This window comes from Accipiter gentilis, chromosome Z (genome assembly GCF_929443795.1).
Source record: "Accipiter gentilis chromosome Z, bAccGen1.1, whole genome shotgun sequence".
Classification (NCBI taxonomy): Eukaryota; Metazoa; Chordata; class Aves; order Accipitriformes; family Accipitridae; genus Astur; species Astur gentilis.
In genome coordinates this window covers 71,650,385-71,794,563 of record NC_064919.1, presented here as the reverse complement: position 1 = coordinate 71,794,563, position 144,179 = coordinate 71,650,385, and the positions used below count along the sequence as shown (strand labels likewise).

The 144,179-nt window shown below is 38.5% G+C and overlaps 1 protein-coding gene across 4 annotated transcripts; it reads right to left on the bottom strand.

The window, feature by feature from the left end:
* Window positions 1–58,131: 58,131 nt before the first annotated feature.
* FGF10 (fibroblast growth factor 10) lies at window positions 58,132–138,600 on the bottom strand. Of its 4 annotated transcripts, none has more exons than XM_049794391.1 (5): window positions 138,491–138,600; window positions 124,753–124,888; window positions 123,061–123,791; window positions 65,128–65,231; window positions 58,132–61,209 (listed from the first exon to the last, which is right to left on the bottom strand). In XM_049794391.1, exons 3-5 carry the CDS (start codon window positions 123,395–123,397, stop codon window positions 61,012–61,014), a joined length of 639 nt encoding a protein of 212 aa, XP_049650348.1. In that variant the 5' UTR covers window positions 123,398–123,791; window positions 124,753–124,888; window positions 138,491–138,600; the 3' UTR covers window positions 58,132–61,011. The 4 variants fall into 4 exon arrangements, with proteins under 4 accessions (XP_049650348.1, XP_049650350.1, XP_049650349.1 ...); XM_049794393.1 differs by lacking the exons at window positions 124,753–124,888; window positions 138,491–138,600 and adding an exon at window positions 123,907–124,050 and having other exon boundaries at window positions 123,061–123,624; window positions 123,717–123,791; XM_049794392.1 differs by lacking the exons at window positions 124,753–124,888; window positions 138,491–138,600 and adding an exon at window positions 124,236–124,372.
* Between the last annotated feature and the right edge of the window lie 5,579 nt (window positions 138,601–144,179).

Genomic DNA, 144,179 nt, shown 5'->3' with positions numbered 1-144,179 from the left:
TTGTTACAGTGGGGTTTTTCCACCTTGAAAAGAAATATACCTTTTTCCATAGTTTCCAGTCATAAGTTCATTTTTTTCCATCTCTTATGGTTGATTTCCTCATTCCTGTGCACCAAAATGAGGATCTCATTTTGAAGGAGGCTTCAAAACTTACTTTAAAACCTATTTTGCAATACTTTATTGGACTGATCATCAGCCACAGAAAAAGTGCATCAGCAGCTAAACCTTATTGCTTATTCGATGGTGCAGGAAGGGCTGTGATTAAAGCTGCTTATGTTATAAAATGGTGCACTTACTTACAATTGAAGGAAATAATTTTGCTCAGATTCGGTAGAGATGCTAACTTAGTTCTTCTCTGTAATGTACATTAATGTCTCCAAGCTGCTGGAGCCGTTCTGAATAGCAGTCCTAAGGTACATCTCTGTAGATAGTAACTGAGCTAGGGAGAAATATGTAGCAGAAAAATTCCTCTGAGACATATACATGTTGTCAAACTGGATTTGTTACTTAGAGGGTAAGCTACCAGTTATTCTGTTTTCTGTTAACGCACAGGGCTGTTGTTTTCTGAGCAAAAAAGTCTTTATTTGCATTTGCCATTAGTCTCTGAAATAAAACAATTCCAGTTACTTACTACTGTTGCTGCTGCTGGCAAGAAAACTACTTTTACAAGCCATACAAGTAAGTATAATAGTAATATCTTCCTGAGGCTTGCTGTTCAACACACCTTTACCTTATTTAACACTGGGGCAATGCCAGTTGGGACCACCCATTCTTGGAAATATAAAGAACCAGCACAAATTGGAAAAATGTTGACTGTTGAATCATCGTGTGGAATATCCAGTTCCAGCTCCTCAGGGCAACACTTACAGCAACCCACATGGGATGCTGGGTTGCAGAGAGAAGCTCTGAGCCTGTCTGTGGCCCTGATTCAGGAAAACATTTTTATTCAGAAATGGTGCTTAAGTGTGTTCTAATAGTTAGCATGTGTTCTAAAGCCTTTTGACTTCAGTGGCTTTTAGACACACTCATAAGATCTTGTGGGCTAAGGTCTAAGCCAAGTAGACCTAAGTAGACACCACCTTTCCCTGAAAAATTTTATGAAGTTTATGTGACCCTTTGCCAGCCTTTCCCAGCTGCTTATTTTACGTTATTTTGTCTTACTGACACTTCTGCAGTGACATAAAAGTTACTACAGTGTGTTCAATTATGCAAATACAGAAGTGTTACAATTGATTTATATGCTGTAGGAAGACAAATAAGGTTACTGAAGTAAAAGGAACCCTATTAGCAGGATATCAATACAGCCTTTGCTTAAAATAATCCCATTCGTCTGGAAAGCTATCTCATGACAAAATGTGTGTGTAGACCAACAAGGCCTTGGTTTCAAGCAGAAATTATGAGGTCACTTAATTGGATTCATAGACTTTTCACTCCTGCTGGGAATTTAATAGAAAGCACCCTTCTCTGGTTTAGCTTTCTGGTATTTTTAATAGGTTCCAGCTCTAGAATAATTAACAGCTCTCATATTACTTAATATGTTATCAGAATATGAAGCTACTGACAATTCTGACAATGTATATTAGCGAATCTAGCATTCAGGTATTTAAGTTTGGTCTGTTAGATGTAGTATATGGATAAAACATATGTATATTTATAACATATAAAACAAAGTATATGGGCAGCAAGAAATCGGTGGATTAATGTGCCAGTGCCACATTTAATAACCAAAGCTATTTGGAGGCAATTTATTGTTTACATAAAGTAATCCAAAGAAGATAAGAGTGATGCTCATTCCTGTGCAGAAAAGCAACCACTGTCTCACTAGGTGACATAGAATCTTAGTCAGAAAAGTTGCATTAACTTTTGGAAAAGGTTTCATAGTATGTCAAGCTCTTTTCATAGCAGAGTTTAAAAACAGACTTTAGTGGGGTTCTGATTTTCCTTGTGGATATAAATTTCTTCTATGAGATGACTATGTCTGTGCTGGCTGTAAGATCTGTGAAATTAAAAGTCTGGGATTTCTCTAAATACTTCTTGATCTAGCTAAAGGAGTATTATACACAAAACAGCAGCACAGTGATATATTCTAGTAAGCCCTCCCAGACTTGGCAATAATTGGGAAGCCTACCAAAACACCCATGCAGCACTTTTCCAGTGAAAGTCAATGAGACAAAGCACTCAGCAAGGTCTGGAAAAGTCCTGGACATTTACATGAAGTTTACGAACTTCAGACTTACACCTGCTAAAACTAACACATTTTGAAAGGACTTAGTGTCATGTTTTGATGCATAAACCATTGTCAAAGATTAGGATTCAAGATGAAAGCCAACATGACAGGTGATTATCCAACACCTGCCTATGCTAAAATTCTTACACCTTTCTTTGATATTTACATCTGGTATTTACAACTATTACAGATAAGGTATTGACCTCTAAGTCTGAATGGCAGAACAACTGAATAGCAGATGTTTGGATTGCTTTGAGATAGTTTATAATGATTTTCAAAAGTATTTCCCATGCTAAGAGGTATGAATATATGTGAGTGTATAGGCAGAGAAAAGAATGTGTTTCTTGGCTAATCTGTTGATTTTTGAGATTGTTCTAACACCCCTTATTTGGGGTATTTATTATGGATATTGGGTCTTTGTATTTGAGTAACTGACATAATGCCATAAAGAATAACATTTGGCATGGAAACATGCCACAAAGATTGGTTTTGATTATGATGGAAAAATATAGATTCTGCAAGTTAGTAGGGTTTCCTCTTGCATTTTCTTCTTGGCATAACTGTACAGTTTTTTTCTGTCTATGTGACTGAAATATATGTATCCTTGACTTCTTTATGAAAATCAATTAGAAGGAGTGAAAGGACAGTTAAAAAAATATAGAAAAACATCTAGCCACCCAAGCCACTAAATCACATTGAATTCCAAACTGTGACGTTTAAAAATGGAGTCACCTAAACATACAATCTTCTTCCTGAAGGGGACATGATCTTCACATATGTGATAAACACTACTGGGATCACTCCAAGAGGAAGGGAACCCTATGTTCTTGCTGATATTTTTCATGTTTCTCTGACTAAAGAGACCACAGCGTGGGGTAGAAATACCATCTAGCTAGAAAGCTCCAGGTGGAAGAGGTACTAATGCTGTGGATGGATGGAAACCCTGGGGAATGGATTGCAGTTTGTATAATTTTGTAAGTCAGTTTATGTCAGTGGCAAAGTCTCAAGAACATATATGCTTTGCGTATCACATCTAAAGGACACATTGCAGATTTTGCTTATCTCTCCTTCTATCAGTTCTGCAACTCTTATTTTGTCCACGAATGAAAGGGTCCTTTGTCAAAGAATAAAAGACAGCAGGAGACAATGAGGTATTTTATTATTCTCTCAGCACCTTAGCTCTCTCCCTGTATTTCCAAGGGAACAATTCATGTGGAACAAACATGTGCAAAGAACACAAGATCCACATAAAAGGGCACCAAGCATCCTGTTTGTGAATAGTTGTCATGTAGTTGCAGCCAGCTGCCATCATGTAACGATGATTTATGCTTTGGCTACCATTTGCTTGGCTTACGTGTGATTGGCTCTTAATCCTGCCTAGATGGAATGATCGGACTGCTTTCAAAAAACATGGCACTTTCAATGGAGCAGTTGTTAATACTCCTCCTAATCTGTCTATCAGCTGAAGAGGTCTCATCAGTTGAGTTCTAACACTGATGAACAAAACTCACAGGTAGCATAGGCAGCAGGAGGCAGCTCCACGGTGCATATTTGGGCTGAGGGAGCAGCAGCCATGCCAGGTAGTCAGACTGATTTCTCTGTTGTGCTTACAGCAGCTTTGATTAAGAAAGAATTTGAGAAAGATGCTTTATCTTGCCAAAGAGTATAATATAAATTACAGAGAAAAAGGAAAATTCTGGTGAAGAGGATGTGTCATTGGTAATCATCCAGGCTGAGGACCAATGAAATTCTGACTGCTTGCGTGAGGCCTCTGCTTAAATTGCCAAAAATAGTTACATGTAATTACCAGGTTTTCAGCTGAATAATTTGGCAGGGTTATGAAACATGTGCAAGAGGCTTTCCATCGCCTCATGTGGTCTTTGTGCTTGTGAAGGGTGAGAAACACTTAAACTGAAACAGTCCTGATGTATGCGTTCTTTGCTGGACCAGCATTTTTAACTTAGTTTCCAAAGATCAATTACTTTTGAGTTGGGAAGTTTTGCTAATTAATTCCTAGCCAACATGGCTTCTCGGCTTACAAAAGCAAGCAAACAAAACAGGGACAACAAAAACCTTCCTAAGGGGAGTGTTACAAATTAAAAAAACCCAACAAACCAACAACCCTTTAAAATGTCTTATAAAGTTCAAGTGCTGTTTCTGTGAGTAAAAGGCCTTGGGAAAGACACATTCTATCCATGCAGCAAAGCAACAGTGTGTCTATTACTGAACTCTCTGTGACCCATGCATAAACTACCTAGAATACAGTACCAGCAATCTGACCTAAAAATAACATCTACAGTATGTATAATACATTTTAACTGTGATCTGAAAATGCATGGAGAAAAAGGACCTATGCTCCATTCTATTTTATTTTTTTTTAGCATGGATAATATAAGTATTCCTTAGAGTTGAAAATTATGATTTTAAAGGCTTCAAGATGTCTCACTAGATTTTTCTTCCTGGACGTAAGCCAAACAACATGAGTGATTCTGGTTTTTAAGTGTATATAACCTCCACTTCCTTAGGCTTTTTAATTCCCCCCTTTCCCATCACTTTTAAATAAAACCTGCAAAATCTTCCTCTTTCTTCTGTCCCCAAAATAATTATAAAAAACACAGTTCCAAATATCCCAGCTCAGCTTCCTATTAAATTTAAATGGAAAGTTATAAAAAAAATAATCAATATAGCATCATTATTTTCAGACAAGATTCTAGGCTGAATGTAGCAAATTTGTAGAATTTCTTGTGCACGTGTGTGTCTTTGGTAAACAATTTCAGTGGGTAAAAGTGTCTGCTGTATAGGTAATTAAGAGGTTCTTTCAATTTTCTTTCCATAAACAATTGACTGAGCACATAATGGGGAACCTCTAAGTCACCACTACTTGGGCTAGGACTTTGAGCCTCATTCTGTGTTAAGCAAAACCTGGAAAGGGCCAGTTCAGTTTGCTGTTTAGGAGGACATTCCATGAAAAAAATCATTCACGTAAATTTTTATGAATAAGAATCACTGAGAGACTGAGGAATTACTGAAAGGCTGCTTTTAAGTTTCCTTTTTTCCATATGGCAAATCCCCAAGTATGAGGTCTAGTTAAGCCCCTGCAGAAAAAAACATTTATGATTTTCTCAGTTGAGAATATGCAAGAATTTTTAATGATTTAGGGAAGAATTTTTTTTTTCCAGTTGCAAATGAAATTATTTCTTTGAGGAAATAAGAAAACTGATGTCATTTGCAGTGATTTTGAAGTCAGCTACCTTCATCAGCATCTACTTAACTACAGGGAATTTTTTAAAAAAGTAGAACAAAATATGCAAGCACTGTAGTACTTTGGAAATGGCTTATACAAAACAGCTTAGATTTGTCACTCAAGATTCTCTCCTGAGTTCTACCTTGCAATGTGCAAGAAATAGTGAAGCATCACGAGAAGTCAAGGTAGATACCACATATAATATTTACTTACTAGACTAATTCAGTGTAGTCATAATTCTTTTATATTGCAACAATAAACTGGAGAAAGAATAAGATATCTGTGTTAATAAGCTTGCAGTTAGATACATTAAAAAACTGCTCACAGGAAGGATGAAATAAAAACTGCAAACAACAGAGTGAAACCTCAGTATTAAAAGCTAAGCAAAATTACTGTATGCACAGGAGTGGCATGATAGAATCAGACACAGATATGTCTTATTTACTCTTCTTTTTTTTTTTTTTTTTAATTTATAAAAAATTTGTTAAAAAATGTTTTTGGTACTGTGCTCAATTGTTACAATTCCAAAGACCACTATGAAAAGCTAAAAATGCTGAGTTAAAACTCTCATTCCCTTTTCCGGATGAAACCCAGAACAATTATTTTTCTACTTTTTCTTTTCTTTTTAAAAAGTTCTTTCTATTGCCCCCATCTCAGTTTTGTATAAGTTTAAGTAGAAAGTTACAGAATGATTTTAATATAGTATCATTGTTTTCTGGTCAATTTCTAGACTAGCTGTATCAAATAACACATGATTTGAAAATATTTTATTTATACTTTAAAAACATTTAAAATTTTGAGCAACACTCTATATAACCTCTTTATAGTCTTCAACTGTGTTAAGATTTTGAAGTAAAGACAGGAGGAATAGAAGGTAATTGATAGAGAATAAAACATTTTATTGAAGTAAGTGGCAGAACTCATGATGACTTCAGTTGTACTGGAGGTAATGTATAAATCATTGCTTGTTTTTTAGACAGCTGAAGAAAAAAAATAATTTCAGATCATGTGAAATAAATTACACTTGTCAGCAAGCCAAAGATATAGAGATGTATTTTCTTTCTTTTTTTTTTAAAAATCAAATATCAATGCATCATTAATTCAGATAATACAATAAATGCATAAATTGAAATATGTCACCTATTTTAAGGGTTTTTTTTGATGGAGGATGGAGATTAACCAAAGTACCCAAGAAAATCAGCATACAGTTAACAGAATTTTGATTTCTTCTTCCTTTTTGTTCCATAACAGATATTTCAAGACTCTTTTTTCCTAGAACTCCATGTTCAAAAGCTTCCTCGCCCCCCTGTGTTTTTAGTTGTTTCTTTGATTTCTGAACAAAGAGCTGTTTGAATTTCCTGATGGCTTGGTGGTAGGATGTTCCAGGGTTTTATAAGGCTGGTTTGTTTCTTGGGACATAACAAGCCCTTTCAGGCTTGCAATCATGAACAGCTTGAATGGCCAAAAGGCAATTAATTACCTCAAGATGAGAAGGTCTTTTTCACTAGCATTTGAAAATTTAGCAAATAGAGCTAATTAACTTTCATCTTGCTGTCAATCCACTTGAGCCTAGGCACTAATTTAGGCTTTTAAACTCAATAATTGTTCTTGTTCATCGCTTCTGACTAGACATAGAAGAGGAGTAAATTTGTCCTGAGAGTAATTACTCTTATGATTCACTAGATTCAGAGTCATTCACTTGCATTCAGTAGGTACTTACTCTTGGAGTAGTCCTGGGGAAATCAGGGCCTGCTAAAGGCTGGCACTGCTCAAAGTGAGCAAGTGTGATAGAATATGTGGCTGGATGATCTGGAGGTGTGGAGGTCATGTGACTTTATGTAAAAGTTCCCCAAGTGCATCTCCCTTGCTTTGGGTAAAAGACTTATGACATTCTGGCACAGAGGATTAGTAGCAAATACCTGTATGGGAGATACTTAAGAGTGGATCTAAAAATAAGAGAAAAAAATATAAACAACTGGCTTTTACAAAAAGGCATTTTTCGTTTTAAGGATGGTTGTGTCGTACCAATCCTGAATTAGAGGGTGGAATTTTTAATGTGAAAAAATTGGTGCCAAAATTACCTAAGTTGAGAAATGAGACTGCTCAAAGCTGATAATTTTTTAGACTAAAATATACATTCATCATTAAATTGCTGAGATCAGTAAGGTTCTTCTTCACCTCATTTCCATGTGTTACACTTGCTGTAACATGCCTGAAATAAAGGCCTGACTCTGCAAGCTGGAGAAAATCCTACTGTGAAGTAAGGATTGCCATCTAGTATGTGATGTTGCGTGGGGAACAAAGAGCCCTAGTTTTCCTACTGAGCTTTGCCTTTGATTGGTTAAACATCCTTGGGTGAAGTCCTTTACCCCTTCAAACCATTATTTCTCTTCCTGCACTTTGCTAATATGTTCAGTTCCTTCTTAGGTGTTTAAACTGCTAATAGAACAATGAGGTGTATGAGGCATGGGGATTCACCATGTCTTACGTAGTTTAAGCACAAATGTATGGAACCTTGCAACAGCAGCAACATTAGTGAATATAATGACCACTATTCACTACATTTGTTAGTATATATAACAAACTGGACAATCCAGTCCTTCGAATAGTTATGTTCAGTCCAGCAGGAATACTTACACATGGGAGTTTGCAGGATTATTTTTCAAGTCTGTAGAGCCAGTAAGTCTGATTGCAAGATATAAAACAAACATGCAGCCAGAATCCCCTATCCACATTGCCTATGCACTAAGTTACATAAAAGGTTTTCAACAATTATTTGTGTTAGAGATGGCTTTTAATATGCATTGTTCTCCTTCTAGTGTTTAAGTGCTTCAGATATCCCTTGGACAAGTGCAGATAATTAAAGCAAAGAATTCCCAGAGTCTCACAAAAGCACACTTGTCAGGCAATCTTTACTATTATTTTAATCTCCATTGTTTCACAGATTGTTTATGTTAATCTTCTCCTGCCCTTTTTACTGTTCCAGGCAATTTTGTGGCAGAATTGAAAGTGGAGGAGGCTGAGACAGACAGCATGAGGCATGACAGCCGCTCGAGCTCTCCTAGCCTATGTATGGTTTTATGTGCTTCTAATTATCAATGTGTGGGAGTTTTGTCAAAAAAGCTGGGCGTGTGGTTCCTTTTGTTCTTCTGTGTCTGTTGTGGTTTATATTTTAAATGGGATACAAATGTGATTTATAGTGCGTGGCATGATGCAGTTAGGGAAAATTGGTCTTTTCCAGGCAATACAAACATGAGCAGGAGAAAGAGTACACGTGAACAGCATGTTCCTCCCAGTGAAGAAGAAATACTGCACTAAAGCTCACGGAGATAGAGGAGAGTAAACAACATATGAGAACTCCTCTTCAAAAAAAAGAGAAAAATGGCAATGGCTTTCTTCCACTGTGTCTAAAAATACATACCATTGAAAGGCAGAGCTGTGAGAGATCAAAGATAACAGTCTTTCAGCAGAATCACACTGAAGTGTGAAAAGCACCGTGACAGCATGGAAAGTGCTGTATACTCACCAGCAAAGCATCCACCGTAACACCATGGATTACATTCTGGCGAGCCCAACATTGGGTAGCACAGCTCAAAGCAATCCTGCAAGAAGATTCACCTGCAGTCCTGTCCTGCCCTATCAATAATGAGGGAAAATTGTTTCTAGGCATGCAGTCACTTATCAGCCCATAAGACAGGAAGACACAGTACTGTGACAGGGTTAAAAATGTCATGGATAAATTGTGTGATCTGGGAAAGGCAAAATGTAAAACATGGCTTGTTCCTTTTAAACAAGCATGTTCCTTTTAAAAAAATCACCACATAAACAGGCTGAGACTCTTATGATTTATTCGTCCACAGGATGGGCTACTAATGAAGTACACTTTACATGTAATGAAATTAAATATCTAGAAATATATTTGAGGGCTTGTTCTTTATGTAGCTGGTGTTTCCTGATACATACTCTCAGAAGAACTGAAAAAAAACTACAAGGAAAACTAATGGAACACACTGGGTTTTGCTTCTCTGATTAAATGGGAGATTATTTTGCACTAAGGCACAGCATCTGAAGTGCAAGCTTTTAGTGCAGAGGTAATCATCCCAAGCAAGGTTTTGGAAAGGTCCAGCCTTCTCCTACTTCTAAGGATGTTATAATGCATAGGGACTTTAACCTCCCTCAAAAAGACATAACTCAAGCTGATTATTTTACTACTGGTAATTAGAGTAATAGACAACGTATGAACCTGAAATGAAACACAGAGATGATTTGTTAAAAGAATGAATACATGGATATGTAATCCAAAAAACAAAGATAGGAAGTAAAGACTTAATTAAAAGCAGTTCTTCTGAAGATAGCACTTTGTAGCAAATGCTTGAATTCTGTAAAGCTCAGTCAGTGGGTGGCAGGTTGTTTACAGAGGCATTTTTTTTCTCTGTTGAATGAAGTCTGATCTTGCAACGGGTTAAAAAAGTCTTCAGGGTGTTTGGATTCTCACTGGACTACCTGTTTGGGAAGGACAAGAGTGGTGTTATGGGTAACTCACAGCCCTGGGAACACTACGGCCCCCAGTTTCTAAATTCTTTAGCCCAGAGCTAGGGAAAAAGAGAATAAAGGAAAATGTGGTTACAAATGAAAATGGATTTTTGAGTATGGCAGTAAAAACTAAACAAGCAATGCTAGAAGTATATATTATCTGCAATCTGCATTATATTTGCATACAGGAAAAGGCAGGGGAATAGTTTGGTGGTTAGAACAGAGAGGAAAGTGAAAACCTATGTGAGGGAAAGTAGAACTTTGTCAAAGCCCCTTGGTGTATGGTTTGTGACCCTAAACAGATACCTGCTTTTTAGCACCAGAAATTTCTGCAAAGACCTTCTAGAATTTTGCTCAGCTCCCTGTTTCAAGTGTCCCCTACCTCATTTCACAAACACACTACAAAATGCTCTGCTATGACAAGAAAACTAAAACCATTTCTGCCTCAGGGTATGCATGCTTTACTGGATTATATTGCTTCATTCCTGATGTTTCATCCACTTACTTAAATCGCTCACAAAACATTTGATTTGTGTACATTAATGCAAAACACACTCTACTGGAAGTTTCATGCATTCTTATTCTCCCCATTTCAGGTATTTACTGTTTACAGCTGTGGAAATTCCATATTTTGCACCTTTCAATTCTGAGGTCTAATGATATTTAGATTTTAAACTGACTGATATAAATGAACAGGTCTGTTATACATATGAATTTTTAAAGTAGCTTTGTCTTGAAAACTTACAGTCTCCTTTGTTTAAGGTGGTAGCCAATATACATGGAATGTACAGCTTCTAAGCCAAAAAATGTAAAAACCTATAATGGCAGAAAGAGTACTGTACTGATTTGCCTTTCCTGTTAAAAAAATCCACTAACTCTACTAAAATTCTTTAACCTGAATGGAAGTAGGAAGATCCTCTGTGAAATACACAATGGCTTGTGCCATCTGTGGCTTTGTCTTGATCATCTGTTCCCTTGCAGAATTTGATTTTCAGATCAACACAGGCATCTGCAGTTGTATATTTACTTCAGAGTATTTAAGTACGGTCAAGTCGGTTTATTTTGTGGGATAATAAATTCCCCCAACTCTGCAGATGCTCTGTTTACTTTCTTGAATATTTAAAGTGGGAATGGACATAATTTGCCTTTGCGGAGGTGCCAGCATCCAGTAAATTTACCTGTAGTTACACTGGGAGTGAGCTTAGGCCATGTTTTTTATGTTTTTTTTGAACGATATAGGCAGACTATTTTAGGGTGAATCTAGGGATAATATTCCCAGCAATGTGGTTTATTGCAATAGCGGTATTGCCTTGTCCCCAGATAATTCCTCCTCTCTTCCCTGGTGAAATCCCAGTTAAGCAGAGCTGTGAGGTAGCTCAGGTCTCATTTCCCTGAAAGCAAGCAAACACCAATGGAGCCTTTTAAACTCCAAAGCTGCGTTTTAAACTAAAACCATGCAATTTTAAAAAAATGCAGAACAGCAAACTTTTTAAAAGCACAGTTGTGCTGGGGGAGACGGGACAATGCTTTCCCACAGGAGCTGCAGCTCCATGGTGGGCAGAAGAGGGAAGAACGGCTTGCTGCCATCTTGTTCCCTGTTCAGACATCTGCAGCGGCTTCCCAGGCAGCAGCAACTGCCACCCAGGCTCCCCCGCGCCCCTGGGAAAGGCCCTTCTCTGCTAAGGGTTGGCTTTGCACCAGCTCCTGGCTCCTCCTCGGCCTCCCCACGGTGTGGCCCTGCCTGTTCTCCCAGGGCACCCGCGGTTGTTGCCCGGCCAGGCTGCCTGCCAGCTCTGACATGTCTCCTCCTTCTGGAAGGTTCCAGGAGGCCTGGAGCCTCTGACGTCAGGGCATGGCCACCAGGGCATTTCCTGCTTCTCTTCTCAGCTGTGCCCCGGGCTACGCACGGCCACTGAAACCTGACCCTGTCCCCACAGCCTAGCTCCAGAGCTCCTGCCTTCTGTTGTCCTTTGCCTCCATTTCCAGCTTGTTCCATCTGCGGGACACCACCCTCACCTTGCACTTCGCTGCATTTCTGTGGAAACCACGACTGTCCGGCCCCTCTCTTTGGTTAAGACTCTATCCATCCTTGTACTATTTGGAGAGTCCAGACTAGGGAGATCCTCACAGAGATGGTGGCTGAGGCCGAGGCCGCCCGTACGGACAGTGCTGTGTTTTGCTGCCCTGAGGACACTGCAACCAGATTTGCAGTGGCATTCCCACTGCTCCTCAGGAAGGATAGTTTCAGCAAGATCTGAGAAAGGGCCCTCAATAGGATTTTGGCTTCTCCCTTCACCCTCACTGCTCCTCTGACCTCCCAAATGCTCCGATTCCCCTGGGGTTCGTGGTCTGTTCTGGAAGGGAAGCCAGCAGCCAGGCGCAGCATGGAAGACAGAGCAGGAGCTGTGTCCTGCTGCTGTGAGGAGTGCCCACCCTATCATAATCTGGTGTAGGACTCCCATCCCCAGAGTAGCTGTTAAAGGAGGGTTAATGCTGCATGTCCCTGGAAGAAAAACTGCCTTTATGCAAGCCCATGTAGCCTGGAAACAGAGCCTTGATGCCTCCATCGTTCTTGAAGCTGGTCATTTTGATGTTCAAGGTACCTTGCCAACAAGGAAGATCCTTGGAGTCTGCAAAGGCAATGAAAGTTTATCTTATTGAGTCATGATGACATTGTATGGAAATTCAGCCATTAACTCCATATTATGGAGCTGAAATATCTTTCTCAAGCAGATGAAATGAATGGCCAATCCAGATGAGGGACTGCAGGGAAATGCTTATTAGAGCCCAATCTGAGGGGTAGGTTGGGTCTTGCAGGCTCCAGGGCTTCAGGCTGGGAAGGAACGGCCTGTCTGACTGACCTCTTGCTCTTCATAAGCCTTTCAAATTCACCTACTTATGCCTGTATGGTGCCCAACAATTTGTGGCTGAGCTAAAGCATAACTTGTGCTTCATTTGCTTAACTGATGTGTATTAATAAGCATGGCACAAAAGTTTTAACTGAATTCAGTGTGTGAACCTGTTACCTGTTGTGATAATTCAGATTGCAGACACACTAGCTACTGCTGGTTTTACTATTTTCCTTTGATGCTGTATTGGTTTTGTTTGGCAAGGTTTTGGTAGCGCTGGGGGGGTTACAGGGGTGGCTTCTGTAAGAAACTGCTGGAAGCTTCCCCTGTGTTCAAGAGAGAGCGAGCCCATATTAGCCGGCTCTGAGACGGACCCGCCGCCGGCCAAGGCCGAGCCAATCAGTGATAGTGGTAACGCCTCTGTGATAACATTTTTAAGAAGGAAAAAGTTGGGACGGAGAGAAACTGCCGCCGGAGTGAGGAGTGAGAACATGTAAGAGAAACAAGCCTGCGGACACCAAGGTCAGTGAAGAAGGAGGGGGAGGAGATGCTCCAGGCGCCGGAGCGAAGATTCCCCTGCAGCCCGTGGTGAAGACCCTGGTGAGGCAGGCTGTCCCCCTGCAGTCCAGGGAGGTCCACGGTGGAGCAGATCTCCACCTGTAGCCCGTGGAGGACCCCACGCCGGAGCAGGTGGGTTCCCGAAGGAGGCTGTGACCCCGTGGGAACCCCGCGCTGGAGCAGGTTCCTGGCAGGACCTGCGGATCTGTGGAGAGAGGAGCCCACGGAGCAGGCTTTCTGGCAGGACTTGTGACCCCGTGGGGGACCCGCGCTGGAGCAGTGTGCTCCTGAAGGACTGCACACCGTGGAATGGACCCATGCTGGAGCAGTTCGTGAAGAACTGCAGCCCGTGGGAATGGCCCACGTTGGAGGAGTTCGTGGAGGACTGTCTCCCGTGGGTGGGACCCCACGCTGGAGCAGGGGAAGAGTGTGATCAGCCCTCGTCCTGAGGAGGTGAAGCGGCAGAAAATAACGTGTGATGACCATAAACCCCATCCCTGTCCCCCTGTGCCGCTGGGGGGGCTTGGTGGTGAAATCCGGGAGGGTAGTTGTGCCCGGGAAGAACGGAGGGGTGGTGGGAAGGTGTTCTGAGATTTCGTTTTACTTCTCATTACCTTGCTCTGGTTGATTTGTAATAAATTGAGTATGTTTTGCAAATTGAGTCTGTTTTGCCCGTGACGGTAATAGTGAATGATCTCTCCTGTCCTTATCTTGACCCACGAGCCTTTCGTTATATTTTTCTCTCCCCCGTCCAGCTGAGAAGGGGGAGTGATAGAGCGGCTTTGGTGGGCACCTGGTATCCAGCCAGGGTCAACCCACCACCCTTTTGTTTTGCCTTTTTTTTTTTCTTCCTCCTTTTTCTTTTTTTTTTTTGGCACGTACCGGGAGCATTTGTTTTGTCCTCAGTCAGCCATCTGCTGCCTATCCATTATCACCTTTTGGGAAAGTGCCTGATCTCCATCAGACCAGAGTCTGTTTAGTTTGAGCTCTCAGTAGGCTGAATTCCTGGAGCTTGAACTAGCTCAGGAGTTTTGATTGCAAGGAACTGAGGACTTATTTTGAGACCAGTACCACAACATGAAGGCAATGTAGTTACATAGAAATAGGAGAGATCATGCACTTAAATCCATCTTTGAGACATTTAAGCTCTGCTGGAGTAAATATACAGAGTTTTTTAATGGATATATAAAATACAGCTGAAAACTAATTTGCAAGGGAAAGAAAATCAGCAATGCAACAAGCTCAGGAAGATTGTGTAACAAACACGAAGCTAACATGCCCCTTTTTGGAAACACTCATCATGCTTTGATCCACCATTATGTTTATCTTGAAAGCATACTGTTTATGTAGCAGATTATGCCGTTGGCTTCTGAGGTCACCGTCATATGGTGAAAAGTCCAGTTTGCTGTGAGTAGAAACATTAGGAAAAACGTTGTAGGTCAGCCAGTGTAAAGTGGAGAGTCAAACTATTGCACACTTTCCCTGGAATAAATGACTACAGGTCAACACGGGCTTGAGGATTCCTGGCAGTTAGAGAAGGTCACCATCTGTTAAAGGAAAAAAAAAGTCCAAAATTAAATAAATGAGGTTAATCACCTTTTCTCAGGGGAGCCCAGTTTTCCCTCAGAGCATTAGTGATTAGATGATTGCAGAACACTGCACAGTAGGGAGAATCTTGCACTTGCATGAAGTAAGCAAGTAGCACCAAACCCAGGTTTTAAGGTCACTAGTTTAAATAAAATTGAGCATAACAAATATAAATGTCCAACAGGCTTTTAAGTATTAGTGAGATTTTGGCAATTTAGGGGTGGATTATTTTGTCCAGTTTAGATATCTGACACATGGGCATCCCAAGGCTTCCTTCAGAGTCACTGAACTACCATGGCTTTTTCCAGGGAAGGTGATTTTTGGACACATTCTCTCAGGAGGATATGAATTGCACTTAAGTATTTGGGTGCAACTCAAGCTCACATCTCTGTTAATGCACATAATTATGGCTACTTTACTACTCTTCATTGACGAGAGAAAGAGCCTAAATGTTGACCCTCTCTGACTTCAGAATTTAATAGTTAGACATCTAAATAGAGATGAGATGAATCTGACCCCTGGTAAAAGCCTGGAGATGTACTTCTCTACATATTATGTATCTAAAGACACTAGAAAAAAAGATGAGTAATTTTCAGTGAGTGTTCTTTGTAAGACTACAAAATTTCTTACAGAGCTGAATTTTCCTTTTCTAAACCTTTGTTGGTTTCACCTCGCTTTCAGTTGCAGCTGCTGATTTCAGATAAAGTGACCCCCTTTGGTTCTTTTCACCAAAAATTAGAATCAATGTATGCTTTACAGAGACTCTTTTTATTTGTGATATATATAATGAGTAACCATAAACATAACACAACTGCACATTACACTCTTGGCTGCATCTGAGAAGGCAAAAATTGTGAGCATGTTACTTCACTGCTACTTTGTCTGTGTAGTTCATCTGCACTTTTGAATAGTGGTTTCTGCTTTGTTAAGAGATATATCTGCATGTAGGTAAATTTCTCATGGAAATCTATTGAATAGAAGTTCCTCAAAGCCTTTGAGGATATAGACTGTATTGACTGTTCAAACACAATTATGTGATTTGAAGGTTGTTCTTCTTATAAATATAGACCAGTTAAGTAATCTTTCCGGAAAAATTAAGCAAAATTTAAATAAGGAGGACTCCACAGTGCATCTGTCTTACACTGGCAAAACAAAAGCTCCAAATTAGGACTTTATTGTTGCCGCTTGGAAAAATAAACACCTATTTAGGATAGAAACCACAGTATACAATTAATTAGTCTCCTTAGAATTCCCATTTTGATTTGTGAATTCTGTTCAAAATTCTGGATTCTTAGTTCACTACCTTCCTGGCAAAGCCATTTGTTTTCGGTTGCTACAGTTGATTTTTTTTTCATAAGTGAGGGAGGATTGCTTGGTGTGTGACCAGTCTTCAGCACACCCCTCTGGCTCTGTCTGAAAGATACTCTGTCCATTAGTATATTGCCTGAGGAAGGGCAGAAAAAGGTGAGCACAGTAAGTATCACCACCAAGCTAGCACATGGCAGAGAAGAATATGTTACCACTAACAAAGCTGTCTATGAAAGTCAGTGATAGTTGACCAGTGACCCGGCTGTCTATGGATAATATCCATATACTCTGCAAATGAATGAAGTTTTGAGTGGAAACTGCCAGTGTTCCTGTTCAGTTCATTGCTCAGTATTAGTAGTGAGATGTTATCACTTAACATTAGCAAAAGGATATTTTATAGTCCTCCTAGATTTTGGTTTGAATTTCTCCTTGAATACATGATATTCTTTCACTCTCCTTTTTATTTTAGATTGCTGGATAGAGCTGTTGTGTCATCTGGTGAATGGTACTGACTCTATTGTTTGAACTGTATTAGGCTTCTTTTTTCAGTAGGAGGACTGAAAGACTTTTTTTGAGGGATAATTAATTAGTGTCTGCTTTTGGTGATTCATAATCACAAACTGTGTTTTCATTTTCAGTTGTAGATCCATTAATGTGGTCTTCCTTAGGCGAATCCTTATCCACGCAATATCTGACTGTGGATTCTTTGGGCCAGCTCTTATCGGTACTAGAGTGACATACCCCATTTGACTACTTGGGTATCATGGTGTTGTCCAGTAGCTTCTTGTGAATGGCTGCATTTTTCTCCTAGCAGTATTTTTGCCTTCTTCCTTCTACCACTGCCTCTCAGTGTTCATATCTTTTATTTTTTTGTGACTTACAATTCCAGAACAACAAAAAAACTTCTATGGGAATTGGCATTTATTCAGGTTCAGCCTTTCATTCCACAGTTCTCTTGTAGTGCAACAAATGACGTAAAGGCCATGTCCACTTTAATTTGCCTTGCTTACTGTATTGTTTTTCTCAGCTAGCCTGCTGGACTACAAGCAATAAGGACTTTAGTTACGGGTAGGAAACAGCAATAATTTACAAACCTACAAAATCCCTCAGAGGCCAGTTGTAATCTATTATCTCAGATTAGTTCTTTCCAACTAATTGGCTATGTGAAAACAAACCCTGAAGCTGTAGAAGTTCCAACAGCTATTTTTGTGCCCTGGTTTTAATGATGAGTATTATACATAACCTTGTGACTCATTGTCCAGCCCTCCACAAACTGGTCCATGCAGTCCTAATTTCTGTGTCCTGACATCTGTATCCAGGTGCCCATAACCCCCTGCTCCCATGAAATGAACTTACATCACTTCCAGTGCTGTCAGGGAGATTTCACAGTGTCAGACGCAAGATTTGTTCCAGTAAAAGTATTATGAGTTTGTTGAAACTATTTTTTCTCATGCTTATGAATATAAACTAAGACCTATTTTGATGCATTGTAACTGCTGCTACCACTAGGAGCGTAATCAATATTCAAAGTAATAGAAACAACTTGGGAATGCAGCTCCTTTGTCTTGTCTTTGGCATTTGAGTCACAACATCTGAATTCCTGCAGGGGAATAGACACGTGTTTTCAGCTGTGTGTAGAGAGAAGCCTAATTAATACATCTTCATATATCGTATCAATCACAAATTCTTAGTTGTGACTCATGTTGCTGGAACATTTTGTTTAGGACTCAGTTGCTATAATGCCAAGTGGCTGAACTGTGGAAATACCAACCCCCACCCCTGAATACCTTGTTCATATTAATGAAGTCCATTTTTTGGTGACTACAAGAACCACGTAATGGTTTTGAGGCACACCCTGTTCTTTAGGAACCGACAGATCCTCTGCAAGCTTTGGCAGGATTTCAGGTAATTTTGTGTCTCCCCATCACTTCCTGTACCACAAGATTGAAATGTGGTCAAATGTTTGTTTTTTTAATCTCTCCAGACTCCAGTTCTTTCTCATAGTATTGGAGTCACTTTTATTAGAGTGAAGTTAGGCTCCACTCCAGGAAATGATAGCTATTTTGCCCACAAGAAACTTTCAGATGACATGCTTATTTAAAACAGTTTTGTCTATATTCCAGAATGTTTGATTGTCTTCAACAACTGAACTTAGTAAATGGGAACATAGGCTTTTTCCCTCTTTTTATGTCTGTTTATTCAAATTCTTGTAGTTTATAGGTGATAACTTCTTGACACAGGTACTCGGTGAGTCAACTAGGAAAGATTCCCTCCTAGACTTGTTGCTTGTGAATAGAGAACGACTCATGGAGGATCAGATGGTAGGTGGTTGTCTGGGCTGCAGTGATCATGAAATGGTTGAGTCTTTAAAATCTTCAGGGTAATGAGAAAAAAGCACAGCAGCATTGCTAGCCTGGACTTCAGAAGAACAAACTTTAAGATATTCAGGGAGCTATTTAGCACAGTACCTTGGGAATCTGCATTTGAGGGCTTAGGAGTCCAAGAGTGCTGGTCAGTCTTTAAGAACCACCTTTTAAAAGCACAGGAGCAGGCAATTCCACTGTGTTGTAAGTCAAGCAAGTGGGGCAGAAGACCAGCTTGGCTCAACAGGGAACTCCTCAAGGAGCTCAAGAGGAAAAGGAAACTGTATGATCTCTGGAAGCAAGGTCAGACTTTGCAGGAAGATTACAGAGCTGTGGTTCATATATGCAGGGAGAAGATACAAAAGGCCGAAGCTCAGCTAAAGTTGAAACTGGACAGTGTTGTCTCAGACAACAAGGGCTTTTTAAAGTATGTTAATAACAAGAGGAGGTCCAAAGAAAACATTGGACCGATACTTGTTGAGGTTGGTCACCTGACTGATAGGGATGAAGAAAAAGTGGAGGCATTCAATGCACTTTTTTCCTCAGTCTTTAATAAAACTGACAGACCTTGGGCTGCCTGGTCCCCTAAGTCAGAGGACCACAAGTGTGGGAACAGTGACTTTCCATTTGTGGACACTGAAATTGTAAGGGACCTGCTGTATCAGCTGAATGTTCACAAATTCATGGGCACTGGTGGGATTCATTCAGGAGTACTGATGGAGATAACTTGATCATCTACCAATGGTCTTGGGAGTCTGGGGACATCCCTGCTGACTGGAAACTAGCCAATGTTATTCCAATCTACAGAAAAGGCATGAGGGAAGACACAGGGAACTACAGACCTGTTAATCTAACCTCAGTTCCTGGAAAAATTATGGAGAAGATTATACTGTGTACTATTGAAAGGTGTTTAAAGAACAATGCAATCATCAGGCACAGTCAACATAGGTTCACAAAAGGAAAGCCCTGTCTAACTAATTTGATATTTTTCTATGATAAGGTCACCCATGTAGTGGATGAAGGGAAGGCGGTAGATGTAGTTTTTCTGGATTTTAGTAAGGCTTTTGATACTGTCCCTCACAGCATCCCTCTGGACAAGTTGTTCAACTGTGGGATGAGTGGGTTTACAGTGGGCTGGGTGAAGAACTGGCTGAAGGGCACAGCTCAAAGTGTTGTAGTGAATGGGACTACATCTGATTGGTGACTGGTCCCCAGTGGTGTTCCTCAGGGCTCAATTCTAGGGCCAGTGCTGTTCAATGTATTTCTCAATGAGCTGGGTGCAGGAGTTGAATGCAACATTAGAAAGTTTGCTGATGATAACAAACTGGGAGATGCTGTTGACTCTCTTGAGGGGCAAGAGGCCTTGCAGAAGGATCTAGATGGATGGAGCACTGGGCAATCATTAATGGCATGAAATTTAACAAGTCCAAATGACGGATTCTGCACCTAGGATGGAGTAATGCTGGGCACCAGTATAAATTGGGAGAGGAGTGGCTGGAGAACAGCCCTGCAGAAAGGGATCTACTGTATTCAGCATTCGTGGGGGCCTCACCTTGAGTGCTCTGTGCAGTTCTGGGCCCCACAATTTAAGAAGGATGTGAAGGTCCTTGAATGCACCCAGAGGAGAGCAACAAAGCTGGTGAGAGGGCTGGAAGGAATGTCCTGTGAGGAGCAGCTAAGGATTTGGGGCTTGTCTAGTTTGGAGAAGAGGAGGCTGAGGGGCGACCTCATTGCTCTCTGCAGCTTCCTGAGGGGAAAAGTAGAGAGGGAGGTGCTGGTCTCTTCTCCCTGGTATCCACTGATAGGACATGTGTGAATTGTTCAAAGCTGCATCAGAGGAGATTTAGACTGGACATTGGGAAGCGTTTCTATACCGAGAGGGTGGTCAAACACTGGAACAGGCTTCCTAGAGGGGTGGTCAATGCCCCAAGCCTGTCAGTGTTGAAGAGGCATTTGGACAATGCACTTAATAACATGCTTTAGCTTTTGGGCAGCCCTGAAGTGGTCAGGTGATTGGACTAGATGATTTTTGTAGGTGCCTTCCATTTAAAATAGTCTATTCTGTTCTAGACTATTTGAAATTACTTTGAGAATTTGATTATAACAATATGGAAGTTGCAGTATTTCAGGCCCTTTTCCAGCAGTCATTAGGCTGGTTTTCATGAGGAAGCTGTGCTGAAGAGGACTTCAGCTTTGTGAATCAGGAGTAATTCCACTGGAGCCAATAATTTTACCTTTGTTCTATTTATTTTCAGAGAAGGAGAAATAGATCAGTCTTAAATATTGACTTGAGAAGGCATTTTAACAAACATGTAAGACATTCTCACAAGCAGATTTAAGTTAGACACAGAACCTGCTGTAAACAAGAAAAATGGCAATGCAGAATCCAGGTGCAGTTTCTGTCTTACAACTACTGGTTCTGCAATACCAATGTTCCAAACATTTTCCTAAGGCTCTTTGCAGGCCATGAACCTGGGTACAGTGTATATGCTATGGAAATGAAGGAACATATATAGAGGTTTTGATTTATTAATGATTAGGAGTTCTCTTTCAGGCTTGCTTTCTCATTTCTTGCTCTTTCAAACAATTTTTTTGACAGAGTGCTAGTTTAAATCATGTAAATTTTTTTAAAAAATAGATAAATAGCTAAATCCACAACCATTTTGGAGTACATCTTATTTTTCATGTATATTGTCCATAATATTTTATCAGAGGTTGAATTTGCTCTTATGTAATGGTCAAGCCTTGCAGTACCATTGAGAATGACTAGGAGCAGCAAGTTGGTAAGCTGCTACAGCTTTCACAGAAACTGCTATAGTATCCCTTCTTACTTGATTAAATTTAAAGTGAAATCTGCTTGACTGGAGCATATATGCTTTGACTATAGTGCTTGAACCACATTGCAAAGCCAGAATTGAAACCATACGTTAATGGAATGCGGATATTGATGACAGGAAGGATGTTCTCATAAACAAAGCATTGGAAGCTATATCTCCCTCCTCCTTCTGCTTGTTTCCATCTGCTGGCCAAGTACATCCCATGACTCAGTTTGTATTAGTTACTGGAAATAAGTCTAAGAGTACAGTGGACCGCAAGAAAGGTAACTGCTTAAGCACAGCAGCAGCAACAGCAGTTGTGAAATCATTAGCACAAAGTTGAATTTGAACAAAATGGGTCTCCTATGTGTGAGCGTGTGTGTGACATTTAGTTACTAGCAACAAGAACACAAGAAAACATTCAGTGTAAAGTAGTTAATCTGTCTTCATATAGGTGGAGGAATAGCTGTATAATGTATATTTGATTGGTTCAAGACAAGTCTCATCTGAAACTAAGAAAATGGTTGCTGTGAGCTGAAGTCTGAGAAAAAAGTTATAGTCCTGACAGTGCAAACAGGTGCTTTTGCAAAATGTACTTGCCTCCTCTTAATATACACAAATGAAAATGACATCTACTTTGCTGTAACTCTGACATTACAAGCAATGGAATTATTTTGCATCAAACCTCTTATTCATTAGAAATGACTAGAGAGGCCTGGTAGTAAATACATTAAACATCATATAAGACTCTTTGCCAATTTAGAAAACTTCCATAAAAAAATTTTCTTCACTGCAGACCATCACTGTCAGTTGGCTCTTCTGTAAAATTGACAGTGCTTTAGACTGTGGAAGAAGCCTTCTGAGGAACTTTAGCATAAAGTAATAATATGAAATATCACTTTTCATGTTAAAGCAGAGGCAATCAATGAAATTTCCCCATGATAGTTAGAGAAGCCTTATCTTCAGTTAGTTGGTGGGGGGGTCCTGACCTTGGAAATACATAATGGTTAGGCAGTGATGTGAGTTAGTGTGCATCTCTTAGCTTACTTATAGAACCTGTTAATAGTAAGTCAGTCAGTCAATTATCAGTCAGTGATGGAACTGGGGGGGACTGTAGGGAAAAAGATTGTTGTACAGATTAAGCACTCAGATCTTGCCTTTGAGAACTGTCCCTGCTTCTACCAAAGGGTTTGTTTTTGTATAAGCAAGTGCTGTAAAACTGAGCCTTAGTCAGACTTCCCACTTATGGATGATATGCTTGGATTCCTCAGTATCTGGGTTCCTAGCTTAGCACCAGTCAGTCTTGGCATTTCTATCTGCAGCTAAAGTCAAAGAGTAATATATGGCTAACTATTCTAACAAATGGGTATGAGTCTTAGATTCAGTTGTTCCAACTCAGTAGACATGTCTGACCTTCACAGCTGCTGCATTCTATTTATTAATCTCTTGGGAAAAGGATGTCATAAAAAGTAGAAGTAGAATACAAACCCTTCTCCAAAAACATGATGGTTAGGTAGTATATATTTCTAAAGTATTTTTATATATATTTAAAGGACATATTCATAAATGTGTTCTGACTAATGCATAAGTAGTGTGCCTTTCAGAGTAGATTAACAAAATTTACCTATTAGACATTTTTATTTGATTCTGCTTTTGTTTTAAGGCAGGTGTATTCTGCTTTTCTACAAGCAATTCTACATTATGTCCAGGAAATTCTTAACAGAATTAAATTATTTTTGGATGTCAAAAACCAGTAGGACCAGGGAGAATACTTGAGGAAAAAAAAAAAATTATAGAAGAAGTCTTCTGTGTTTAATGAACAAAGATCTTTGTGGAAAAGACTGACATACTAGTCAGATATTTCAAGTAACTCTTAAAGAGTAATTTTGCTAAGAAATGCAGTATTTCAAGAGAAATAACTTTAATAATGAGCTGCATTTGGCTATAAATTTTCCAGATTCCTCCTTCATATCATGTCCATTTTACCTGCTTTCATATGCTGCCTGTTCTGCTTTCAGTAAGGTGAAGAAATTCCTAAAAGTAGAATTTTTATTCTGTTCTGTGAAAGTAAGCACAAGTAAGCAGTTACGTTGACTCACAGTCTCAACAGTTGCCCAGATAGCTGGAAATATTGTGCAGCAAGGGCTGCTGCATTAAGACAAAAAAGTCATTGTATGCACATCTTTCTTTCTGTGAACAAACATAATGGCTCAGTGCTACCATGTCAAGCAAAAATTACATGAAATAACTCAAACATTTCTTTCACTGAAAATAGCTCAGATTCCTGCCTGGGTACTTTACATAGAAGGGATCAGAGGATGTGTAATTCGTGAGTGTGCCCGCTCCCCCTACCCGGAAAAAAAAAATAAAAAATCAGAATAATCAGATAGTGAAAAATCCATGCAACTCCGCAGTAGCAAGACAGGTGGCAAACAGCGAATTGGTGGTGTTTGCCTGCATGGGGGAACCTAAATCTACTTAGTTTGTGAGTTGAACAGTAGATACTCCTCTAATGTCTTCAGTTCATCCTCAAAGCACAAACAAGATTTCAGCTGATTTGTAAACATGAATGCAGACGATCCAGCTGTGGGAGGAAATGACTAATAAGGAATGCATGACAACTTGACTTACTGTTGACTTCTCGAGTGACCAGTTCAAATAGCCAGAGGATGTGTTAACTAAACCAACAACCAGATTCCAGTGGGTGGAGGTTATGACAACATTTGTCTTTCCAATCCCATGCCTGCCGACACAGACAGAGGGCAGATTTTTGCTGTTTCTGAAGACTCTCTGACAGATGGAGCAGCCTCAAAGTTTGCACAGCTCATTTTATCTTTGGATTGTAAGAAGATATACATGAAAAGCAAGGGAGAGGAAGTGACCTAAACAAGTGAATAGTAAATAACTCTAGAACCATGCTGCTTTTATCTATTTCATTTTGATTTAGAATAGGTTGTACATTTTGGCACTTGCGTAGCAGGTTAGAAAGACAAAGCTTTGTTTGTATTAAGTCAAGATACACCAGAGAAGTTGATGCAAAGCATTATGATCCTTCTATGAGCTTTCCAACAAGACCAGCTCTTTCTAACTGCAGTACTGTAAAAGAGCCTAATTTGCAGGCTCAGAGAGGATTCTGGCTCTAAGAGACTTGTGCTGTGCTCTAACAAGATCATATGGGTCACAGGGTTTTTTTTATGGTAGAAGGCATAAGAATCACTTTAGAGATTCCTATTTTAGTCACTTCTTTCTTGTTTTAGAAGACTAATAAAAAAAAATGGCCCGTCATCATGGCATGCCAGTGTGCTATTGATATATAGCCCCTGTTTCAGCCCCTTGCAAAAAAATGACCTTTGTATCCTTTCACTGTAATGGCAAACAAGGTACACAGCCCCAGTTTTGTAGTGTCAGAACATTTCATGTGAATGAATTTTATCCTCAGAAAGCTTCCGTGAAAGTTGGAGGTATTGCCTCATATTTTTTGTGAAAATTGAGGCAGAGAGTGCTGTGAGATAATTGTGTTCAGGACACCCAAGTGCCAGAATGCAAGGAAATCATCCTTCCCATTGTCTTATTCCCTGTCAGTTTTGCCAGTTACTGAATGCGCAGACTGTGTGTGATCATGAAAATTAAGGACAAGGGCTTTTAAATTCCTTCTGAAGCAGGTTAATTTATTTCTGTCTTCAATCACACAACTTTGAAACCTAGCATCTCACTTTTAAAATTATAAGGAAATTGCTTTTGGCTGGGACATAGATCTCCATTTTCTTGCTTATTCTGGTTATTGCTTTTTGTTTAAAAAAAGCATTTGGAATACAGAACAGTTATATGGATGCCTGGAATTCTAGCAGATCCCTGACTCTGAAGATTCATTTCAATAAGGCCCCTTTAGCTGCGTTAGCAAGGTTTTGAGTCACTTCAGAGGAGCAAAAATATAGCTGCTGTTCCACTTGGATTTCTGTTTCATTACCCCAGACATAATTCATGCAGCAATTAGATAGACGATATTCTTTCAGACACTCAAAACTCAATAATTCTGCCTCACTAAAATATATGACTGTCTTGAAAATTGTAAAATGTAATAAAATGTGTTCTGGGATTTTATGTCTTTTGCTGCTTAAGTCTTCTGACTTTAGGTTCAAGGTTTTTCTGTGAAGGTACAAATGCTAAAATAAACCTGATTCTTAAAGGAAAAACAAAGTTTTCACCTATTTCTTTGATTCCCCTATATGGCTCCATGCCTAAGGAAGTGACAACTAGTACTGCAAAACTAACAATAAATCTGTGATTTGGATATAATCTGGCAATTCCCTAGTAAAAATTTTTAATACAACTTTGAAACTGTATTTGCATATGTAAATAAAAACTACACAGAACAGGTAGTGATGATCAAATCCTTGTTTGTTCTTTATTCCATAGTTAATAATATGGACTAAAAAGTGCCAGTGAATTTAATGCCATGATTTCGGTACTTTTAAAAATGAATATTATCTTAATGTTTTCCAGCACAAATCATCACAGCAGCATTTGCTGTTCCTGTTATCCATTGATGAAATTTACAGTTTTTTCTTTTGCTAGGTTTCATGTAAACTTACACATTGCTCATAAAAATGTGTATGTCTTTTCCCCAAAAACTGTATGTGTATCAGACTGCCCTGTCTGCAAAGTTAGTTGACTGCTGAGCTGATGACAGTCCATATTTTTTAGAACTAGAATCTAGACCATGTACTCTTAAGTTTAATTCCTCCCTTTTTAAGGCTTTTTCTCTTCAGTGTCTTACCTTGCTTCTGAAGTAAATGGACAAACCCTGGAAACATGTTTGACAATTATTTCTTTTTTTCTAACTCACTGTGTAGTTTAAAATTGTCATTTCTTTAAAGCTTTACATATAAAGTTATGTGTGTTTCTCTTAGCTTGCTTGGCAGTAGATATCCAGGCTGAAGTGTTTTTAACTGTCTCAGCAAAAAGGACCTTTCCATGCAAACTTGAATGTAGTATAAATTCCTTAATAAAATGTCAACATTTTACGTAGTTATAGTCCATAATTACTTCAGTGGTTTTCCACAGCTGGAAGTCCAGATAATGGATGTACACTGGATCTGTTCTGGGGCAGTCCAAATGGAATCAGCTTCATCTTTCACTGTCTGTGCACAGCCACAGGAAGCAAGTTATAAGTAATATTCTGAGGTGGCTATTAATTGCCTTACTTCCAAAGGGGAAAAAGACAAAGGCTTGGGCCTATTCCATAAATTGCCACTGTCCGTTTAAATTTCAATCATCTTTTCTTTCTGTTATGTTGGCTTTTCTTAAGTGGATTAATACTGGTTCCTACTTGGGCCTCACAGGCAAACTCCCTTTTCAACTTTCCAGCTAAGTAAGAAAACTATCTGTCGATACAGAGAACACAGGAAAGAAGAAATTACACCTAGAATCTGACCTTCTACATAAATTATATGAGGCATGAATCTCTTAGATAATATAAGGAGCAGTTTGCAAATAGAGCAAAGCATCTAAATATAGGGCTATGCTATATTTATTAAGAATCCACATAAGTCATTATGGTTTTATTAATTGTGCTTAGGAGAATTAAAATTACTGTAAAGGTCATTGATGGAATATAGCACTGATATAAAACAGGCTGGTTTGCATATGGAGTGCCTTTTACAAACATTTAGAGTAGACTTTGGCCAGTGTAAATTAGTGAAATTTAGACTTAGAGGTATGCTGATTTATCATAGTTGAGGACTATGGTGATCAAAATGTAAATCCCATAACTTTTTTTCTGAACCATTACTTTTTCAGTATCTGATAAGTGAACTGATAAGTGGCATATCAATGGCTTTTGAGATGGGTGTGTACGTTATATACAGAGAGACATCACATATATACATATACGTACATACTCTCTGTGAGTAAGTTGTTACAAGCCTGATTATAGCACTGGGCTGGGAGTCAGGACATCTCAGAGTACTGGCCACACTTATGACAGAATGAGAGCAAAAGCTAGAATATTGCAGGTAGTTATTGCAAGAGTCTATTGACAGAGAACAAAACCACTATGCTCACTTGCATTTTGCCTTAACATGTACCCACTTCCGTGTGCTTTTTTCCTTTTAAAGGGCGTAACACAATCTCATGTTTAGAATACCTGAGGGACATATTTAGTGTTAAAAGAATACCCAAAGGATATATTTAGTGTTAAAAGCACCTGGGATACCCTTGTGATTAGCAGAGAATGAATACCTAAAATAACAAAAGGGTGTGTGCATTCTGAAATATTTGTATTTTATGATTTAAGCTAAAACCAAACTGGAAAAATATTAAAATTAGACGTGTTAATAGATCACAAGGAAAGAAGTTATTTTTGTCTGTCTGTCCAGAATTAAATACATGCAAAACCTTTGGACAATGCCTGTCTTCATGTGATTTTTAGAATGAGACCTAAGAAGGAAGATAATTTTAGAAATATACAACAATAACATTATCAATCCTGTTAAGGTTTGAAAAAGTTAACATATTAGGTGGCAGTTTGGATTTACTGCTGCTTTATCTGATCTGAGCTGCTATTTCCAGGGGAGCAAGTGCATGTCTCTCCATATATTTATACTTTTTCTGTTTCTGTAATATTTTTCAGAGCTATGCAACAAGAATTGGAAAGGAACAAAGTTTTTTATATGTACAAACAGGGCAAAAAATACCCTCTGTTTGTTTTTTTGGATGGAAGTCCAAAGTAACATATCACCCACAGCAATGACTTTGTATTCCTTTTTCTATTTTATCTCTGCTCTCTATTTTTTTGTATTCAGTGACTTTTGCTTTAGTTTGCCTTATGGCCATCAAATAAAAGTGAACAGTCATCATTAGTTCATATCTATTCCTGATGATGTGCTTATACCCAACTGTATGTATAAGAAGTGAGAAAGTCTGTAAAAATCAGTAAGGATTTTCTAATGTGTGGAACTGGGCATAGTGAAAAATGACTGTAGAAACTGATTTGGTTTTGGCAGAGGTATGGCGAAAAAGTGGAGCTCAAAATGTGGCATTCAAACCTTCTCTATTGCCAAAATCAGCTGCTGCACAAGTGAACACAGACGGAGGGATTGAGTGCACCCTCAGCAAGCTTGCCGACAACACCAAGCTGTGTGGTGTGGTTGATGCACTGGAGGAAAGGGATGCCATCCAGAGGGACCTTAAAAGGCTTGAAAGAGGGGTCTGTGTATACCTCATGAAGTTCAACAAGGCCAAGTGCAAGGTCCTGCACATGGGCCAGGGTGATCCCAAGCACAAATACAGGCTGGGCAATGAATGTATTGACAGCAGCCCTGCGGAGAAGGACTTGGGGGTATTGGTGGATGAAAAACTGAATATGAGCTGGCAATGTGCTCTCACAGCCCAGAAAGCCAACCATATCCTGGGCTACATCAAAAGAAGCATGACCAGCAGGTTGAGGGACGTGATTGTCCCCCTCTGCTCTGCTCTCGTGACACCCCACCTGGAGTACTACATTCAGCTCTGGGGCCACTAATATAAGAAAGACATGGAGCTGTTGGAGCGAGTCCAGAGGAGGGTCATGAAGATGATCAGAGGGCTGGAGCACCTCTCTTATGAAGACAGGCTGAGAGAGTTGGGGTTGTTCAGCCTGGAGAAGAGAAGGCTCCAGGCAGACCTTACAGCAGCCTTCTGGTGCCTTAAGGGGGCCTACAAGAAAGCTGGAAAGGGACTTTTTACAAGGGCATGTAGTCATAGAACAAGGGGTACAGTTTTAAACCTTAAGAGGGTAGATTTAGATTAGATGTAAGGAAGAAGTTCTTCACTGTGAGGGTGGTAAGGCACTGGAAGAGGTTGCTCAGAGAAGGTGTGGATGTCCCATCCCTGGAAATATTCCAGGCCAGGCTGGATGGGGCTTTGAGCAACCTGGTCAAGTGGAAGGTGTCCCTGCCCATGGCAGGGGGATTGGACTCGATGATCTTTAAAGCTCCCTTCCAACACAAACCATTCTATGATTCTATGATTCTACATGGCAAGTTAATCACATCTTTATTTTTCAATAGTGGAGCTTCCTTTGCTTCATTTACAGTTGAAAAAAAATGCTTTTTAAGAGAAAAAATTGGTATTTTACACACCGATGAGTGCTGCATTTCTTGAGCTTGATATACTAAGTCCTCTCAATTATCTTTTTTTCAGTGACTGGTGAACTTATAGCAAAGGTATTTTGCAAACTGCCATGACAGTCAAATGTGTGTGGTACCACTTTATGATTGCCAGGTCCCTGTACCTCTCCCCTCCCCTCCATCCTCTGCCATTTAGTGGAATATCTCCAGGCATTGAGACTGTTCCCAACCAGCATGATATGACCCCTCCCTATACTAGTAAACTGTCTTAACCCTAAAAACTGGGCAGTGACCTACAACATACCTTTGGAGAGTTGTCTCTGTGCTTCTCTAGCTGTCAGATTATGCTTGTCTGGGCTAGGCTAGTTGATGACCTCCAAAAACTTGAGCACAAAGATCCTGATTGTCATATTTGAATGTAATTATAAGAAATTCCTTTGTGCCAGTTCTCTTTTGTGCAGGAAACATGTCTGTAACAGACCAAAACTATGGTGTGGTCTAGTAACAATCACAAAACTCACTGACTTTTAATTTTAATTCAAGCCATCTTTCTCTGACCTTGACTTTTCTAGTGCTGACTGAGATGTATACACGTGTGTAATACAGGATAACACACAAACAATTCCAAACCCAAACAATCCACTGTGTCTACAGCTCAGCTAGGAAAAGACAGGAGAACAGACATGAGACTGTCAATCACATTTCTTAATGCGTGTCCAAAAGATGCTCACATACAGCACTGAAAGGTTTGAGCAGACCATCTTTTGGTATTTATCAGGTATATTATAAATTAGGTTATGCCTGTTTTCTACTTGTGTGATATGCACTGTATGTTTTCAGTAACTCTTATTCCTTTGTGTCTTTGTGTATTATCATATCATTCATACTAGCACAAGCAGTATTGAATCATAATTTATGATGTATTTTGGAAATTGGTGTAGTTCTGCACTGTGACTCTGAAATCACACTTTCCCTTTTGCTTTGTGTCTTTTTGTATTTGTTTTCATTTTTAATTCACTTTTATAGCAGGATTGTCTCCCTCTTTCATTATTCTAGAAAGAAAACAAACGTGACAACCACAGTGTTTGAGTGGGCTCACAATTAAATAGTCCTTCCATCCTTTCACAAAACACAAAGTACTGGACTCCACTGATCTTGGTTATGCTGTCTGCAACATCAAGACTTGTCAGTGAGTACTGAACACTGCCTGTCTGCAGATGCAATGATGGTTACAAACTTAATTTGTTTGCATCTTAACCTTGTCCATTCCCATTCAGACTCCATTATTTTGAAGTTTAAATCTTCCTCAAGTTGGTTTTTTTCCATTCTCAGTCTGTGCTTTCCTCCTTCTACAGTGGGAGGTAGGATATAGAGTGGTAGAAGCAAGTACTTAATTAGAGATTAAAGCTAATGTTTTCAGTACAAGAAAAAGACTCATGGAAATAATGGGCTTTTTTTCATATACTATTAAGCTAGTAGTTTCTTATTAGCTAAAACCTTAAATATTGTGTGTTGATTCTTAGGAAACTGAAAAAAATGTATTGCTTTAATGTTAAATTTCTATGCAAGTGGAAGACCAATTAAAGCCACTTCATGATATGTAGCTTTTAATTTAGCCAAACCTGACTGATTAAATTAGTGCACATGATGTAAACCCATCAGTGAGTCATCCAACAATTTTACTTAGGCAAAAAACTGTCTTGCATTCCAAGAGCAGTAACATCATTCTTTGCTTCAATGGCTTCAGTCTCAGGTAGACATTTTGCAGACCATCTGCTGTACAGTTTTGGTGGACCTGCATCATAGCAGCTTGCAAGTTATTCTAGCTGGAAAGTCTAAGTTTGGCCAACCTACTTTACTGTTTAACAATGATAGAGGCAACTGAATTTCCCAAAGCAATTTTAAGAGGCAAAGGAATAGGTCAAGATGGAAATAAGTAATAGATTTGAATGTAATGGGTTACAGTCTATATCTATATAGACTCTGTTAAACATGTTTTTGCAGTCTCTTGTATTTTGAAAAATAAAAGGTATACTGATTTTATACTTTTATTCAAATTAATATACTTCATTTTTTAACTATCCTGTACAGAGAACCTCTGGAGTTTTGTAAACTTCCATAGGACTCCATGGAAGCTGTGCTAAGAACTGCAGAGTTCAGTATGAAATGGAATTCTATTTAACATAATTCAGTTTTTCCCGTGGTATGGCTGGTTAGCATTAGGAATGGATCAAAGTATTTCTGCTCATCCAAGCCTGGGGATGCTTCATAAGTAAAGACTAAGTAGCTGTGATTAGACTTACCTAGAAGAGAAGGTAGAAATACATTATTATGTTTTTAAAAATGTGAAAGGTTATTAAAAATAAGGAAATACACTCTTAAGTTGATAGGTTTGTGTAACAGTATGGGAAATTTAAGGTGAACAGGAAGAAAAAATCCTGCAGTTTCTAAAGACAGATAAATCCTAAAGCAGATTTTTTGAGATAATTCTGGGATCTACATTACTGAACAATTTAAAAATTGGGTCTAAAAGGCATCATTCAGGAATGATAAAGGGAAGAACTGGTTCTGATTTAGAAAGGGACATAAACTAGAAGTCCCCACCAGGCCTTTCAGGCTGTACCTGTAGGTTTATGTAATAAGGGTGACAATTCTGCGTCAAGGTGTGTATCTGGAATCATAAATACTATATATAAATGTATTGGCATGTGCAGATGTAAACACTGTTCACACCTTTCCATTCTCTGAGTATTTCTCTTTTTGAAGCTGCTCATTTTCAGGAAACTAATTGGGATGTTCTGCAGTGTACGTGGAAATCTGATTTTGGGTTGCATTGTTGCTTCCTTGAACAGTGTTCAAAGAATGATGCCTGCCTTTTAGTATTGACCCATTCTTTAAGAAAACAGGTGGGTTTTGTAGTTCTAATAGATCAGAATAAAATGAAAATATTATAGTGTTTTGTTTACATTTTCAGGCAAATTAAGTGCAACTTTAAATAATTTCTTTAGAAATTTATTGTTGCGCATCTTGTTTATTGCATAAAAATCAACTACATTGGGTGGAATTTCTTTTTCCATTCCTGTGTGGACTGGCCAAATCCTGCAGAAGTGTGAATCATCCAACATACACTGAACAAAGTGTTGCTCTTTTTAGTTTTTGTGGACTCAGGAATGACCACAGGTATATGGATTCCAATCTTCTTTCATCTGTACCTCTTGTTGTTCAGCTGTCACTTCTATAGGGAAATGGTATGAAGACCATACCTAAGTAAGTAGAAAGAAAAAGTATATACCATTTTTAAAGAAAAGAATAGCCTGGTTATGGGTTGTCTTTTGGTCCATGCATTTTTTTAGTGGTAAACAGTTGCTGTGATCTGGCATGGTCTTGAATTGCAACAGTTCAGCAATGTTCTCCTCAACTGATAATACTGCAGCTTCACTGTGATGTCTGTGAGGCATTTGCATCTGACAGCATAACTACTGCTTTGCAAGCAACTCAATAAAGCAGAGTGGGTGGGGAAGTAAGCAGTCCGAATTTAATTTGGTTGCAGTAAGGACTAAAAGTAAGATCAAAGGGAAGGAAATGGGGGTCTTTGCATGTAAGTAAAAAAATGCTGAAAAATGAGAATAAGAATTGGATGTAATTAAACTGGCTGAAGTGAAGTGGCAGTACAGAAGAAGGATAAGGATAAAAGTGAGAAATAGGTGCAGAGACATTTTATAGGGATTATTATTGACTGTCAATCAGTTCTGCTTTATTTGTAATAGAAAGAAAACCTTTGAATAGCAATGGCCTAAATGGGTGGGGAAAAAAATAATGGAAAAGGTAAGAAAAGAAGTAGAAAAATATGAAGACAAACAAACAAATTGAATATTCCAAAGTGCTGGAAAAACCTGCCTTAAAACATGATAGGAGCATAAAAGAAAATGGCCCCAAAAGTCAAAGACTCTTCCATTCAGATCACAAGAGTTCCACAAGCTATGATGGGATCCTAACATATTTGCCCTTTTGCGCACTGAAATGCTGCTGAAGCTCTAGGCATGGATGCAACAATGCAAACCAGAATAGAACTGCTTTAAAACCTGAGTTATTCCCCACTCAGTAATAAGACATTTGATATCTTTCAGAGATTTATAATGTGGTTGTAAAAATGTTTTCCCAGTCTGACACTTAGGTATTCAATCCAGCAGCACATTTGTTTTCATAATATTTGAGAAGCTCATTTGGTTCTTTTTCAAATTACAGTAGTGCAAATGAAAAAATACAAATAAAACTAAAAAAAAAAAAAAAAAAAAAAGAGGAAGCTACTGCTTTCAGATTTTGTTCCACACTTCTCTAACTCAAATATTGCATTGTTTTTTGATATGTAATTTTGCAAGTCCTCCCAATCCACCGTGTAGTTGTTGTGGACTGGTACCTTTGGCTACTCAGGGGAACAAACATTTTAAAATAACTAAATGCATCATTTTGGAAAAACTGCTCCTGCACATGTTTAGCCACAACATACTCAAGCAAAAATGTCAGACAGTTTTAAAACTGAAACATGTGGAAGCCACACTGAGACATACAATAATAAGCCACAACAAGGGTGTGCATTAGCAGATTGCTGGTATACTTCTTGGATATGATGTGAGCCTGGAGAAGAAAGGCTGAGAGGCTTCAGTATCTTCAGAAGTGGGTTAATAGCACACTGCTGTACATCTTGACATGATTAATTGGTGTTAAATGCAGCTTGCTCCTAACATATTTCATTGAACTCTTTAGAGTTTCATATACTGTATCTTTTCACTACGAACAATAAAGAGCAGTAGAAGAATAAGAGAAAAAATAGCTGTGATTTTCAATATACTCACTCGTTTTTACAATTTTTCTTCTCAGCCTTCTTGGTTTATTCAGTGCCTTTTTGATTACTTCTTTTTACCCCATCAAGCCAGCCTGTCCTCTCAGTAGTAGTTTAAGATCCAACAGCTATTATAAAAAAAAATAAAATCAACAGCCAATTTGGAATTTTGAAGACATCTGCTTCAGCTTTTGCTTGTGTAAATTTAGCTGTCTACTAATGCTCTTATTATGGGCTCAATGTTATATTTCAGTGTAATTTCCACATGATGGAGATCTAAACTGCCTTACACTTAAGGGTCTGAAAATGCTTCAGGTAGATTTAACTTGCTGAAAACGCATAGTTTATTCAAATGCCGTGTGCCTCTTCATGGGCAGAACAGAACTCCTCTTGGCTCTCTGCTTCTTGAGACTGTATGTAAGAAGTAGTAGGAGCAAGATTTTAGTTTTCAGAATAGATACATGCTTATAAGTGACTTCCGCAGGGATATCCAAAGTGTAGACATCTCAGAGGTATTTTGTAATCTCCCTTACTCATTCTGTTTATGCTCAGTTAAAGAACTGTAAGTTTTGTGGAGTTGTGTATATTGGTTTTGCAAAATGCTTCCCACAGAAACTGTAGAGTGGTGAAATTATGTATCACTTGATTTTAATGTTGGGGTTTTTTGCATGGCTACAGAAGTGTCCTGTGTCCAAAGAATGCCCATCAGTATACCTGAAAGTACACATTTCATTTTATTGCAAAACTAAAGGTGACATTTTTCTCACCTATTGCCTTAGTCTGAGTGACTCCCTCTGATGGTCAATGGAAGGAGGATGTCACCTCTGTAGTGATGGAAATACCCTCCTTAAATGTTACTTTGCACACTGAATAAAGAGGGGTTCCAGTTGCCATGTAGATGGCTAAAGATAAATCAGATGAACCCATATCTGTAACTCTGTATCATTGGAACTAGAAGGTTTAAAAATGTACTTCAGGAAAGAGTTTCTTATCTAGCACACTTTTTATTTAATTGAAATGTAGGAAAAACAAAGATATATTGTCTCTGAAAAGGAAGTGGAAACTGCAAATATATCTGCTTAATGAGATAGAACCATGTTAAAGGATCAAAGTAAAGTTTAACTATTTACATCTTTGTGGTTTGACAGACTGTGCATTGAAATTAAAGATAAAAACACAGCATTACAGTACCATTCCTACAAAGGAGGATACCATTCTTCCAGATGTCATAAGCAAATGCTAGATTGGCTAATATCAGTTTATATGGTGAGGATCAATATTTGCATCCTGCTTTTCCAGTAGTGTGAAATTACTCTAACTGGTTATATTGTAATGGTTCTCCTAAATGGCTAAAAAAAAGTATGTACGAGTTCTCAAATTGTAATTCATTTTTAGCAAAGTATAAACAAATTAAAGAATCAATTTTAATGTGCCATAATCTACTAAACTAATGTCTGGAAAACAAGGATTCATCTTTTGGGCTGCCAGCCTAACTGCAAATTCTTCATAAAATACCTAGCTCAACATGCACTATTTACTTTATGACAGCAGGGAACACCCAGTGGCATAATTTTTTTTCTCTTAATACGAAGGAGACTAAGAACATGAGATGGTGAGTTTTCCTTGAGCCATACACTTCTGTGAGTGCAGGTACATACCGGGACGTTCCTAGCAGGCTGATACAGGGCAGAATTCCTTTCTTTCCCTCCAAGTTTTTAGTGCAAGCTTGGCACAAAGAACTTTTCATTACTTTTTCTGGGTGAAGAATCTAAATCTTAATATTTTTTTTGGCTTATGTAACTTTAAATCTGTGCTGTCTTCATTTTCTGTGAATTGCATTTTGACCTTTGAAAGCACCTACTTGTGTGCAAAGACAACACCCATTTTTCTTTGAGTGAGGCTAGAAGACAAACACATACCAGCTTCTCACATGGCGATGTCTTTTTTGTTATGCTCAGCTTGCAGCTTTCATTGTGCAGGAGAGCTAAACAGAGATTCAGATTCTGCCTTGGAGTTAACACAGACAGGCTGAAACAGATCCTAATCAGGTATAAATCAGCATAAATGCCACTAAACTGGAACAGTATCTCATGTCAGAGAAGGGTCTGGTCAAAGGTTTCTCTGTTGCTTCTTTCAGAACTGAAACCAAGTGTAAATTTACTAAAAAACTTCCAAACACAAAACAAATCCCAACACTTTTTACTCTTCTAGTCAGGATGGATTCAGCAGCAGGGTCTAACAGAACTGTAGACCCATGAACATGGCCTTGTGTCATGCACACTCAACATCTCCAGATGGCAGGAGAAGATGTGCTTCTGAATTGCCAACAGCAATTTTGTGGCTACGTGCAGTCCTGGTAGTAATAAGAAAATTAAAAAGAGAATGGCAGGAATGGCTGTTTTTTCTGAAGTTTTTTCAATGAGACAAATGTCAGTATTTTTAAATCAAGCTGGCAAAACTAAAATGTTGTCAATAAATTCAAACTGTGGGACTGGTAAGAAAAAATGTTGGCCTCTTCCTCCATGTGTGACTCAAAAATTAGCAGTATTGCCTCTAATAATAACTCAATAGCACATTTCTCCCAGAGTAGCAACAAAAATGTTGTTTATTAAACACAGTGTTTGAGCTGTAATGCTGTCTGTAGCTCTCAGTGAAAGTAAAGGCGATATTTTTAAAGATACATTCATACTATTGAAAGTACAGCATTATCAAGTTTTGTGGAATCCATGTGGGATTTTCATATTATGGGTTCACTTTCCTAATAATATTCAATCACAAAACTAAGAAAATTATCAGCCTACAATCTACAAAAAAGTCAGTCATTTCCTCTGGATGCTTTTTTGTAGGTGGTGAACATTTTTAATAAATGAGAAGAAGGTATTTTACAGCTATCCTTTTACACCATTTCAACCCTTAGCTGAAAATTTTGATCAAATATTTTCCAGAATGTCCTTTAGTACCTCCAGGGACCTTTGAATCAGACTGTGAGCTAGCCTTTTTCAGACAGCGAGGGAGTACACTGTACACTGGCATGCTACAGTGTAGGTTGCAGTTACAATTTTTAGAAGCTGTTTACTGTCCCAAGTATTTTTCTTTATGTAGAGATATAAAATTATTCTTGCACAAGCTACTAAAACAGCACATTAATGTAGCTGATAAGTTTTTTATTTCATTGCATTTAGTTAGAGATATGACTCTGCTAAGCTAGTTTCATTTCTTGATAGAACATTTTATCAGGATGTGGAATAAATTACATACGGTTTCTGCATACAGGTTTGGTCAATATTAGCTAGATGGGAATAAATCACTTGAATCTGAGTGCACCACTAAGTAGAAAAAAGGAAAGTTTGACCATCAGATAATTTCTTAATTTCTTTTTCTGAATAACTTGCAGCCCAGCATTTCCAGCAGTTCCATGTTAGGATGTAGTCTCAATGGGCCACAAACTTACATGTCCTACTGTTGGTTTCTCTGTACCCTGCCTTTCATTTCATAGGGTTCTTTCCAACGCTGCTCCTGTTTCCAGATCTAGGTATTGTATAGTGGAATAGAAAATCCTCTACCTTTGGTATTGTTTGAAACTGACAGACCCAGAGCCAACATGGTAAAAGAATTGGAATTAGATCTGTCTGGAATTATTTCTCAGATGTCTCAAATGAAACCACTTTTGATACTATTATTAATCAGAAATTGTTTAAAAGTAAACAAAGAACTCAAACAAGAAAGAATAATTGTATTAGCAAAATTAGAACATTTTGAAATTGCATTCTAAGATGACTGTACCTCTGAAAAGTGGTTCCTAAAAGTAACTAGAGTAAATCAGTGCTTTGTGCCTTTGTGTTCTTTGTGATAGGTTGTAAGAATCCAGGGGTACCATAATTAAGTGCCACTTGCCAATATTTTCCAGCACTGTGTAAAGTTAACTGCACATATAAAACATATTGTCTCCTGCTGCTGACTTTTTATTGTCCTGTGTCTGTATTAAATGCTGGACTGGTATGCTTAAGGATATAATTTTGTGCAGGAAACCACAATAAGGTCTGGGAATAATTGCAACACAAGATCAAGATTAAAAGATAGAATTATGCAAAAATCATTTGACATTTTTATCAAAAGAGTTTCTCTAAATACAATAATTCTAATGATCAGTTAACGTATAAAGATAAATGTTAGTGAGAGTAACTGACATTTGATGTTATCATACGCCAAAACAGTTATATATGGCTTGATCGAGAGCCATGACATTACCTTGTCATCCAGTTCAACACTCAGCTTGAAAATCATTTTGTGATAATATTTTACAATCCTTCTAGCCAAGAACAGTTTGCGTTTAAATAGTGTGTGTTAGATACAGAGTTTGGCTTAGTCTTCCACTGAGGCTGGTAAAGCTGTTCTTGAGGACAATTGCCAGCCCTGTAGATCTATACAAGACATGGTTGAATGTAGTCTGCCTTCCATTATAGTTTGTTCCAATGGAGATTTTCTTTCTGATGTATGAGGTCAGGAGAAAAAAGTTGTTTTATTCAGGTGGCTTCCTCTTCTTTGTTTTATTCAGAAGGCCTCCTCTCCTTGATACAAAATGGAAGGTTACCCTAGCCTCCCTGACCCTTGCCATTTTGCACAAAATTCCCTTTGAAATATTTTTTCTTTTCTTTGAAAGGGAGAAGAATTGATTTATGGTTCCAATGTTTCGCAGACAATTCAAACCAAGTCCACAGCAACAGAACAAGCAACACTGTAATCCATACAGCATGTGCCATCTGTAGAGGATGTAATTGCAATAGTGTTATAAACTTTTCTCTGTGGGCCAAACATGTGGAACATTCTCTAGACGTTATGTTCGGCTGAAAATGTTTAATGTCGTGGTATTTTGAATTGGGACAAACATCCAGTAACAATGTAGTGTTCTTAAGCATTGAACAACTGTATCAAACACAGCATTTGAAGAAGGGCTTGTAAAACACAAGAGCTTATAAACCCCATACAGACCTCCTTGGGGTCAGAATGGAGGAACTGCACTTTAGAGCTTTGGTATGAGATTCATGAACTATGCTTAACTGTGTTTACTTAAGCTAATCTCATCTTGATCTGAGAATTTAATTCATACCAGTGGGTCCAGTTGGAAAAATAAAACAAAAAATTAGCAGCTACCTTTTTTCTGTGGTGGTCAACGAGTAGAAAATTCTCATTAGTGCTTTTTGCTATTAAAATGTATTGCTTAAAATAGTGCATAAACTTAGAGAAGTCATAATTTTTAATAACAACACCTTAATTGCTATTTGTTGCCACAGAAGCTCCTATCAAGATTATGGACATTTTGTGGAAGGAAGTGGCACATAATAAAGACAGTACTTTCCCTGAAGAGATTAAAGTCTTAAGACAGTCCAGTCTGACTTCAGCCTTATGACGTTAGTCCAAACTGGATACCTAAGCTTCTCTTGTAGCTAATGGGGAGACAGCTGACTTCTCAGGACACACATTTCAGGCTGACAGAATTTTCTGCAGAGCTTAGTGTTAACCTGTACAGAGGTAACCTCCTCGGAGTTTATTCTTGGGAACGCTGAAAACATGCCTGCTGCACATGATTCTGTCTGTGGTGGAAGGAAAAGGCTGCAATATGGGAAGAACAAGTTAAGAAGAAAGACTTAAACTTATTAGACAGAGCTGTGCCCAAGTCTGCATTTTCAAGAGAAATCTTCACAATTCAGCATTTGATTCTATAATGTCAAATTCCCTTGGCAGGTGATCTAACCTGTAGCTTAGTCTAAGCAGTAAGTTAATCACCAAATGGGCCATAGGTGGGTCAGAGGCATTGTAGAATTTTTACACTGGCCAGGGGCAGCTAACTACTGTGAAGTATCAGAAGTAAAAATTTACAACCAGTTGTTACTCTCTTAATATAAACAATTAAATTAAAAGTATTTGTGTCCTTAGTAATTGCAACTGCAATGTGATGGACAGAGAGAGGGGGGTTCATCCTACAAGAGTGGATGAATCCACAAAAAGCTCATACTTAACCAAAGTTCTGAGAACACTGTTCTGAGGGATATATAAGGAAAACAGCTCTGCCAGTCACACTGCTGTGAAAGACAGCAGCCATATTTTTTCATTGATTTGGTTTTGCTGATGTAAGATCAGCTGTCCAAATCCTCAGATCCCATGAGTACCTCACACAGAAGAAAAACATTCTTAGGAAGGAGCTTGAAAGTGAGATGGTAGATCACAATGAGAGGTACCACACATACAGTGTAGGGAATCTTGACCAAAAAGAGAAAAGTGCCTATGGAATTTAAGCATCAACAAAATGAAGGTTGTCATATTACAAATTTTGATGCAGGCACCTATCATCTGCCACAGGAGTACTTCTGAATCTCTATTTTAGGCATTTTTATTTATATCTGGCTCTGCATGTCTTGCCATGGTCATATATAGTCACTCTGGCAGCTGAGATTTGAGGTCAGAATTCCAGTCCCGTGCCTTAGCCACAAGATTATCTTTATGCTTCAACACTAAAGACATCTTTTGAAAAGTTTGGTCTGTGGTTAAGATTGCAAACAGATTTCCTGTCTTCTACAGTAAACATTTCAAAGAGGGATAGCTTTTGGTTTGAGGTGACAGGATGATCCAGCACTCAACAGTTGCCCTTCAGAAGTGGAGCATAAGGCTGCAATAATACATTTAATATGTGTTTTCTCCTGTTCTCACCAGCTTAGGCTGGAAAGAGAATTTTATTCTATCATAGCCAAATAAAATAGAAGTTTCAAATTATTTAACCTGTTTTCCTCATCTGAGGTCCTTTAATGCTTCATTGCTCATATGACTCTAAGAACATGCTGAAAAACAATTGAAAAGCAAGCTTGTTTGAAGCCCTATGTTCAGCATTAGATAACTGCAAAACTAACTAGTCATTTTGTAATTAAAGACACACATTTAAATCACATTAGGGCACCAGTCTTTGCATCTTGGTTTCAGCATCAAACAGTTTCAGTAAGGCACTGTTTATGTTCAGCAACCTGCTTTTAGCATGCACTGTAATATCAGAGCCTCTGTAGATTTCTAGTCTCAAAGATAAGCTAATCTTCATACTGCTCATTTATCACTCAATCACAATCCAATGTGTTTTAAAGATCTGTCTCACTTGAATCCCTCCTGACCCCACGTACCATGAATATCTTAACCTTTTGTTTTACTGGAACAGTGGCATAGAAAATATCCCAGACAGTATGTAGTTGAAATGTGTCCGGTTTCAGCTGGGATAGAGTTAATTTTCTTCCTAGTACCTGGTATAGTGCTATGTTTTGGATTTAGTATGAGAAGAATGTTGATAACACACTGATGTTTTCAGTTGTTGTTAAGTGGTGTTTGTACCAAGTCAAGGATTTTTCAGCTTCTCATGCCCAGCCAGCTAGAAGTCTGGAGGGGCACAAGAAGCTGGGACGGGACACAACCAGGACAGCTGACCTGAACTGGCCAAAGGAATATTCCATACCATGTGACATCATGTCCAGTATACAAATTGGGGGGAGTTGGCTGGGGAGGGCGGGGAATCACTGCTTGGGGACTGGCTGACCATCAGTCAGTGGGTGGTGAGCTATTGCATTGTGCATCACTTGTCTTTCTTGAGTTACATTTCACTCTCTTTTTGTTATCTTCTTTTTCATTACAATAATAATAATAATAGTTGTTATTATTATTTAATTTCAATTATTAAACTGTTCTTATCTCAGCCCATGAGTTTTATTTGTTTTCAATTCTCCTCCCCATCCCATTGGGTGGGGGGAGAGGAGTGGGTGAGCAGCCTTGTGGTACTTAGTTGCTGGCTGGGGTTAAACCACAACAAAATGTTAGCAGATATATTTACAATGTTTTCCAAAACATGTTTTGCAGAATTGGAGGCTGCCTTCTTTTTATCTATAAATTTTACAAAAAATTAAAGAACTTGCTGCTGATGACTTGCTGCTTTTATTCAATAGGTTGACTGAATCTCCCAAAGTATCTTTCCAGAGTAAAAAAGAACGATCACTAAACAACAGAAAACAAATAAAACAAACATTTTTGTCAGAAATAGTATTTCTTTTGTTTGTTTCCATGAATAATGTGAACAGATAATGATGCTCTAACTCTGCATATGGGGGATTGACACTGCGGGGTGCAGGTATAGAAGTGTATGGGGTCTGAACTTAAAGAAAAGAAAGCTGAGTAATACATTACTTATAAAACTTACCTAATAACTACATAGTGACCAGTTCTGGAGAACAGGTAAACAAGGTAGTTTCTAGGTACTTGGCTTTGCAAGTAGAGTTCAAAACCTGAATGAAGGATATGAGTTCCCTAAAAATGAAGGGGAAGAATTGGGGGTGTACTGGGATTTTTGATGGCCTGCACATCAGTGTGGTGGACCCCAAGCTGACTGAAGGAAGAGGTGTCCCAGATCCCATTGGTCTCCTGGCCATACATACATCTCCTCTGCTTTCAATGTGTGTGTGAGAGTGAGATTCACAGTGCAGAACCAGTCCCTTACAGATAGAGTAAGAGTTTGGTTAAAGGCTTTATAACTCAAATGCCATTGCCTTTGCATTTACTTTTTCTTTTTTCTTTTAAAACACAACTAGAGAAGAAAATAGCCCCAGCAGTCACCTGTCATACAGTAATCTGAGGGCATTTACCATCCTTTGGCTTCTAAGAAAGTGAGACACAACCATCAGTTTAGAAGGTGTGAAGGAGGTAGTTGTTGCCCCACCTGTCACCATGAGGATTGTTACTGTAGAGCCAAGGGACCAAGTTAGTGTGGCTAGAAAGGAAGGAAGAAAGGGGAAACTTGTATCGATTTCAAGGATGAGGATGTGTTCAGGGACAGAAAGAGTCCTAAGTTCTGCTCCTTGGTTCCAGGACGTTCTTTACATTAAAAGGCAGCTTGAAGTAGGTGTAATAGATGCTATAAATTGGCTCAAATTAGACATATCATCACAGGAAGAATGACAGAATGAAATTCAAACTTCTTGCCAACCTTCAAATCCCTTCTTCAAAGCTTAGAGGTGCTAGAGTGGCTCAGAGCAAGGTGCTGTAATGTCTTTTAAAGATAGCATGTTTTTAATGAAGAATGTTGTTTGAACAATGTTCTTTTTCACTTCTGACATTTGGATTCTTGTTTACTAAGTCTAATGAAAAGTAATTTGCATTTTGACAAAAAAATAAGCAAAAAAAGATGTTATCAAAGAAAACTTTTGGGTGGCATGCAATGATGAAAACTCTTTGCATTTGTCTCCTCCACTGAGTTTAATGTAAGTATCCTGAAATATGACACTAATTTTCTATAAAAAGTTTTCAGAATCATTTAGGTTGGAAAAGACCTTTAAGATCATCAAGTCCAGCCATAAACCTAACACCGCCAACTCCACCATTAAACCATGTCCCTAAGTGCCACATCTACATATCTTTTAAATACCTCCAGGGATGGTGACTCAGTCACTTCCCTGGGCAGCCTGGTCCAATGCTTGACAACCCTTTTGGTGAAGAAATTTTTCTTAATATCCAACCTAAACCTCCCCTGGTGCAGCTTGAGGCCATTTCCTCCTGTCCTATCACTTGTTACTTGGGAGAAGAGATGACACCCACCTTGCTACAACCTCCTTTCAGGTAGTGGTAGAGAGCAGTACGGTCTCCCCTGAGCCTCCTTTTCTCCAGGCTAAACAATACCAGGTCCCTCAACCAATTCTCGTAAGACTGGTTCTCTAGACCCTTCACTAGCTTCATTGCTCTTCTCTGGACACGCTTCAGCACCTCAATGTCTTTCTTGTAGTGAGGGGCCCAAAACCGAACACAGTACTTGAGGTGTGGCCTCACCAGTGCCAAGTACAGAGGGACAATCACTTCCCTGGTCCTGCTGGCCACACTATTTCTGATACAAGCAGGATGTTATTGGCCTTCTTGGCTACCTGGGCACACGGCTGGCTTGTCTTCAGCCAGCTGCCAACCAGCACCCCCAGGTCCTTTTCCACAAGGGAGCTTTCCAGCCACTCTTCCCCAAGCCTGGAGCATTGCATGGGGTTGTTGTGACCCAAGTGCAGGACCCAGGGCTGAGCCTCGTTGAACCTCGGCCCATCAATGCAACCTGTCCAGGTTCCTCTGTAGAGCCTTCCAACCCTGAAGCAGATGAACACTCCCTCCCAACTTGGTGTCATATGCAAAACTACTAAGGGTGCACTCGATCCCCTCATCCAGGTTATTGATAAAGATATTAAACAGAACTGGCACCAATATTGAGCCTTGGGGAACACCACCTTGTCATGACCTGTGCTGGACAGACCAGGGAGGGGTCGTGGTGGGTTCAGAATTCCCTTGGGCTAAATTGAGGTGAAATGACACCAAAAGAAGAGTTAAACATTTTATTCATGGCAGAAGCAAACTGAACTTGGAAGGCATTAAAGGCAGGTGGTAGGGTTTCGCACAACAGGAATTGGCAAGGAACGACCCCAGTGAACCATGTAACCCACGGTAACCATATACATCGATTCAGGGAGTAGGGAGATCCCTCCCGTTGAGCCCCGCGGTTCAGAGCAGACCCCCTCGCTTTCCAGACTCCTCCTCAGAGAAGGGCCCAGGGGCGGCTGGATCCGCTCCTCGTCTCAGACGTGGTCAGCGGTTTATGTCTTGAAACGGATGAGGTGTAGGGATTGTGGAAAAGGAGGGGGAAAGAGAGAGTGAGACAGAGGGAGGAAGAGGGAAAGAAAAAAAGATTTCACCAGTCCTGGGTCCAGCGCTGGCCCAGTCAACCTGGAGGTCCAGTTCCAGCGGGCGCGCACAGGGCTCCTCATGTTGGCGTCTCTCGTAGCCCAGTTCCCGCCTTTTCTCACGTCAGTCACGCACCTCTTGGTCTTCTGCACACCAATATTTATGTAACTCTCCATCTCGTGCACAGGCGCCATTGCTGGGGGTGGGGGGGCCGGTCACGAAGGGTCCCTCGGGCGGCTGTGAACCCCTTCCTCAAATAAACTTCGCGTGGCCTCTGGCCATATGTGGCGAGCTGCCCCGCTCAGCCTCTTTGAACAGGGAACTGCGCACCCCCGGCCTGCCCTCCCCGCCCTGCCCTGCTGCTGACCAGCTTCTCACCCACGGTTTGCTGTTAGGCGGAACTTGCTGCTTTGTTATGCAGGGTTTGTTGTTAGGCAGAACTTGCCCCGCCACAATGTTTGAGACACTAACTCTTTCGGTCTCTCACACACCTATGACCGGCCACCAACTGGATTTAACTCCATTCACCACCACTCTTTGGGCCCGCTTTGGCCACCCAAGTCAGTTTTTTACCCAGCAAAGAGTACACCCCTCCAAGCCACAAACAGACAGTTTCTCCATGGTGTCAAAGGCTTTACTAAAATCTAGGTAAACGTCCACAGCCTTTCCCTCATCTGCTAAGCAGGTCATCATGTCATAGAAGGAGATCAGGTCAGTCAGGCAGGACCTGCCTTTCATGAACCCATGCTGACTGGGCCTGATTGCCTGGCTGTTCTGTAGGTGAGGTGTGAAAGAAGAACCATGCAAGGCAAATTGATACAACTATAGTGGCAGGTAGGAAGAAGGACTATTGGATACAAAGAAAATACAGTAAGAGTGGAGGAGAACAACATGGATACTGTAGAGGGAAAGCTATGCCTTTATGAAAAACCTATGGATAATGTGATTTAATTGATGCACAGTGCCTGTGTGGTATGATATACCCGTATTTCCAGAAAGAAGGACTTTTTTCAGTCTGACCATTTACAGCTATTTCTTTGCTCTTGTGTTATTTTATTTCAACTTGAAATTTCTGTTTCTTTCATGAGATCAATACCAAATTATTGCTGGAGTTCTGAGTCCTGTGATTTGTGTTTTCTTATTAAACAAAAGAATAACCATGGGCATGCTTACAAGTTGTACTGGGTGCATTTCACTGATGTGCTGCATCCTGATCAGTCCTGTCCTAAGGCAGAGAAGGACAAACCTGAAAGGCTTTCTAGTGATGACCTCAATTAATTAGCTGCTCATAACCATGACAGATGTTTCTGGTTTTTTTCTGTATTATATAATATTGGCTGTAATGTTCAGAAAATGGCCTGTTACAACAGACAGGCTAAATACTTATTTCCAGATATTTAAAACAGGATACCTGGGATGTGTAGGATTGCCTTAGATTGTTATAGATGCAGTTAGCTGTCTGTTAGACACTGAGGCTTGCCGAATGTTAAAGTAAACATGTTACATATTAAAGTAAACTAACTAAAGCAAACACTTGCCTATATGAGGTTTATTTGAAAACCTAGCCAATTTAGCTTGACTCTTACTTTCTGGATCTCAGGCAAATCTGTTAACTAAATTAGAGCCGGAATAGATAGGAGATTGACAGGAGTCTGTAGAGAGTAACGTTGGAGGGCAGAGGGAGAATATTCTTAGTTTATATGAATTTTGGCTCTAGATGGGAATTATCAGAGTCTGAGTTAATTATCTGCACTGATTGGATGCTTTCCATGCAGTCCTCTGTTCCATGATCAAGCAAGCTATGAACATCTGGTCTCAGTGAAACTAATACAAAGTGAGGTCACAGATAGTTGAAAACTATCTTACCTATTGTTCACTGACTACATGAATAGGAAATGGGCAAGGACTGCCTTGGCAAATGCAGGAAACAAGTTGGGGACACAGATGCAAGTGAATGTTCATTTATAAAAGACGCAGATGTAATTCCAGAAAGTTATTAAAAGCATATCTCTTGTTAGATTTAGGATGTGTTTATTTCATGCTACCTGGTATCGGTGAGCACTCTTGTGGGAGGGGACAATTTTTCTGAAAGACACGGAAACTGAAGATAACTTATCATAAATAATCCAGGTGATAAGCAGTTTAGAAAACATGACCTCCAAAGCAAGTATGAAAGAATTCATTTGTTTAGTCTGGAAAAGAGAAGAATGAGGAAGGAATAATGATAACAGGCTTCAAATGCATAAAAGGTTTTTGCAAAGAAGATGGTGATCAAGTGTTTTCATCCTTGCAAAAGATAGAACGTGAATTAGGTAGATTAATTTGTAGCAAGGACTATTTATATTAGATATTAAGAAAAACCTTCACATCAAAAGGCCAGTTTAATACCCAAGCAGGCTACTTGGAGAAGCAGCAGAATTTCCATCAATAGATATGTTGAAGCTGTTGGATGAACTTCTGTCAGGGATGGTCTAGGTAATGGATTATACCTTAGACAAAAGGTCTGGAATAGCAAATTATCAGTTTTATATCTCCAGCTCACTGATAAAAGTAGTAAGTACTAGGCAAATAGAAAATGAACTGTAAATTTTCTGAGAGATTTAGTAATTCATTGTTTGTTTTTTTTTTACTGGATAAGCTGCCAAATTTCTTATGTGACTTATTAGTAATGATTCATAAGCAAGAAAACCAGCATGGATTTTATTTGTTATGTTCCTACAGCAAGCCACTGTCTTAATGATTAGATGAATAATTTTCGGCCCATTTGCAGATTCAATAGAAATGGAGAGGTGAACTTGTATTCAGCAAATTAGGCATATTGATGATAGGTTTGTTTTTCTTAATGCCTTGGATTCTTTGGGAACTATGTACACAGAGTACATTCAGAATTATTGAATTAAATCAGAATCCTTATATGTAGCACACAAAATTGTAATTATCATCAGAAAGGCATGTGGGATAACTCAGGGGTATATGAGCCAGCCAGCATTATATAATTCCTGCTACAGGATTTGTGAAGCAGAGAATGAAAGCATAGTACTAGCTAATAGGCCTCAAAGGAAATTTAGACCGTATGAAGTAAATTAGATTTTCTTTAATAAGATAAAAAGTTTGATAAAACTAACAGTGTAGATATACTACATTTAATATACTTTCTATTTAGCATCATGTCATACTGCAGTTACAAAAATCAATATTATGAAATAGCAGTAAAACACGTTAAATGACATACCAATTGGCAAAAAGTAGCAATCAGAGAAAAACAACTGAATAGAGGGGTTTAGACAGGAGTTCCAGAAGTGAGAATATTAGGCCTAGTGCTATTCAGGATTTTAATCAATGACCTGGACATAAATATAAACTTCTTACACAACTGTTAAAGCAAAGTTCATAAAAAACCTTTCTGTGACAAAAGGTGAACTAGTCTCATCCTCAGACTTAAAAGTAGGGGTGATAAAACAAGAAAGTTTTGTTTTGTTTCTGCATGATAGAATACTTTAGACACTACAGACACTGCCACACAAAAAAAGGGTCTTAAACATTATCAGAGGAGGAGCAATGTGCCTTATGCTGAGCAACTGAAAGAATTCTGTTTGAGAGTGACTTGACTGTGGTCCTTAACAGAGAGTAAAACACTGTCTCTCACTGCCTTTTAGCTCTAGTGGAAAAAGATGCAATTGAAACTAAGATTTGCATTTAAGTCAGACAAACACAGATTTTAAATAACATACGTAACTGGGACAAAACTGGGCTCACTCTTTCTTCAGACAGTCCCATCAAGATAAGATCATTTTCAAGAGAATACGCTTTAGCCAAACACAAATTAGGCTGTAGTCAGTTACAAACTGATTGAGCTAAATATAGATACAATAGAGAAATTTGTGAAGATCAAGTGATATTCCCTTGTAGTTTCATGCTTTTGGGGTACATGAGAGAAAGATGAACAAGATAATTGTCTTGTTTGCAAGAGCAATTACTGAAAAATTCTATATCTGAGTATGTGTATAAAACTATTGGTCAAATAATTACTCATGATCAAAGGCACAACAGTCATGGGAGTGTGGAAGCAGTGGTTCATTTAACAGTGTCAAGTGTTTGCAGTGAATGATTAGATCATTTCTTGTACTGATGGAGTTCTGGTCACTGCAGGCAGTATGTTAAAGTACAGATAATTACACTAAGCCCAGGCTGCCAACCCACTGTGCAGCCAGCTTCCTGCATTTTCTGCTTCAATCTTTTTCCTCTTCTGTCTTGAATTCATTAATTTTTTCTGATCTTTTCTCTCCTCTTGCTTATATTGGTCTTTGTAGGAAGAAATGTTTAGAGCAGAGTGGAGTACTCACCTGAACATGTCATATGAAACACTGACTACATCACCTTTATTTGCCCTTTTTCCACTGTGTAAACTACTTCCATTCTTGCTTTACATTGCTATTCTTCCAAAGAGTGGTCTGATGTTGTGTGGCAACTAAGAACAGCCGACAATGTGAAGAACTTGTTCCCTAATGAATTTTCTAAAGCTTGGTCAATGATAGAGATCTGGTTTACCATGCATGTTAACTGTCTCAGTCTTCCCTGTAGAAGTGCCTGGGTTGGCACTGGCTCTGTATCATGTGCCTGGGTAAGCACAGACTGCTGCATAGTCCCCCAGTCAATGCTGTGGCTCCTTACAGTGCTGGCTGTATGCATTTACTGGGAAGAATAAGAGCGAGAGTGTGTCTTGTTCAGTTCTACCTAGGTGGCAAGAAATCTGTTGCGGATTTCACGCTCAATAAAAAAAGACAGGAAACTGCACAAGATTTCTATGTATTGCAATAGTACTGCCAGTTGGCCTCTGTTTAATTAGGGCTGTCCTTGTTACATCGTGCTTGTTTTAAATGTGATCTGGCTCAAGTTAAGAAAATTCTCCATATTTACATAAAACACAATAATGTTACCAGTAAAATGTTTACAACACGGACAATCTGGGAGGGACTGAAACAAAAAAAAAATTACATTTCATTTAATAATTAGAACCAAATAACAACTTGCTTCTAGGACTGGATTTGAAGAAAATTTGAACTTCTCCCTAAAGCCTAGGCACTGCCCAAAACTTAAAGTGAAGCTTTTCTGTGAGGTTGTCCAAAGTTATTTTAACTCATTCTTTCCAATACTGCTTATTAGAACTGCTGTGCTTCCTGGTCTAGCCAGGTTTCTTTTGTGATACAACGCTTGTCCTTGCCCAGCAGTTTCTTGCAGTGATCCCCTATGCATAAAACTTGTATCACCTTGCTGCACTTAGGGCATACCTTCTAAGTAAAGATTAAGGCTCTAATTTTGCTCTGCAATGCTGATATGATCCCTTTTATTCTCATAATATAGCACTGAGCTTACTATTTGTTTAAAGAAAAAGTAACTAGAGGTAAACCATTTTCAATAAATGTTTCATGTGTGGGTCCAGATCTATCCACTCTCCCCTTCCAGCAGCTCTTGGTTGACACAGTTGATCCTGCCACTTCTGAACAACACTGAGCATTTATGTTGGTTGTTACAGTGGATTAGCAAGCTTCATGTTATGATCCTCTAAATTACATGTAGTATTTTCTTCCAAAGCATAGCAGTATTTGCATGATTGCTGTTTTTCTCAGTAACTTTGTTTTCTAAATTAGAATAATGAAGTCTTGTTTAGAGACGGTATTTCAAACAGGTAAATATAAATTTATTTTTAATTCCTTCCTGAATCTATTAGGTGAGAAACATGTGCCTTGCTCTGAGACCATCATGATCACATGCTTTAAGGATTATGTCCTGTTGCTGTTTGGCTTAGATGCCAGCTGTGCTGAGTCCCCTCATTATGAGTATTAAGGACACAGCTGCTAAAATCATTCTTCTATCACAGGGCTTGGATCCCTTTCATTGTTTTTCTATCTTTGACCACACTTGAGGGCTCCACTGAGATTTTCCCTGACATGCCTTATATGATTTACTGGTCCATGACACTAGCTGCGATTGTTGCCTCTACCTTCAGAATGTCTGCAGCGGTTTTGTTTGTGTTCCTTCCTTTGGACTGAGGGAAAAAAACCCATCCACTCCAAATGAAAATCTGCATAGCTTTTGCTTTATTTTCTTTTAAATCACTCCTTGAATTCCACCTCTTCAGTAAGGACCATAACCCCATCCTCTCTGATATGGAGAGGCACGCATAATGATACTTTAATGATAACACTGACATCTATTTAGTGTTCTCTGTTGTATTCCACCATATCAGGCAAGATAGTTGTAATCGTACTGGAGTGGTAACCTGTCTTCTCTTATCTTTTATTGTTTGGCACCTAAAACAATGGAGTTTTGATAACAGCAGTAGCTGTAGCTGTACTTTTGCTATGAATAGTAGACTGATAGCTGCTAAATATACAGAGAAATGACAACATCTACCTCAATGACTTTGAGGTAAAAGGCTTTCTCATGTGGATTTGTAAGAGCTGTGAAATTTAGAGATGAGTGTTATTTTTGAAAGGTGCTGATTAAGTTAACTTCCTACCTAAGTTATAGAAGCAACAGCAGGGGATAACATTGGTGCTCTTATGGGGTGAAAAAAATGAAAACAACATAATGAGTTTGGCAGGAAACTGCAAGTGGTATAAGTTTGTGTGCATGTGTGTGGTATTTATGACTACTGGGTATAAATTTTATTACATGTTGTATACATTAACATGGAATTAATTTAAGAAAATGGAGTTTATGTTGTGTAGCATACTATACATTTTATGATATATCCATATATCTTATTAGTGCTACAATTAACTGTAAGAATAATGTTAGCCTCTTCTCCCTGCATTTCAGTTATGCTGAACCCTTGCCATGCTTGCAGTAAGTCCTTACTAAGCAGTAACAGAAGAGTCATGAACACTGTATATTTTCCCTCTTCCCTAGAACAGTCCTTCTTTTCAGGGCTTATATAAAATGGTGATACAGAATGTGAGAAGAAAAACTGTGAGTGGCTGAGCAGTCCCCAGTATAAATACAGGGCTCTATATAATGCAGGGTTAGCCTGTCATTTGATCAACTACCACGCTTACTTTAAAAATGAACAAAAGAAATTAAACATAAAATGAGAAATACAAATTATTAAGCTGCCATCAGATCAAAAACTTGCATTAAGTAGAACAAACTGATTTACTGGTTGATTTATACTGCTGTTAGTGATAGATGAAATAAGTAAAGGTTCTTGGACAGTATCCATAAGTCAACCTATACTAGGACATAGCACATTTTGAGGAGTGGGTTAATGGAAAGGCTTATTCACTATGGCATTATTCTTGCAAGAACCACTGAAAAATATAGCAATTATCTATGAAAATTATCTGCAGTTTTTTGTGAAGTTACTAAATGTCAAAAGGAGGTAAGTACTGACCTTTGTATCTTGTAACTGCCTGGGTCAGTCTTGTTTCCTGTAATCAATGCACAATGAAGATTGAGTTAAACCCAGATTGCATCTCTCTGTAATGGTTAGTAAAAAGGGACCAAATGCCATCTTGCTGACATTTCCTGGAAGAGTTTGCGCTCTGCTGAAAAAACTCATGCTTGGGCTGCTTTTAGTCACTCTGATTTCTTTTAGTTAGAAAGATGTTAACTACTTATGTCTCTTTGCTGTTCAGCTCTGCAATACGCTTGTGTAAAGTAATTGGGGTGGGGGAGAGCAACAGGATGGCTCCAAGTATTTTTTAATAGGATGCCTACATGTTACTGGCTTGAGTTTGAGCTTGTTGGTAGTAATTGAAAGTTATGACTGCAGCTGCCTGCCTAGTGTTTTATATAGATTCAGCTGATGGTTCATAGAATCATAGAAAATATTGCTATAAGGGACCTTGGAAGAGAGCTAGTCCATCCTCCCGTCTGGCAGAATCAACAAAGTAAACCATTCCTGATAGCTCTTCCATGCTTAAAACTCAGAAAGAAAGTTGTACAATTATCCTAATCAATTTACCTCAGAGCTTTTAGGGTTAAGAAAGTTTTTGCAAATATTTAAACTTGAATTTCCCTTACTTTAGTTTGATAATTTTGTTCTCAAACTATTTGTGGTGAAAATAGTGGGATTTTATTTATCAATGTAACAGAATAGCCCGACTGAATATGTCTAAAAATTCAACACAACCAGTTTTGACTGGTGTTAACATATTTGAAGAACTAATCTAATCTAATGGTTCTGGAAATAGAGCAGCTTTCTCAGTAGTAGCAGTTCTACCTCAAAGTCAGATGAGGCTAGATGTACAGGGTGATATGGAAATGCTGTCATATGATGGTCACAAGCATTGTGACTTTTGAGAAGAGCTCAGTCTGTAGGATTATCAAGCCATGATTATTTTGCAAAATTTGTTACTGGATACCTCTTTCATTGCATTTTGATTTAGTAATCTGATATAAACTTTTGGGGCAGAAAAGTTTAAGTATTTCTTACATGGTGCCATTGTATCTTGATTTTCTTGGGCACAGATATTACATGTAGAGTAGAAGGTAAGGGTCTGGCTTTCTGGGATATGTTGTATGTACCGTGTCTATGTTTCAAAAATGACTGAGGTACATGTGGTCAGTCTGAATGGAGCTGGGCATACCCTGCTACTGCAGTACTGCTTATGTGTTGATCTGCGTAAGAGCAGTGGCTAGGTGGGCATTTTTGGAAGTCTAGAAGCCAAAATGGAATTATTGACATGCCAAATAAAGTATGAGAACAGCCATATCATGCTAGACTAAAAACTATTCCTCTAAAATGTTTTTCCTCCAACAGTGAACATAAAAGTGTGGCAAGAGGGATGAACAGAAAATGGAGCACTTTTATGGTAGTTCCTTAAAGTATACTTCCAAAGTCCAGCACTAAGAAGCTCAAGTACTTCCTGGGACAAAACCTGGTGTCTTGTATTTATAGTCCTCAGTGGACAACTGTCTAAAGTTCACTGAAGACCTTTATGGAAAAATAAATGAATATTTGAGGAAAATCTAATATATGTAAGGCTTAACTCCAAGCAGAATACCTGTCACATACATAAGTGCTGAGGAGTAGTCTGCTCTTACATCTCGTCCTGTATGCCACAGGCAGTTTTCAGCAGTGGTTGTGTTTGCAAGGTGTCACCTGACAGTTTTCGCTTAGCTTTTTCAGAAGTGAATTTTCATCCTTAGTACCTGGGATACATAGGGCATGGTGTTAGAAATCTCATGCCGTATCACATTTCAAGTGCAATGAGGAAAAACTGCATTTTTGTCAGGACTCAGACAAGAAGTCCAGGGAAAATGTTACAAGAGTGAAGGGGAAGAAACACGTGATTGCCACAGGTGACTTAAGCTCAGTCATTGACACTTTCTGACTGTGAATAGAATTTGCCTCCCAATCTACATCTGTACACATAATTAGAGTCAAGTTTGTTGTGACTTTAATGTGGAGAATGGTTAAGACACTAGAGCAGTCAGGGGAGCAAAGGGCCTACCATTGCTTCTGTATAACTGACTTCCTCAATCTGGAGGCCAGGGAATTAATTTACAACTCATTGGTGGCTTTCAGTACGGATACAGGCTGAACCTTGCTGCAGGATTTTGTATTTAAGTACTTTAACTGTCCCGACACTGTACCTTCCCACTGCAACTCCCAACTACCATAGAAATGTAATAATTACAGCTATGAGCAAGACTTTTCTCTCACACTACATCGTTCATCGCAGAGCATTTAAGAAGCAATCAATTAAATAAATGAATGAATTAAATCTTATCCATCTCTGTCAGGCAAAGGATACAGTACTCATTTAATAGGATAAGCAGAGCCATATCTCTTCTTCCAAAGCTGGAATCTTTTAGCTTAATCTATATTTAAGTGAGCATAAACTGTACGCTATATCAGTAGCACTCAGTAAGTCAAACTGGCTGACCATAAGGGAAAAAAAAAAGAGGCTGGCCCTTCTTTTACAAGATTACTGATATCTCTATTCTATTTCATCACTGAAATAAGATCCAGTCAAAGACCAGCACAGGTCATGTATTGGCTACCAATTAAGAAAACCGATGAAGACTGTAACTAACAATAATAATATCATATCCTTTCCTTCTGTTTCCCTTTCCTCAAGCGAACCATGGAAAGGGAAAGAAGGAGAAAAATACGTATTTATTTTCAATGTATCTTGTGCATGGTGGTGGTTGTAAGAGCCAAGCTATCGCAATGCATATTTAACTTTTGAACTCAATTTGCATGTTTAATAGTAAGTATATAGGTAGTTTCAGGGGAGCCAAGGGTTATCAAAACACTATGGTATAACTGGATCTCTGTGTCATATTCTATGTGGAACCAGAAATGAGAATCATGTATGTGGCATGAATGAGACTGTACTGCAGACATCCGTTGTGCAAGCTGCCTCAGTGAACCATTTATGACTCTTATTGTTTGGGGGCATCACTACATGTAAAAGAAGGAAGAAATAGGAAATTACCATAACTGGACAAGAAATATACTACACATAGTTAGCAGTATAAGAGTAAAAAAACTATGTTTTTCAAAAAGGTGAAATGAAGAATGTGGGTTTTGAGCTCACATTTTTGGTGCAAATTCTAAAATTTAAAATACCTCATGTGAATACTTATGTTGTGACTTTTATTTACACCCAATTTTTTATTGTGCTTTGTTAGAAATATTGCCTGAAAGGTCCCAGCCTATAGACCCTGACATCCAGAAGGTGTTTATTGAGGTTTTTTCCAAGATTCTGCTGTTACTGGACTAGTCTTTCTACATTTGAGTATAAATAAAATAGTTTTTTCAAGTAGTTAATTGTATCTGACGCCTACTGATATGGATACTAGATGACTAAGCTGAAAACATTTTGATTGTCCTGAATGGATTATTTCAGTACAATTTGGAAAGAATGCTATATTGTACGTACAGGGTCCTGATAAGGCAGTTTCTTTTCTGAGTGCTGTCTCAACTTGTTAAAAAAAAAAAGAGGAAAAAGAGAAAGCTAAAGTGCTCATATAATTTTGTGATGTACATTTTGGAAACAAGGGGAAGTGAGACTTCAAGACTATTTCTAATGCAAGAAAGTATATAAATTAGCTGGGCATCATGAAGATAATGGAGGGGAGAGATTAATTTTTCATCCCACTCAGACACACGTCACTGAATAAGACAAGTATCCTGCATGTACAACATTGAATGTGATCCATTTTTTCAGCTACTTAGAGCTAGGAAAAAAGTGCAGATTCAGGTGTAGACCAGTGTTTGGCATTTTCCCAGACTTCTGTGAAAACTGTTAGCAAATTAAAGGGTTAAAAGTTCATTAGCCAATTAGTAAAACAGTTTCATAATCAAAAAATCATATAACATAACTTAAAGCAGCCACAGAATAGTTTGGATGGTGAAATAGTACATCTGGAGCTTGGATGAATGGCTACACCAAAGGTATGCACACTTTACATTTCAGTAGTAATAAAGAACCTGTAATATCTTGATTCTTCATTTACTACATTATTACAAGATAAATATAGAGTCTGATCTTTGATGTAAATATAGACTCTCTTTTTTCCACTGTCATACATTATCTATATACTATCAGTGCCCTAAATATTTTTCACAGAACTATATAGTGGGGTACTTTCTGTGTTTTTTTTCAGATATGGCAATTCTCATAGCCTCATCTTTAGACAATGGTCTTAAAGGACATATTTCTGATGTCAACACCAGCATGACCATTTATTCAGTTGCATGAGTTAGTATTTTGCATTAATGAAATAGTATACAGTGACATCATTAAAGGTCCTGGTGAGGAATTACAGGAGTGCAAGTTCTCCTCATTTATACTGCAGTAACTTAGAGACCAGTGCTCCCGTATCAGTTACTTGAGGCTTAGTCACGGTTCCTTTATTTTGCCTTTCACAGGACCATATTTTCTTTATATTGTTGGAGTGGGCAAAAGACGTACTACTTTTTTTTTTTTTTTTTTTTCTGTGATTAGTGAGTGAAAAGACATTAATCAGGTATCTGAGCTTCACCGTGCTTCATCTGAGAATTCCAAAACTTACTAGGAGAAAGCTTCCATATAGTTAAACATGAGGTTCAAGTATCTGAGCAGGTAAGCATAACTATAAATCATAATCTGATAGGTTCAAAGCTAATTAATTTTTCATATTCTATTTCTTGCTTATAATGTGATGGGAAAAAAACGTTATTTTTGCATGTGTTTGTTACTTGCAGTTGCACTGAAATTGTTTCAGTCAATGAGCTTTATCTGAAAAATACTATCAGTAATCACACATTGACCAGCTGCAGCAGAAAATGTGTTTGTGTTGTGTGTTGTACTTTCCTTTCTCCAATTTAATAGGAAATTAGGAAGATGAATTCAGCCCTGCAGTCTAATTTAATAGAGTAAATAATGATACTTGATACTTCAAAAGAGGAGCTGTCTTCATGCATTAGTTTCAAGATCACTTCTTGAAGCAGTACGACTCATTGTGTGAATGGAGACAATCAGTTTCAAGAGGGGCATGAATTACGAAGTTGTGTTCATACACCGATATTCTTATATTACTAAAGCTTACTAACCTTTAGTGAACTTTATAACCTGAAACGTCTTGAATGAAGTCTTATACAAAATGTAAATATTTTTCCATATCTAAAGTTTACTTTAAAAATGTGAGTCCATGTTCTTCTTCCAAAACCCCTCCATTCTTTCATCAAATGTGCTTTCTTCAAATTCATTGCTTTTAGCACTGTATAAACTAGGTGGATTTGAATACATACAGGAAGAATCTAAAGCATTTGGTTGTTATTAGTGTGGAGATAACTCACTCACACATGCAAAAAATTAAAGAAACTTACAGATGTTCAAGCGATTTTTGTTTTGTTTTGGGGCTATACAACACCAAATGACATCCAGTAGTACAATGGATCTTTTCACTTTTAATTTTTATTGTGCAGTATCATTTCAGGTTAATAAAACAAACAAGGACAATACTCTCTATTCCCCACATTTTATTATTTTTATTTAAATATAACATACTATACATTGTTGCTTAGTGATTTTTGCTTCCCTTTTCTTTTTTAAATCTATCCCCATTTTCCTTTTGCTCAGGAGTCTGTTATGCTGAGAGTGATAGAAAACAGAGCTTATCATTGCGGATCTGTGATACTCTAGATAGAGTGTCTGCAGTTTGCTCCCACTACAGTGGGTATTACAGTATACCAAACACACAGGAATCATTGATTACTTTAAGGGTTTTTTAATTTTGTTAATTTTCAGAAACCACTATTCATGTCACAAATGGCTCCTGACTCACTTTGGAAAAGTGGTATTTCCCAATTTTTGTCTCTGAGCAGCATGGTGTTTTGAGTACTATGATAATATTTATGCATAATCTCCTCTGAGCAAGTAATCTAGGTAATTCTGTCAAAAGAGAATTTCATTTGTACCCTAGATGTTCTTTAAGTGGTCATCCAATACTGCGTTCGTCCGAGCTCACATTGAATGTTCACTGCAGGTGGTCCATTATGTCTTGTCAGTTTTAATTATTGATTACAAATTTAAACAACAGAAACTCACTTTTATCATGGTAGTTAAGTTTTGCTGTGACCTGCAATTACATTTAAAACCTGAAATTCTTATTTCCTTTTCTAGAAAAATGTCATTTGTGAAGAAGAAAGCTGGAGATAAAGTACCATGAAATACAATGTCAGCTATCAGCTAAAATGTTGTCTCTCAATGAATTCCTGGTTTTAAAACAGTTGACTTATTTAAGGACAGGAAATACAATCTGACCATTTTGTATTTTACGGGAAAGCTATTATTTTTTTGTTTCTTTTAAAAAAACAGCTAATATTTAAATAACAGATTAAGATTGAAGTGCTGGTTAAACATTGACTTAAATAAGTTATAGAAGATTCCAACACCACCAGCCTTTACAGAGGTTAAACATTCTCAAAAAGACACATTAAGCAAGGCTCTCCTTTGTACCAAAATACAGTTTCCAAACAATAAAAATAAAACCAACTTTTTCACAACAAGAAATATTGAAGATAAAACTGCAGCATCAATATAATCTCATAGTTATCACTTAAAGTATTTAGAACAAAATAATATTATACTACTTTTGTTTCTTACTAAAGACACTGCAAAGGCTTATTTATTTATTTAGTGGAATACAATGTGAAGACAGTGGTACAAATTGTTTGATGTACTGTTTTCTATTTATCTGCTCTAACAAAATGAATCTCAATATGGTTACATTGGTGAGCTATCCAGAACTCTCTAAAATAACAGAGTAAAGCAAAACATAAAACAAACCTTATGTACCTTTAATTGAACAGACTTCATATTATGCTTAACTTTATTATACTGCAGTTGCACAAGTTAAGCCATGGGACTAGTAACACTTCATAAAAATGTGCTGGATATTATGTATTTTGAGCCTTCAGTTACTATGATGGATATGAAAGGCATGCTAAAGCTGGATACCAGCACAGCTTTTTAGTTGGCTCTCGTATATAATATACATGTGAGTAATAATCTCTGATAAATGCATGAGCATGATTTTGGATCTCCTGTCCCTCAGTCCTTACTTAGGTATTGCTCCCACTATATGCTCGTGATTCTACAAGCTGGTAACAAGGACGAATGTGCTGAATGGGCATATTAATTTAATAAGGAGTGCAGGACTGTTTTGCCTTCTTACTTATATTTCAGAGGCCAAATTTTACACTTGGGAATTACAGACTGTTTAATTTTAACCTTTGCAATCTCAGTGACTTTAACAGGGCTGTCCACATCTAAGTTCCAGCCCAAAGCTTGCTGTAGACTATCGCACTGATTGCTGTGCATTAGACCTTAGTTCCAAAATGAAATAAAAGTCAGATGAATATACACACAGATGCATTGACACCCAAGCACAGATATGGCCCCTTCTCTCAATTTCAAAATAGCAGAAAGACCATTTGAACAAAATATTTCTTGAAGTTTTTTCTTGAGTGCTGGTAAGTAAAAAAATTTCTCCAACATAAAGACACCCAATACCATAAATCCAAGCACTGCTTGTTTGGTCTTTTTGCTTAAGTGCAAGACAGTTTAGGAAAAAAAATGGATTATACACATTAAATTCTGTCTTTAAAGCCTTGTCTCATACCTGTTTTCAGAGTACTTCTGAGGTTTTGACATTTTAACCTATCAACCTCTGTGTGAAGTACTAAGAAAAAGGGAAAATAACAAAGAAGCAAATGAGGAAAACATCTCAAATGAAAAAGATATTTAACATCCTATTAAATAAATAACTTAGAAATAAAAAGAAATGAATTTAGAACATACAAGCAAACCATACTATTCGTTTTGTTAGAACAGTTTTACACTACTTTGCTTATATTCCTTAATCCTATCCATTCTTCCACAAGGCTTCTCCAGAAATGTCATTTTTTTGTGCATATGACCCAAGTGCTTCCAGTAAATGCTTGCGTGTCTAACAGTTCATTGGATCACTAGGCTTGAATGAGCAATTAAGGTCTTTGATATGAGTTAGTATTCCATAAATAACTTTCCCCATGAAGATAATTCAAGAGATTGTCTCACATCTCTTAAGTTCTGTTGCAGAGATAAAAAAAAATTGTTCACACTGGCAATAACTTCCATCCCATTTGATCCAGCTTGTATCTTCATTATAAGATATGACACCAAACTAAATAAAAGTATTTCATGTGCCAGCAATAAGTATAAAACCTTTAAAGGCCTCCCCTGCTCTCTTTTCAAACAAGCAGATGTCTGCATTATTTCTTTGCATTTACGCTTCAAGAGGATTACCAAATATTCTTGACATAAGAGCCTTTGGTTCAACTGCATCAATAAAATAGTTCCTTCACCTATGACATTACTACCATTGGAAGAAAGTGAGCTGAAGTGTTTTTCCTTCTTGTTTTCTGTCCTCTCTTTGTGGCTCCTCTTCCATTCAGGGCCACAAACATTTGCCTTCCATTGTGCTTCCAATTTAATGATGCATATGTGTTATATCCATTTTCTTCTATTCTTTCCTTCAATTTGCAATCACTGTTAAACTCCTTCTGTTAAAAGAAGAAAAAATACACTAATTCAGAATAAACATAATCTTTCAGAGTTGCAGCATACTGAAGGTAAATAGTTTCCAGAACTATCTTGGAAGATTTCAGTGTTCTGTATATGACACCCTTTTAGCATTCTACAGTACATTTAAAGAATATTTTCACTGTGCCTCCAGAATTTAAAACAACATCAGTTAGACTGCAAAAAGTGAAACCACCTAAATACATAATCAGTTATGCAGTGCATAATTATAGCAGTGAAATGATATAAGTCACCCACAGCTGAAATTAAACTTCTCCGTGATGGAATATGACAACAATATTAAATTCTCAGTCATAAACTCGAGGTATGAGGTAGCAATCTTGGAATCATTCATCATATTTCAGTTCTAACAAATATAACCCTTAAATATCTTGAACTGGATTATTGATACCATATGTTAAACAAATATGCATGGCATAGGCCTACTTCTTATTTAAAGTAAGATCCTTTACACCACACTGGCCCTGAAAAAGGGCTTTTTTGGATGGGTGCAAGTCACTGTTAAGCTGCTGTTACAATGGATGTGAGGCCTGTTTATTCTGCTGACCTGAAGAGGGGCTTAGCCTAAAAGAGAATTGTGTATGATCCTGTAACTTATTGACTGAATAAACTTGAAAGCAAATTTGTGTATGGTACAAGGGATTAAGGTTTTCTGTTTTTAAAGGACAACCTGTTGTCAGTTTGCTAGAAAGAATAAAAAATACAAGCATGTGGAAGCATGTAGGGGGAGACTATTTTTTTCTATAATGTTAAATGCACTTTTACACAGATCTTCTTCCATATAATGAAGCCAAGAATGCTTTGTTTTCACAAACAAGTAATTCCTACATATAAACCCCCACAGTTTTATCAAGTTACTTATATTCCATTTAGAAGGCTTTTGAAAGTGGGACATTTACAACACACTTAAATTACAACCAAAAATTAGTATTTTGTTGCTTCTGCATTTCAGAAAATAAGGTGTTCACAGCTCAGGCAGAAGCATGTCAGAATCTCAGAGTATGATACGCTAACTACATGTGGTATTTTTAACGTGTCTATGAACATGACAAGAAATATGTCTGAATAATAAAACAATTTTCATGGTACCTATAAGAATTTCAGGGATGTTTTATCTTTTATTATGATCAAAATTCTTAGATATTCAGCTAATAAAGACATAGAAAGTATCCACATTAATAAAAAAGGACATAAGAATATTAAAAAAATAAATTTTCAATTTCTATTAATTTAAATCAGAATTTTTAAACTAGTTAATGTTCAGTACTTTCATACAGTAAGAATTTTTGGGTCTATAATTAATGTTTTACTTATTTGCTGCTAAGACCACAGCTTATGTTTTCCTAACAGAATTGCGCATATTCAAAGTCAGTTTGGCTCCCAAAATGCTCTTTGATTTTGGGACTAGTAGTTAGTTGAACAATGACTGGTGGGGAAGACAATATCAAGAGACAACTCTTTACAAAACGACCCTTGATACTGCCTGTATTCACAAAGCTAAATATAGAAAATTTAATATTTATTTACTGTAATATGCCACCTCTGGAATCAAGGTATTAAGAAGGCAGGTAGCCATCAATCACAGTTCTAAACCACAGTAACTTCTCCTATCTGCCAGCAGCTTGCTTTGTTAAAAAAACAGAATAGTGAGTATTCTTTTGCTCCCTTATTCTAACCAAAGTCAGTCAAATGGAAAAGTATTTGATAAACATAGAAACAGTCTTATTTAACTTGTTTTCCCAGATGCAGAATTGTACTCAAATCCAAACTTTTATCTCTATTCTTAGATAATAAAAAGAGAACAGATGATGTTGTGATGTGGTTAAGAAGTCTTATTGGCAGGGGTCTGAGTGTTAGCCCAGGATTGCTTTGCTCATTTCAAACAAATTTCAGCATAACCCTGCACCAATGTCTATTGTGCACATGCTTAAGAGTGTTTTTAAAATTTTTATTGGTTCTGTTTTTCATATCCATCTGCAAGCTGCCACATTGTAGTAATATGAGTCTAACTGCAAGTCTTGGGAGGATGGGAAAAATAATAACAGAAGCATTCTTGAAATCTCTGAAGTATTATGGAATAGGTTTCGATAAGTCATTGTGTTGTGATTTTATGATGTGAATATTGAAAAATTATCTCAGCTGGAATTAAAAAAAAGGCTTTCCACATTCGTATCCTCCTGTCAACACTATTTCTAATACACTATGAATTACCGAATCTTATGGCAGCAGTTTCCACCTATGGTACATGAAAGCTACTTTGACTTCTTTTGTGTGTATATAGGGTTGGGACGGACTCTTAACCACAGCAGACGCGGCTAGCAACTTGGATAGGAAAACTTATCTCAGTCTTTGGGAGAGACCATCACAAATGACTAAATTAAACACTGTAAACTGAGATGTGTGAACTGAAGATGGTGATTTATGCTAACACCTTCACATATGTACAGAAGTATACCTATGATCAATCAGTGTAGCTTAACTGACAAATGGTAACCTTGTCAGCAACTCAGTACACCCTTATACCTCTCAATGATGCAGAACTGAGCGCTGATCATCCTCTATTTCTGACCAGTGTAAATCTAGAAATTAAAACCCACATTTACAGGAGCTTAAGAAACATTTCTGTGTTCTGGTCTTTTCTTAATGTGATTCTTTGACACTGTCCAGAAGTCCAGAAAGTCAGAAGTAATCATTTGAACCAGGAGTGACTAGCCACAGTGCAGATGAGGCAGGACAGTTTATATAGTTTGTATGAACTAAACCCATCCTGTAGGAATGCTTCCTTAAAAAAGAGGGCCAAATGACTTCAAGCCCCTTGAGTCTCAGTTGAGGCTGGCATTATTGCATTATTTTCAGCAGATGTAGGAGGCTTAGCTACATCGCCTGAGGATAAACCCAGCCTCAGCACCTATCTGTCACATGCTCTCTTTAAAGCCTATATATGTTCTGAATACCGGACAATTGGAAGATTGGCTCATAACTTTTGCAGATGACTTGAATAAGTTTACATTTATGTGGGCTCGAACTCACTGGAACTGGCAAAAAATGGCAAAATTACAAACCAAACCAGATGTAATACCAGAACAATCTGGTGTTTGTGTAATCATGTGGATGAGTGAGGGTACACTTGAGCTGAACAGTCAGATTTATAGATCATATTGCTTCCTATTAAAAATATTTTGACAGTTACTGGGTTTTGCTGGGTTGGGTTTTATTTTTTTGTTTGTTTCAGGTTTTTTTTCCCCCCTCCCCTCCTGAAAGTAACAGTAACCTGAAACTTACACAAATTCAAATAGAGTATATATGGATAATTTTTGAATGATACCCAAATTCTGCCCAAAGCTTATCTATCTGCTGATATGCAAGTCTATGTCTCTCTGTAGTGCCCATAATCTCAAGTATTAATACAGTCAATTTAAAGCTGGCTACTCTACAAATCTTCTTCAAACTTGTAGTTTGATAATTTGGTGTGTCTGCTCCATCACCTTAAGTTTCCAAGATTTCAGGTACACTTTATCCACTCCCATCTCCCCAGATTACTGCTAAATGTGACTGTAGTGCAGAAGAACATGGAAAAATAGCCTTAAGAATTACATTTTGTAGGACCCTCTCCATTGGCCACTACTTAATTAGAAACCTGACTGAATCAGTTAAGCATGATAAATCCTGGCAGCTGCTTTGGTATGATATGAGCTTAATAAACAACAGGGAGCTTGTGGAGAGTGGGGCAGCTGTTTTACCAGAGGATGAAATTTTGATGAACAGCTCATTTCAGCTCTAATTAGTAGTAACACACAGGCAAGCAGGGTTTTCAGTAGGTAAGAGAGGGAACTATGCCGAATACTGCAATCTGTTTGGAAGGTAAAAAAAATACTTACAGAGCCGTAGACTTTTCCTTTCTTGTTCATGGCTAAATAATAGTTGCTCTTAATGGACTTAACTGCCACAACTCCGATTTCTACAGATGTTATCTCCAATATGCCTAAAAAATAAAAATTGAGCTATTTTAACACTTCAGTAGAGGATTTTCTCACTATAGAAAAGGTAATAAACCTGAAAAATCCTAAACTTCTAATATTCAGAACCAATTGACCAGCAAACTTTAGCTAAATTCTTCTCTAAACCATTGCAAGAATATACACAAACATTGTTTCAATTAACATTTCTTTGCTAACCCTGCATTTTAAATGACATAAATACTGAAACAGCTCCATTCTTCATAGCAGAGTTTACTGAAATTTATCAGAAGAGACATCTGAACCACAGCATTAAATTAAATCTATAGCATATGTCAATAGAATGTTAGAATTACCCCAATCTTCAAAACCAGTGGTAAACTATTTATTCGTCGTAGGACATTCAGATAAACTAGATCTCTTGGCTGCACTGACCTGATAAATTCACTTTTGGCAAGTATGTTGACATTTTGGGATATAGTAAGACTAACCCTAATGGCCACATTATCTTTGTCTTTCAGATATCAGAAACATTTTGCTCTGTTTGTAATAGATATGATTAATTTTTTTTCTTTAAAACAAACTCTGGGATTCTCGATGGCTCAAGGGGCCAGTAATGGGAGACAGAGATTTTCATCTCTATGTTTTCTGCCCTAGAGCATACTGATCTGGGAGTAGTAGAAGTTACTCCAACTTACATTATGACTTCAGAGATCCCTTTTCAGCTATTACTAGAGTAACTGGATGGCTATGTTGTTTCAGGATTGAGTCTTAATACAGGATAATAATGGCTCCAACCAAATATTAAAGTAGTAGCAGTCGGAACAATAGCCGATCTAACTCTGTGGTGTCTAAGGGTCTACCAGTGGGGAAATTAAAGGAGGGCCAAAAGTGCTGAGAAATTGTAAAGAACATCCTAGACCAAGCCAACAAATAATGTGACAAATAGATGAGCTGGAAAAACACTGATGAGTTGCTACCTGCATTAAAAAAAAACCCAAACCTGCAGTAATTTCCTCCAAAATATGTGCTATGCTTGCTTTTTGTCTGAGTAGGGTAGTACTGGAAAATCCATATGTTTTTTCATTTACTTAAAAATTCCTTACGGTAACCACACATCAACTGAAGCCAAGAGTGTAACTTGGTATTCAGTGCTTTTTCTGGAAATGCTGATTTTCTGTCCCTGAAAACTGAATGCTGTCTGTTCAGACTTTGGAACCATGTGGACTTCAGTGTGCAGCGGAGGTGAGGAGGAAGTTCTTTCACTGTAAAGTTTTTTGAAAATGAATGCTTTATAACAATGCAAAAGCCATTCTGTATGGCTATTGAACTGGTCTATGCAACTCAGGAGTGAGGGTGTTACTTGTTCTGTGACTAGAAGCAGACTTTGATGTTATCTGGGCAGTGTCTGTGAATTAAGCATGAAAAACTAATAGCTGATTTTTATTGGGAAGTAAACTGATGACATAGTTTATGCGTGTGAAGAAGAGAGAGAATATCAAACTAGGCAATTTAACATGAAAGACCTCCTTTTATTGTCAAAAACCCAATCCTAGATGCATTTTTAAATAGAAATAAAATTCTATACTTATATAAACCACACAAATTTCGATATGAAGATATATAAATTCCAGTGCAATTACCAGACACTTGTGTTTACTTAGCAAGAAGCATTAAGTTGGCCACAGCTAAAAGGTCTATAGTCCCTGCATATGAGAAAGACTTCAGTGAGAACTGTAAGATAAAAACCAGTAGGTCTAGGATCTAGTAAAGCTCTTCAGAAAATGGATCATATCAAACCAGAAATACTATTAAAAAAAACTTTCTTGTACAAACCTATGAAGACACGAAACTGGAGGATCATTTTGTTTAAATGTTGGTATCAAAATGCAAATACAAATCTTGATAGCAACAAATGATCATGTATTATTAAAAAAACCAATAAACCTGATAAAGCTTTCTGCTCTAAGATTTTTATAGTAACATTCTTAGTTGCAGCATGAAAAATCAGCAGTGCTAAGGATGGACATATAAACTAAGAAAACTTCATCTATGCAGTGAAAGATTTTAATATCCACTGAGCCATGTGAGAATAATACTGTACCAATTGCCTCTTGGGCTTGAAACCCAGACTTGAACAGAGTGAATGCAGTTACATATGGCACTGCAAGTCTGCTACCTGTGAGGGTGTTAAAAACAACAGTTTCCAAAATCAGCTCACTCCATCATCAGTGGTGTCCAACTCAGTAGCAGCAAAGGCCCCTCTGAAAAGGCCCCTCTGATATCTGGAGCTGCCTAACTACTGCCAAGCAGAAAAGATATGGCCGGTTATTTAAATGAAAACTCTAAACACAACTTCATTAGTTACTTATATGTAATGTTAGCTTGAGAATTAGCAAGAGGTGCTTAGGTGCAAATAAGAGGAGCTATAATTTAGGGGAACTGTAATCTAGGACAACACAGAAAATGTGAGGGAAGAGTCAGTTAAGACCCTTGACCTACTTTTAAGGCTAACTTGTCTACTGTTGCAAAGCAGCCATATATCATTTTCCATATGTAAAATGAAGAGAATTATACTCTCTAATCTCAAGAAAAGTTGTGAGTCATTGATAGTCAGCTCATATATACCAGTGTCATGCTGTTGATACAAGCAGGTCAGTGAGTCCACACCAGCCAAGACCTATTATGCTTGTATTACTCTTAGAATGTTGCTCATTTTCACAGTAAAGAAAAGCCAAAGTTGCTTTCTTGATTTTCTGTGAAAGCATTAAGACAGAGCAGTGATCTTTAATATTTCTCTCCTGCGGGACATCTCCTGAACTATTTGTGCTCAAAATCAGTTAAGTGGAGTGCCTTATGTGGATGAGAAGCTATTAGAGGGTAAGAATGTGGTGCGAGCAGTGCTACAATGCCCATTTCTTTTTATGAGTGACATAGGGTTTTGTATTTTCCATGCCAAAAAGTGATGAGAAGAATTCAGTTAATTCTTTCTACAGAAATTAATTGTTGTAACCTGAACCATGGCACTGTGGATCCACTGGGGTGGGTCCATTTCTAACAACAGCAGTAAGAAAGAAAAAAAAAAAAAGAAGAAACTGGCATAACATATGCCATTATTAATTTTTATGTTGAAATGGATTAGACGGAGTTATATTTTGTCATATTATCCATGTAACAATGACACCATATTAGTTCGTTTCAATTGACTATTACACTTGCAGCTGAAGGAGAACAGTGCTTAAATAAGAAACTTGCACTGAACCTGTTTTAAGTCTCCTGCACTTGAATGATGGAGATACACTGCTCTTCAGTACAATACCTAAGTTAAAGCAACAGAAGTATTCATATAATTCATGAAAATATAGTAATTTTTTCTGGTAAAGTTTGTTTGCAATCTCAAACTCCATTATATCCACAGTGGGGCAGCTGAAAGTATGTCATAAGGACAAATGTTAGCACATTTACATTACATCCACAGTAACTAGCCTGATTATGCCTAGTTACACTATTTAACTGGAGCCAAATGTAGCTGAATTCTTTGGAACTATTATTAGTCTGTTCCCATCACCAGTGATCAGGGATTTATTCTCACTGAATGTGTTTTGTATATTTGGAAGTTAAAAAATGTGTAATTTTCAGCGACAATTTTGCATATTCTAACTTCTGCAGTACTTTGGGGGGAAGAAGGGGAAATTTTAATGGCTGTTTTTCTTTCAAATGAATCTAAAAGTCTTGAATCTAATACCCCTTGGGTAACAGGGACATAATTTGGTACTTATCTACTCTACTACTCTCTGTACACCCTGGAGACTTCACTGGAGTTACATACTACTTACAAGCACAAAACTAGCTTTTGTGTAGATTGCAAATTATTCAGTATTATTTACAGATTTTCTCAGGAGGAGATTCCCTCATGAGTTTGACAGAAATCTACTGAAGACAATAAGAATCTTTTCATAGGTGTCAGTGACATAGACACAAATTTCAAAAGTCAGCATGAGAGCACCAATTCATCTGACATGGATCTACAAGCAGAAGTCATAAGGACTTTTCAAAACTTTGAAAAGACTGGATTTAAATCAAATGCCTTTGATGTAAGAGTGAAAATATGTATTTGATTATTCTTAAGTCATTATTAAATTCAGCAGGAATATATAAAAAAAAGAAATCAAGACATACAGTATGAAGGTTAAAACTGTAGTGTTTTCACTATCTAATGGAACTGCCTTCTTTGAGGGCACAAATAATTTTGTATTTTCTTCAAGGTTTATGTAGCAGAGTTTCAGGCTGTGATTGGACTTCTATATTACTGCAATAAAAAAATATATTTTCCATGGGCTCTCAAGAATAACTCTGTAAAATTTCATATTCTTCAAGTGCTCCAGGCTTGGACATAAGAGCCTATTAGAAAATATGGCTGAAAGGATACCAGACCACTGTGGGTACTCCACTGGCCTTAGTTAGGAAAGCTATTCTTGACAGATGATTGGTCTCAGACACCTCCAAAAAATGAGTTTCTATGACCTACCATGTAACTTATTCCACTATCTACATTAGAAAGTTTTTTTTTAGTATCCAATTTAAATGGCCTTGTTGTAATTTGAGCCCATTAATTCTTGTTTAAACTGTAAACTAACATAAAAAAAAAGAGATATTTTTGTTTTCTTTGCAGAAACCTTTTACATATTCAGGAAGTATTATTACACCTACCTATCTACCTACCAACTTTTGCTCTCTGAACAATCCCAGTTTTTCAATGCTTTCCTTAAAGCTTTCAGGTTTTCTAGACCTTTGAGCACTCCTGTTGCTTTCGTTCACAACACAGCCATAGTACTCTTGCTGAAATCTTACCAGTGTTAATACATGAAGGAATATTTCACTTTTCCTGCAAAGGATATATGCATACTCATACATTTATGCATACTTCCTTTTTTTTTTTTTAGGCTAATATGATAATACTGATTCATGTTTGATTTGTGATCCATCATCCTTGCATACATGGAAGAAATGTAAGCAGTCATTCCTCATTCTGTAGTTGTGAATTTGATTACTCCTAGTTAAATGTCATACTTTGTACATGTCCCAGTTAAGTAGTCTCTTGTTTATTTTATAATTTCTCTAATTTGTCAATGTTGGTTTGAGTTCTTATTAGTCTTCCAAAGTACTTGCAACTATTCCACGTTTCATACTGCCTGCAACTTTTACAACCATATTTTCAATTCCTTCATTCAAATTATTAATGAATTTTTGATTAGGAGATATCTTGAAGAGACTTTGCGGAACTTGATGCCTCTGTTCAGATTGGCAGTGAAAAACTGGTGAGTCCTCAGTATGGGTTTCCATACTGTAAGAATTCCACTTATATTTTGCTTGCTCATCTTGGTTAAGAGAATATCATTAGGGACATTAGTTTCAATAAACTTTCCCAAATTGATGGTATCTACTGCTTCTCTGCTACACATGAAGATTTTTATCTCATCACAGTTGAAAATTAGGTTGGTTTGATATTACTTCTCTTTGATTAATTCTTTGATTAATTATTTTTGGTTGATAATTACTCAGGTGCTTATAAACATTTATTTAAAAATTGCTTTTCCCATTTTTTTTCTCAGGATGTGATGATTTGTCTCTAGGTCTTTGGTTTTTTCCCTTTTAAAAGATAGGTATTATATTTACTACTTCCTCAGCTATGTGGGGAGCCATTTTTCTCCTCAAGTTTTCAGAATTAATGTCTAAAGGCTTGCCAGGCTACTCAGTAGAGCAAGTAAATTTTATCAAGTGAAAAACAGATAACATCCGACTCATTTTCATTCTGTTCTCTTTCTATTCCAACCAATGTTAGCTCCTCTTTGGAACTCCAGTTTCTTTGCTGTGAAGATTGAAACAAAAAAGGCATTTCAGCATACTTCCTTGTACGTTTCTTGTATCTGATTTTATAACATTGCTTGGGCTCAGGCATTTCCATGCCTTAAAGCTTTTCATTCCAAGAGAATGTATAAAGTAATTTCCATGATATAATGTGACTTGCAATTAGGCTTGATAATAAGCACTACAAAAAATTAATATTCTTGGGGGGAAAATTCTTGTTAGTAGTTACTCATTTCCGGTTCCATGCTTTTTAGGAACTTGGAGAGGAAAATAGAATAATTAAAAAAAAAATTATTCTGTGGCCTTCATTATGGTTTTAAAACAGATAGCACACTATTATTTTACAGCCATAACTCTGTAAACTTCAACAATTACAACTAATCCGCTTTGACCACATGCACTGTAAAAGCATAGCTTTCAATACCCAAACCATTTCCAAGTCATTATAATTAGAAACATTTCAAATATCAACTTGAGATGTGCCCTGTAGCTATGCATGTGCTCTCTTTACAGGTCTCAAAGGCTAGAAACATACTCCCAATAGAACCCAAATATATTTAACTTAAATAAACTGTATTTTTATAGTTTGTCAAAGTGATCATTATATAAATGACAAGGCAACAGAAAGCTAACTGGCTGTCTTGCTCTGCACAGAGGGACTGTAAAAAATACAAGTGAAAAATTTCACTTACGTAGTTCTGTACGCTTATTCCAAATGTCCTATGTTTTTATAAAAATGCTGGTAAAATGAAGCAAAAAAATTACAAAATATCATAGAACTTGAGTGAAATTATGTCAAGCAATTTGTTAGGAAAGACAACTTGACAGAGTACCAGATGTATTATCGAGGCAGTACTGCAATGGATTCAAGCATACCCTGCAAAGAGAACCACTTGATTCTGGGACCAAATTCAACTTCTTTGCAGTGTGAGGCAGTGACCATTTTTCTGTAGCTGCGTCATTTGTGTAATAAGTTCTTAAAATGCACTTTAAATGTCTGCAACCCTAGCTGCAGTCCTCTTAATGTAAAGGAACAGGACCACCTTGCACCTTCCTCTCCCTTTCAGAGATTATCCCATATACATGGCAACCTACAGGCAGCCCCTCCCTCCCCTGCCCTTTCTTCTGTCTGCAGAAATACCACAGATGAAGACTGAGTTCAGCTGGATGGAATGTGATGATGACTGAGAGCTTCCAAAACTTTCCAGTTTCCCAAGTGGTGACAAGAATCTGCTGGGCCTGTGAAGACAGCTGCTGCTCTTGGTGGAGAGGATGGAAATTGGTAACATTCCTCTAAACTGACTTTTAAGAACTTTGTGTGCATCCTCCAGGCAGCTTCTCTGAAGGGGTACCTTTGCCTGGCATTGGCTTGGGCCAAACAAAGTTTGTGATAAGGCATAATGCTAAAGATTTGATATTTCAAAAAGCTGCTCTTAGTAGCTGGTTAGAAGAAATGAGACTGGTTGGATGTGGTCATGAAAGAGTGAAGTGCTAAGGATTATGAGCCCACTAACTCTCTTTCTCTGTTTCACCAGTTACACCTGTGCAAAGCAAGTTGAAAACATCCCCTAAATGAGAAGTTCTAGTTATCCCTATCTTTTATTTGTTTTTCATAATAATTATTGACAACAGAAGGAGAAAGATGGTGGAAGTAAAAGATAAAACAAACCTAGAAAACTGAAAATGGGCTAAGCAAGACTTGCTTTTGCAAGCTTTTTCAATGAAGCAAAGTAGTTCCACTACAATGTAATCTCTTACAGACTTTGCGGTTGTCTTTGGAAAGCAACTTAAGATACAAATCTCACAACCCATGATGCCACAGTTATGGGCAGAAATCTCAAATAATAACCAACCTGATCCATAACCTGAGCTTAGACTTAAAACTAAAACTTCACTTGAAGTTAAAATAAGTTTGGTGCTTTTTATTATTATTTAATATTTTCTGAGACCTCCACCCTTCCTGCTCTAAATCAGAAGTGAAAGCACTGGAAGACCACAAAGCAAGCTGCTAATGTGTCATATTTAGATCAACTATAGCCAAAATGTGAATGTCCCATGAGCTTTCCAGTCCAATTCCCATATCTGATGCATTTGGATAAGCCTGAGATAGGTATCCAAACTTCTGGAAGGCTGTGGGAACAGGACCTCTGAGCCCTCCTGCATTAGCACAATATCAACATAAGATGTGAAATCTCCTTGGTGCATAAAGACCACGTAAAAGACTAATTCCCCTATCTGAGACCCACAAGGGGATTAAAGGAAACTAAACCATTTTTCCTTTCCTTATCTGCTGATTTTATGGCTTTAATTTCAGAGCAGAGCAAGGACCACTCAGCCAATGCTCCTCTGTAGAGGAAGTAAATGGAAAGGTGGCAGAAGTAGGGTACATGGGAAGAGAGAACCTCATTAGTAATGCAGTAACGAGAGCTGTTGGTTAGCAAAGGAGGAGTTTAAGTTTATCTACAAGAATGGCAGGAATCAATTTAGCTAGTATACATCCTGACATGTAACAGAAACAATTAATTCAGGAATACAGTTAGCCTAAATGTCCAAAGTTAGATGGGTTAAACTTAAGCAAAGGAAATGCAGAAGTGACCTTCAGGACACATCTATGCTGTCAGTTGAGATGAGTTCAGATCTGCCCTCAAGGACACTTTGTCCATCACTTTCATCACTAACATGCAAGCATGTAATCAGATTTAGCCAAAGTGCTAGAACTGTCTTGCAGGAGGGAAGATAAACATGTTTGCTTCCTTCACATGGATTTAATTCATGCTGTGGACAAGGCGTGGCTACAGGTAAGGCCAACTGTACCTAGCTCTGTTAATCACAGCTCAGATTTCTTGAGCTCCATGCTTTAAGCCAAGATGGGAAGAGATACAGCCACCTACATGAATGTTGATGGAAAATACAAAGGTCTGAAAATTTCAGCATGCTTGACACCAACATTGCAAGAATTGACTGATAACTTGTAGGTTAGACACAGACAGTGTCAGAATCCACTATCTGATCTGTTTCTGGGATGGAGGAGTTATAACTGATGACTCATACTGATCAAGAAATGGTAGCAATTCATATGCCAATAGAAAAAAAGGAAAACAAAACACTCCCAACCCCACTCCCACCTAGTATATATGGTTAGATGCAGGGTTGTAGTTATCCAATTTGTTAGATCTCTTGTCAAAGATGGCTTAAACAATTCAGCCCTCCCTTCCCCCCAGATACTTCTTCCTGCCTCTGTGCTGAAGTTCACCAACCCTTCAAATGTAACTGTTTGTGGAGCAGCACTATAAACAAAATCATTGGAATGATCTGGCTTGGAAATAACTCTGAATAGAAAACAAATCAACCTAAACCCCTAAGGACTAAACAATCCAAGTCTTTGCAGTCATTCCTAGCAGTATATGTTTTCTAGACTTCCTATTGCTTTCTTTCTGGTCTCTTTCCAATTGGCTAATTTTTTTGAAGTGAGGTGCCCAAGACTGGACCAATGTTCTAACTAAGGCGTAATGGGTACTGAATTGAGCAGAAAGATTACTTCATGTGTTTATAAGGAAACTTGGATCCCAATCCAAACCCTAATCGAAACTTGGCAGTCCATATATGTTTCCATTTAGTAGACAGGACCAGGCACTCAGGATTTCTGCCAAATCTTAAATTTCTAGGTCTCCACAGAAATACACAGGAGAATGGAAAGCTTATAAGAGACTAGTACAGCTCAGTAAATTTTCTCAGGGGTGTACGGAACTGCCTACATCAACCTAGGTGGAATCCTGAGTTATCTTTCACATGCATGGTCATTACGTTCACCTTCTGCATTTTACCATTTAAGTTTCAATGTGAATAATTGCAAATTGGAAGAAACTGGATGGAGTTAAGGCTGTTCCATTTATTGCTCATCCCAACACACAAGGAAGGGAAAATGCATAGGCAGTGGCACTGCAGAAGAAACAGTCAAAATGCATGGTGACTGCTAGGAGGAGTAGCTGTCCATCACCTGCAATCTCAAGAAAGGCAGGACTTCACTTGCTCAGGCAGTCAGCTGCTGCTCAGTCAGGAGCTTCTAGCAGATACAGGACAGACATTCGCAAGTGCAGCACAAATTATAATTAAACGGAGCCAATCACTACTTAGGCACTGACACATATGAGCAGATGGAAGTAAGCCTGGGTGCTAAAGTGGTCAGAGTATGTACAAACAGATGAAAAAAGGCATCCCTATGAGACATTGTATGGAAGTTGTGAGACTTATGAAAGTCAGTGTGCTGCAGATGGCCTCTGCTACTTGTCTGTCAACAATCTTTATCCAAATGACAGGTTTTTTGCCTCCTACTGGGACTGTCTGACACATACTGTGGCTGTTGCTCTAGCTAAGGCTGCTCAGCTGCACATCAAAATGAGACAACAGTTTCTTTCAACAGTTATGTTTAATTTTGGGCCTCATTTGTTCTTACGATGGATCTCAGCTTGACTCCCCATCGTGCAAGACAACAGGACTGGAAAAATATGGTTTCTTATTTGCTAGTCTCAAATACTTATCTTCTTGTGAAGGTAGGAGACAGAAGGAAACTCGCTGCATAGCTGTACCACAAAGCTTGGCAATGTGCATTGCACTGCCTGTGGCAGGTAGGATCCTCTTCTAAATCTGTATGGGCATAATGACCTAGAAATGTGGTAAAATAGAAAAATCACAAAGTTCTACAGCGTCCTCTTTCAGACACCATGACTAGGTACAATTCCTAGCAGTATCCTGCTTCTGCTATGTTTCTTTGGGGAAAAAAAAGGATGTTTTAGTGTCTTCCTCGCAAATAAGAAAGTTGCCAAACACACTAATCCACCACACCAATTAGTTGTTGGTTCTAATGGTTTATGTCTGTCTTCGCCTCACACAGGAACAGGGAATCCATGGTATTTTAAAATATGGAATCCACATGTTTATAATGCAAGACTACCCCTGGACAGCTATAATGATCATTCTTTTTCACATAATTATCTTTGGTGTCAGTTACTTATCAACACTTTCAGCAGTTTTCTTCTACAATGCCGCAAGTATTCCTAGTATTGCTTTGTCACAATAATCACTTTTTTTAAGGAAACTTTATAATGACTGTGGGAACAGAATGAACATCTGAGAAGTGTAGATTAGGGCAGCTGTATGGTATGGTTGATCAGTATTAAGTAAATGACTGCAAACAGTATTTCAGTCTATCTTAAAACTCCTAACTGTTGTTTGTCCCTTGTAGCTTTTTTTTTTCTCCACAAATTCTTTTCTTAACTGACCTGGATGTGATCAATTGAAAGGCAGGTCTCTGACCCTAATACTCATATTTGCATAGTTTGGGTCAATGTTGTATATGATTTAAGATGACCAGTCATAGGTTGTGAGTAACTCATAACCCCTTGGGTACTTTGCAAAAAACCTACTGTCTAACCTTTTTCAGACAAAATATTTATTGAAAGACACAATTATTATGAGAATTGTTATTTCAGAGTCTTTAAGTAAATAAAGATAAATTGATTGCAAGTTGTTACTACATGAGTTGTTAAGGCTAACAGTTTAGCAGCTGAAAAGAACTCAATGACCTCTGATCACTCGTTCATTGATTTGTCCATTTTTTGTTTTCTTCTGACATAAATAATTCTGTGTACTTAATTAATCTTAAATTACAACCAATCAAAAAGACAATTCCAGAACTGTATTATTCTTGTTATAATGCTATGTGATCAGCTTCTTATTTTTAATGGTAGATTTGTACTTAGTCTTACATATTTTGTACGCATCTTTCATCATCAAAGGTATGCTGAAACACTAAAGCAAGTAACAAGGTCTGTACTCTTGCACGCAGATGTAAACTATTGCCCGCTATAGTGCAAGCACCTGATATATGTCTTTCACAGTGTTTTCGTCTTTAATACTTGACTGTCTCCTAACCTGGCTGGACCTAGTATCTTCAGTCTTCTAGTACAAACAGTTTTTTTTAAACTTTGATGAGCAGTGATAAGTGCTGTCATCTTAAATGTTCATTCAACACCTCATCAAAAAGCAGGATGACAAATTCGTCAGTCTTGCACAGAAACTTAAAAGGCTGATCTGCAGAGCACAATCACTTCACACCCTTCTGCTTTCATTATCTTCAAGTCTCCTTCTATATTGTTTCCCATCTCCTCTGCTGGCATCCTCAGATAGCAGCTAACAAGCATGTTTTGCACACAGGATTATGTGATCTAATTGCACATTCTTACAGCTCATGTGTTGTCCTTTTATACAAACTCTGATTCCCTAGCCTGGGTTGCTGAAATCTTTTTGGTATTCCCTTTCCTTGAACTATGTAAGCCTCCAGCACAAATACTCACAAAACTATGCTTGGGACAGTTAACAGACAATACAATTCAGAAGGTTTGATACATTCTTTCCAGCTTTTCTAATCAACCTTCTGTATTTAAATTGGGGTTTCTGCTCACTGGAGTCTAACAGCACAATATCCCACTCAGCCAACCACCCCCAATCAACTACTTAGCTGACAGTGAGTGCAGTTTCTGCTGTGATCCCAGCAGTATCCTTGTCAGGGGATGTGTAGAGGGCAAAGAACCTCCTGTACTTTTATTTCAGGTTCAGAGATACCTTTCCTTACACTACTGTCTAACCTTGCAAAGAGCACCTGGCCCCTAGGCTATTTGGTGAAAACTGGTTGACAACCGTATTCGCACCTTCTAGGGTGGTCTGGTGCATCCCTGAGAGTGCTTGGTTCAATCTTCCTCAGGCTACTACCTCTAGAGACTTTACCCATAGCCCTCAGACACGTCTGTGGTTTTTCTGTTCTGGGTGACTGACATATTGTGAAGACTGTGTGGCAACCCACCAGTTCACTGTTTGTATAGTCTGATGCCAAGGTCACGTAGAGATCCCCTTGCAGGGCCTGGCACAAGAGTGAATAAAACCAAAGGAACCAAGCCTGGCTTGGTCTTGTCCATATTCCCTCTTAGGAGTGGTCCCTGCAGTGAACTATCCTGAGAATTTTGTGGAGGTTCATCCCAGGAGGAAATCGTTCATGCCAAAACCAGCTAAGCGTGAACTAACATGTGCAATGTGAAAGGTCAGGAGTGCTGCATCCAAAAGCCACCTGGGGAGCTAAGTTATCCGACATTGTAGACGAAGTCTTAGACAGCTATTGGGATGAGCAGCTGAAGAACAGAGCTGCCATATTTTGTCTGGGATTTTGCATTTGGAGACAGACACTTCTGAGCAATGTCAGAGCAATGGTGCATGTGCTGCTTGTACAGCCTGGGCACAGACAGTAAACATAAAACTGTGTAGACAGTAAATATAATATGTACAATGTCTTACTGCTTCTGTGTGAACAAACTCCACACCTATATTCCAAGAAGCATCAGCATTTCTATACACATGTTGTGTAGCTGATGTATAGATAACAATAAATAAATAGTAATGTGTTAAAATAAGGGAACAAAAGTAACCAGTTTTCTCAGGGAAGTATAACCAGTTTTCTCAGGAAAGTAATTGACAAAGTCCTGGCATTGTCTCTGTTCAACATTTTCATTAATGATCCACAGTAACAGTAATGCCATGACAAACCCTGCTGATTATACTAAACTATTCAGGGTAGTAAATCTGAAAGAACTGGGAGTAACTGCAGAAGAATCTCAGGATCCAAGCTGACAAGGCAATAAAATACTAGATAAAACTCAATGTACGTGAATGTTGTAAAAACTGGTGCACACAGGGAAAGTAACGTTAGGTTTATAAATATGGAATGTGTTACAGAATGGCTTATGGCACAGCTATCAATTCTTACTCTTACAATAGATAGCAAAACAAAAATTAGGAATGTACAGTACAGGAGTAGGGAACATTTAGGAAATGGAAAATATAGCAGCAGAGTTTAAATACATCTGTGCTTGCATTTTGAACACACACGCTACCCTAGCCTCTCATCTCATAAAAGATGGAACAGAACTGGAAAAGCTAAAGGAAAGGGCAACATGCATGGTCAGAAATAAGGATTAACTATTGTTTGAGGAATAAATAAAACCTAGGGCTTCTCAGGGTGGAACAGAAATGGCTTGAGGAGCACAAATCTACAAAATTGTAGGCAACATTGAGAAAGTGAACAGAGCAACTACCCACTGAATCTTAAATGAAATTATTGGCCAGATGTTTAAAATGAAAGAAGGTATTTTTCCATATTTGTTAGATTACAGTAGTCATTAGTAGCATGTCAGTTTACATGAACTGAATAGCAATCAGAACAATTAATTCCAAAAACGTGTTCCTAGGACAAGTAAATAGGCTATTGCTACTGCTACTGTCAGAAACAGGAAACCAGACTTGACCTTTAGTCTGAAGCATTGGAGTTGCCCTTTAATTCTTACATATACATCCCCTCATACAGAGAAATGGAAGAAAGCAGAGAAACAGCCAACAAAGATTTGTCAAGAGCAAATTCTGTTTAATTTCATTTTATGACAACATAACAGGTCTTATCATGAAAAAAGCTATGTAGTTAGGCTTTTGACACTATCACATTACATTATCACAAATACACTAGTTTCATATAAAACTGTATTTTAAGTAGGATGAAAAACAGGCTAGAAAACCATATTTAGAGAATCATTCTCAATGATTCACTGTCAAAATGGAATTAAGTATTGAGGAAATGCAAATACAGGATGAAGAAAAATCAGATAGCCATTTTGCAGAAAACTGTCTGGGTGGCTAGTGGTCCACAGTTAGGCCTTGAGTGAACAACATTAAAAGCACACATGTTCCTAACATGTCTAAACATGAATATAGTGTGTGAAATGCAAAAGACAATCTCTCCACATTATTCAGCACTTGGAAGGCTTCATCTAGGCTCTATGCTCATTTCAAGACATGTCTAAGGAGGGCAACCAGCATGGCCAAAGGTCTAGAAAAATTGATTTGCAATGGAAAATTAAACAAATTCATCCCGTTTATCTTAAGAAGAGGAGATTTGGTAAGAGATAGCATATCAGTAACTTTCACATACTTAAAAAATATCTGGAAAGAGGAGGGGAATATTTCATGCAGGGGGCAACAGAAATAATGGGCTCAAGAGCACAAAAGAATAAGAGAGAATATTAAGAATAAGAAGATTTTAATAAGGGTGGTAAAACCTCTCTGTATTCATTAAAGATGCTTTGGAGTGTGTGCAGTCTTTAAGAGCAGGTGATAAAAGTGTCCAGCGGAGTTGTTGATAGGTATCATCCATATGTACACTGTGGGACAAGGGGATGCACCACATGATCTCCTGAAATTTCTTCCAAGCCTATACAGCTGTGTTACCACACACAAGAAGTCAATCAAATATTTCTGAAAATGTTAGACTTGCTATGCTACAAAGCAGTATTCTGTACAGTCTTTGCATAGGAAATAAAACACTTCTAGGAATGTATGGACTGACAGCGTGCATGGTGTGCAGCTCATGTCCTGAATTGTTCAGGATTTTTGGTTACACAGAAACCAGTCAGAACTACTGTATGATATTTCTGGTCAATGCATTGGAATTCTAGAAGAAATGCAAAGAATCATTAAAAGGCCTAGACAGCAGAAGAGGTCAGTTCAGGTATCTGGTAGCTCTAGGCGACAGCGGGAGTATGATCATTTACATTTTGCTCACAAAAACTTCAAGACCATAAATTGTTTCACAGTGCATCGTCTTCACAGATTATGTATAAACTTTGGAGATCTTGCCTCTAAATTGTGAACTTTATGTCCCTCATCCTCACATTCTTCATTTGCAGGCTTGTGCTTATTGATCCTAATTGATATCTGATCAAATGCAACACTGACCATAATTCCTTTTTGTTTTATTAGAAACCATTCAAACACTGTAGTCAGTGGTGTTTAGAAATGAGACATCTATTTATTTCTGTAATGAAAAGCTTTATTATGACAACAGTACTAGACCTGTTTGAAATTTGAAGGGACTTCTACTTACCAAAAATAAATAATGAGCTTGCATGCTGGTGCATCCTACAGAACTTAGGATTCGGTATCTGAAAGCTGGACTGCCAACTGTAGTTCCTACAAGACTTACAAATCTGTGGGTACTCTTTTCACAAATCAGGCTCATAAACAGCAAGTATTCTACAAAGCAAAGCATGAAGATAACAGAACCACTTCTGAAAATTTGATTCTTAAGGTCCATGTTCCTCTGCCCACCTCTAGTGAATTATTTTCTTTCTATTCATGATTTCCCTAGTGCCTCTCTTTTTCCTCTCAAGCCCACACTGTAATCTCCTCCTCTCTCCTTGTGGTAGACACTAACAAAAGAACTTGATAGAAAAAAGAGTAAGTTGAAACATACAACTAAGCATCACAGTGGCTTCCTTTAAACCGTCAGTCTATTTATTTACTTTATTTATTTTGCTGTTTTGAAATCTGTGTGTGCCAAGACCACACTCTGGGAGCTCCTTGCTGTGTATAAACTAACAGAATAATCAACAGTTATAAGACACTGCTAAATCTATTGTCATGCATCTGCACAATCATAACTCACTTCCATGCAACTACAAAGCAACTGGGCTGCCTGACCCCACTCAGTCCCACCAGTTGCACTGTCAGCTGCCTATGAAAAAATAAAAGCCCTCAGGGAAAGCAGAAGAAAATAAACCAGTCTCTGGTAGGAAAGATAGAAGAAATTTTTGTATCAGGATAGAAATTATACTGCAAATATCTCCTTTGTTATGACAATAGAGTAACATGAATATATTACTGACACTAGTTGCAGGTGATTTTTGATTTCCATGTCCTGTATGTTTCATGTACATACTGAGCAAGAGCTAGTGCTCTGTAAAATCTTTAATAAAACAGAGATGACAAAATCCCAGTTGGCAAAACCTTCTCAGTTCTCTAGTATCGAAGCGGAACAGTTCTGGTGCAAGGAGTTCTAGCATGTTGCCTGAAGGATCTCAAAGCTGTCAGTGCCACTGCTCCAAATGTCAGCTGACAAGACCCAGTGCCCACTGACCTCAGCAATCCTTTCTAATTGATCTTAAGTCTTTGAATATCAATCTCTGATTTCCAATGTAACAAATCCAGTGCTGTGAGACACATAAAAGGGAGCTCTGTGGCCACATTCCCAAACTGACACAAACTACCCACAGTCAGGGAGACTGGAAGTTTCCAAAGGCTGACCTATGTTATACCAGATCTATCCTTCCTCCTTAAATCCCATTTCAGCAGGAGATGTCAGATGAATCAATATGTGACCAGACTGGCACAGTTCTCAGCTGGTTCACCATTATTTGCTCAAAACCATCCTAAGTCCAGCCTCAGAAATAGAAGGATTTTAATGAGCAGTATGCTAATTTATGAAGCCTTATATCTTCTTCTTAGTTAATGTATAACATGTAGAGCCAGTGATCAGCACTGTCCTGAAATATACTGTAATCATGAGCTGATACTTCAGCAATTCCTTATTTCTGTGCTGCTTCTGACAAAATATACATAGCTCTGAAAACTAACAAAAAATGTTCTTGCAGATCTATGGCCTGTGGTTGATTAAATCTACCATTTTTCTTAGTGTAGAACTAATGATTTGTCACTTCGTTGATTGCTTGCCTGTTATCTCATAAGACCTGTATCTTTGTTTACAGGAAAACTCAGAGCTATTCATTAACAAACCTGGATGAAGATTTCCAGCAGATGCAAAAGCTATTAGGAGAAGACAACTAGCATGAATACTTAAATCTTACTTCAAGAAACCTGGCTTACCTTAGTAACAAGCGGGCTAACGCAAATCAAATCACTGATGGACTTGTTATAGGACCACTCTAATGTCCTCACACTCTGCCTTCATAAAATATTTTTTATCATGTACATTAACCACAAGCTATTACCTGTTTACTCTTAACAGTCATGCCCCTGATGTCATTTTCCCTTTATGTACATACTAGCATAGAGAGTGTGACCTTCATCCCAGTATCATTAGGTATCAGAGCCAGAAAGATCAGTTTGAGAAGCCAGTAAACACCATTCATTCAAGAGACCTAGCAGAATAATAGCAAAGCTTGAAATAGGATTCTGTTATCTCAGTTCTATTTCAGTGTTTTATCCAGTGAGACTACAATATTTAATAAAAGCAAACTTTCCTAATTATCTTAAATGATTTGAATATTAATCAGTTTCCCAGCTTAACAATTCCAGTGTTGTGGGACATAGAAAAGATTTCTAGACCCCTTTTCAATTCAGAAAATAATTTAAGTTGGAAAAGGCCTTTGGAGGTCATCTGGTCCAAAACCTATAGGCCAAATTCAAAGTTCTGTTAAATTGTTCTATTTCTTCTTTTTGATATCTATTTTATTGCTGTCATGGCTGTCCTGGAAAAGAGTTAAGTGACTTCCATGATCAAGGATCCTTAGAATCCGTCTCTATCAATGATCTCTTCCAAAACTGGATCTGCCATATGCAAACGGAACAATCAGTGGAAGTCACTGTGGTAGAACTGGCATCAGATTCAGAATCTGGTCCTGATTGCACTGTAAATGAATTAGAAGCATTAAGTTCGGAGAAGATCACTGACTTTTGACAAGGTGGTGGCTAATGGGCACTGTAAAACATATGCAAGGAGACAGTGACAGCTGATTCTGATTTCTCTTCCAACATGTGGATTATGTTACATCCACCCAAGGACTAAGCTTTCATCTCAAACAGTCGTGAAGGTGAAGGCTTCTGGGGGTCTCATTCTCTAATTATGCCTGACTTAGAATTCACTTAAGTTAGACTAACATGGATAGGAAGTCAAGTTCTGTTAGCTGTTCCACCTTTCACCTTACCACACATCTGGGAAATATTCAGATCAAGATCATAACCTTGCATTTTGGCATTAGCTACCTAAAAAAACATTAAGATATCACCAACAATTTGACTGGGAAAATTAGAAGCATATTTGAGATGTAAACACTGTTGTGGCACTAATATTGCTGGTAATGATTAAAGGCTGCTACTTTAACTATAATGGAATGAACCAAAACTGACAGTCTTAGTCCATGCCCATTTTCAGTTTAAACAAGATAAGGAAATCCCAGTGGTATATCATATTCTGAATGAGGGGAAAAGCTGGGAATATTTAGAGATGAGTATTTTCAATGAGGTCTACAAATGGAAAGCAGTATGTGTAAAATACTGTAACAAATTTGTGGTTACAAAGCAGAAGTGGGGATAGGACCCAGTAACGGGCCTTTCTACCACTGAACTTATGAAGAATTGTCTCTAATTGTAAACAGCCTAGACCTATGCATACCCTAGAGTTGATGCAGTAGAGGGCAGCATTCATTAGCCAATTTATTTCATATTCATTAGCCAATTTATTAGATTATCATCACCACCATTATTGTTTTACTTCAAGTAAAAATATCAGAAATCAGAATCTGGTAATACAGGAGTTTGAGGGGAAGGGCAGCTGGGGCTATGCACATGGAGGAATGGGAAGATCCACACTCCCTTTCCCCTACTGTTTCCAACTCAAACTTCAGAACTCAAGTCCAAAGCTGGGCCTATGTTAGGAAGGGTTTGCTGTTATAACCGTACTGGCAAATGTTGCTCCCTTCTAGGATTATTTCTGTGTTGAGGTTTCTGCTCATTACCAAAAAAAAAAAAAAAAAAAAAAAAGACTGCCTAATGTAAAATACTCAGAGACTCAGCAGAGATCAAATTGTAGAAGCTGAATCCAGGAAAATTCATTAAGAATGAAAGCACTTTAATGAAAAATTTTGATCAAGGTTTGGTACTAGCTATCAAACAAAAAAATGAAGATTCTCTCTATAGTAATGTGTCTAAACCAAGACTAATGCCTCTCTGGGATATATGATTAGCCAAATATTAGTTATGCTCAAAGTGGAAGTTACTGTTCCCTTTGCAGTGTTAACTGTAGAAAATGCAATAGGCTGCGATATACAAGCAGTCAGACTAGATGCTATTATCTTTCCATACAATTAAGAACTCTAAGAATTGCTGTATATTAGCAATTTATTATCTATATTTTTTTCTTTTTCTTCAAAGTTGTATTTTTAGGTTAGAATTTTTGTAAAAAATGAGATTTCCCTCCAGAAACAATTTTTTCCTACTGTATCAAATTTTCACATCAGTAAGCAGCAAAATAGTAATTCTGTCAAATCATGAAGCTGTATATACTGCTAAAGATGGTGATACAGCACATGTTAACAAAAGCATGTCTTGCATGTTTAGTTTCTTAAGCCTTTGATGTGTTTCAGATATCAGTAGAGCCTTTTTCTTGTCTTCCCCATTGCAGTGCAATTCCAAGAAAACAAACCATAAAAAAGCTGAATTGTAACAAAAGCTTCCTAACAGCCTTGAACTGTGACATAGAGTTCATAGAGATTTAACATTTATAAGAAATGCTACAATATCTGAGCTAAGATCACTAAACATTTTTTGTTAGTTGGTGACCATTTATCTACCACAGAAAAAATAAATGAGGATGGTGGAAATAAACTATAGATGCTTGGGGACAGCAGGAGTATACATGCTGTATACTGGCTATAGGATTTATTGTGGAAAAAATCAGTTCTATAAATCAAATGCAACAAACAATTTCAGCCAGAAGCAAGCAGAAAACTCTAAACATGCAAAAATTTTGTTCAAGATAAAAATAGCTATTTTACCTATAACTGGATTTGAGTGTCATTTCTTCTCACAAAAGCGATACACATAGCTCATGTATGAAGGAACTACTAAATGCAGGTAACACTCTACGAAAGGTAGAAATAAATGCAAAAATTTCACCCCACAAAAGGGGAGGGGGGGGGGGGGGGGATAGAGAAAACATAACTTGCAAAATCCAAGAGGCAAGGCATTTTCAGTCTCCTTTCCCAAGTGTACATATTTTTAAGTTAACTAAGTTAATCAGTAATTTATTAGATTTATCAAGTCCGTATATGTTTAATTTTAATATAAAAATTTAACATGTTTGCTCCTTTGAGATAAATAGAAAGTGTGCCTAATTCTTTACTCCTTAAGATTATCCTCCATTATCCCTCCGTTGCTTTGCCTGAAACCACAGGATAAATCAGTATGGTAAACAAAGCAGCACATCTACAACTACTTCTAGGTATGCAAGGCTAAAATAGTGAATACTGACTTAAACTAAAGTAACTTTGGCATTCATTTCCATCAAACAAGCATTGGTTTCAAACACTGATTTTTGAACATCTGTGACAATAAAATTCTAAGTAATGCATATGTATGATGTGCAGAAACAACATGTGTAATCGCATGTGTAGGTGCTGGAGGTAGGAGTTTGACTGCTAAAGAGAAATGAAAATACCACAGTGTAAACTGAAAACAGCTCTTCTGAAATCCTTGGAATTCATTAGTGTTTGTGACTATAGAGAAACTTGGGTAACATCACTTACCAGAACAATTAAAACAAAACTACAGAGGTTTTGCAACAGTTGATGCAGTACAGAGACTTTTTAAAAGGAAACTTGACTTGTCCGCTTGTTAAAACATCTCACCATCTGAGTGAGCAGCCCTGCCCATGTGACAAACTCCCATGTGGGCTAGGAGCCTGCACTGATTTAAATTGTTTGATTTTAAAGTAATGCCTTTAGAGGCATTACACTGTATCTGATAAAAAATAAAACCCAAACAAATAATCCGTTTAATGTCATCACATTTTTCAGAGGAACTGCCTCCTATTTTGTATGTGTACTGTGTTTAGCATAACAGGATTAGCACCACGCATTTCTAGGTGCTCAGCATGCAATGTGTTAGCTCTGCAGAGTAATTCAGCCCAGTGGCTTGATTGCTGCTGATGCTCAGGCTAGCTAGTTCAAAGCTGGTTGAACAGCTTTGTAACACCACAGTGAAGAAATACTTTTGTCTCTTCTCCAGAATAAACCTCACCCTTTCAGTTTGACTCATTCTGATTCTCGGTGCTTAGCTGTTTTCCTGCATTAGATGCTATCCTTTTGTGGGCCATTGGTCCAGTTGACCAGTGATGTTTCCACTTTTGTTCCAATCATATCATGTCTTCAGATAGTATTTATAAACTGGTATCTGGTTGTAAAGGCTAAGCTGCCGTGAACAGTTTTACCTGTCCCTTTACTTAAAAAACACATGACTTTTAAGTTCAGCAACAAAACTGAACTGATAGACATTATATCTTTATGCACCTGCAAGTATCACCTTGTTCACAACATTAAACTGCATGTAGGAAAAGTGTTTTTTTCACATGCATACTTTTGCATATGTACTAAACATATATATCATTGTGTATATATGTACCTCATGATATAAAAATATAGATCCAACCATATGAATGTTAGCTACTGAAATACTGTTTAAGAAAACTTCTTATATATATTGAGCATTTCAAATCTAACTTAGAAATGTACTCCTAAACTCTGAAGTACATCTAACTGGATGTGAAATCCCTGGTGTATTTCCCATCAGAAGCCAAACAGCTGGACAGCTATCAAATTGTTCATACTCTCAAATTATATTGAACATGTATAAAGTGCATTAGCTAGTAGTGAATATTTCTGATACAGAAAATTATGTAGAAAAAAAAAAAGTTACAGGATTCTACATGCAGGCAAAATGATAGTGACCTCTTGTAAATACTTTATGTAATCCAAGGGCACAGGGTGAATTCTTCTCTTAAAATTTGATGTATTTCAGCAGAGGCATGAGACACCATTCATCTTCCCTTCTCATATTTCTACCCACAAGACAGATGTCAATGTTGTTTAATGGATAGATCTTGCCTAAACTATTTCCCATCTGGAGGAAGAGCAAACAAAAGAAATAACAGCTAGAACCAAAGAAGGATGTCTTTCAGAAAGTATTCCCAGTTTTTCACTAATTATGGGTATCTTTTCAGCTTAGCTGTGTTTAGCCAAATTTTGGCAGACATCTGTAAAACAGGATTTGTTTTTGGTGACATCAGATCACACATCTGTTTACACTGACATATCCCTAAAGATAATAATATCCACTAATAGTAATCTAGTTGATGAATATTAAGCTTATTGATGCAGGTGTCTGCATCTCTCTCCACACCACAGAAACCATCTGCCAGATGTTCCAATGCATGATTTTTCAGTATAAGTAAGCAGAAACATTGTCAAGTGACATAAAAGACAATAAAAAATGAAAACTGAAATTGTTGGACTATATTGCAATGTGCACTTCACCACAGGGCTGAAGTGCATTCACACAGCATGCTCACAGACTAACCTCAAACACTTCATGAAAGTATCATCAAAAACCTTGTCTCTACAGGGACACTTCATTATTAAAGAAGAGATTGCAATGAAACATTTGGCTGGCTTTGCTGAAAAGGAACTGTGAAATGTAATTATGAAATGCAGTGTCTGAAAATGGGTGCACAAAATGGCTGGAGTTTATAGTTTTTCTTCCTGTGAGCCATAAGCAGGGCTGGCAAATACAGTGGTGACAGCAGCTTTAGTAGAGATGTGTCAGGTATAGTTAAATCTCAAGCTTGCTTTCTGACTTCTCTATGTAAAATACTTTCATTTTACAACCTGGAAGTCTTGCCAACACTGGAAACAATCTACTGCTTGAAAAAAGGCTCAGGTCCCCGAAAACATAATGAATAATAAAAATCAGAGTTTAGTGAATATTGCAGAATTACTGGATATTACAGTATGCAAGAACACTGACAGTTCATCATAAAACTTCCAAGGCAACATTATTTGCTTTGTTTATTGCAGTAATATTTTATTTGTGCCAGTAGAGTGGGCAAATAAGATAAACGCACAGTGACATTTAAGATTGGCCTAAATGTAAACAAGTTCATTCTCATGCTAAATCTGCTTCCACTAAAATCAATGCTGAATTTCTTTCAACCCTGCATCCCCCTATCCCTTTATAATATTATGCCTCCTCAGTACCTACTGATTGAGCATTTGGCTCTTAGATACTTAAACATATATTACTTTGATTGTAGTGGGGTGTACAAAAGTCTGAATGCAATACTGGGTTTTGCACTGGTTTTGTCTGGCATAGAGTAAAATTTCTTCATAGTACCTCATATAGTGCTGTTTTGGATATGTGATGAAAACAGTGTTGATAACACAGGCATGTTTTTGCTACTGCTGAGCAGTGCTTACAGAGTCAGGGCTTTTTCTGCTCCTCACCCCATCCCACCAGTGAGCAGGCTGGGGGCGCACAATAATTGGGAGGGAACACAGCTGGGACAGATGACCCCAACTGACCAGAGTGTTGGGGAGGGCATTTGGCCAGGGCTGCCATTGCTAAGGGACTGGCTGGCCGTTAGTTGGTTGCTGGTGAGCAATTGTTTTTTTAGGTAGTTTTTTTCACCACTTGTTTTTCTTTTTTTTTTTTTTTTTTGGTCTTTTTTGTTTTCCTCTTCACTGTTTTCTTTGTTTCTTCCTTTTAAAAGAAATTATAAAACAGTCTTTTTCTCAACCCACAAGTTATGTCATTTTTACCCCTCTGATTCTCTCCGTTGTCGCACTGGGCGGGTGAGTGAGCAGGTGGCTGTGTGAAGTTTACCTGCCCACCAGGGTTAAACCATGACAGTTTTGAATCATGGAAGTTGCTCAAGTAATTATTATAGGCAACGATACAGCACTCCCCATTATTAAACTGTCCACCGTGTCTCTCTTTTGTATCATTGGAAAAATACAAATCTGCAGCATGAGATCTGTTTTAACTAGAAAAGAATCAATGTTAACATGTTATTTACTTTTAACATGTTATTTACTTATCTGGTTTATTTTTCATTTAATAAATATTATTTAATGAGAAAGTTCAGCTGTAGGACAACATATTAAGACTGACACTAAAATCATGGTATTAAATGAAGTAGTACACTTGCTAATGAAGTCAGATGTCAAACACTTGAGTAGTAAAGGACATGGACAAAACACTTTGCATCAGAGTTTTAGCAGCGAAAATAACTTCTTCATTAAGATTTATTCAACTTATTCATGTCAGTAACTCATCCATTAAAAGTTAAGAAGTGACTGGGATTTTGAAAAATGGTAACATTTTTAACAGGAAAGAAATTGATGATTAAAAGTAAGGTGTCAGAAGATGAGTTCTACGACTTTTTAAAAACCCAAAGGAAACAGTAACCAGAAACAGCCAGTTCAGTACACTAACTGCATGCTCTTCTTTTGCTTAATAAATTAGTTCATGCTAAATGCAAAGCATGTTTTGACAAATTACTCTTTATGTTTCCACCATAATGTCATTTAATGTAATTTAACAAACAAAACAATGTTAAATTGTTGGTTTTGAATTTTTTTAGTTACATGCTAATTTCTTTCCAAATGTGGCTTGACAAAAGCCATATGTAATTGATTATCTTGTAAATAACTAACTTATCATCCACCATTTTCTAGCAAAACCAAAAAGGAAAAATTATGAATCTGAATAACTGTTCATTAAGCCATATAACAATGCATATACAAATCTGCAGATACTTTGTGGTTAGCAAAGAGGAGTGTTAAACAGTACCAAGCACTGAGAACCAACAAAATTACTAAAACCAACAAATGCCAAATGATTATTCTTAAATTAAATATTCCTGTTTGATGCTTTAAATCATGGTAGTATAAAGTAGGGAGTAAAGCTGAGTTAAGTTACTTGTTATGTGAAGCAACTGCATCATATAGTCATTTCATAAACTGATAAACCTTAATTCCTGCTTAGGCTTTTGTTGAACGTGCTTTTCAAAAATCTCCTTATTGTTCAGTTAAAAAATATCAATTCCAGCAAAATTTTTAAAGGGTCAGTTTTTACTCATTTTCGTCTGTATCATTAGACTCTTTTAGAGTAAGCAGTCATCCCATCTCTTTCCATAGCTGTAGGGTTACTCATTTTTGTCTTCCTGCTTAGATATATTAACAGAGAAGTCTTACATCTTCATTCAGCCTTTCTTTTGCTTGATTAAACAAGTAAGTTTTTTTCAGACTCCTTGGTAAAACTGTGCCTCTCCATTGCAGAGCTATCCACAGCTTTGTGTCTGCCTCAGCTCCCATTTCCATTTTTCTCTTGACTAGAATCATGCATTTTATTTCAGATGAGCTCTTAACAGTGCCAGAATGGAACCTCAATTACTCCACCTCTACAGCAACTCCCTAATCAGAACTAGAGGCTTGTGTTTGTATTTTTCATGGCTACATCACATTAGAAATTCTTATTCATTCTGTGATGAAGCTGTATGATGAAATCCTGCTTTCAGATTAGTCAATAGTTGCCTATAATATATACTCTTGTTACTGGCCCATAATGGTATGACTTGCTCTTTAAACTATCAAATTTCCTCCCACCTCTCCATTTACCAATCTCATTAAATACTTCCTATATACTACTGCTGCTCTGTATTTTCAAGATTTCTCAGCGTCACACCTGTGTGTCACACAAATTTAATCTGCTTTGTTGGCCAAGTTGCTCGTGAAAGCATTGAAAAATGTATCAGCTCTCCTGAAGTCCAGCCAGATAGATGAGATCTCATTTATTTTCCTTGTCCAGAAAAAAATAATGATCAAAGAAAGATATCAGAGTACCCTGACATTATGCCCTTTCAGAAAATCCATGTTAAATTTTAACCCATTTTCTACTTATGTCCATGCATTTAAAGTGAATGTTGAAGAAGAGAATAATTATATCCTATGACTTTTAGATTATCTGATTTTTAGTTGTGTGGACAAGCCAAAAAGGAAAAAGTTGAATGGAATGAGCAGAAGAATCTAAGAGCAGTCAGAATCACAAAGAGCAGTCCTTCTTGTCCTGAATCAGCAGCAGATCCCCAAACTGATTTTTTTTTGACTGATAATAGCCAGTAGCAATGCATCCCATTTCTTTTTTTGATGCCATTCAGTAAAGAATATGTAATGGGCAGGTGTGGCTAGCTACCACAGGACAGAAGTCTCAAAATACCACTTCTTTGCTAAAACCTGCCTTTAAGACTCTATGTCCTTTGAAAAACAGCTCACAAAGTGGTGTTTTTCTGAAAAAATGCTTGAATCCATCTTGTGGAAAAAAAAGTTTGTGTCCTACACAAGCAGGAGGGCACTGTAAAGAATCACAGTCTGTCCTTGTTTATCAACAGATGGAAGAGACATTACAACCTTGCCGTCTTCAGGATGTTGAAAGTAGGGGATGAAGATACTAATGGAAAAACAAGACAAAATGATTCCTTTTATCTTGTAAATATGCTTAAGCTGAACTTAATATGCACAAGGCTTTGTGCACAGGAGTGAATTACACCAGATCTTTGTCCATAACCATATCTCCAGACGGTCCTGCACAAACCATCTAAAGCATGTGCCTTGCTTCTTTACAATGACAAGAACAGTTTTCCTAACATGAAAAGTTTAGGCTATGTATATAAGTGCATGCATAGAAAGGTATTCCTGTTTAGCTGCAATGGTGCTTGGGGATCTCATGCTGGATCTACCATCCTATTTTGCAGAGTTCTGTACTCACACATGAAATGACCCTGGTCCCAAGAGTTTCCACCCTAAAAAGATATTGACAAGATACAACAAATAGGATAAGTGAGCACAAGTTAACATTGTGACAGTGTGGCCAGGTCAATTAGCAACAGTGTTCTGGGCGTGTTTTGACACACGAATTGGAAGCAGAGAGTGGAAACGCCGGTATAATAGTTTTTACAGACTTTTTGGAAGTGTGAGAAAGGTGAGAAGGAACAGACAAGAAACAGCAATGCCATTTGCAAAAGCTGGAGTAAATGGTCAGTAAAGACTAACATGGCTAGAAGAAACCAAACAAAGCTTTCTGAAGGTAACAGTTTTCAGAATTCATACTGACAGGCTTTGTTCAATGAGTCATAGCTTTGTACTGTTACCATTTCTTTGTGCAGATAAAAATTCTGGGCATAATAATGCTTGTGTGAGAAAAATGAGTTGGAAATTGTTTGAGCGAAGATTGGTGGGAGATGAGAGAAAGCAATCACAGTGAGATCGTCTCCAGATGTCAGAGACCTGAATCTTTGAGGACAGCCATGTGTCCAGTAGGGCCCTTTGAGACAAAACTGTGTTCAGAGTAAGATGCTGTCAAGGATGAATTCAAAGTCATGTTGAAATTGCATTCCAGGATAATTTTTCAGGAGGATGCATGCTTGTGTCTAAGGCAAAGCAAGGAATTTGATACTTTGTCATCCATCCCAAGCATACAGTAATTTTTATGGATCATTAAAGCTTGGAAACATAGAATGGGAATCTTCTGTGGTACTCTGAGAAACAAAGCTGTAACAGTCTCTGGGCTTTTCAACCTTTTTATCTAAGCTAAACCACATTTTAATTCTTAGGTCTACTTAAAACAAATATTCTGCCAAGACAGCCATGTTAGAAGTTGATTTATCTGGAACCGCATTTAAACTTGATTTAAAAACTCCTGTGTAAAAGTTAAGGTAAAGAGTAGCTCTTGAAGACAAGAGGCTTAAAAAAAAACCAACAAACCAAAATAAAAGTCAACTGTTTGTGTGAAAGATTTTCCTTTTCCTCATCTCACAAAGAAGTACCTGCATTTTAATGCCACATTTTAACAATGTTGGGACCAACCCCTCATATAGAATAATGATTTACACAGGAGAACTGAAATTCTTGTTGAAACTTATTGCTGTTATCTTCCAGTTGTGAACCAAAAGTGCAGGGCAGTAAATTTAAGTAAGTAATCTATGAAAATAGGGCATTTTAATTTGACATTCATTAGGGACCAAATCTAAAGTTCACTGGAGTCAGTGGAAAGACTTCCATGAACTTCAGTCTGGACCCTTTAATGGCATGTATCTCGGTGAAGTCCCTTTCCTTGCAACTCAAACTCAATTCGCAATCAGAATAAATACTACTTTATCACAATCTGAAAATATACACACAACACAGAAAATGTCTGTAAAATAAAACATAACAAAAGGACATATTAATGTATGTTGATGACCAGTAATGTCCGTACCAGATACAGTGTATGTTGATGATCAGCTGTGTCTGTACCAGACACAGTCAACAGTTGTTTTTTACCAATCTACAATGAAGGACATACTTTTCTTCAAAAAACAATAATTATAATCACTCTAACAACAATTCTCAGCAAACATATGCAAGGGGGCATTTCCTGTTTGACCTCTTAAAGGGAAATATTTGAATACCAAAAACAAAATAGCAAAAATACTATTAAGCCATCCCACTCACAAAGACAAACAAAAACTTGTGTAAAATAAAAGGATCAAACCCTTGTCTAGTTGATACCAGAACTGCTCCCCTGGAATCAATACAGTATCCTTTTTTACAGCTCAGTGAGGTCTTACTCTATTGATATTGTTTTGGTAGTATAAAAACCCTTTTAATTAATTTTTTCTGGATATGAGGCTGTTTGGGCTTTGTGAATGGGATGAAAAGTAAAGGCAGTGGTGGTATAATGAAGTTTTTGGTTTCTGGAATTTCAGTGATGTAGTGACTTTCAAATGGGGATGTCAAGCGCTTTTGTCACCTGCTGAACATTGCAGTAATCCACAAAGGACTAATGCCCCCAAAATGTTTTTCTTCTTTATTTCTGTTTGTGACACCAAATTAAGAGGCTACTTAAAACCACAAAAAAGACTTCAGCAATTTCAACAGAGATAAATAAGCCTGGAGCTAAGGCATCCAAGAAGCTGTCTGAAATTGTGAGTTTGCACACTGCTATGATATTGCGATAACTGAATAAAATAAAATGCCACAGTAAGACAAACGAGCAAAGGTTTTCCTTGCTGCTAATGAAGTAGTCTCTCTACTAAGATCTGTTGTGCACCAAGACCACCCCTGGGTGGTGCCTCTGTCGGTGACTTCTATCTAGGGCAGTATTTTTTCAGTGGATTATTTTGTATGAGATAAAATTTGCATGACACTCTTAATACTTGAAGATTGTGAAAGGTAGTTGCTTTAGAAGTGCCATTCTTCTTCAGAAAACAGGGGTTTACACTCCAGTGAAATGTAAACTGGCCCTACTTCCAATGAAATCAATGGGAAAACTACTGCTGGTTTGAAGGAGAATGACATCAGGTCCTGCAATTTCAGCTGCTACTTTCTTACTATGGTGTAATACAACGAACAGATGCATAAAATCCCGTGAGGATGTGACACTGACTTTGTCTCTGTCAGAAAACTAACTTTTGCCAACTTAGGAAAGAAAATGAAAGCAGTATATTTTGTTACTCTATATTTATCACTAATAAGAGATTGCACCACAGTGTCATGGGAAGATAACTTTGATTTACATTATAAAGAAAACTTTTGCCTTGGATTTAAGCAAGAGTTCTTTAGTGCTTTTGACCAAAGAAACAAGAGGGTAAATCAGAACTATGCAAATTGAAGTTTAAAAGAATTTAAATCTTTTTTAAGGTTTATTCTGAGAGTTTGCCTTCTAAAGAAGAGGCACTAACATGCATTAACTGGTTTCTAATATACTGCCACTAAGTTATTCAAGCAAACGGAGGGGCAAGGGCCCTTCCTACTGCCTTTCAGTGCTCAGTTCCCTTAGTTCAGTCTAATTCTCTGAGTTTGTACCAAGAACCAGTCTCTTATGCCTTTCACCCAACTTGACAAATGTGCCTGGGCACAGCTTACTCCAGACCATGTTGCAGTTGTTCTACTCAATCTTCTTTTACATTAAGCTTGTAACCAGAGATGGAAACCTTTTGTTGTTCCTAAACCAGGTGCGAATGCCTCATTTTCTAAGGTTAAGGTCCTACAGTTATTACAACAAATCCTGAAATCCCCAGTCTGATGACGGTTCCTGACATATCCTCTTCCTGCTCCTCTTTCCCTTGCCACTTCCAAAGACACAAGTGAAAGGCTTCACTTGTGCTGAGACTATGTTTTCTTAAGTGCTCATACAGCACCTCATAAAGCAGCACTTGTGGTCCCAGAATCCAACTTCTTCATACAAAGAAAATTCCCCCAAACCACCAAACAACTAGAAACAATGAAAGAACAGCCTGACATCTTTTAAGTGTACTTTCAAATATATTCAGTACTTTTTTATGGAAAGACTAAATCAGGATAAGGTCACTATAAAGGAGAACCTATCTCATGTCTTTAGCTTGCAAACAACATACAAAATTTAGGGCAATCTTTCTTCCAATTGCAGCAGCAGTAAATCAAATTCTTTTTCTGACTGTTTTATTAGGAAAATGGAAGTTGCATTCACTAGGTGTTTACTTACATATAAACTTGCATTTAGTTTTAATTCACGACTTCATTTTTCTGATGGTTGGAAATACAGGGATAACTTATTGACGTAAACCAAAATGAAATGAATTATGAATTGCAACTGACAGATTTGCTTTGGTGTACTTTATTAACTGGTCCTATTTACTTTCTTTTTTTGCTTAAACATCATCCATTAGAGACAGCTGTACGGCAACATCTGAATGGCAGTGTTTAACTTCCATACAGAGTTTAGACTCAACTGGTCTCCCCTCCTGTTTTGTTTATACTTTTATTATGCTAGGCAGTAGCACCTATGAAATAACAAGACATGGTGAGATGATGACAGTCATGTAATTTTAAGCAGTTAAAGGAGAACAATACTTTGAAAGCAATCTTAAAATTAAAAACAAAAATTCAGACTTGAGCCAGATAATACACATTAGCATGCCATTGTGAGGTTTCTGCATGGACACGTACACCTCTAACAGCTTTTACATTTTATATAAGATCATCATGTAATATCGTTAAAAACTACTGTTTTAAAACCAGTTTTGGCCTGTGGGTATGAAACCTCCAATGAGCTCCATGAAATGAAGAAAAAAATCTTAACACATTGATGCCTACAGTTTACTTAGGCCCCATGAGTATGATGGGAGTGGGATAGTGGTACTTCATGCACCTTACAAGAGAAGGAGAGACGGTTGCCTGCTGTCTCCAGCCACAACATTTGCCTTTGGACCAGACTGCCATGGAAGGCCACAGCGTGCCTTTTGTACCCTAGGTCTCAAGTGAGGACAGGATATATGAATGATGCCTTATTCTTTCCCTTTTCCCCCACAATATTATAACAATATTTCCTCAGAGTATGAAAATAAGCGATATTTGCCAGAAAGCCATCTTCTAACTGAGCTAAGATCTGTAACCACTGGACTGAAACCAAAAGAATTCCCAGCCCCTTCGAGCACATTAATAACAAAAGACAGGTACACATCTCAAATTCCTGGGTTCAGCTCACAAGTTAACAGGGCAAGATATGTGACACTCAGTCTGGTTCCAGCCAATCTTCATATAATGGAAAACATTTTCAAACTGGTATTTATCAATTTCAGTGTGACCCTGTTGCTCCCATACTTCTGTACCATGAATTTCTGAGGAGTGCTGACTTCAGAGCTGACAAAGATTCCAAAAGTTGACTGCTGTCTGCCCCCTGCTACGTACACAGAGCACTGCAGCACTCTCATCTACAGGAGTCAGCCAGAGGACTCTGCTTTTGTTGGTTCTTTGCTTTCTGCATGGCTGAGGTTTTCAACCCTCAGAGAGTCACCAATTTGCCTCCAGGCTGGAGTTTGTAATGAAAGCCTTGGTGCCAGGATTTTGTACATTCTATTCAGCCTCTAGTCAGGATGAGGAAACTTTCAAAATAATTATCCAATTTTAAAGACAAAAGTAACAAATGGGTATCCAAGGAGCTGTAAGGTTCAATATAGGCTATTTCCTCATACAGTTAATATTGGCCTACAAACACCAGGTCTAAGTTTAGCAGTGATTAAGATTGAAAACTCTGCAGAGCAAAAGAGAAATAAATCTCTATTGAGGAAAACTGCTGTGGTGGGAAAGCTGCCCTCTACATATTACCACCCACAAAGCCATATGGGAATTCCATGGATAAATATGTGACTGCTAGCAAGAGCTGGGTGGGAAACCATCTCTCTAGCCCAGGAAACATTTCAAGATTTCGAAAGTGTTCCCATTCTGCACCAAGGAGGCTGACCAAGCCACTGCTACCACTGGAATCAGATAGGTGGGTATTTGTGTCCAAAGTAAAATATGTTACAGAGCAAAACAGATAGTGACAAGATAGGTTTCAAAATCCACAGAGTTGGGAAAAAAGAAAAATCAGACTTCCTCAGCACTAGAGTCTGAGAGCAAAATTAGAATAGAAAAAAACCAACTGGAGTCCTGGCAGCCTGGAAAAAATAATGTACAGGAGAATGAACAAAGCCCAGAAGAGCTACAGCACACTTCCCCCTTCTCTTTTCAAATGTAAATTCTTTAGTGTGATAGCATCTGGTCATTTGATAGTTTAAGACTGGGGTGAGAAAATCCTGAATATCATAGGGCAGATCCAGAGCACCATAATCAAGCTGGCAGCCTGTGCCCTGCTGCCTTCTTTTCTGATGGCCCTGTGACAGGGGCCACAACAACACATGACTGTTCCTGACGTATGCTCCCGATCAAATAAAAAATGCAAGTCCATTCCCAGGTCAAAGGGATGGTGATGTGAGGTCTTTCAGTGCCTCTCTACTTTTCACTATCTCTAACCAAAATTTTTCATCATGGATTGACAAACACATTAGCAGACTGTCCATGAAGTATTCGATACCACATCCTACAAATGCCCTTGATAGACAAATTCAATTTTGTACCATTTATAAACAATTAAAATATTTCCCTAACATGAAGACAACATTCAAACTGGCATGAAAAACAAGAATTTTCCATAAGAGCTTCACAAGGCTACTAGGTGTGAGAGGCAAATTCCCTTGACATCTGTCATAATCCTATGATTTTTCATTGACATCAGATAGCCCAAGGAAGTCTCGGAGCAGAAGAGGACATTAACTGAGAATGATGCAAACAGCAGTGATGTTAACAGGTGAATTTTCTGCATTTGAAACAGATATTGATGGCAAAGGCCTGAAATTTTAAAGACTTCATAGAGAACAAATATGGCTTCACTTACCACACTATTACTCCAGCTAGTATTCAAGACTATTTCTTATGCAGACATGTAAGCTGACTATGTTATCCTGCTATATCACATTCAGAGCACTACAGGACTTTTATTGCTTCCTGTGCTTCCAGAACATTAACTAGCTTATGTTGCTATAGCTTTGAAAATTTGAAGTGCAATTTCTAAGTATTATTCTGTTCAACAGGTTGATTAGTATTACATTTAATTTCACAGCTTTGATTCTTCAAATAATAAACATGTAAAATTCAGGACGAAGAGATTTTTTTTTGGCTGGTGAAGTGTGCTTGTTCTGTATTTCTTTGGCACACCTTGTACAGAAAACAATACTTTCTCCAAGCCTCCTGATCTATAAAAAGGAGGAACAGACTGAAGAACAGTATTCTCTAGGGATAAAAGACACCTTAGAATGCTGTGTTTGAAGGCAATGCTGCAACATCATCTCAACTAAATGTTCCTCCTGCATATATAGGAAAGAAGCCATCAAAGCACATTGATGAACTTGAGTGTCTGATGTATACAATGCAAATATTTTAGTAGCAGTGAAACATTGTCCAGCTGTCTCTTCTAAGCTTTCAATCCAGTTTAGCAGGAAGCCAAATGGTCCTAGGCTGTTACATAAATTTGGTGACATCTGAAAGAAGTGGTGTGCTCAGTTGGACAGACAGGTTTTGCATGGGAATATGTCGTATTAGGAAAGTTATAAAGCAGCTGGAGATTTAATACAGAATCTGTGATGGATAAAATCCAGGGCTACTGGCTGTGCTACTGCCTGCCCTTAGTCACACCATCTCTACTCAACCAACACATGCAACATATTAACAATGCAATAATTAGTACACATTCCTGTCTGCTACTTAAAACTTCACTCCCAGATGCTGCTTTGGTCTGATCTCAATTTTATTACCTTTGATGATTCCCTGCACTTCGTAATACCAGGCTCCATTGCTATTCATTAGACTCAACAGCGGTTATGCAGACACTAGCTGAAGCCAGGTTTCTAACAGGAATGCCCTTGCTTTTATTTCATGTGGCTAACTTTTGTAAATTACTGTAAATCCTTCCTCCAAATCCCCTGCAATATATGTTCATGCATGTGTGTATCTAGGCAAAACTGCAGCCATGAGAACAAAACCAGGCAGCTAGATAACAAGCCAAACGATTAATTAATAAAACAACAAAAAAAGCTATTTTGCAGTAAGCCACCCTGAGTAGGGTAACATCTGTTATTTAATCTGTTCTTTGTACATATACACACTCACACATACTCATGCCTACTCTTTTCAATTCCTCCGGTTTCTCTACATCCATAACACTACAAGACACCTAATACTCTCCTACAGCTGGGCAGTCAGACCTGGTCATCTTATATAAATATTTCTACTAAGAAAATACTCATGAGATGTATGTAAATGATGACATTTTGTTCATAGTTTTAAATAAACAGATCTCTCATCTTTTATCTTATTGTTCTGGGCCTTGTCTCGCCTTTCTTATCTACTCCTAACTATTTTGTTGCAATATATGTGAACAGAGTGATTATTATTTAGCATACCTTTCTGGACAACAGCTATAACTGCTTGAATGTGCAAAAAAGTATGCACATTTGGACACTATCAGTGGATACCCAAACGCTTAGCTTGTAGCATCAAAGATTTTAAAGTTCTTTTAATTTAAAATAAATACGAAGGGAAAGATTTCATACAAATACAAGCTGTTAAGGTTTGGCTTGAATTGATGCAAATAAAATAATACTTTAAAACATCTTTACCTGCCTCTTTGCTTACTGCTACAGCAAAATATGCTAAGTAAAAGGGGGAAAAAACCCCAATTACCTAGTTTGCAACAACTGGAAACATTCACAGTGAAGCCAGAAATTGTGAAGCTTAGCAGACATTGACTTTAATGAACATTTTGGGACTGAGTTGTTGCAAGTGTTTATACAAATCATTCAAAAAGGAACAGGGCTGGTATTTTTGTCTATGTGGAAATCTTTCTAGAGCTTGAATTTTCTTTTAACATTTTTATTCAGTGAAACCCAAACTAGAAAGCTAATGCTCAGAAGAAAGAGTAGTATGCGTCTAGACTGACAGCACAAGCCCTTTACAACTGCTGTTGTTGATTTTCAGACAACTTTATTTCAAACTGGCTTAAATACACTGTATTTTCAAATTTTGACTTACTTTCTTCCTAGGAAAGTGTTTAATTTTACCTTAAAACTTCAGAGATATTCCTAGCTACAATTTCAACCCATCCCTCTCTTTTTCTGATATGTAATTTAGAGGAGTGTCATGTCTCATTGCACAATCAACATGAAATTAAGAATATTGCAATCGTTTAACTTCTGTTACCCATAATGAACAATTTTTTCAACATGGACATTTCACATCATATTCTGTTTCAAGATATGTCTTACACTAGTGTACTTACTGATGGGATGGAATAAACAAACAAAACCAACAAGCTACTCAAATTCCTCCCATCAGACAATGACTAATTAAGTGTTAGCATCCAGGAAGGGTGTCAAACCAAACAAGGGACGAATGGAGCTTGTTTGCCACACTCTTAATCAAAAAACTACTTATGAAACATATAACTGGTCATCTTGATAACTGAAAAATAAACAACAAACATAACTCATAAAAGCTGGGGTCTGCAGATTTTGTCCAACTAAAAGTGCCTGGGCAACTTGCAAGGAAACCAAAGCTGATCCTGCAAACTCCTCCATCCAAGTGATATTTAACCTCAGGAAAATTATCCAAGTGACTACAATAGGGTTTTGATATAAAGAATGAGATACTTTAAATTGTACTTGTAGACTAATTTACAAAAAATTGAAAAGATCATACTCATTTTGAAAAGCAAGATGTCATCTGACAGAAGATAATAAGGTATGCTAATTGCCACGGGCCAGCTTCTGCCACTAAATATTTAACTCTCATTTTTTGATTTGGACTATGAGTTAAAAGACCTTTTACCCAGCACACAGTTCTCTTGGGACCAGCAACATCTCACCTGTCCAAAAGGGAAGTTGGCTGCACACATTCTTGCTTACAGGGAATAAAAGCTCCACTTTAGACTATTCTGTTTTGAAACAAACTCTTTCTAAGTTGTCTTTTTAGAAAAACCTACCATCACATAGCAGTTAATTGCTATTTACAGGCATTATTACATCAACAGCTTAATCCATTTCAATTAATATGAAGTAGAATTCAACTCTCTGTCCACCCACTCTCTCCCAAACCAGTATGAAATATAAACTCCATTTAACACCACTCTGCCAAAATTTAATAATTTCATTAACTTGACTACCTAACACACTTTTGTTACACAACATACCAAATTATATAAACATAATTTTTGGCATATGTGTATTTTAATTCAAAACCCGAGTTGGACAGCACAATGCAACATTTGGCAAATCACAATCTTATCTTGGCTTTTGTAGTAATAATGTCTAAACAAAAGTAGACATTTACTGCCAACAGCAAACAGCAGAACTTGTGTCTTTTCCTTTTCACAATTCACAGTATCATGTTGGCATTTGTTATACATTTCTAAGCACATTTTGACAGCTAAAAATGTCCCACATCATATCTCAATATAATGGCTGGTTTACATTATATTTTTGTATCTAATCCACTTAAAAAAATGATGATCCGATTATTTTTGGTACAAAAGAATTCCTTAGAAATTCCAGTAATTAAATCTAGCAACCTGGAGAATTCCTTGAGTGTCCTATGATTATTTTTTTTTTTTGCTGTGATCTCATATAGGCAAATTCAAGACAGCTCCTATGCAAGCAGTGTCCAAGTTACTTCAAGCATATGAGCCATATCAAACAGATTTAAAAGATTATTGTGCTGCTGCTCTGAAGAAGCAGGAATGAGGTGAGACAGAAGTGAATTGCCACGCTTTGAGCTCACTGGCTGACCTTCCAACCCTTCCTCAACTTGTTCCTGCACACTCCAAAGCATAAAGCTGCCTCTTCTCTTCAAAAAGACTAAAGAAAATGGTGTTGGAATGTAATAAAACATCATAACAAGAGATAGAGGGAAGCAGGTACTTGCTTGCCCTTTCATTTCTTTGTTTTGCATAGGAGATAACTGATTTCACTGTAGTTTGGTGTGAAATAAAATAATCTTAAATGAGACATGATTGTCCTGAGGACTGCTTTTGTTTGAAAACCTTATGCTTTCTAGTTTTAACCTAACACTTACAAAAATACTATTAAAAAGAGAGCACTGATTTATCAGTATGCTTACACTGCACTCTTGACAACACCTCTGTATACCCAGTTTTACTATTTTCCCAGTGAAAGTTAGCTTCTGGCTCAACATGGAATTTTCATGGGACAACAGAGAAAAAAATATTTTTTAAATGAGCAAAATGTGATCACAGAAGCTCAAAAGTTCTTGACAAGTACAACACATGCAAGTGTTCTACCAAAATTACTTCAAGCTTTTATTAAAAAAGGAAAGATTTGGTACTTTAAATAAAAATAAAGCTTTTAGAAAGGTCTGTTTAGGTGTTAAATTTTTGGAGGATAGGTAGGAATCTTTTTCCTTGTATATATGAAAGAAAAGCCACACACAGGATGTGTGGCAGACCAACAAACTTATTTGAATGCATAAATGACTCATGCAAAATGTACAACCATGTGTGAAGGCTTCGAAATGCAAGCAGAGGCTGGGGAAGTGCAGCTCTCCTGCTTTGCTAATGATAGCTTCTCCCAGATTGTTTATGTAGTGTGCTGAGAGTGTCAACTGATGTGGATAGTACTGGAAACTTTCAGGCATAATTAACCTCTGTAGCCCCTTAATGCAGTTTCACCTATAATCCACAGGTCCATATCAGAGAAGAGCAAAGAGTTTCTTCAGGCCCAATTGCAACATTTCACAGAAACTCACTGATTAAAGCCAGACGTATAGACAGTGAAAGAAAAGGAAAACAGAAAAAAAATAATTGTCATGTGGTGCCCATTATCTCCATATATCAGCTGCAACAGTCCACACTTCTTCTATGACATCTTGATGCATCAGGGAAGCACTAAGAATAGCTTTCATTGATATATCTATCTTAGAATGGCAGGAACAAGCAAAATTATACCTAAAGGCTTCAGGAAATACTATACTGAAAAGATCTGTCACAATAGGAAAAAAAAATTGTCAACACATTCTTTTCACCCCTCCTCAACACAGAAGCAAGATCCCTGTATGGATTATATCAAATGCAAATACACAGCCACATAAAACACTCTGTGTCCTAAAGTGCTTTTCTAAACACAAATGTGTGTTTAGCATAAAAAACATACAACTTCATGAAAGAAAGTCCTGGTTGCTCAGCTTGCACTCTATCCAGAACAAATGCCAGTTGTCTCGCTACTCCTGAAAAAAGTCAGGGGAAGCAATGCTTTGCTTGGGGAGCAGAAAACAAGCGTATTTCCTAATGTTTACCCTAAACCCATTGATAACATTAGAGAATGAAGCCAAGGAAGTAAAGGTAGAGCTCTGCCTCTTCCCTTCTACATTCTGGGACAGAGAGATAATGACTTGTGGGCAAGTTTCTGCATGGAAAGCAACAGTTCTCTGCACAATGTCAAACCATTATGGGTACGCACCCTAATTCTCTAGTATTTGTAATTCAGTAACCCTTAGGGACTGAAGCTACCCAAGGACTAGCTGGAACTATCTATTCCTTGAGCCTCAAGTACTAACTTACACATTTTACAGACAGTCAAACTGCTTGCCTGGACCAAGAACTTGGACACAGGCCTCTGAAAAAACACAACATAATCATTCTCTGTGTTTAGCATCATGTCAGTGAAGAGCCTGATTATTTTGGCAAAGAATACTACAACTCTCTTCTGAGCGTTTATTTGCTCGCTCTCCAACTCTTTTCCTATTTTGAAATTAGTAAGCTATATATGGAACTTTTATGACCAAACATAATTTCATTTGAAAATCCCCATAGAAATAATGGGTTTCCACCAAATTTTCAATTCAACCTTCTAAAAATTATGATAAAATTAATTTTTTATACTTTTAAAAGAATAAGAGAAACATCTTGTTAAGCTTACTATAGTAAAACAAAAAAATCCATTTGGGCGGTTTTCATGATATATTTCTAACTAATTCCCACAAAATGTCATGCTTCATCTAAACTGACATTATTCTGGACTTTGATTTTCTAGAAAAGTCTGTTTCAATATCTCCTATTCACTCTAATTGGAAAATGCTTTGGCATTTCAACATCTTTAAGAAAGTGGGGAAAACACCCATAAACCAATATTCTCCTTTTAAATTTCAAGTGAAGTCTTATATGCAAATCAATGACAGTAGAACATTATGTGATAAATTGTTTCAATTCACTTTTGTCTACATCAGCTGTATTCTGACCATCACTCTTAACAGAGTACTTCAACCTTTCAACGCTCAGCCCTGTCAAACACACTGCAAACCAGGCCCATTTCTATAGCTCATTTCTTTTACTAATTGGGTAGCGGGCAGCCTTTGCCAAGTGGCAGATGTGAGGTCTGTTTGGTGGGTTTATTAGTCTTGGCGATCTTGGAATTCTTCTTTTAGGTCTGGGACACGATGCACAGTTCTGCTTTAAGACAAGGCACCTAGAAGCAGTTCTAGAAAGGCAAGGGAAAGCATTATCTTGCAAGAAAAGGGCATGTCTGCATAGAACCAGCCGGAAGACCCACAAGAAATACTTCAAATTAAACTGCCCCAGAAATCTATTAAACTTGGGTTTGGAAAGCAAGACAATTACATTTCCAGGGTGCCATACAGGAGGTAGTATGCTCCACTAAGATGCATAGCTTATTAGCCTGTGTGGAAGTAGCTATTTGCTTCATGTCCAGAACCAGCAGGAAGATGGTGGGCTATGTCTCAGCACACTGTTCTCTGTTTAGCAATGAACTTGGCATATTAAGTTTAGCAGAGGAAAAAAAAGAGACAATATAATGGCCTCCTACATGTACATCGTGGTGGTGAACTCTAAAGAAGAAAAACTGTAGGGCAGAGAAGGATGCTACTGGGGTAAAAGAGCAGGAGAGTAGTGCTGATTATGAAGGTATTTTGACTGGAAATAAGAATTATTTGTAGCCCTTGGAGGAGTGAGATTGTGGAACAGCCTCCAGCTAAGGAGTATGGTGAGGAATTGAACTTGATAAACTTCTGAACAAACTTATGTGACAAGCACTGGCGGTAAAGGGCCTATATGAGGGTTCCCAGGAGGTTTTCCTTGGTCCCGCTTTCCTGCAACTTGACACATTTTTAATTAATGGACACACACCGACCAAGCGTAACAAATGCCCATGGCGAGGCTGTGCATGCAGCAGAGCTCCCCAGTCATCAATAAACCACACAGCAATGCCGGCTGCTTCCTGAACCTCGGACACAAGGCTCGCCTGACCAACTTGAAGTGATCCACCAAAAGTTGATGTTAAAAGAAGCAGCCAGAAAGATGAGTAGAGATATTCTTGGGTTCCATCAGTTCACTGGTTACATATGACGTGACTTTGCAGAACTTCCCTGTTCTAGGCCAAGAGCCACAAACCACTGCCCACCTCCCCACGGCTCTCAAACTGCCGCAGACAGGATGTTGGTAGGCGGGAGAGGCCACCTGGAAGTGCCCATCTGGTGGGTGGGAGAGTGTTCGGGAAGTGCAGGGAAGATGCCGTTGATACCGTGCATAGACTGCTGTTCCACAGAAACTGTCTGCTCGAGCTAACCAGTAGGAATGGTTCCAATATTAGCCTTTTGCCTTTGAAATTTATGCCAGGTAAGGAGAAGACAGAGTTTCTAAGGTAGTTGCAGGGCACGAAAGATGAGGAACTCATTGTGTGAATTCAGAGTACTCCTGCCTCCCCGCATCAGCTTGCGGCTTGCAGCACAAAGAATTCTTTTTTAATTTCCTTTTCCCCTTTATCCCACAACTGACCTTTTCCTTTGGCTATTCCAGCCTTCTGTAAAGCTGACATCTGCAACTCTTTCCAGGATTGGCACAACCCATAAAATCAACTGGTATTTTCTCCTGGACTAGGTTCTAAGGTGGTATTATTACTTTTATAAGGTGCTGAAACAATACTCTTGATAGAAATTGAAATCACAGTGTGAATAAATAGGCTACTTTACATTGCCAATTGCAGAGATATATGAGGAATGCATACCTGAGATCCTGGACTGCTACACTTAGGTACAGCGTCAAAACTCCATCCTCTCTGTTCAAAGTCTAAATGATTTTGGTGATTTTATATCAAATGTCACTCCTTTTAACACTCCCTTTACTTTTTTTTTCCTTTCTAAAACATCCTGCATCCCTGTTATGAATCATGACTAATGGGGAAAAAAAAATAAATCTATACCAGCCAGTCTTTATGTGATTTCCCCAGATGGGGCTTAGCTGTTCTCCAAACACTCACGTGTACACTTGCTTAGATAATATCAGCCAGGATGGCTGAAACCTTGTATTTAAGTCAGTAAAGCTAAAATGTGTGATTTTGCACGGGGGAGATTATGGAATGCTAACATGAGCTGGTGAGATTTAGTAACCTCCAGCAGAGAAGTTAGAACAAGTTGCTAGAGAGCTTCTCCTCTACTCACCCACTTCTGGCAGTGATTCCCTGACTGCAATAGCCTCTTCATTTTTTTGATGTCAGACCTGTTTCTTCTGCCTTTCTGTAGGCAATTTCCTTTTGTTCCCAGGTGAATACCTTTTCTTTAGTCAAATCTCTCCTAAACACTAACTCATTCATAAAAGCTTAACAATATGAGAAGGAAGCAATTAAAATTATGAATTTAGAATCCATATTAAAAATCTGCTGGTTTTCAGACTGTGCACTTCCAAAAGGACAGAATTTCTCCAGCTGGTATCTGTAGTGAATACATTAACAGCACTTAAAACATTTATCTTTCATGATAAAACAAACTCAGTTCCCAACTTTTCCACAGGACAGCTTATGGGTTCCCAGCAGCTCCTAGCTTTGCTCATTAAGAACAACTCATTTTCAAACATTGCCAATTTTCTTGACTCCACTGGTTGACGGGCATTTTTAACAAGAGAAGACACTTTCCAGTACTTCTGTCTTTAGACAGAATTGCCTATTAGCTCTTTTCAGTCACTTCTGTAGACTTTTCTCCTACTTCCTGTACCTTTAACTAGTGTTAAAGTTGTCATTTAATCTGTCATACATGTACATCTATGTTGGAGACATACTCTGCTATACAAAACAGTATTACACTTCACCCTTCAATTCCCATTTCTATTAAGAACATGAATATCATCCTTTATATTGTGAACATGAAACAAGGAACAGAGTAGAATCATCAGTCAATGGATTTATGGTGGAATAAGCTTGAATAAAGATATGAGATAAAATCCCAGTCTTTAAACTCTCTGCCTCAGTCCCTGTCTCTGAAGAAGGGGAAAATAACACAGCCATATTTCAAGATTTGGTTAGCTAATGTCTGTAGAGGTAAAAAAGTCCAACACTGAATAGCAGACCTAACATCTGTAGCACGATATTTCTAGAATTTCTTTAACACATGAGAATTTTAACTACTTGTTACTTTCATTTTTGCTGCAACTCAACAAACTTTCTGCCACTACTTATCAAAAGTAAAAATGGAGTTATTGTTCTGAGTATAGATGTATCACTACAGGAAAACAGTCTGTTGGCCTGACACAGGACTCTGTAATACTGTCTTTTTCTAAAGAGCTCTTATCCAGTTGAAAAGTTCACCTTACCATATCAGTTATTTTTTTTTAGAGATATTTTAACTTTTTGTTCCTAATGGAAGCCAATTAGAAAAATGAGGGCAAGAGGTTAACCATACATCTGGTCTCCTTATTTAACATACAGGTTTATCTTTTGCATGTTGCTGATGATAATTTAGAAGGGGCACAAAGGAAAAGAAACACTTCCCTGCCCAAACACTTGTATATTTTTCTGTTATGAAAACAACAGCCGCCATTCCTCATTTGACATATGAAATAGCTCTGCCATACAAATCTGTACTTTTCAGCTTTGTATTTAATTGTTGGAGCCAAGAAAAGGAGGCAAAGAAATAAGACAGATCTTACTTGGGCTGATGCTGTTTAAAAAGTAGGCTATGGCAAGCATGGCTCTCATTATATTTAAGTGAATTAGTCTGTTTCCTTTAAAAAAAGAGGGGGCGGAGGGGGGGGGGGGGCGGAGGAGGGGGAAGGAGAGATTAACAAGCCACCAAGGGCCTGCTGTAAGATTTTGACACTTTTAGTGGCTTGTGACATATGACTTGTGAGTATCAGCTCTCCTTCAAAATCAGAAAACAAATCCACCATTTGGATAAGGAATGCAAAAAAAAAAAAAAGGCAACAGCAAAAAACTCTACTATAAGGTCATGTTAACTAGGATTCATTAGCAAGGTATTTGTTGGAACAAGAGGATGAGATCAGTTCTTTAACTGAATAAACTCTGAAACTATTATTAGATATCTAGAAGTCTCTAACATTTGTCATCCTTTGCTAGGTAAAGCGTATGTTATGGGCCTCCTGAAGACATTAATCTAATGTGTCCAAATACTGTAATAATGACACAGATTTCTACATATTCTCGAGATGTTTCACATTATGAGAACTTTCACATCATAAACTCAATAGTGCTTACAGCAATAGCTGCACAAAGATTACATCTGAAAAATGTAAGTATGCTCCTCAGTTAGGGCCCTTACAGATTCTTTGGAAATTTCATCTTATTGTATCATCATGCAATCTACTCTTGCATTATCAGTATGTCTGTGGGAGTGTAACAAAGAGTTTTGCATGTACAACTTCCATAGCTTGGTGCACAAAACACATCTATAAATGAAGAGCTTATATATATATATATATTTATGACTGGCTACTGTGAAATGCAGACTGATTCTGAAACAAGCATGAAAAAATACTTAGTTGAAAAACCAACAATAAGAATATTAGAAAATGCCAGACTGAAGTTTGCTCAAACATCAAAATTATGTTCCCACCCCCGTTATGGACTTAATAAGAAGTGTCTGGTAACCTCAGCTGTAACTTCTTGTATTAAGCACAAGGTAACAGAAAGTAGTTAGATGTTTTTACCAGTTTTCCTGCTCATCATTACAGATACTTCTTGAGTCTGCATTAGTGAGCATGGGTACTTGTACTCCTCACATCTGTAGCTCCCTTTTTAAGGATTTTAAACTGTGATTAAGGTTTGGAGGTCCCTGGATAATAAAGCTGACTAACATTTCCTCCACCTGCACAGTAGCAATTTTTTTTGTAGCATTATTGAATTTAATAGTTCAGACAGCACTAAAGATCTTCCTGAATATAAGTACTGTGGTTTGCTTTTTTCAAATTTCATTTTGGAGACAGGAGTTGCTATAATTCAGTCTGTACCGAAAAGCTACATCAGTCTTTGTTATGCCCTGACTACAGTTGAAAACAAAAAGGTTACATCTTGCTGACCTTTATGGTCTACTGTGTACATTTATAAAATCAGCAAAACTAAAAATGGAAGAGTTCCACAGAAAAATTATTATCGATATTTTTCGATAGTGTTTGTCTCCAAATCCTCATCTTTGCAAAATGTTTCCTGTTTCATAAGCAGAATCAGCTGCAAGCAGAGTCCACAAATGCATGTGTGGCAGAACTGAAGGAATAAAGCAAGCATGGTGAATTTTGAGCAAATCTGGATAATGCTTTGAGGAATTATTTGGTGTGTGGTCTGAGGCAAGAAGCCACAGAGAGGCGGAAGTTAATCTTATGTACTCCCCAGCTGCAGATATGTCTTCTTGAGAGCAGACTGCAGCAGGAGACACAGAAGAAATGACCAAGAGACCAGATTAATACCACATGAGCCAAGTGTCAGCCTCATTATATGTGTTTTCACTGAAGTTGAAAAGACTTTAACTTAGATGGCTGTCATTTCAAAGAGAAGTTGTGACATGTAAAAGTAACACTAATAAATTAAACTGAAAGAATAATGTCTGTGACACTAAAGGGGAAGTATCAATAATAAAAAAATGTTAGGAAAAGTAATAAAAACCAAACAAATAATTCCAGTAGTTTAATTCCAACACATAGACAGGATTTCAGAGAAATTAAGGCAATCCCAAAAATACATAATAGGGCCAAATATAATAAATATTAGGTGGATGGATAGGCCTGACAGTAAAGAGAAGAGAGTGAAATCACAATTGTATTTTAATTGTCTAATCATGGAAATTATATAGATCCTTGAGCTGAAACATCCTAATGTTCATACCTTTAAAGCAAAATAAATTTTGACATCACTTGTAACTATAATGGTCATGCTGCACAACCAGATCTAGAGTCAGCTTGACAGAAGGACAGATCCAATCTGTACCCTACCCCCATGCTGTTTGGTTAAGAGCTATCTTCCCATTAACTTTTGTATTATGCTATGCAAAAAAATTGTTATCTTAACAGATTGCTTGCAAGAGAGACTATAGAAATTTTTTTTTTTTTTCTGGGGAATCTTTTTTCTAGGTAAAAGACAAACATCTAAGTCTGCTAGAGTTAATAAGTAACCTACTCTGTCCTGTTGTATAAGAGGATAAAATTGCCCTTGCTATTCCTTATACCCAAACCTTTCTGTAAAAAGAGAATGATTACCCTCAGGGTGGCCTTTTTTCCCCCCTGGCACTCATCACAATGCTACTGGTGTGTTTCACAAATAATTTGTTTTCATAACACCTTTGCTCACGTAGGAAGTATTACTATCCTTATTTTATAAGCAGCAAAGAGCCAAAGAGAGATTAGAGTCTAATATATTTATAAATTTTGGGGTACAATGGATAACAAACATATATAGGACATGATATTTCATAATACTTAACACTTTATGGCACTCCCTATACTCAAAGTTTAGTTCCTGCCGACTATCGTTGTGCCAAAATGTTCAATATTCATCCCTCTCCCTTTTAGCAGATTCCTCCTCTGTGCTGCTTGACCATCAGCAGGAGGAACATGAGGAACTCAGAAGAGTCCCCCAGCTCCCTTTACGCCCAGGGTATCTTCACAGCACACAGTGAAGGACATGAGCCTTTAGTGTCCCACAATCCTGTATCATTATTCAAGCTCTGATGTGTTCCAGTCTTGTTTTGATTAAAAAAAAAAAAAAAAAAAAAAAAAAAAAAAATCCATTGTCGTCATTAAGAATCTTTCTAAAGTTCAAACAACCCCACAAACTATTCTACAAAGAAAGCTGGTGTTGGACCTTTTCTTTCCCAACCTATTTAGTTGGAACCTTGATGGAGTAGCTGTTCTGTGAGGTATACCATCCAGCTGAAATGCATTTCCTCATCCAAAGCCCTTTAGCAAGGTATTTTACATAGTACTAGTAACCTTTCTGTGTCTTCCATACAGTGATCTCAAAATGTTTTTAGTGATGCCAGTGAGTTCAGCCTTGTAGCTTCTTAACACAATTACCAGCTTTGAAGCACTGGCAGTTGCTGTTCTTGACTGGCTTATGCCACGAGAAGAGGAATTACCAAGGAATAACTAAATAATATATAGCTGTGACACAGTCTAAATGCCATGTAGGGGATGTACAGACTGGGTTCCAATTACCACTCCTCAGATTATTCAGGCACATCAAGCTGAGAGAAATGGTTCATTTCGCTACATAGTTCTTCAAGCAGAGATTTTTGTTAGTATTGTCTCCCCCCTCCTGTCCTGCAGTGTCTCCCACTGTATGTTGGCAATAGGAAATCATCATCATTGCCAGGATGGACAGAATTGCCAGCCTGCATGATCTCACCATCTCCCTCCATCCCCCTTGGCCTAGGACTAGGGCTGCCCACAAAGCAAAACGCAAGAGAAGCAGCAAAACTGCTTGAATTGAATCCACTTCTGAGCCTCAGAAAGGGCCTAATTTACACTTCCCAGTTCTAACCTTAGTAAATTTTGGTTTAGCTGCTTAAGTGGTTTAAACTAGGCATTGCCCTAAGGAGTCATTGCTTGCGTGCACTCAGGGATGCTTGGAAGCAAAGGTGATGCTAGTCTGTGAATAAAAGCTAACAGACGTGACAGCAAACATTACTGTTCATAATACTTGGTGTACTTGCACAACATGTGCCTTCACCCAGCATCTTCACCTGGAAGAAGCTGAAACAATCATAACTTCCTTCCATTTCTCACATGCTACTCACTTTCAAGCTGTCGTGGTTTAACCCCAGCCAGCAACTAAGTACCACGCAGCCGCTCACTCACTCCCCGCCCCATCCAGTGGGATGGGGGAGAGAACCGGGAAAAAAAAGTAAAACTCGTGGGTTGAGATAAGAACGGTTTAATAGAACAGAAAAGAAGAAACTAATAATGATAATGATAACACTAATAAAATGACAACAGTAGTAGTAAAAGGATTGGAATGTACAAATGATGCGCAGGGCAATTGCTCACCACCTGCTGACCGACACCCCGCCAGTCCCCGAGCGGCCATTCCCTGCCCCCACTCCCCCCAGCTTATATACTGGACATGATGTCACGTGGTATGGAATACCCCTTTGGCCAGTTTGGGTCAGCTGCCCTGGCTGTGTCCTGCGCCAACTTCTTGTGCCCCTCCAGCTTTCTCGCTGGCTGGGCACGAGAAGCGGAAAAATCCTTGACTATAGTCTAAACACTACTGAGCAACAACCGAAAACATCAGCGTTATCAACATTCTTCGCATACTGAACTCAAAACATAGCACTGTACCAGCTACTAGGAAGACAGTTAACTCTATCCCAGCTGAAACCAGGACACAAGCTACTTCTGCCAGAACCAGGTAAAGTGATAAAGAGCTTGCAATGGTTTGGATGTCTGGTTGTACCTCAGAAACACCCAGCAAAACTCAGCTTGTACTAACTTTCTGCTCGAGTTTACACACAGCGGTGCCTTAGCGCAGCCCTTTGGCTAAACTACCTACTGCCGACCCAGCTACCCAGTAAGGGTAGCACCAAAACCACACATGTATCTTTTACGGGAGTAGGTTACCTTTTCAGCATCTGAAGAGCCCGCTGAGCAACCAGGCCTAGACAGTGAAGCAGACTAACGAAAAGCGGCCACACCTTGGCTTATGTGGTTATCTCTAGACTCTTGCTGCTTCTTCTCATGTGACCATTAGTTTTGCAGTTGCAGATCCTCAGCACACAATTTCTGTATTGCAGTTATTAGCACTAGTGTTTTGACGAAGGAAAGGTGTCCTGTCGCCAGGACATGGGCCATGTGCGCCGCCCCGCTTCCCCTGAGACAGGGCAGAAGGGCACAGCAAAGTCAGCTAAGCTTACAGTGCAGAGGAAGGTTTTCATTAGCTTCCTTGCCTCCAAGGAACAGGTGCCACGGCTACTAAGATACTTCATGTGGATGAGGGAGGTACTTCGGATTGACATGGTTTACACTTTTTATGTTTACCTCCAGGAAAACCACAAGGAAAAAATAAATATCTAGGAAATACACAGAGACACAACTTTGTTCTGCTGAAGTCCAAAGACTCTTTCAGTGAATATCAGGAGCTTTAGCATCCCCTAAAACGTCATTAAAATGTATGAGAAGGCACTAAAACTGCAGTCTTATAAAACCCACTTCATATTAAATACAGTCATCCTATAGGCTATTCTAGAGCATATATTCCCTTGCTCACTGTAGTAACAAAATTACTGAATTTATGAACTTGTAACTATGTAACTACTTCGAATCTTAAAGACAAGCTTCCAAAATATCACATACTTGATAACACTAAACATATCAGTCACAAAAATACCCTATTCCACTCTCAAAAGATTAAAACACTTTGAAGTTGAGGATAACTTGATGTCCTTCAGGCGTAAGTTTCTCATAACAAATAAAGTGTATAGTAATAGCATAGTGAAAAATGGAAGAAAACCCAACCAGCCAAAACCCCCAACTTTTTTCTTCTTTAATACAGGTTTGCTTGTGGCTCCTTTAAATAGCTTATTACTTCCAAGGGCAAGTTTGCCCACCTTTCTGCTTGCAAGTAGTCTATAGTGACTTTGACATTAGGAATAAAGCAGGTTATGCATCCTCTTGAAGAGGATAGCATGTAAGTCCCTGAACATGTACCAAATGGTATCTATAGAACAGGGTCAGAGAAGACACAATGAAATTGGGAGGGGAAAGAGTTTATATCCCAAAACCGATTCCACACTTTTAGACTAATTCAACAGGCATCTTAATGGCTTCCTAAGTTAGTCTGTGAGCAAATTAATGATGCAGTGAGATGCGACAGGACAATTCAACAGCACTGACAATTCAGAGCTGCCAAAATGGGTAACCCACACTCCCCTTCTCCCCACTTCTCTCCCACTCATGACACATGCTGCCCCTATTTCTCTTTTTCATCCTTTCTAGTGTTGCTCTGGCACTCATCACACTTCCCATCCCCTTCCTCTAATGCGGGCACGATATCATTGATTTATACCCAGCCTCCACTTAGTACCATGCCTTGATTCCAATTAAACAACATCCTGAATGCTTCCAAAATGCTTCAGCACTCCCTCCCCAACTCCCACACACACTGACTAAAGCTGTGCAGATGTGCATCAGCAACCTGAAAGAAAATTTACATTTCCTTTATTTCTATGCAATGTTTGAACCTCTAGTATCGGTGGCAGAAGAAGGAAGAGCAACTAGAATCCTCAGGCCCCTTCATTTTCACTTCTGCTCCCCATGTAGGAAGAAGAGTCAGGAACTGCAAAAAAACCAACTAAGTTTATTGTCCTTCACATACATTTTCCACCATGAAAGGAGAAGGCATCATATTGCTTTACTAAATCAAGGTTTATGAAAGATCTGATCTTTGGTTTCATACAAAATTCATGAGCATTCATGTTTCTAGTATTTGTAGCCCTTTCCTCTCTTGCACCAACACCAGAAAACATGGAAGAGGAGAGGGGAAAAAGGAATGAAACTTTTTGGTATAGTTTCAACATTCCCTTTTTCTTGAAAGTCAGCTTCAATGCATTTGAAAATTCCTCTTTAACTGTAGAAGACATACACTACTGACAGATTATTTAGAGGTAAATGTGAAAAGGGACAGGCTAATAATTCTTTAGGCTAACTATAAAATAGGGGAATGCTTCACAGCTGACACTGTGAGTATATCAAACCAGTAATTGGATGCACGTGTTAGTAGCAGTAAAAAGGCACTGTCCAGTTGTCCACCTTACATGGGAATCTACTTTGAGTGTATTCTTTGATTTACTGTTGCAATTAGAACTGAATGTTCAAAGAAAGAACACAAGTGACCTAATTTAAAAGCAAAGAATGTCTTTAAAGCCATTATTTAGTGTGTGACCTGGCTCACTTGTAACCATTTCTTTCCCCTGTAACTTCCATTGGTTGCACTGTACTCACGAAGTAGCATAATCAGTTTTAATAATCACTCAGCTAATGAATGCAGTTTTAATATCCATTCAGTGATTAAAGATTAAGCCACTTCCTCCTCACTCCTACACTTGAAGATTTTAATTTTCTTCATAAACACAGAGAGTTTCCCAGGATGACTTCTGAAAAGTCATATAACGGTGTTTCCTGTCTCCTTTTTACTATGTTGTAAAACATCTCTGTTACTTACAACAAATTGGCACTAGAAACAGAAGCAATTAATACAGCTAGGAAAGGATCTTCCTAGTTAATGGAACTAGGTGCCAAGTACCATTGACTACTTTTCTGTGTTCAAAGCATCTGAGCAATGAAAGGCTGCAAGATATTAAAATATTGCATCAAAATAAGTTGTCAAAGTAAAAGGAGAATTTGTTTGGTAAGTACATAGAATTAGACTAGCGGTACAAGCACACCTACTGACCAAAACCCATACGTGTACTAACATTAATTAAATGCATCCTCCATTTCTGATCTGATAATTTGGTTTTCATAGTCCAAAGTAAGCAAAGATTACTCTTCCACACAGTCTCATCAAGCTGGCATTGTTTGTTAATGCTGATAAACACTCAAACTATTTGTGCTGTTCAAAGTGGTGAAGAGGTCATTGGTTGAAAACCCCAGAACATTCGAGTAAGGTAGTTCAGTGTCTTATGGTGACTGCAAATAGCAGTAGCAAGTGCTCAAAATATGCAAACTGAAATTTCAACTCAGTGCTGTTTTGGGGAAGGGACTGTAAGAGATTCAGAAAGCTCTTCAGAAAACTGAGAAAACAAAAAAAACCAGGCCGTGAAGTGGGCATTATAACAACTCCCAGGTTGACCAAATAATTTCTCTGCTTTGCTGACACTATTTCTATCATCCTAAATATTAAGCTTAAGAACAAAAATACAATATGGTTTACAAAGATTTTTTTTTTCCTATTTAGAATCTTCCTTGTGCAATTATATTACTTGCTCAGAGGAAAAGTCAGGAATCCAACATGACAGGAGATGTTGCCCTGTGTTCATACAGTTACCTGCTATTTTTAACTTAAGACACACAGGTTAACAAGATTTGCTCGTAGAAGGGTTTTTCCTTTTCCAAAATGAATGGCTCTGCAGAATAAATAAAAACTCCCCTATTGCAAGACCTGATCTGACTCCCATTTGAAGTGAAAAGGCCCCTATTCATACACACAGCTCAAAGACATCTGAAAGTCATCTTAAAATGCCTTATTTCAAAACAGAGGATCTTATCCTATAAGTGAATGCATCCAAGATGTTTCAGAAGTGTAAGCACATTCTATAGTGCTCACTGAGTTAACACCATCTTCAAGGAACCTTTGATGGAGCCACTACTTGAGAACCCTCCCATTAAAACAGCAGCACGGCATCTATAAGCCTGCATGCCCCTTGGTTTCTTTCTTGTGAGGTTTTAAGAAGACAAACTTCCAATTGCCCCTGGTTTCCCCGCCCCCCCTCCTGCCCCCCCCCAAGTGGTTATAAGTTAGATTTATGAGGACAAAAGGACTTCTTACAACTGTGTATTTTGAACAGATTTATGACAGGGCTACAGAATCAGCACGGAGGGTCCACAAGGCAGGAATGCTGTAGGGGTAACAGGAAAGTGTCATGTAGACCTTAAATAGTACAATTCTTTCCACATTCATAAATCCTAAGTGCCTAAGGTTGTATATTGTTGGTTATAAATTATGCAACTGAGTTCTGCAGGAAAAAAGAGACTTAAAGTGAGAAATCATCTCCATAAGAACTTATAAATTTCATATTAAAGAACCTGTTTCAAATTACTTTGCTAAAAGAGTATTATTTCCTATTTTAAGTCTTTTGATTGGTAAAAAAATAAACCAGATCTCTATGGAGAGTAAAACAACAAAACACATATGCCTACTGATCGGTCTTCAGAAAAACAGAGAAAAGTTCTCACATTAATTTACAAACACCAGCTCACGATGATTCGATAACCCCAAACAGCTAGCTTAAAAAAAAATGTTCAGTAGCAAAAGAACATATTTTACAAAGTATTCTAATCTGGTTTGAGCTCTACAGCTGAGGTTAAGGTACCTGTCAAACTTTATGATTTTATTACACCTGAGCTGTTATAAAAACCATGAGTATCAAACTGAGCATACTTAATCAAAACACATTTAATGCTATTTTAATGTATATAACGCAATACATAGTACAAATCTGTATTTGTCATGTATATGTGCACACACTTAGAACCCTCAGTAGTAATGTTCAGCATTTCTAGTAATTAGAGTGGTTCTTTACAGTCTTGGGCTACAGAATGAGGCTCAGAAGTTTCTTGCTATTAGTCACTATATTGCTAATCTGATCCCACACTAACTAAACCAAAACCAAAGACTATATCAGGGTCTTCAGCAGATCCTAAAGCTGTGCATAAAAGATAATTGCATACTCAGGGGAAAAGTCTCGGGTAAGTTAGCTTGTGAGAAGTAGCTAGTTATTTAATGCTAGCCCCCCCCCCCCCCCCCCAGTAAACACTCTCACTCTGCAACTGCAGCGCCTTTGCACTGTTCGGATTTACCCACTGTGGATGCTCAGAAGACCAATTTATAGAATCTCAGCTGGTTTAAGCCCTTTTAGCTTTGCTTGAGCTAAATCAGCTCATACAGCTGAGGATTCAGCCCCTCCTTGTCCACCTACATGGAGCAGAGGTGACACCAGACAGTGGCTGTGCCGCCATCTACCGTAGGTTTTGCATAGCACTGCTTGGTTCAAAGCCCGCAGGAATCGCTCCAGCAACGTTTCCCACTAATACCCAGGCTCAATGACACAGACTCCACTGCCTAAACACGTACCTAAATAACGGCCCGATCCTGCAATCCTTGCTCAGGCAGAACTTCCCCTACACACTGCAGGTTAGCTGCTGCTAATTAAGCACTGCATATTGTGTTACTGTTCTTCAGCTACTAAGACCTATCCTTTAAATTTGAAGTTTGTGTGCTTCATGGCACTACTAACGGTTGCCTTAAAAGTAAACTGAACTAATAATACTAAATAATACTAAATAATACATAATACTAAAAAAATACAGTCAAGTTTTCCTGAACCGGCTTATCCTATGTCATGTAGCCCAATGCATGCTATCCATTAAACCCAAAGACTCTTCAAGAAAGCTTTCCATGTGCAAGTCAAGTCAGGATCTGCACACATGCCGTTCTTTCTCAATTTTAATATAGGGCTTAAGCTTCTCTTGGTCATCCCGGATCCGAAGTTGTAGTGAAAGCTTTTGTTATTGCTCTGTGGAGGCTTTTTGATTTTGTTTCTCCCCCAACAAGTACCTAAGTCACCAGAAAGCAGTACAGCTCTCCTTACTCATGCATGCAAACAGGTCTATCAATAACAGGGGCAAGGGACTTCACAGCTGTGGTGCTACAGCATGAGCTAGTAGTTGCATTTTGAGGACAGATTTCCAGATGTAAGGAACAATAAAACAAAACCTAAAAAGTGTCCTACTTCTGTCTAGTGGCAGACACCCTCCAGCTGTGCCAAATACTGCAAGTTCACCCAGCCTCCTGACAGAGCAGTCAGAAGCCACCTCTCCCTATAGGTACAGAAAGGCTGATGGAATAGTTCCAAGCAATCAGGTTGGAAAACATCTGCCAGAGTAAACTTCTAATTTAGCATACTCTGCACAATATTTATAGAGCAAATCAGTGAATGCTGCTTGAGCCATTTAAAGGCTGGAGACTAAATTCTGTTTTCTGAATGTTTATTCTGACTTTCTCCAACTGTTCTTACTTGACAGTGCTTCATTGGCTGCCAGCCATGAAAGCTGTTGTCTAATTACACAACATATCATGCTCTTGCAGCCCTACAGATAAGGCTTTACTGCAGCATAAATGTATTTTAAACATTAGCATATGAGAAAAGAAAATCAGCCCCCAAATTAGAATATTTCAAAGTCTTGTGTGTCAATAGTCACTATTTTTTGTTTAGGAAAGCATGGTTTCGAAAGAGGAACTTGCATTAGAGATTAAATAGCCTTTAATGTTAACCAGGCTACAATTTAGTGGGCTGGCTGGCTAACCCTTTATGTGTGGCAGAAATCTATTCACATGTAATTACATATTTTAGACTATCTTGAAGATACCATATATTTGCATGGAATCAGTCCAGCTGGGGATTACAGCAGTATTATGATGGCACAGCTACATGTGAGGTTATGAAAAGAGTAGATTTGCTGAATCTTTTGCAACACTTTTCTACACAGACACCCTTGAAATAAAGGCACAGTGAATATATTCTTGAATGGTCTCAGACTATGTACTTTCACAGAAAACACAATTTCATGCTGCAAATTATAACGACTATTAAAGAAGAACGTACAACCGTTTATCTTCTGCTAACAAGATCCTAATTGTTTCGTATTTAAAGATGTTGTACGCTAGGTCTGACTTTGTGATGTAAGTGAGGTTATCAAATTCTAAGTTTTAAGATGATGAGAGTCCTTTCTTCACTCACTGCACATGAACTTGAGGGACAGGATACAAATATGTATAACAAAGGCATTGTTTTACTTTTATATGAAACAAATTACATTCTCCTCTCTTTCAGTAGATACTCTGCAGATGGTACAATAACCATGACATTACCAAGAATGCCAGTTCTCTTTCTGATGCACCAACTGGAAAACGAGGAAAAAAGAATCACACCCTGTAGTTGCAGGGGGCTGCTCTTGCACGCAGACTGAAAGAGTAGGAAGATGCATACGTGCATTTCAGTGTATTCTACCTCTCCTTTGCAAGATCTCACAGAAGCTCACGCATGTGTGCAACTTTACTCACTGAACAGTTCTGCCGGCTAAGTGGGACTGCTTAGATGCGTAGTTACTTCTCCAAGTACAGTGTTGTCAGACTGGGCCGCTTATAGCCTTTTTGGCAGCAATGTTCTACATAGAATGGCTTGATGTTCTTGGAGATGAACACAACGCTTTCAGAATCCCATTTTAGGGGAATGATGCTGCAGCCCTCCACAAACAGAAGTAATCTACAAAATACAGTGCTAGGACCTCATTCCACACAAATTCATCAAAGTGAAGCCCTCATTACAGCTCTGTTTTTCAAGCATTTGGCTTTCTATGAAATACAGAAAGGAAGGTAGTAAGATTCAGCTGCTTCGACATTTACAGCTTTTACAAACACTAAGCGTGTGATAAAGTATGATGTTGCAAGGTGGAGCAAGTGGAGTAGTGACATATGATACAGCAGCCCTCTCCTCCCTGTTTGTAAGCCTGTATTATGGGTATTTAATAGAAACACAGCTGAATTAACAGTAGTGTCTATCGTACAGCAGGGCAACCTGCTGCTGAAGGACTCCATCCTTTACACATTGGCTTACAAGAGATCTACTTCAGGCACTTTCAGTTGCTTTAATTTAAGAGAAGGTTTATCCCCAGGTTTATCTGGATTTATGCAAAACAACCCAGGCACCACAATGTGGTTCTCCACCAGCGAAGCAAGTCAGAGAGTTTCCTCCAACAGTTGCGTAACAGCTTACTTTCTCTGCATGCCACTACGGTGGGATGCAGCCACTCAGGAATTACGATGCAATGTATTGTGATTACTACCGTTACTTCCATTTGAGATTGCGCAGGGAGGAAAACCGAATAAACGTTACGTTTCTAGCACTGACAGCCAAAAATATATTACCAGAAGCATGCTATTACTGAAAGCCTAATTAGTACTAGAGAAAAGCTGGAAACTTCAGCCGTGGAAAGAGCTGTATGACTTTTGCTTTGAAAGAATTTCTTAAAAAAAAAAAAGCAACGACGACAAAAAAAAACCCACCAAAAAAAACCAAGTGACAATGAAACGCGTGTGAGGTCTGCGCGGCCCCAGCCCCAGATGTTTACCACGGAGCGAGTCGCGGTACAGCGGGCCGGGAGCGGCGGGGCGGGCGCCGGGGACGCGCCGGGCAACCCGCACCGTCTCCCAGCGGGCGGCGGCGCGGCCGCGCAACGCCTCCCCGCGCCCGCGCAACGGCACCCGCACGGCGGAGAGCAAACCCGGGCAAAAACCCAGACCGAAGGGCCCCCCCCCCCCCCCCCCGCCGCTCTTCGGGGCTCGGGGAGGAGGCGGCGCGGAGCAGGCAGCTCTTGCGCGGCTCGGGGAGAAGAGCGTGTGTGTGCGTGCGTGCGTGCGTGGGGGGAAATCGATGCATTGTTTCAATACAGCGTCCTCGTCAAGGCGCTTTAATGACAGGGGATAATGATTTTCAGATTCGGGAGACAATGCCCCCCGCCCCCCCAGCTCCGCGCCACATCCTTACAAGTCTTTCTAATTTGCTCTTCTGCCAGGCGAAGAGGCGAACTGTGGTGGGCGAAGCCATTTGCCAAACAAACGTAAGGGGCGAGACGGGCAGAAGCGGGGCCGGCGGGGAGCGGCGTCCCGCAGGAGCCCACCCCACCTCTGCCCCGCGCCCCCTCCCCGCCCAGGCGGCACCCTCCCCTTCCCTCCCCAGCGAGGGTGCCTGGGGGGCTCCGGGGCCGGGGCGGCTCCGGGGCCGGGGCTCTGCCGCCGCCGGGGCGCTGGGGGCGGCCGGCAGCCGGTGCCCGGCAGCGCGGCGGCAGAGCGGTACTTACTGAAGGGGCAGTTCTCCTTCTTGGTGCCGCTGACCTTGCCGTTCTTCTCGATCTTGAGAAAGTACTTGTTGTAAGAGTAGAGCTTCCTCTTGCGCACGTCTCCTTGGAGGTGATTGTAGCTCCGCACGTGTCTCCCCGCACTGGAAGGAGAGGAGAAGGACGAGGGGAAGGAGGAGGAGGATGAAGAAGAAGAGTTGGTGGCCTCCGGGGACAGCATGTCCTGGCCGAGGTCATGGCAGGTGACAGGCACAGAAGACGCCAAGAAGAGCAGCAGCAAGCAGCAACGAGGCAGGTGGGAAAAGGCTGAGGCACCATTTGTCAGTATCCATTTGCACATTGTACTGAAACTCTGGGCGCTGGAAAATGTCTTATCGAATGAAACATACTGGAAGGGTAAAACCTGGTAAAAGGCAAGTGGAGAGCCGGTGGTTGCTGCTCCTGGTTAGATCCCTCTGAGCTCTGATCTGGCCTGAAGTAAGTGCACCAACATCCATAACTCAGGGGACAAATCGCCTCAGAAGTTGCTGCCTTTTAATCCTTCGAGTCCTCCCTCAGAAAAAAGAGCTGTTGGGTTTTTTTTGGGGGGGTTGCTGTGGTTAATCCTCTTTTTCTCTTCCCCACCCCATCCCCCCCCACATACACACACACTCCCCAACCTGGTTTGAGGCTTCCCAGTAGTTATTTTGTTCTCTTCCTCACTCCTTTCTTCACCATCTTAGATGCAGAAAGGTCTGAAAAATAGATGACAGCAAAGTGAACAACAACAAAACTAAGTAAGAACCAGCGGAAAGGGATGCTGGAAGGGATTCTTCACACGTACCCCTTTACACACACACATACGCTCACACTTTGTGGCTTTGCACCTTCTTCTGATCCCCACCCCCTTGCAAATCCCAAGCCAGTTGCACAACTCGTCCTTTCTCACTGACAACCCCAGAGGAGGCAGTTTCTTTGTTTTGCTTTGAATTCTCCAGAACAGTATTAAAAAACAAAAAACCAAAACACACCCCAAAACAAACAAAAAAAGACATCCAGAAAGAGAGAGAGGAAAAAATCCTAACTTGTCGTCGCTCCCCCCCCCCCCCCCCGCCCGCCCGCCCGCCCCCCTTCCCCCCTTTCCCTCCCCCTGTGGTTGTAAACAGGTTGGAAGCTGTAGCCTAAATGCCAGCGATTACAAGTCAGAGGTGGGATGTGCCTCTGGTGGTCAACCCTTATTTGCAGGGGGTCAAGCAGCGGTGGGACATCTGAAACCCTTTTGCAGCTGGAGCGAGCGGTGCCTGCTGCGGAGGGAGCCTCGGGAGCTGCCCTCGCTTCCTCCCGGGCTGCAGCGGCAGCGGCAGCCGCCGCCGTCGGCTCGCTGCTAATTGCTCCTAAAGCGTTCTTCTCCTCGGAGCGCCGGCCACCAGCATGGCTTGGAGACTCATGCTTTACTAATTTCCCTGTCTTCCAGGCTGAACCAATCCCCTCTAGGGAGGCTTCCCTCCCCCTTCACACACCCCCCCACCCCCCCCCCCCCCCCCACCCCCAAGAAACTTGTTTTCTAGCGGAGGATTTTATTTTATTTTGTTGGCAGTGAAGTGCTTGAGAAAGCCACCTGGAACTTGTTGCCTGCTAGATCTCCCCCTCCCCGCCCCCCCGCTGGAGGAGGGGTTGGGTGGAGAGGTTGGAAAGAAGTATATACTGCAGGCAGACCTTGGAAAAGCAGATTATATGCTGGTCAGAGTAAAAAGGGAAGAGGCATAATTAGCTCCTTTTCCTTCTTCTTTGCCAGCTTCCATGGAGGTCTTTCTCCCTCCTTTAATGAATCACTGATTTCTCGCTTCCGTTGCTGAAATAAAAAGTTCACACTTTAGCCTGCTCTTCCTTTTAAGCCTCTCACGATTTATTGTGTCTCTTTCCCCACCCTCACCCTCCATGTCTCAAAAGAAATCAGGCCCCTAAATGACCATTTTCTAATTGCTAACATGAGTCATTTACTGAATCACGCATCTGACTTCAAAGCAAAAGGGGCTTTATTGGGATTGCAAAGGTTTCCCCATAAAATCTGTCTGAATATTTTGCTGTCTTTTTTTTTTTTTTTAAACTAATGCAGTTTCCTTTGCCAGAAAGAAACAAATTTTCCATTTTCAAGGCTATTTTAAAGAGATTTTTCAAGCTATTATTCTCCTGGAGGGGCATATGTTGTTGGTTTTTCCTTTGATTCCATCCCTGCTAATGGAATTGTCATTTCACATACTGAAAGTTATGACAGATTCATATTTCTAGCCCATCACTGAACTGTCAACTTTCCCAGTAATTAACAGGCATCTTCCGTATGATGTACTATCTTTTAACACCAGAATAAGGGATCAGGGACTGACAGGATATGGGCACCATGCGAGACATTATATTTTGGTTCAGTATTTAGTATTGTAAAATAACTGTTTTGGAATGCAAGTAGGTGGAACATTTGCTAAGAGAATGGAGTAGCGGAGAAGTGAAGCGGTACCAAAACACAGTGAGTAGCTCAATATGTAAACCCAGAACTTTTCTGAAATAGAGGCCCTTTAATAACGCAGATCAATGGAATGCAATGGAAAACCGCCTATGCAATTACATTTGGCATTTGGAGTAAATCTTAATTTAAGCAACAGAAGATGCAGAAAAGAACAAATAGTTCTAAAATTAGATGGATTCATTAGATTAGGATGTTAAATATATTGTTAACTTCACAACAGAAATTAGAAATTATTATCTCCAATTATGGTGTTTATTCTGGAGAGAATTGGCTCCTAAATTTATGTGTTCAGCTTATGGGGGTGGCATTTAAACAGCCTCAAAAATGAAACCATTTAATGTTAGAATCAATATGTTTTATGATGTTGTTTATGGTACTTCAGAGTGTTTATCCTGCATGTATTTGCACCGAGTGCAAAGCATTTCAGAAAATTTTTTGTGAATCTGATTTAGGCTTTCCTTTTGTGGGAACTAATAAAAAAAAAAAAGAAACAAAACCGAAATGAAAAGCAAAAGCCTACTTTTTGGTGAATGCCTGACAACTTAACATGTATGTGAGCTACAAGGCTGATGTCAGTGTTTGCTTGGAGTCCAGGTCATGAAGGGTACAACCTGTTATTTCTAAAATGGAAGTTCTTTTAATTCCAACAACTTAAATCATAGATAAGGACTATAATGGGTTAAAATTATACATTTGAAGATTTTTTTCATTTTTTCTCTTTTTCCTGTCAAATGATGGAATATGAATCAGCATTTTAGGATCTCTGGTGGCAGGAGAAAATAGTAGTTTGTGGGTCAAACCGATATATTTAAGCCCTGCTCATTAAAAAAAATACGTACTGTCTTGAGTTTACTCAAGAAGAGTTCTGCTTAGACCTATTTCTAGCTTGTGATTGGTTGTATGTTGTTTTTAAGATCTGCTGGTTAAGAACAAAGCTCACATATCCAGAATTTCATATTAAATCTGCTTCTGGCAGGTGCAATTTTCAGTGCAGTACTTAAAACTCCTACAACGCATAGAGTCCTTTTCTATCCCGTGTGATGACAGGGAGGGCATTTACAAAACAGAGTCCAAATGAAAAGCTGACATAGCTTTTTAGATTATATCTCATTCTTTTTTCTACCGTCTGTATAGCCTTTCTTTTATAGCACAGTTGAATCCCTAAATACCCCATTACTTTGTATTGTCAAGTCACCTCTTAGGTTAGCCTGAGAAAGCCTGAGAAAAGTTCCACAGGAAAGATGCACTATTTAACGGAATTCAATCTGTCCCAATAGATTTGAATCACTAACATAAATGTATGAATGTAGATTATATCTCTGTAATGAGGCCTGAATCATTCTCAGTTACTTCAAAGGACTGAAATTCAACCTTCCTTTTTAGCAGCAACAATCAGACCTTAATGGGTTCCTTTATTAATTGTTCCATTGCTAAACTTGAAAAGCGGCTGCCTTCAGTACAGGTCCTAGACTAGAAATGGTACCTGCTGCTTCTAAAACAGTGTTTCTGTTTTGCCTTTTAGCGCTCTAAGATTCTGTGAAGTTTCCTGCCCTGCGGTTTTATAAATGCTGAATTACATTGACCCATCCACAATGAAAAAAAGAAAACCCTTTCTAAAAAATGTGCAAAAAGTAGAAAATATATTTTCAGAATTTTCTTTTCAGGCTGTTTTCTTTCCAAAGAATGTACAGGGAAATGAGTTGTACAGGTAAATTTTAATGAAAATGGTCCAAGCAAAATAGTTTTTTGATACTTGTAGCAGTAGCTTAGGTCATGTTTTTGTCGTTTGATCAGCAAGGAGGGATGTCTTGGCCTTTTTTTGTTTGTGTTTTGGTTGGTGTTTTTTTCTTGTTAAGTAGATGACTTGAATCAGAGACGGAATATTTTAAGATAGTTGGAATAGATTTTGCCTTGTATGATTTCCCTTGGGCAAGGCATTATCTTTTCTGGTGGTGTAAATAAGTTCTGTGTATGCCTTTGACTGTTAATATAATCAACTCACTCTCAGATGTCACCAGCCCCTCAGTTTGGATTGCTAGATAGCAATCATGACCATTTGCTGCTTACAGTATGATGAGAGATGCACATGCATCTTCCAGTCATGGGACCCAATTCTGTTCTTATTCAAGGCATTGGGAAATTTGCCACTGATTTCATTGAGAGAAATTTGGGCCAGTAATGTCACTGCCAGAGAGGCAGCTCTGCCAGAAATGAGGCGAGGAATGCCAAATACCAGTGACGGCTCAGATGCCTCTGCCTATATGTCAGTTCCGAACTGCAGAACTTGGTAGCGTTGTAAAACACTAATCTTGGTTATAAAGAAAAGGCAGTGGCATATAGTGTTCACAATCACCAGCTACCAATGAGACAATCTGTTTGATCTGAGATACAGTGCTGCTTGCTGAAATCTTTACGCCGCGGAGTAGTTCATGCCCACCAACAACAGGGACTGAAGGCCATTGCATTTTTTCTGAATAAAGCATGTCTTAAAGCTTGAGAAAAAAATCATCATTAACAGTTGTTTTCTTCTGAGAAATCTGCAAAATCACTATCATTGTATTTATTCTTCATAATTTCATGTACTTCCATGTCATTTTAAAATTGTCAAAATACTAATATGATTCTAATTTTATGTATAGAATGAGGTATAAAATAAGCCCTTAAGTTGTCAAAGATAAAGACTGAAGGCGGCGTAACTCATCTGTGTGTATGAAGCTGGAATAAGACATATAAAGTCAGAATACAATTTTAGCTGCCTGTAGTAGGATTTGGTAGTGTGTGGGGCATACTCCTTGGCTCCTCTGTGCACACTCCTTTCCAGCTAAGTATCCAAAACTGGAGAAGAACTCGAGCAGAGTTTAGTAGAGGTTAATAAAATGCTTGTTTCAGCATTTCTTTTTTATTTCAAAACCACTTGCATTTCTGGGTCAGACATAGCAACAGGCACGTGCAAAATGAGTCTGAGATAACGAAAATGTAGTTCAGCCAGAGCTGGTTCCACCCAGCCTACAGAGTCACTAGTGAGAATGGCCAAGTGTCCTGCCCAGGCTGAGGCTAGTCCTCAGGAGGAGTAAGACAGTACTCACTCTGTGAGATCTGGTGGAATAATGAAGAGTTGGCTGGGCTAGTACTGCCACGGGTGATAAAGAATGATTAGATGGAAAATACATTGTTTTATGTTTTTCTTTTCAGAAACAGAATCAAAATATGGCAGCTCTTACGGCTGCACAGGTCATCCGGACAGGTCATCTCCATGTGAACAGACATATAAATTGAGGGACCAGGCAGGATTTTCCCCATTACTTAAATTAGTAGTATGTGTTTCTCTCTCACGGATGTATTGGCAAAACTGTCTGAATGCTGTGCTTCAAGCAGACAATTAAGCAAATTGTTTATTCTTCTTAAAATGCAAATTATGGCTATTCTCTTACAATATGTTTACAGTTATGCTATGTCTGACAAAGAAATTACAAAGAGATGTATGACATTTGAAAATATCTGTACAATTTTTGTTTGATAAATACAGCTATTGAGAAGAAATAAGTAAAAAAATGCATTCTATGGAGGTCAGCTAGAGGAGACTACAGACCCCCAGACACTGAGCTGCAGTGCCGTAAATAGCTATGTGCATGGGTTGGACACTGACCGTGTTTAGTAATGGTCTGCTGGCAGCCAGTTTTGCATACTCTGCGGCACAAACATAATTAAAAAGGCAATATTTTCAAGGAGTTACTTTAATCTTAGAGGATTTGGGGTTCTTTCTCATTTCATACAGAACTGCCGTGAGTGTAGGCCACTTAAATAATCCTATAAATGTGACTGATTGAGAACAAAACTGTCAGAAGCCGTCAGGAAGAGGCAAATGTCAGTCAGGCCTTTGCAGATTCTTTCTTTTTTTCCCCAACTTAACCTCATGTAAGCCTACCTTTTCAATGGAGAAACCTACAAGGACTCCGAGGAAATACTCTGTGCATTCTGATATATCCTCACACCACATAAACCTATGCACCTGTGAGTTTTCCTTGTAAAGGATAATGCTGATAGTAATGAATTGCCCCACCCCTGCCCCCGGGTTATTCTAACTTTTTATACAACTTCTTCTGAAGATACTCTATAAACATATTCACTAATCGCTCCCAGGATCCAAACATTCAGCTGAAACAAGGTGTTGGCTCATTTGTGACACTGAAGCTCCCATTTGCTGGAGGAAACTTTCCAAAAATAGAGATAATTTGGTACTTCAGTGTCATCTTTGTACTTTGAATTGTATCTCTTAATTTACTGGAAGAGGTCTTTGTGTGGGACGTAACTGAGGCAAAACCAAAAAAGTTACACAAGCTTTTTTATGAACAAGGGTGTGTACCCTGAAAGGTGCTAACTACCTGGTACTCTTCCTGGACCCAACCAAGATGTCTTCCAGAAAGGCAACAAAGCCAACTCAAAACTCGGCAGGTCTGCTAGGCTCCATCCTTCTTGAGTGCTACTGGAAGGGAGTGAAGAAGTCACTTCTAGGCATTGCTTGTGGAGCTATTTTAAACAGAGCTGACAGCTAGGAACATCAGCCCAACAGCTGAACATGCTTGCCTCACCACAGGCAACCAGGGTAGCCAGCTGGGCTCCCTCTGAGCTGGTTAATAGCTCACACATTGCAGGGGGAGCTCACACATTGCCTCTTCTTTGTCAGTTAATTTGTAGCAGTCACTGGAATGACTTCTGTGAGCAAGCACCTCTCAGCGTGAGGAAGGGTGATGGAAATGAGCCCTTTGCTTGCAGAGAAGTGTGGGGCAGGGCTGGGAAGCGAGGGACAGCTCCCCACGCCTCTCGCTGAGTGGGCAGTGCTGGAGCTGCTGCAAGCCAGGCTGGGTGTCTATCAGCCTTCCCAAGCGTGGCATCATCTGGGTGGGAGGTGTGTAGCACAGCATCTCTTGCAGGGTACGTTCCACCTGCGTTTCCTCAGGAGTGCTGTGCAGGGCTGGACACCACCTTTGCTAGGACCATACCTTTCCACATACATGTGACAAACACGTCTCATCGAAGATACCGTGACGACAGAAAGCAAATGTGGAGTCAGCTCAAATATACGGGATTTTTTCCTAGGCGCTTCATAGCTTAGGGCATACTAGTACCCTTAGTGTTATTAGTAAGAACACCATGACTCAGCTACGGTTGCCCGGCTGGATATGCCCTTCTTATTATGTAGTTCTGGATATCAGAAAGAACAGCCAGGCTCTACTGCTGTTCTAGGCTCTGTATCAAAGAACGAGTCCCTCAAAGTCAGCTTATTGCTGAGTTGCAATCTTTTTAAAGAATATTTTCTTCTGTTATAGGGTACTCTCCAGCTGCTGATTATGGTTGTGGAAATGCAGCTTAATTAGTTCTATATTTATTAGCAGATTGTTTAGCTTTTTATTAAGATCAAAACACAGAGACAAAGGATAACAATATGGTATCTTCTTTCTAGCATTATTTAAAATGTTTACAGCATGTTAAAGATTTAAGCAACTCTCTGAAGAGCAGTCATCCATTCTGCAAGGCTTAAAGAGATTATTTTTCTTTAAAGCATATGGGTAACAACCGGCCACACAGATCCAAATTACTGTGGATTTTAACCATGTTGCAAGTTACTGATGATAATGATTATCTCCTAAATACCAGATTCAGTAAACTTGACATCACGTTTTGTTGAGGATTTCTTGGCTGGGCGAGGGCACGTGAGCAACCCAGCCGTGAGGTGGGAAGGAAGCATAAGTTTACGAAGTGCTGGAGCAGACAAGGACGCTGCATCCTTGTACGCTGGGGAAAAAGGAAGATAAGAAGAGCCTGACAAGCAACTCCTGGATGCCGAAGAATGAGATAAGTAACTGCTGGACACCTCGTGAAGAAGCTTGCACAGCCAATAGAGGATAAGATAGTGTTGCGTGAACCAGGGTATTGTACCAATTAGAGTATTGTATAAGGCGCGTGCACAAGCACATAAGGTATAGAACTGTGCTAAAAGTTGTAGTAAATGGACTTCACTTGATCACATTGGTCTGTGCGTGATTTCCCCTGTGGATCCTCCGCAAAAACGTTTCATGTATCCTACATGTAGTTAAAAGCAAGGAACTTTGAAAATGTCACACGTTGTTTTTGCATGCCAATAGTTGGTAAAATACCTTCCTTGGATATTTCTAAATACTAAAAAAAACTGCTGCAGTTTTTTTCAGTGGAGCTCACGGATATGTACCCCCTAAATGAGGCTGGAGTTTGCCAAAGCAAGAGACATTACTGATTATAACAAGCAGTAAAGCCTGCATATATGGTATAAGGTCATTCTGAGCAGTTTTTAAAAGCATACAAGAACTTCCTGCACCCAAAGAATGGAGGGAGAAAGCCAAAGAAGGAAGGACACATCCATTTCTTTCTCTTCTGCTCTGCTTGTCATGCTGCCTTGTCCCTGGTATGCCTTCCAGCCCTGAATCACCAATTTATCCTATTCACGTGATTACTGGGGAAAGAATATCTTCTTGGAGTCCTTCTTGTGTATCTGAATGATACACAAAGAGCCGGTTACTTATTTGTGGCAAATGTTGACTGTTCTCTGTGGGAAAGCACTACTTAATACAAAATGCTGTCTAAGCAGAGGAGAACATATGGAAGGAGTGAATAGATAGGCCCACCTACAATATCCACAGATGATGGAGGAGTAAGAATATTTGCTTAATTTCTGAGGCATTCAACACTAGTGCTTTTAATGTCTTCTGAACTTCTGTGAGTCTGTTGTACAAGTGATTTAACAAAGCAGTGGTGACCCTTGCTTCATTCTGCCCCAGGTCAGCTTAACTTGTTGGTGCCTGTGTCAGGCATGCACCAAAAGGCAGAAAACTCTTCAAATAATTAACAATTCTATTAGTTAGTTAGTTAGTTAGTTAGCTAGTTAGTTAGTAAAGTGACAGGTGAATGCTCCCTACAAAAAACTCTAGGTATGAGAGAAAGCTAGTTAGATTCTTGGTTATTGAAGGGCAACTAGTGAGAAAAAAATTTAAAAGCATTTACAAATAATGTATTAACTCAGATCATACAATTTAATGACCAAACAGTCTTTCTGGTCCTGGTTCCCTGTGGACATGCATTCAAATTTGTCAACAACTCACACCATCAGATAAGCCACCACACGTCAGCTCTTTGAGGAGAGGGGGGTGAGGGAAATAAAGCTCTTTTTACTCTACAGTTTGCAGTAAAAGGTGCTCCTCCAGAAGTCTAAGACTGGCAACGTATGCACAGTTCCACTGTGCATTCCTGGCGGCCTTCAGAAGAAATTTCCTTCCATTCTTTTGCAATTGCTTAGTATCCTCAAATGGGAGCTAGGGAGAAGGCATACATCCTCCAAAATGAATACTTGGTGTTGAAGATCTGTTCAGAAATCCACCATATTGTGGACCCTGAAAACTGCCTATCCTATTCCTGACATGGAGCATCTGCAGAGAAGTGAAGACTGGACTGTCATCTCCCCGTTTTTTTGACTGATGGCTGACACATGTAGATCTCCTTTCTGAACACTGGATAGAATTGGGAGTAGGGAGCAGCCTGCCACCAGGAATGACTATGTCCAGCCTGTATCTCTGACAAAAACAAATCAATATCAGCTAATATGTAAGAAGTATTGTCCTCTACAACAGAAGCAAATGTGCAAGTCATATCTGTGAAGAGATAATTACTGAGATTAATGTCAGGGAAATAAACACAAGTCAACTCACCAACTCATGACATAGAAAACACTATCCATAATTAAGACCCTCTAATCTATTAGCAATCTTCAAGCAAAGCTGGGTTTGTGTGTTTCAGTACTCTTAGGGGAGGTTTATTCCGCTTTTTCTACTCAGACTTTCAGCTGGCTTATAAGAAGTTTCTCAAGTGTGGAATTCTCCTTGTAGAAATCTGGGTATCAGGACTGAGATTATCAAGATTTTTTAAGGAATTAAAACCTACCCCAAAATGTGGGAATAAAAAGCTATTTTTTGCATGGCACTTCTTCAAGTCTGAAAGATACTAACATTTTCATAACTGGAAAGAATGGTACCAAAGTAGCTGTAACGTATCCTCTCAGGAGAAGGTCATTAGTATGGACACAATGTTCGGTGTTTTTGGTGAGTATTACAAAGAACCAGTAAGTTGTATGAGCTTTTTCATGGGGATTTTCAAAAGTTAGTTAGAAAGAAATTTGTTGGGTTGTTCTAGGTGGACCTGATCTGTTGTAGGGTTCAGTTTAGATGATTGCTGGATTCTTCTTTATAATTTTCATGATTTTGAAAGAACAGATAGCTCTTGATTAAAAGCTTAACAAAATGCTTACATTAAGAAGTGACATCTCCTGCGAAATTACAGCATAAGCAAGAACAGAGCAAGCTCTCTCATCCTTTCACAATAATTTATTTTCCATTTCTTTTTATGAGGATCCTCTCTCTCTAAAACTCTGATTCTGCAAAACTTAGAGAATAAACAGGACTCAAATTTCAGTTGATTCTGGGCAGCTGACTTCAACAGATTCTATGTGGTTTTCCTGCGCTGACCAAACTGCGGAAAATACATCAGGGCGTGGCAATTCTAGAAATTCCCTGGAAATTTCCAGTGTAGACTAAGGAAGACAGTAATTAATGCTCATTCAGTGCACACTGAATTTTTTCATTTTTCCTATATTTTTTCCAGTGTAGTATTTTTGTGTCGTGTGGGCATCCCCTAGGAGTTTGATTTAGCAGATTGTTTAACACAGTGCACTGAATACCTGTCAGACAGTACGACTATTTGATCATATCTAAGTAAAAAAATCAATAGCATAGCAGCAAAAGGCTTCTACTTCTATTGCTAATCCTTGGGGTTTTTTAGCTATGGCAAGCATTCATGTAAAGGGTTTGCTCTCTGGTTTAAAAAAAAAAAAAAAGAGAAAAGAATGCTAACAATCCATTAAATTCTGGGATACAAATTTCCCCTAGATTAAAAATGACATTTGCTTTACATACTGGGTTTTTTTTCCCATAATAATTGCTGGGTGATTTTGATTTAGAAAGACAAGTGAACAACATTTAAAGTCTTCAAGACTCACTATTGCATTACTGTAACATATGAATAACTTTGCTTGTTAAGTGAACATTTGTAACCAATTAGTCTGAAGAATGCATCCTTACGGCCGAGAAAAAGAGGACCTCTTCAGCTACCCTTGTTCTGTTGTCTTGGACATTGGTCTGCTATAGCAGCAGTAAGTAGGAGCTATGCGTGCATGTGCATGGTCTACCAAGGTATTTAGCTGGGGATGGTGGTAGCAGAGAATAGGTAGACTAAGTTCCTTTTACCCTCTGGTGCTGAGTTAGAGGAAAGAATCTTTTGCTGGTGATATTATCAGCCTTCATGGAAAGGGGGGGAAACGTCATGAGAGGCTATCTGACTCAGAAGGGCTTCTTCTGTCATGATGCTGTCTAATTGTCACTCTTACTCAAGGCTACAGTAACAATCCAGGTCCTGTAAATGGTCCTAGACCAATTCTGCAGCCTGTTTACTTTTAAAGCTCCTGCTGGTTTTAAATTGTGTAAAAAATTTAACCATGTTAATTGTGTCAAAAATTTAACTGTGTAAATACTCCATCAGTTTGAAGTAGTCTTGTCTTTGTCTTTTATTGAGACAGATTTTAGGGTATTTTCTGAATAGATAAAAGATGTGAAAAACAGGGAACTGTATCAAGAATCATATCCTCAGATATTCGGCATTCAAATAAATTATTCAATAATAAAAACTCAGAAAGTTGTAGTTTATACTGCCGCAAATCCTGACTGGACCAACCTCTTCAGAAATGTGTGTGCGTACAGACACCCTCACTCTCCACCCCTTCCCCCGACAGGTTTTTTCAACATTCTTGAAATTATCTGTAATAAATATGACAGTGGGTCAAGGCACTAAGGAACTCAACTAGACATGGACAGTGTTTGACTCGTGTCAGATTAGTTACTGATTATGCCTTTATGTGAATGTCAGAATGTAATTTCTTACTGGTAAGTGCAAGATATTTAAATCAATCTTCCTACCTATTTTTTATGAGAAAATGTGTCAGTTAAAAGTTGAAATCTGAACTGAAACAGGGTAAGAACCACCAAAAGTTGCTGGGTGTCTGGAGACATCATCATGTCTACAAGTGAGTTCCTGTTTTTGTGCAGTATAACCACCATGAGCATCTGTTCATAATAAAGGATTTCGGCACCGTGATGTTCATCATCGCAGTCTGTCAGTATCAGATGCTTGGCGCCTCTAGAAGAAGCTACAGCCTGTTGCATCTAGACTGTTGTCTCTATACCTAGAAGGAAACACCTGACCTGGTTACCACTCTGTTGGAGACCTAGGTGCTGTTTCCAAACTAGAGGATGATGCCACCTTCTCCTTTGAATTTATAGACACACACTTCAGGTAAATCTTCTTTCTTCAAGTGAAGTAAGAATCAGTACTTTGAAACAGAGGTGAAAGCACAAGTGACGATTGCTTTTCATCCACAGGTTCTTACTAATGCAATGGGACTTTTTGTTTCAAATCCCTCTGCCTGAAGAGGATTTAGGTGCACATCTCCAGTCCGACAAAGTGCTTGAGCCATGTTAGGTCAAATAATCTTATTACTCAATTCTAATGTCATTTTTCCACTTTGCATGCACTTGTGTTCAGAAAAACACCAGCTGTGGCCCAGGGTTAAAGCTTTCCTCTTAAAATGAAGATGTAGGTTCCAGTCATTGCTCCATGGTATGTTTATGCATTTTATGACTGCCTAATGCAAAATAAATAAGAGGCAGTTCAAGGAGGCACTGAACTTCAAGTCTTTCTTCTCACAGGTATTATTGTTAACAGCCACTGGATTGAATCTCTCACGGAAACAAGCACATTTAGTTTCAGGATTCCAGCAGAACATGTGCTTACACCATGACATAAAGTATGCACTAGTGTGCAGATTTGGTTGGTCCTGTCCAGTTTTAGGTGCTTAGGTGCTTTTTTGCACACTAGAAGTTGATATGTAGGTGCCAGTGCACCTTTTTTGGAAGCCTGTGGCTCTTATGAACTTTAAACAATCTCTGAACAAAGGTTTTCAAAAGTTCAGTTGATCAGCTGTGTAAGTCTGCCTTAAATCCCATTTTGGATGCTGCAGATAGCCCTGGGTTAACATTATTTGCCCAAGGGTAGTGCCGTGGGTTAAATTATATCCCATGTGCCCAAACTATATTTTGCCTTCAAAAAGGATAAGATCACAGTAAAATATGAAACAATATAATTTAACTATGAGAGCATTACAAGAGATCTCAGAATGCTTTTCAGAGGAAATCCACATAACATAATACAAAACTGAGGTACAAGCTGTGAAGTGACTTGCTGAAGGCAACCCAGAAGGCAACCCGGAACAGAGGTAAGAGCCAAATCTTCCAAATCTGAGCCTGCTACTCCATCTATGCAGCAAATTCTTTCTTCCCATGTAGTGCCCACTTACGTTGGATTGTAAAATAGCTGACAAAATAGGATTTTGCTCATCCGCTTATTTGCTCAGTTGCTATTTTGCTCATCTGATGTAGTTTAAAATTTTAAGAAATAAACCATTGAACGTGCTTCTCTATTTCTCAATTGCATCTTGCCTTTCTTTTTTAAATTACTACCAGCTTTGTAGCTCTGTAGCTTTGTACATGGTAGGCTTTCTTTAAAATATAGAATAAAATTTACATCCATTATTGATAAAGATTCTATTTTTTTCATAAACAATAGAGCCAGGAATAACTATTATGGCTATCAGATCCATCTTGTGTTCTAATGTATGCTACAGAAAGCTCCTCTTTCCTGTATCAATCTTCCACAGAATTCCTGCGGTTAGTACAATAACTTGTGGTTAAAAGTAACTTTCCAGAAGCTTCCAACAGTGGATTCTAGTCAACACTGTGAGGAGGAACAAGCTCTGAGTATGACATGCACTGGCTTATGGACTAGAAATTCATGAATCTGTACAATAGCCATACCTCCCAAAAAATCAAAACTGAAACAATGAAAACGTGTTCTAGTTACATAAAAGTGAAGGAATTGGTGTCTAAGTTCAGGAAATTTACTTTTGGATGAAATGTTGAAACTTCTATATTTTATTTTCTGCTTTTACTGTATTTGTGATATTTTAAACTTTTCCATCAGTTAAAAAGAACAAAACCTCATCTTAATTTATGTTCATAACCAACAGATGCATTCAGAAACAGATTTTTCTCTCTCTTTGCTGTTTGTGCCATGGCAAATTAGCTTTTAGCTCTGATGAAAGAAAAATGAGTTTTGTGAATCTTATAGAATGCTGTAGTTTTTCTTCATTGGAGCTAAAGATAGCAGAACTGATTCTGTCGTAATTTTTGTCTTAGAGTATCAGAGCTGTGGAAAATATTAATGTCATATAAAATGAGGGCTGACATTTCTACATCACTGGTCTTTGTGTTAGTCCAAATGGAATGGAAAAAGAAGACGCTGCAGTGAATCAGATCTTACAGTGCCAAATTTTTCATATGCCATTTCCTTTAGAAAAACATACTTGCTTCATATTTGTGGAAAAATAAAAAAAAAAAAAAAAAAAAGAAAAGAAATGGACATGTCTAGGCTTATGGGTTGTTCTGGAAGCTTGAGATATTAGACTTGGTTTTTATTTTCTTTCCATGAAAACCTTAGAGAGGAAATTTCTAAATAGTGAAGACAAGACCAAACAGCCAGTTTGTCTTCATTTAAAATTTCTTGTTGATGTAAGATTAAATGTCAGCAAACATTAGAAATAAGCAGAATATTTCAAGGAAGAAAGCACCCTGTATTAATTCCTTTCTAATGCTTTTGGCTGTTCTATCCCAACATGTCCCAGGTAGGTGCTGCTATCATAACCTTCATGATTTAATTTCACACATTGAAAGAAACCATACTCACACAAACAAGGCTGTTTACAATTCCTGAGCCAAAGATCTGTCACATCAGCTGGAAAAAGGTCTCCTTTAATATCAGTGTTTTCTGGATCAGGCTACCAGTATGTTAATTTGAGGTTGCATACAAGTCTTTGCAAGGGTAGTGACCAGATTGTGGTATCCCAGCCTGTTGTTAGTCATTGCAGTAATGTAACTGTTGGCGAGTTTTGACATCTTTGTGTGCCAATCTCAAGATTTCAGAGAGTTTCCACTGTATGGCTGGCCTGCCATCCTGTTGGCCAAGGTCCCCTGTAGCTGCAAGAACAGTCACCACAGAAAAGGCATTGACAGGGAATCTAAAAGATTTGGAAAGGAATTTGTTGTGAAGAATGGCTATTTTTACCCTCTTTCTCTCTTGTGGGTAGTTGATGACAGATCAACTACCAAGCACTTTAGTAGAGGGGAGAAATCTCTTGCTTGCTTGAAGATTGTCCAAGACATTACAATATGCTAAAAGTTGCATATCCATACAATACATGATAAGTCTTGTCTCACAGGGGGACCTACATTTCCTGGGTGGATGACATAAGCAATCATCTTTTAAGTGCTATATTCCACTTCCATCAAGAAAAAAAAAAAGTAACTTAAGCTGTTGCAGTCAGATTTATCCTTGAACCAGTATGAAGGCCAAAGGGTGCACTGTGCACATGTGCACATCTTCAATGCAGGACGGTTTTAAAGAAACCTGAGACCACACTAATAGGCGGCACTTTTAGGACAGCACCTGTAAATCTTTGGAGAGATTCAGGATGCCAGAGGTTGGGAACACCACAGCATGTTCTGTTCCTCTCGCTATTGGTTCTGTGCTGACAGCCTGAGAAACATTTTTTTATTGCTTGTTTGAAATACTGCCCAACTTTCTTTGCCATGCTGGCACAGTTTGTGTCAGGAGAGCCATGCAAGCTTGACTCTTTCATTCTGGGAAAGCTGCAGAGGTAATTGTGCAACTTTGGCTGTGACACTGATGTCACTGTTGTCCAGAAGAGTCCCTTAAAGCACCTGTTCTCATTGATGGCTATATGTTTTCTCTTACATGTCTCTACAGATAACAAGCAGAATTTTTCTAGCCTCTGAAGCCTGTTACTGGTTTAAAATATGCTAAATCAATCTTTTTACTAATTTGTTTATAAGAATATACCTTAAGTCACAAAGTATTCAATAAAAGCACATTCACCTAGAAAGGATTGGCTGTATCAGTTTTAAGAATACACCTTTAACTGAATGGCTGCTGCTCAATGTACAGGCATATATTTCCTTTCAAGTTTCTTTTCCCTTAAAATCCAACTTTAGCATGAAGGGGTGATTTGCCTTGTTGTAGCCCAAGTGGGATTTCCTACTTAAAGAGACTGTTTTTTCTTTCCAAACAAACAAGTAACTAGATGGTACCAACACAAAAGCCAGTTGAAAAACATCACATGCATGGAGCTTACTGAGTGACTGTAAGTCTTTTTTGATCTTTCAGCGTGGACCTCTGAACCCAACAAAATAAACAACCCAGATGATGTCCTAATTGCTCCTAGTGAGCAGAGCTGCAACACCTGGGTGTGTGGTTTCCCTTTATAAATTAAAAGGTCAAGATAGCCCCTCCTCCCTTTAGGAAAACATCCTGTGCCTATGCTCTCAGTGGCCTTAGGCAGCTAATCAGTTTTGTGCCAGTGGGTTAGCTGTGTGTGTGCGGGGGGGTGTCTAGTTTGAATGTATTTCCACCTTCCTGGTATTTTATTCTCTGCTGCTGGTTTCCTTTGGAAACATTCTTACTGTTTAAGCATTAAAGGGATGATGCTTAATAAATGGGAGCACCCTCGTATCAAGCCCTGACCTCTGCAGGGATATGATAAGTCTTCTGAATAAACTGATGTGAACTGCATAAATAGCTACACTAGTGTGTACAAGGTTCCTTGCCTCCCTAGGTCTATAAGCAGAGAGTCATCCAGTGGGGATGAATTCCGAATCACACCAGCCTGCTGTAATGCAAATAAGAAGGGAAAATAAGAGTTTCTTAATTAGAACACAGCAAAAAGGTAGGATACTAACTTGCCTTTAAACAGAAAGTTGAAAAGAGTGTGAAAAGAAAACGTTGTCTTGGTTACCACCTCATAGCATTTCCTTTCTAGCAAGCTTAAAATAAGCAACTAAGGGCAGAAGGGAACTCTGTAAAACATCTGCCATGTCTCCATTCCCACATTTCCTTTAGATTTTCTTTCAAAGTGCATGTTGTTCCTTTCTGTTGGTAGGTCTAAAGTTAGGGTGATTGCACTGGAAAACGCGTGGCATGCTGCCACCATTTGTATATTCTTTTACAAAGGCAAAAAAATTCTAACAGACTATAGTGTTGACAGTTTGCTTTCCACTTCTCTATCTAAAACCTGCTGGTCTTTTTGAAAGTACTGCAGATACGTTGTATTTTAAAAATAACTATTTTTACAGAGTAGTATTTCTCTCTAGGAAGAAGTGTTTTGGAAAAATAAACATCAAACAGTCCAAGTCCTGACATGGAAAATGAGAATATCATGGGTATGTATTTAGTGTTTGTATCTAACTCAGCTGAATGCTGAGCCATAGTTGGAGGTCACAAAACCTTATCTAATACCAGTTGCAATAAGTAGATAATAATAAAGTGTGTCTTTTGACTGATAAAAGGCACTTGTTCTCTGATAGAAAATCACCTAAATATATATCTAGAAATAGCACTTTCCTACTGGGGCTGCTAACAAAGCAATGATTTTGAGATATTTCCAGGTGACTTTATAGTGGCTGCCAAACAGTTACACTGACATAACTTAGTTTATTTTTAACATGTAAGCCAGATGCAGAATAGTGTATTAAACTGTCTCTCAATTGGTTTGTTTTGTATGTGTTTCTGTGGAAACAAAGTTTGCTTGTGGTGTGTCATAGACTGGACACATTGGTTATCTGAGCTGAGTGACTGTGCATCTAGACTCCGTGGGGTTAGTTTTGCTCCAGAGGTATTTGTTTAAATCTTTGTACTCTGTTTTTGTTTCTATTCCAAGAAAGCTTTGCCGTGGTGGGGGAAGAATTTTGCTTTACAAACAGCATAATTGAGGGTATTGCAAGCTGTATCTTAAATTTACAGTTCTAGATCAAGGAAACTTTTCTCAGGGAATATCCATGCAAAAATGCACAGGAACGGAGGAAAACAGTGGCAGATGAAATCTATTTGAAGTCACCAAGGCATTAGTAATTTTTCACAATGTAATGGTTCTTCAGGGGCTTTCAACTGAAAGATTCATAATCTAATTATCATGCCTCTGATATAATTAATTCCTCTGTTTTATGCAATGTAGAAATGATTCGTAGCCATGGGGCAAAGGTGTGTGCCTATCTGTACACTGTTGTGCCAAGGGGCTGCTGTGGCTGAGCTTGTAATAACTCATCTCACTTCTCTTTCTCTAAGCTTCTTATGCTAAGGTCCTCCCATCCTTGTTTGCACTCAAGTTCTTTCTAAAGGCTTGCTCCTAACAATGGCGATAATTAATGACTGTGTTTCAAGGCTTCCCAGTACATCCTGTCATTTCAGAGCCTGTCTTCTATACTGTAGGCTCTGAGAGGCAGTATTTGTTTTCATGTTTTGTCTTATGCAATGCCAAGCAATTCATTCTGTTCAACAAACAATAAAAGTGGGTGAAATTTCGCTCAGTGTTATACTTTAGCAAATCTTAAGACTTTTAACTCCATATAGAGAGGAGCAAATGAATATATTTCATATGCATTGTTACATGTCAATATATACCTGTGCAAAGCAGAAGTCTATTAAATATCAGAATGGGAATTTATTTATTAAGCCATGCAAAGCAGATGTTTCTCTTTACTGGCATAAGCAAATATTTTATTTGGTCATCTAAAGCATTTTGCGTATTTTATATTGCTTAAGGAAGAAAACCTCTTGCTGTTCCTTCTTCCCATCTTTATTGCAGCTTCACACTATCCATGTATTATAACCCAACACTGCATGAGTAAATGCAGCCCTCTTCTTCCCATTCTCAGTTCTGCTCTTCCAAAGGCTAAAGAGTTTTGTCTGACACTTTTATTGTCCAGATGGTTTGTGACGTGTACAGATGTTATATTTGGTAATACACTGATTATCAAAACATGTTCTGTTGCTCACTTGAGGGTTACAACTTGATGCATAGATCTATTACAAAGATTGATAGTCTTAATAAATACTAACCTACCAATTCTGTAAGTGCACAGAGATTTTGTTGTTGTTGGTTTTTTTTTTAAAGATGCTAGATGGCACTGCTAGTCCAGGGTTTATTTCGAACAGCTGGGTTTCATAAAGCTAATTCTGCAAGTTTGAAAAGGGCATGTAAGGTATTACTTAAACTTGACAGCTAACGCATTCTGAGAAATATACACCATGATGCATACAATAATGTTTCCACTGTAAGAGTATTCAGGTTTAGGTCTATTAACTCTGGTTAACTGCACTCAGAATTGTTGTACAAATATCCTTGTTTGCATTTTGTCCTCTGTGTTTCTTCTTACCATGTCACCTCATTTCATGGTTGTTGAGTTATGATAGCATGGAGCTTGTTACATATTTTAATTTTTTATTCAAAATGTTGGTCATGATACTTTAAATGCTCTTTTAAATTTAAGAACTTGAGATCCAACAATGGAGAAAATACACTTTGTTTTACTGGAATAATGTATTTCCTAAACATTATGCCACCCATGTTGAAAGTAATATAATTATTTTGCAGTTCTATAGAATATTTAAGTACCTCTATAACCATAGTGCTCTCTGGTTTCTTAATTCACTTTAATTTCTATTTAGTCTATGGTTTACCTTTCTTTTATAGAAGTCAGGGATTTGGTGTCATTATCTGCCAAAAGTTGAGGGTTTCATTTTAGAGAAATACATTTTACACCTAAAAAATGGGGGGAGGGAACAAAAATCTTTGCAGTAAAAGGCTCCAGTAACATGCAAAGTTGCTCCTGCTGCATAAAGTTTTGTGACTTGAAAAAGTTTGTACAATGTTATTGACTATTCATTCTCTGTTTAGTTAGTATCAAATTCCCTTCTTTTGTTTATTGTGCAGTAAGCTTACAAAGAAACTGCAAATTCTCAGCCTTTTGGGCAGACAGTTGGATACCGTGTCTAAGCGTGTGGAGCAACCAAACGGAACCTGCACCGTTCTGACCACTGGCTGGGTCACTGACTGGGGCTTAAAGACTCACCTGAGTAACTTGAGAAATCCCTTCAATCTCCCTTTTCGATTTGCCTTTCACAGGCCAGTACTTTTTATTTCTTCTCATCTGTCTGCTATCATGTTAACAAGCAAAGGAGAATCTCAGCAGTTCATTGACAGCATAATAAAATGGGATTTAGATTTCAGTATTTGAAGAATGGCTCGCTTTTAGGGTTTTAAGCTTTCGTCTCATACTTGTATTGCCCCAGTGATCAAAAAAGCCCCAAACCCACAATGTACATTACTGGCCCTGTGAATTGCTCACCTAAGCTGTCCAGTCATAACTGGCAGAACATACAGTATGTAATTAACTTTATGCAAAATTTTGCATATTTCTCTGTAATACTGTAATATTAAACAATGAATATTCTGTGGGGCTTTTCTCAGGTAATTATTTCCATCTAAATAAAGCTGAAGATGCAAAGGCTAATTCAACACAGT

Excerpts from the sequence above, each read along its gene's own strand:
- FGF10 (XM_049794391.1), bottom strand. The coding sequence starts at position 123,397 with ATGTGCAAATGGATACTGACAAATGGTGCCTCAGCCTTTTCCCACCTG. Across the intron at positions 65,232-123,060 it reads GAAGGAGAACTGCCCCTTCA|GCATATTGGAGATAACATCT; the intron begins GTAAGTACCGCT and ends TTTATTTTTTAG. Across the intron at positions 61,210-65,127 it reads AAGGAAAAGTCTACGGCTCT|AAGGAGTTTAACAGTGATTG; the intron begins GTAAGTATTTTT and ends TTCTTTTAACAG.